This window comes from Phodopus roborovskii, unplaced genomic scaffold, assembly GCF_943737965.1.
Source record: "Phodopus roborovskii unplaced genomic scaffold, PHOROB, whole genome shotgun sequence".
Taxonomy (NCBI): domain Eukaryota; kingdom Metazoa; phylum Chordata; class Mammalia; order Rodentia; family Cricetidae; genus Phodopus; species Phodopus roborovskii.
Genome location: NW_026125868.1, coordinates 186,030 through 303,736, shown reverse-complemented (window position 1 = coordinate 303,736; position 117,707 = coordinate 186,030). Strand labels below are relative to the sequence as shown.

The window sequence follows — 117,707 nt, the reverse complement described above, 5'->3', positions numbered from 1 at the left end:
TTTATTTTTATAGAACTTCCCAGGTAACTGGTTGCCTTGAGTCTCAGATGAGACCTGGGATTTGGAATTTTAAACAATTTTAAAGTGTTTAAGATCATAGGCTAAAGGCAATTCACATTATAAGATGCCCATAAGACTGTGGATCAAGGAGTGGAGGATTATATATTAAACAAGGTGTGTTTGCATGTCGGGTTGAGTTCAGGTGGGTATTCTTGAATTTTAAGCTAATGGGATTTAGAATCACCATCAAAAATAAATTTTTGAACATGTCTTTGAAAGATTTTCTAGATTGGGTATATGGAGGGAAAAAGACCCACTTTAAATATGAACAGCACTATTTCAGAGGATGGGATCCAAGACTGAATAAAAAATAAGGAAGAAAGGGAAGTAGCTGCATTTATTTCTCTTTGACTTCTAACTGTAGATGCAATGTATCAAGCTGACTCATGCTCTGGCCAATATGACTTCCCTACCATGGTGGACTGAGCCCTCGAGTTGGGGTTAAATGAAAGAAGACTGTCAAAAACATCACTTATTGTCTAAATTCCAATTATATGAATAAACAAAATAGCAATGTGCATAGACACAGAAAGCATATTAGTGGCTGCCAGGAATTGGAGATTTGTTAGGGATGAGAGGACTTAATGACTATGTACAGGTACAGGGATAGGAAAGGTTGACAAATAATGAATAATGGTAATGGTTTGTGAATGTATTTTTTAAAAAACATTGACATTCTCACATTCAATGAGTGTGTTTTGTGGTGTGTGGATTATATCTCCACAATGATTTTACTAAATGTATATAATAATATCAGCAAGTCAGAAAAGGCATAAAGATAAGAGGTAGATCCACTTTCCCATCTCCAGGGAAAGCCCACTAGAATAAAATTGCTGGGATACTGCACAACTGACTAGTGTTTCAGGTTGTACATGGCGTTTAATCTTGTTTATGTTTCATTAAAAGACATAAAACTACCATGCATGGACTGTTTCATATGAATGTTCCAACAATCTAAAGTCTGGCTATGTGAAAAACGCTCTAGTTTCCTTATCAAATCATACAACTGAACTATAGGCTCAGAAAGTATTATTCACTGAATATGGAGTAGAGCCCAGAAATTTGTTTTTAACAAAATTCTGCAGGATTAAAAACCTTTCTAACTCTGACATCCTGATTTTATTGGAAATGAAGCAACTAAAAGCTTTCTTTAAAAACAAAACACTTCATTAAGGAGCTAAAGGAGCTGAGGGACAGGGAGAGGTACTGCAAAATGACATGGTGTTACACACAGAAACTCACAGCAGCTGTGCTACCCTGCACAAGATCAAGCCAATTACGATTCCAGCATGCTTGAGGGAAGGGTTCCTTAGACTCCATCCATAGGGTTGTAGGTGCAGCCGCTGATATTTTGCCCACACCCCAATGGATGGTCCTGCAAACATGCACTTATGAATAGCACTAATTGGGTTAAAAAAAAGACATAATGTGTAAAAAGAAGACATGAGTTTAGAAAGAACTCAATAATGTAAAGGTATGGAAGGAATTGCAGGTATGAATTGTGGACATGAGCAGAACATGTTTATATAGATTAAAATTTCAAACAGTAAATAAAAATGTTATATAATTGTCTACAAACTTGAATTAAGAAAACACTCTTTAAAGGTACATCTGGATCTTATATCTTTATTTTGTCACATAATTTATGAAACCACTTCACGTTTATCCATTTCAAAATGAGAAAAGTGACGCTAGGATTACACTCTAAGTCAGGGACTTAAGAGAGGCTTAAACCCATCACCAATAATTTGTCCATGAATAAACAATCACATCACATTTCTTAACATAAATAACACATTAGAAAGAAGAACTTTTTAAAAGGTTATTCAAAAGTCTTGCTGAATCCTGCATCAAGAAAAGTATGAGGCAAATAGTATATTTGCCTGGGTATCCACGAATAGGGCCCCTGGTATCAGCCCTCTCCCTTCAGAATCCCAGAGCACAGTGATAGGTAGGCATGAATTCCAGCAGTCTTTGTGAAATAAATTCTCACTACTGTGGACAAGAAAATTATTATTGCATCGGTTTTCATTATTATATTGAGGAATATCAAGTCTAAGAGGAGTAAACATTTAAATTAAAAAAAAGAAGAAAATACTGGGTGGTGGTGGTGTACATGCCTTTAATCCCAGCATTCCAGAGGCAGACATAGGAAGATCTCTGTGAGATTAAGGCCAGCCTGGTCTATAGAGCAAGTCCCAAGACAGTCAAGGCTACACAGAGAAACCTTGTCTCAAATTTAAAAGAAGAAGAAGAAGGAGAAGAAGAAAGCAATAAAGACATAGAAGTATTGAGTATGCTTCTAGTCTGAGAGACACTGCCATATTCGGTAATTTTATAGCCCTCCTACTTATTGGAATGGTTGCTAAAGACATAGAAAATGTTGTTATTATTACACACTTGGGCCTTATTACAGAGTTTCTCCAACTCCTTTGACTATTTATCTACATGTTACTTTGATAGAGTCGCATGGCTGTGTACCAGTCATATCTTCCTGACTTTGTCTAATTAAGCTCAAAACTTCAGAATGAGTTTATTTTTTCTAGCTTTCTTAGAAGAATTGAACCTGACTGTTATTCAAAAGGGATCCCAAAGAATTGAGGGAAATACTTGCCAGTTGTATACCACCCCAAAATAAGATAACCCAAAATCAGAAGATAAGTGTTACACATTTTCTTTTGTATGTGGATCCTAGCTTTAAATGCTTCTGTTTTGTATGCCTACCTTATGAACCCAAGATACTTGAAAAAGAACAACAATGGCTTCATGCCTTATGGCAGGACAGATAGTACCACACAGTGGATAGGGGACATTTGGGAAATAGAAAGGTTGAGACATAAAGAGCAATGGATGATGAAGAAGAAAAGGAAACATGTGTTAGAAGGTCTATAGGGAGGAGGGAAATAGGTATGTGGAGGAGGGAAATGAGAGAGAGAGTGAGGAAAGGACAAAATACAAGGTGTACATATATGAAATTCTTGAAGAACAAAATATACTATTGAATACAAAAAGATGAGGCATTTACTTAAGGACACATGAACCAATCCATTTCATTAAAATATTTGATGTGTATACATATTACTCTTAATTGTCACATCTTTATTGGCAGATCTGGAATGAATTTAGACACAAAGAACACCAGGATGAATTAATATGCATTTTCACTACAAGCATGGATAAGATATCATTGTTATATAGAGGAAAAGAGGTATTCATGCCCACTAAGGAATTAGAATATTTTTGGGAATGTAGCATTTTCAATGGGCTTGTAAAAATGTAAATAATTTCAATATGTTAGGCTATATCTGTTTGGCAACCTCCAAATGGGTAGCAAATTTGAGTAAATGTACAAATGCTCATTAATAGAAGTTTTATTTAAGGCAAGACAAATTGGATAATGCGTGTGAGGGAACGGATGTGGTATAAGTACTCAAAATGAAAGCAATGTGAGAGAAGGTAGGAAATTCTCAATAATGGAAGTTCTAAATGACTGTTCCAACGACCCTCAAATTATCTTTGTAGCAAATTGAAAATAATTGATTCAGGGAGCAATGTAATCAAAACTATTAAAGGAATAGTCAATTCATCGCTTCCTGTCTTTTCTTCTCTTGGTGAATAGCACTCATACAATTATGCAAGACCAAAATCTGTGAGTCATCCCATCATAATTCTAACATCTCTCCTGTTATGCACTAGGTAGTCAGCTTTCTGTTTCTGTGTTAGTTACTTTTCTGTTGGTGTGATAAAATGACAGGACCAAAACAACCTATAGAATAAAGGGTTTGTTTTGGATTATAGTTACAGAAGGCTAGAATCAACTGTGGTGGTAGAGGTATTGTAGCAAGCAGCAGGTATTTTGGCAGGAGGAGAAAGTTGCAAGATCACACCCTCAGCCTCAAATACAAAGGCAATAAAGTAAACTAGTACTGGAAGGAGGCTCTAAACACAAAACAAAGCCCGACTGCAGCAATGTACTTCTTCCAGAAAAGCATTTTTCCCAAATTTTCTACAACCGGTGCAAAAAAGCACCACCAACCAGGGAATAAGTGTTCAAATCCATGAGCATATGGAGAAAATATCTCATTCACACCACCATGATTTCTATCAAAGATACCAAGTAAGGTGTAGATTAACTGGGCTCATGGCTTTGCAGATTGCAGCCCATTGCTCTTGGGTTTGCAGTAAGATGATGTATCAGAGTAGAAGAGCATGGGAGGAGCAAGAAGGTTTACAATGGCCAGGAAGCAGATAAATATGCTTATGATGACCAAACTTCCTCCTATTAGGAGATACGTCTTAGTTCCCACTTCTTTATTAGCACCAAACTGAGCATCAAATATTTAACACATGGATCTTTGATGGATATATCAGATCCAAAGTACAGCAACAAGATCCACCCCTCTGCTGTCTCTATACCCACAGGCCTTTCTCCAGATATGCAGCTCACATTTTAGATTGTTCTGACCGAGGTCCAATAAAGCAGCTGGCTTCTAGCCTCTCCAGCTCTACTCACCCAGTTTCTGTACTGCCACAACCCTAAGGCAAGTTAGAATTTCAAACTCAATCCAAATAAGTCCACATGCCCAGGTGCCATGGCAGAACCAAGTCTCTCATTGAATCCACTAGTTCTAGAGAAATGTTTTCCTGTGAATATTAAAAATGAACCACAGGACACAGAATTTAAAAGAACTTACTTAAACTTTATCAAAAAATTCAATCAGTTTAAAGAAGACATGAATAAACAAATCATTTAAATTGTTAAAGGATAACACTGAGTGCTGTCCAAGAAAACAAACATACAACTAAATGAAATGATGAAGAGAATTCAGGATTTGAAAGGTGAATTCAGTAAAGAAACACAAATACTGAAGAAGACTCAGGCTGAAATAAAGTAGAAGTGAAAAACCTCAATGACCCAATTAGAAAACATACAGGGTAACCTTACCAAGGGTAAGCTTATCAAGACTTGATAAATAAAAGAATTCCGACCCTCAATCAAAGAAGGTGAAAAAAAATAAAAACATACTAAAGGATGAGGCAGGAACTTATAATCATTCTGTAAGTTCTGTTTCTCTAGCAAATCCTAACATACTAAATTAAAAATAAAATAAAATGCTCAGATACAGATGGATTCACAGCAGAATTCTACAAAAATTTCAAGTAGTTAGAAGCAGTATTACTACAGTGCCAAAAGCTAATAAAGATACAACATTTTTTGGTTATATGTGTTTTTAATCAGAGTACTTGACAGATAAAGGGAAACAGATATCATTGTACACATTCTCTCTTTCTCTCTTTCTCTCTCTCACTCTCTCTCTCTCTCTCTCTCTCTCACACACACACACACACACACACACACAAAACCACCACCACTACTACCAACACGACCATTATCCACTACCACCACCCAGTTCCACCCATTGCCCACCACCACCCACTACCATCCAGCAGCAGGAGAAGCAGCAGCTCTGTTGTGGAAGCTACAAGTTCAAAGTCAAGATGTTCACAAATTTGGATCTTACTGATATCTCAGTGGGAAGGACCTGTTCCAGGTCTCTTGCCTCATAGATGGCCTTGTCCCTGTACCTTCACATGCTCGTTCTTCTGGGCTTCTGGACATCTATCTAAATGTCCTGATCATGTAAGCCTCGTGTGTGTGTGTGTGTGTGTGTGTGTGTGTGTGTGTGTGTGTGTATTCTTATTTTACATATGAATCACAGTTCCCTCTCCCACCCATGTCCCTAATCTCCCCCACCATCCCATTCCCCACCCATTCCACACGGGATGATGACTTCCAGAAGGGATCATCAAAATCTGTCAAGTCATTTGGAGTAGGGTCTAGGCCCACCCTCCTGTCTCTAGGATAAAGGAGTGTTTCTCCATGGGGGAATGTGCTCCCAAAGTCCCATCCTGGTTACACTGTCAGAGGTCCCTTAGACTGTCCAGGCCTACTAAGACCCATGTTCAGCGGGTCTGACTCGGTTCCCCAGCTAACAGTCTGGGGGTCGATGAGCTCCCCCTTGTTCAGGTCAGCTGTCTCTGTGGGTTTCTATAGCCTGGTCTTGACACCTATTCTTTTTTTAATATATATATAACCAAGTCTATTTAAATGAAAACAAACATTTATAGACAATATTTGGGAATTTGGGCATCGTTCATTCCAAACTACTTCCTGCTAGTAAGGGGTGGGGTGTTGTCATGGGGGATTCTAAGAAGATGCAGAACTCCTGGCTGTAGTCTGTTTGTCCAGCTGTTTTGAATGTAGGATCACCTGGTACTCTGTTTTAGGTGATCTGACTTGATGAAAACCACATTAGGCTGGAAGGAATCCACAGCTTTTCATTTTCTGTGGAAACAAAAATAGAAATCCTTTTCCCTAGTAACTTGTCCTTGAACTTAAATTTTGAGTCAAAGCATTTTTTTTTAAATCTAATTTATTATTTTACATGTTGATCCCAGTTCCCTCTCCCTCCCTCCTTCCCTCCCTCTCTGCCCTCTCACATGCACTCTAACCACCCTCCCCTCCCATCCCCCACCTCAATTCCATATGTAGGGGAATGTCATCCAGTTGGGGTCATGTAGATCTGACAGGTCATGTGAAGTAGGGACTAGGGCTTCTCTCCTGTCTCTAGATTAAGGCAGTTATCCCTCCATGGGGGATGTGTTCGCAAGGTCCTTTTGTGCACCAGGGATACATCCTGGCTCCACTGTCTGAGGTCCCTTAGACGGTTCAGTCCTTCTGGCTGAGACCCATATTCAGGGGGACCTGAGTCAGTCCCATGCTGGCTTCCCAGCTATCAGTCTGGTGGCCCGTTAGCTCCTCCTTGTTCAGGTAAGCTGTCTCTATGTGTTTCTGCCACCTGGTCTTTTCCTCAACATCTGCATCTGGGTTCTACTTCGACTCAGTGTTTATGTATGGGTGTTTGCTCCTGTTTCCAACAGGCATTAGTTGAGGGCTCCATGGATAAGTTAGTTGTTGATCTCACTCTCCAGGAAGGGCATTTATGGTAGCCTTTCCACGGAAGCTCAAATTGTTAGTTGGGAGCAGTCTTGTAGTTCTCTAGACCTTTCTTTGTGTTCAATTTTATCTTCAAACCAATATTGGCTCCCTATTTTATGTTCTCTCTCTCTATCTTTCTCTTTCCTGTCTTCTATTCCTAACTGGGCTCAATCTTCCTGGCCGCATGTGTTTTCCTTTCCTCCCCCTTATTTTCTCCTACTTCTCTCTCCATTCGCTGCCCCCCCACTTCCCCTGTGCTCTGGGGGATTTGTCCCTTCCAGGTTCTGTGAGGGACTTTATATGAATCTCTTAGAAAACACCTTGTATCCTAGTTCCTCTGGTGGTATGAATTATAGGCTGGTGATCCTTTGATCTAGGTCTAAAATCCATATATGAGTGAGTACATACTATGTTCCTCTTTTTGTGACTGGGTTACCTCATTCAGGATGGTTTCTTCAAGTGCCATCCACTTGCCTGTGAATTTCAAGATACCATTTTTTTTCTGCAGAGTAGTATTCCATTGTGTAGATGTGCCACATCTTTGCTAACCATTCTTCAATTGAGGGTCATCTAGGTTGCTTCCAAGTTCTTGCTATTGCAAATAGTGCTGCTATAAACATAGTTGAACAGATGTCTTTGTTACATGGATGTGGATCCTTTGGGTATATGCCTAAGAGGGGGATTACCAGGTCCTGTGGTAAACTAATTCCCATTTTCCTGAGGAACCACCATACCGATCTCCAAAATGGCTGTATGAGTTTGCACTCCCACCAGAAGTGGAGGAGTGTTCCCATTTCTCCACATCCTCTCCAACATGAGTCATCATTGGTGTTTCTAATTTTAGCCATTCTGTCAGGAGTAAGATGGTATCTCAGAGTTGTTTGATTTTCATTTCCCTGATAGCTAAGGATGTGAAGCACTTTCTTAAGTGTCTTTCAGCCATTTTGGATTCCTCTATTGAGAATTCTCTACTCAGTTCTGTATCCCACTTCTTAATAGGGTTATTTGCCTTGAAAGGATAATACTCAACTTTATATGGAAAAACAAAAGAACTAGGATAGACAAAACAACCCTGTACAATAAAGGAACTTTGGGAGGCATCACCATCCCTGACTTAAAGCTCTACTATAGAGCTATAGTCCTGAAAATGCTTGGTATTGGCACAAAAATAGACAGGTAGACCATTGGAATCAAATAAAAAAAATACTGATATTAACCCACACACCTGATTTTTGACAAAACATCTAAAATTGTACAATGGAAAAGAGAAAGCATCTTCAGCAAATGATGCTCACACAACTGGTTGACGGTGTGTAGAAGACTGCAGATAGGCCCATGTCTATTGCCATGCACAAAACTTAAGTCCAAATGGATCAAAGACGTCAACAAAAATCCAGCCATGCTGAACCTCTTAGAAGAGAAAGTTGTAGGTACCCTTGAACAAATTGGTACAGGAGACTTTTTCTGAACATAACACCAGTAGCACAGACATTGAGATCAACAATTAATAAATGGGACCTACTGAAACTGAGAAGCTTCTTCAAGGCAAAGGACACAGTTGACAAGACTAAACAGCAGCCCACAGATTGGGAAAAGATCTTCACCGACCCTACATCTGACAGAGTGCTGATCTCCAAAATATACAAAGAACTCAAGAAACTATTCACCAATACAACAAACTTTTTAAAGTAAAACTACAGACCATTATCTGTCATAAACATATATTAAATATAGTCAAAAATATTTGCATGTCAAAATGAACATAACTTCAGTAGCTCAGACAAGGTAAAGGACACAGTTGACAAGACCAAGCAGGAGCCCACAGACTGGGAAAAGATTTTCACCAACCCTACATCTATCAAAGGGCTGATCCCCAAAATATATAAAGAACACAAGAAACTAGTCAACAAAACACCAAATGACCCCATTAAAAACTGGGGTACAGAACTGAAGCGAGAATTCTCAATAGACGAAATCAAAAAGTCTGAAAGACACTTAAGAAAGTGCTCAACATCTTTAGCTATCAGGGAAATGCAAATCAAAACAACTTTGAGATATCATCTTACTCCTGCCAGAATGGCTAAAATTAGAAACACCAATGACAATTTATGCTGGAGAGGATGTGGAGAAAGGGGAACACTCCTCCACTGCTGGTGGGAGTGCCAACTTCTACAGCCATTTTGGAGATGTGTATGGTGGTTCCACAAGAAAATGGAAATCAATTTACCACAGGACCCGGCAATCCCCTTCTTAGGCATATGCCCAAATGATCCACATCCATGCAACAAAGACATGTGCTCAACTATGTTCATAGCAGCATTATTTGTATGTAATAGCAAGAACCTGGAAGCAACCTAGATGACCCTCAACTGAAGAATGGATAAACAAAATGTGGCACATCTACACAATGGAATACTACTCTGCAGAAAAAATAATGGAATCTTTAAATTCGCAGGCAAGTGGATGGCACTTGAGGAAACCATCCTGAATGAGGTAACACAGTTAGAAAAAGAGGAACATGGTATGTACTCGCTCATAAATAGATTTTAGACCTAGAGCAAATGATCACTAGCCTATGATTCATACTGCCAGAGGAACTAGGATACAAGGTGTATTCTAAGAGATTCATTTTAGGTCCCTTACAGAACCGGGAAGGGACAAGCCCCCCAGATCACATGGGAAGTGGGGCGGGGGGGGCAGTGAATGGAGAGGGAACTAGGAGAAAGAGAAGTGAAGGAGAGGAAGGCACGTGCGACTAGGAAGATTGAGCCAGGGTAGGAATAGAAGACAGGAGAGAGAGAGGGGGGGGAGGGAAGGAGGGAGGGAGGGAGAGAGAGAGAGGGAGAGAGAGAGAGAATATAAAAGAGGGAGCCATTATTGGTTTGAAGAGAAAACTGAACCTAAAGTAATATCTAGAGACCTACATGACTGACTCCAACTAACAATTTGAGCAACAGTGGAAAGGCTACCATAAATGCCTTTCCTTGATAATGAGATCAACAACTAACTTATCCACCATCATGGAACCCTCATCTAGTACCTGTTGGAAACAGAAGCAAACACCCATAACTAAACACTGAGTCAAAATAGAATCCAGATGCAGAGAGAGAGGACAAGACAAGGTTACAGAAACACATAGAAACTGCTGTCCTGAACAAAGAGGAACTAGCGAGCCCCCGGACTGATAGTTGGGAATCCAGCATGGGACTGACTCAGACCCCCCCACCCCGAACATGGGTCTCAGCTAGAAGAACTGAGTAGTCTAAGGGACCTCAGACAGTAGAACCAGGATGTATTCCTGGTGCACAAAAGGATCTTGCAGGCACATCTCCCATAGAGGGATACTCCCTTAACCTAGTGACAGGAGAGAAGTCCTAGTCCCTACTTCAAATGACTTGACAAATCTACATGACTCCACCTGGATGACATAGCACTACCTACATGTGGAGTTGGTGTGGGGTGGGAGAGGTGGGTGGTCAGCATGCATTTGAGGGAAGAGAGAGGGTAAGAGAGTGGCAGGGAGAGAGGGAGGGAGAAGGAACTGGGATCGACATGTAAAATAAAAATAAATAAATAAATTTTAAAAAAAGAGAAGTGAATCAAGCCCTAAGTCATAATATCAGGATTCAAAATTAGCAAGGAATATGAAAACATGGAAAATGAATATATAGGAACTTTGGGATGGCATGTAAAAAAAAACAGTTTCAAATAATAGACATAGATGAGAAAGAAGAATCTCAAGTCAATTGCATTGACCAGAACTTCAACAAGATCATAGAAAAAGTCCCCAAACCTTGAAAAGACACAGCCATATAGATACATGAAGCAGACAGAATACAAAGTTGACAGAGCAGAAAAGAAAATTCCCATAGCATATCATAGTTAAAGCACATATTATACAGAATAAAAAAATAAGTGTATCTAAATCTGCAGGATTTTTAAAAGGCCAGAATAGCAGTTGATTTCTCACTGGAAACATTGAGAGCTAGAAGAGCCTGGAACCATGCACCCCAATCATAAAAGATTCTAATGGCTAACCAAGACTAATCAACTCAGCACAACTACCTGCCATATTTGGAGAAAGAAAAACTTTTCATGATATAAATAGCCTAAAAAACATATTCAATAAATCAACCCTAAAGAAAATACAGGAAGTAGTGCTTCTGGCTGAAGAGAAGAATGAGCATATCCAAGAGTCTGTAAAAAAAAAAAGGGGGGGGGGTGGTGCCTGCAAGGTCCTTTTGTGCACCATGAATAATACATCCTGTTTCCACGGTCTGGGGTCCATTAGACTGCACAGGCCTTCTAGCAGAGACCCATGTTCAGGGGGTCTGAGTCAGTCTCATGCTGGATTCCCAGCTATCAGTCTGGGGGCCCGTTAGCTCCTCCTTGTTCCTCCTTGATGGCATCACCCTGCATGTGGAGTTTGGGGGGAATGGGAGGGGAGGGTGGTCGGGGTGCATTTGAGGGCAGTAGATAGGGACAGATGGGGAGGAAGGGAGGGAGGGAGAGAGTCGGAACTGGGATCGATATGTAAAGTCAAAGTAAAAAAAAATTCTTCCAAATTAAAAAGGGGGGGAGGCATAATTACTAAAACCACAAAGCTGCACTAAGAACAAAAATACCAAAAGATAACAACCCACTAACCATAAATAACACACACATTTCAATAACTTTAAAGATTAATGGCCTCAATTCTCAGGTCAAAAGACACAGTCTGGCTGAATGGATAAAGAAACTACACCCATCTATCTGTTGTCTATGAGAAATGCATCTTGGCTTTACCTGACATAATGTAGGTGCAGTAAAGGACTTCTTGAAAATGACTCAATTTTCCCAAGAATTAAGTCCAATAATTGACAAGTGGAACTTCACAAATGAAAAAGCTCTGTACAGCTAAAGAAACAATTAAGTGGGTGGAGGAGTGGAGAGGAAGTCCACAAAATGGAAGAGTAGCTTTTCCATTTATATATCTAGCAAAGGATTAATATTCAGAATATATGAAGATCACAAAGGACAAAGAGTGTTAAAAACATATAACCTATTTGAAAAACCTGTCTGGAATCTGAACAGAAAGATCTCAAAAGGGGGGGGTAGCTAAGATTTATCTAAAAACAATGTTCACAATCCCTAGCAATTATGAAAATGAAAATCAAAACAAGTTTTAGGTTTCATAGTACCAGAGACAGAATGTTAAAGATTAACAAAGCAACCAAAAACAAATGCTGTAGGGGTCATGGAGGAAAGGGAGCCCTCATTCACTCAGGTAGTAACTATGGAAATCAGTGTGGAGAATCTACATAAATATAAATCTACCATAGACTTTGATGATTCTCTGTGCGAGGCCTTGCCCTCTCTGAGGAGTGGATCAGGGGAGAGGATGGGGAGAATGGGAGTAAGGGAGGGAGAGGGAATTGGGATTGGTATGTAAAATAAGATTTTTTTTAAAATAATAAAATAAATATAAAAGAAAAAAAACTAGTTATACCACTCCTCAGCATATGCCTAAAGGACTTGACATCCTACTCTGCAGATACTTGTCCAGCCATGTTCACAATAGTGAGGAAATGGAAACAATCAAAATGACCTTCAACGTATTGAATTTGTAATGAAAATGCAGTATATATGTACTATGAAATAGAATTCAGATGTAAAGGAAAATGAAGCCATGAAATTTGTAAGTAAACAGACCAAACTAGAAAATAATATATTGAGTGAGGTAAACCAGACTCAGAAAAACAAATGTTGCATATTCTCTCATTTGTGGTTCTTAGCTCCAAATCTTCAGATTTGAGTATATATCTTGGTATAAGTGGAGGGGATCAGATTGGCAAAAATGGGAATAAGGGAGGGCATATAATTAGAGATAGGGAGAGAGATAAATGCAGAAAGAGGGCAAATAATATTAAGGATGTCTGAAAAGGTCATAAAATCACACTACTATCACTTAAAATATCTATAATACACACCACACACACACACACACACACACACACACACACACACACACACATATATATATATATATATATATATATATATATATATATATACACAGTTTACATGGCATTTTACCATCTGAGCTGACAATGATTCCTCTAAGAAAGACCACCTTTAAAAAATCCTCAACACCAGGCATGAGAAGCTGTCTTTGAGTTTTTGGTAGTTATTGTCCAAGAGACGCTCAAATATTATAGGTTATTGCTATTGCCCTTTGATGCCCACTGGAGGTAAAAGATAAGATCCTATTGCTGGAGACACTAGTACTTCAAACCTTGGAAGCAACCATAAATCCTATCCAGCTATTACTCTTATGAACCATAAACTGACCAGCCTGGCATGATGACCCTAAGGGTGCAGTAGTGACAAACAGTTGGCAGTAACCAACAGTTCTCTAATTGGACTTTAGATTTGTTCAACAACAGAGAAACCATGCCTAGTACTGAGAACCTAGCCAACTAGGCAGGGTTAGCAAAGTCATGGATCTTAGAGAACCTATGACTGCCACTTAACTAAGCCAGAAGAACCTCTAACTACATTCCAAATTCTTATCTTTATATCCACAGATAAGTATAGTCCTCACCCCTCATCAATGAAACTTCTATATTCAACTGAACAAGAACAAAAGGAGTAGACAGGCTGACATGGATGGGGATAGACCAGAGGTCTCAACCCTATACATAGTAATATGGATAACTAAGGCATGCTGAAAGTGGGATAAATAGTCTTTCCCAGGAAAAAGCATACCTACTGGTTATCCTATAACAAGGGTCAACCCTAAAAAGTGCATACAGGTAACATTATTATGATACTTATGCATACAGGAATATGTATGTATAGTACATGTGTATTATTGTATGTGTATTCATTCATATATGCATTTAACAACAATTAATGAAAACAGAGTCCATGAATTTGAAAGACCAAGGAAGAGTATATGAGAGGGCCTGGAGAAGGATTGGAAGAGGCGATGATTTATATTATAATCCCAAAAAAGATAATTAAAATATGTACATTGTATGAAGGGTTGTTTTAGAATGTTTGCTTCTTTAGTGAACTAGTAAATTTTTCTTCTATATCCTATATTGACTTCCTTATTTCTTCAGCTATTTATTTATATTGACTTTAATTAATTCCAGGGTTTATTTATGTAATCTTGATTTTGTTGAATATTCTTAAAAATTTTTATATACTTTGTCTAGAATTTCATCTCATTGATTGTCATTAGAATCTGTTATTGTGAAATTAGCAACTTTTTAGTATCTGTCCTGGTTAGTTTTTATTTTCATCTTAGCACAGCCAACAGTCACCTGAGAAGAGTCTCAATTGAGGGATTGCTTACATCATATTGACTTGTGACCATGTCTTTAGAAATGATTAACACAGGAAGACCCACCTACTATGGATAGTGTCATCCATGGACAGGTTATCCTGGGTTGTGCAAAATGCTATATCTACATGAGCCAGATAAGACAAGACAATAAACAGTGTAGCTCCATCGTTTCCCTTTTAGTTCCTGCCTTGAGTTCTTGTCCTATCTTCGTTTCAGGAATGTACTGTTCCTAAGAGAATAAACTGAAATTACCTTTACTTCCCCAGATAGAAATTAAGGGTAGTAGTAATATCACAAGCTTCAACCATATGATCCACCAACATAACTGCCCAAACATGAGTTGAACAAAGATGACAACAAAGAACTTACCAAACTTACCAAAGAAGAGCCTTAACCTTACACAAAGAACTATAGGCAACTAAGTAAAGCTGAAAGTGGGAGAGGTAGCCTTCCTCAGAGCAGATCATAGCAATTTTTGGTCCAGTGTCAAATGTCAGCCCTGAACACATACATTCAGGTAGTAATATACAGTCTGAGCATATTTTATTTAGGATTAAATATTTATATACATGTTGTATACATATAATAATGATGAAAAGTAAGTTATGGATTTGAAGGACAACAGGGAGCGTTATACAGAAGGGTTTGGGGGAAAGAAACTGAAAGGAGAATTATTGTAATTAAATTAAGGTCTCAAAAAGACTAAACATGAAAGACAGAAATTGTATATAGACAGGAAACTCTTCAAGTGCTAGTTCGCAGCAGCTTTCCATTTTGAGTGTCTGGTTGCTGCACCCTCAGTAGGCAAGCAGATGTGGGAGCAAGTGCACCCCCTAGTGTTAAGCCCTCACGTTGGCCTTAGGTATCTACATCTTTTAAGTATTGTAGTTCTGTAGACTTTAGGCCTCAGGACTCTTCTTGGTCCCTGGCAGCAGCCTGTGCTACAGCTCTCAGCCAAAGAGCTGAGATCTTTGTTCCTGAAAGTATGGCAACTCAGGAATTATTGTAGTGACCAGGACATGCATGCAGCTTTTATTCTCTTGATTTTTATACCCTTTTATCTTTCCTCAACTTTGGCTCTCTCTTCTCTGCCACACACCCTTCTTCTCTCTCCTTCTATGCTCTTCTACTGCCCTGACTACTCTCAAATAACTGGATACCTGATGTCTGTCACACAGCTACCCACTCTGAATAGAGGCAGTGTCTCCACCAGGACTATTTAGGGACACCTGAAGAGGTTGAATGGGATCTGGCAAGACCATTAGAGCCATATAGGATAATATTCCATTCTAGAACCAGATCACTTAGGAGCTCGGCGCCCACTGCTCTTGATAACTCTGCTACTGTGCCCAACAAGACTACCACTGCCTCGTCAGCTGAAAAGAAGATGGCTGCCTTCCTGCCTTTCTAGATTGGCCTACCAAATGCTCAGCTGTTGCTGTCACTGCTGTTCTTCTGTTTCTGCCATTACCACTGTTCTCTGTGATCTGTATTTCTTCTTTCATGTTATCAGGTCAAACTGCACTATTAAAGAACAGATCAGGAGAGTGTCTCCGGGCTGTCTCAGTGAATGAACCTGAGCAGACTGCTTATATACTTCAAGAAGGGATGTTTGAACCAATAATAGCCATGATTTAGATCAATCACAGACATTGGGGCCAACCATATACCTCCTTCTTAAAACAAGCACAGTCGCTGAAGTTTATGTTTTGGACAAATCAGTTTTTCTCTTTAGTATCAGTCACAACTATGAATTGGCTGGACCACCAGGAGACAAACAGTCCCTCTGATAAAGACTGAAATAGTTGCAGTGTCATCTCAAATTTATTTAGACTTATAATGTTAAACATTTGGCAAAAATGTTTCAAAAACTGTTGGCTATTCTGAAGATGGTAGCACGCAACTGTAATCCCAGCACTGGAGAGTGGTGGAGGCAGGAAAAACAGGAATCCAGGATCTCCCTCATATCTTCAGCTACATAAACAGTCCATGAGCAGTCTCAGCTACACAAGACCCTGTCAAAAATAAACAAAAAGAAGCAGCTCTGGCAGAAGCTTTGCCTTCAGGATCCATGGCAACCATCTGTGATTTTTCCAGTAGCTGTTGTAAAGTGTTCAAGACAGCTGGTGCTGGCAAAAGGATAGTCCAGGTAGCTTGCAGCTAGTAATCCTTTTGCTTAAGCCAGCAATGGCTTCAAGCCTAGGTTGTTAATTAAGGAATATCTTCATATATTTATAGGAAAATGAGCAACAGGTAAGTATACAGTAAGAATTCAAAGAATTTATCACTAACACTAGTATTGTTTTAACAGTGGTTAACACTTGCCTCATGTCCCAGAGAGAGCTGGATCCTGCTTACATGTTTCATTACTATGAAATCTACAGAGTGTGGCTATTTCCAAGCACTTTTAATAATGCTATTTTGCTTTTAAATAGGTATTGAGCATTTTCCAGTTCAATGTGTTACTGAAGGGACTTTAGAACTCAATTGGTCTAAGGTTTCTCTTTCTTGGAAAAGGAAACAGACCCAGAGTAGAAAAGTAACAGTCAAAAATCTATCAGTGGAGGGGGAATATATATACACACACACACATATATATATATATTAAAAAACAATCTACCAGTGACAGACTGTGTTCTGGGAACCAGCTATTTGCACTCCATACACCCAGTTCGCATTTTCAGGAAATTGAGATGGGCCACAAAATATAATATTGCATAGTAGTTTAAGACACAGTCTCCAAACTGGTCATGGTAGCATACACCTTTGATCCCAGTACTCCAGAGGCAGAGACCGGAAGACCCCTGATGTCAAGACCAGGCTGGTCTTCAGAGCAAGTCCCAGGACAGCTAGCACTATTCAGAAAAACCCTACCTCAAACAAAACAAAACAAAGACACAATCTCCAAAGATCCTTGTTTTCAGATATCAGTTCTTGCTACTTTGAAGCTGTGTTAGTTTTAGCAAGGTATTTATTTACCCTCTTGATTTCCTTATCTGGTAATGAGAACAACATTCTTCTCCCTACCATCTGGAACTATTGTATTAAATGTGTTAACACATGAAAGAGGTCCTAGGCAGCCTATAGTGATGCATGCCTATAATCCTATCATTCAGAAGGCAGAGAGAGGTAAATGGATCATAAGTTGGAGGCCATCCTGAGCTACACAGTGAATTCAAGGCCTTATGTTAGAAAACATTTTCTGGCACAGAGTAGGTACTCAATAACACATTAATCTATTTTCTGGTCAGTATGATTATGTACAGTTAGATCACTTTAATAAAGGACATATGGGAAGCTTACTCAGCTAGAAGGTGGTTGAAAATTCAAATAATCACTAATGTGTTGTTTGATATTGGATACGATCCCTTACTTTTCTCTGCCTTAACTTCTCATCTGCAAAATGAGGATAATAATTAAGAGGTAGTAGTGAATTAATATGTATGACCATTTTGTATAGCAACAAGTAATTCACAAGGGTAAGATGAGTAATGGTTATCTATAACACAGTGACTGAATGGAAATAAGGAATACATTCAACCCCCCCCCAAAAAAGGCTTGAATGGTTGGATTGTTTGCTTTTTCCACAGTGAGAAACCAGAGACTCCCAATTCCCAATATCAACTCAGTCACTTCTCATTCTCCTGCTGATACCAATACTATCCCTAAATAACCCTACTTGTATTTACACACACACACACACACACACACACACACACACACACACACACACTCACGCACGCAGGCACCCACCTGCACATTCATAATGAACTCAGATGTAAAAATTCCCAACAATTATTTAGTTATTGGTGTTGGGGCAGGGCATGTAAGGGTGCATGGATGAATATGTGGATGTGGATGTCAGAGGGCAACATAAAGAAATTAATTTCCACATTGTGACCCTTAGGGATCAAACCCAGATCATCAGTCATTATCAAGCATGTTCACCTACTGAGCCCTTTCACTGGCCATTCAACACATTTTTTGACATTTTTTTTTATTTATTGTTTGAAAGTAACATTCATATATATGATTTACTTTTTTCTTTTTTAAAAAATTTATACTCATATAATACATTCTAATATATGATGCATTTTGATCATAACCTATACTCACCTCACCTCTCAAAACTCTCCCCAGCCCAACACATCTCCCTCCCACCTCCATACCCTCTATTTTAAAATAACCCACTGAGTCCAATGAGTGCTGGCCATTAGCACACAGGTCAATTTGCTGTCCATAGAGCATGAGCAAACTAGTAGCAGCCACATTCCAAAATAAAAGTGATGATTTCTTTCTCAACTGCTACCAACTGACAATAGCTCCTCAGCAAGGAGTGGCACTTCAGGGAGGCCATCACAAGTGGGCACTGGAATTTTGACTGACTTGATGTAGCACAAGTCTTGTACAGGTAACCACAGCCACTGTGTATTCAGGAGTGTAATGGCTATGTTACATTCAGAGAATAGCACTTCAGAGCTTTCTTCCTGGTCCCCCAGCTCTTACTTTCCATTCCTTTTTCCATGCTATTTCCATGCATAGGTGGCAGAAATCTTGTGTACATGTCACTCATTCTCAGCACTTTGAGCAGTTATGTGTTCCTGCATTAATCACTCCCCATTTCTTTTTGCCATAACTTATTTTCCACTCTGAAGTATACATTGAGCATATTGGACATCACCATTTTGCTTATATATCAGTGTTTAGTCATATGTTAAAGAATATGCAGAGAATCTTGTGTTCCAAATCAACTCTGCCATGGGATTCAATGACCATTTCACTATTGCAGTAGTTTCTCCTAGGCTAGCAGCCACATTGCCAAGAAGATGAAACTCTGTTCACCTCCAATGTTCATTTGCCTTCCCTCAAGCTGCCTAAGCAAAACACAGACTTTAAGTCAAAGAGTATAATTGTGTATGCAAATGTATCCTCTTTACATGCCACCTGTTCACAACAATTATAAGTAGATTTGATGCTTTTAGGTCTTTTGCATAATAGAAATTGTAAAATTCCCAATAAAGGTGTTAAAAAAGGACTGAAAAAATTAGTCATGGTTACCTATGGCTCCCATTGCTCCAAATCTCAAAACACCTGTGAGTATATCATGCTATCTCCTGAAAGTCATATCTTGAACAAATTGTCAATTAGTGCTGTTCTACTTACTGTTCAGTAACTCTGGTTTCTACTAAATACATAAGTCTCTCCCACTAATAAGCTTAGATTGTCCTACATCCTCCCCTGAACTAAAATTACTTCTTACCTTTGTATTTTCCATTTTAACAAGAAAATTATTTTTTAAGAGAATGGTTACAATTTAAACTATTCATGTAAGTTTTCTTTGTTTGAGCATTAGTCATAGAATTACAAAGTTTTCCTGAGTACACCAATATAATTTCTATTTGTTATCTATGTGGGATAGTTTTAGCCTTACATGCAAAATGTACACCCATTCAACATTACAGATTTTAAGTACTAATGTGGGGTCATTGTTTTTGTTTGTCTCTTAAAGACATAGTAGTAAAAGATTGCATATTTACTCAGAATAATTCTGGAGTAATTATGAGTGTGCTTAAGGTTACTATGAATGGTAAATATCACTGAATACCTTTTAAAATGTTTATACTCTTCTCAGAAGAAGTCTCTTTTCATATGAACCAGCTCTTTGACAATGTGATTTCCAAAATCATATTTAGAATTATGACCTGAGCCTGTGATGCTGTTTACCTATGCCCGGAGAAAGCAGGGTCCAACTTCAAGCCTGTTGAGTTTGTTTTTATCAACATATCTCACAGATATGGGGAGAGAGAAACTCATCATAATAGTGTAGGTAGACTCCGTTGAGTTAGAGCCCAAACAATGTCTAAGGCAACCACATAGCCCAACTTGCATGATATTTCCCATCAAGTACTATAGAATAAAACCAGAAAATGGTTTCATCCACAAGGTAATCTTAAATTCTTCTCAGGAATCCTGCTGATAGAAGAAAATTACAAAAGTCACGTTCACACACGGTCACAAGAAAAGAATTTGAACATGACTACGTCTTCTTTCATACTTCTTATAAAAATCTACAAAGTGACCTTGTACCATGTATGCTTTAAAGAAAAATATGATACCTCAAATTTATGAGAGAAAAGGATAACTGAGTCTGTGTCGTCCTTTCTCCTATATTGTGAATTGAACATAAAAATGTTTCCCATAGGTTAATATGTTTGAACATTTGGTCTTGAAATGCTTTAATGTTGGTGGATTCTTTTGGACATGGGACCCAGCTGCAGATACAGGGATGTAGGTACAGGAAAAGAGGATTATAGCTGCACCCATTCTAGCCTGAGATTTCGCCTTCCTGGTAGGATCCTGAGATGGTAACAAGTCAGGCTGCAATGCATGGACGCTAGATGGAGCCCAAGTCCCCACATTTCTTCCATAAAGAACCTGTAAGCACAAATAAACCCTTCCTCCCTTAAATTGTTTCTTGTAAGACATTTAAATACAGCAATGAGAAAAGTAACTAATATTTCCAATTTGTTCATGTGGTCTTGTGAAAGTAAATTTCCAAAGATGTGAAATTCTGTTTCATTAGTCTCATCAAATTCCTTATATTGTCACAGTATGCAAACAACCTGCATAAGTGAATTTTGAGCAATGGATGCACACAATTACCTAATATAGCCATGCATATTAAGACATTTTGCTCTGTACCTATTTTTAAGAATGTATTCCATCTTCTCATCACTTTTACATTTATGTATCTTCATTAGTACACCTAAGATTTTATGCTTGCAAAATGTATATTTTTTTTTATTTTGTACATTAGTCTATAAAATGTTATGTAATTTTTTGTTTGTCAGAGAAATTCTCTATTGTTTCCTCTTACATTTATTTTTAATTAGTTCAATTTCACCCATCCACTTCCTCCTCCCAGCCCTTCCCAAGTCCCTTCACAGCCCGTGTATGCAAATAAATAAATACAACCTACTCTTTGTGTGTATATGGCTTCAAGGCTGACCACTTTGTATTGGACATCAAACTAGGGGGCTCATCCTTGAGAAAGGCTAACTTTCTCATCAGTGGCTTGTAGTTCCTTATCCAGGGATGGGATCCAATGAGCTAGTCCCCCTTCCGTGTTAGCGTATCTGTTAATATGCCAGTGTTCAGATCTTTTTCATGCAACCATTCCTATGACAGACTGTTTCACAGTGGATTTCCTAGTATTCTGGCTCGTAACTATCTTTCTTCTCCCACTTCCATGAAGTTCCCTGAGCCATAGATGCACAGATACGATGTATATGTATCCATTGGACTTGTAATCCCATTATCCACTGATCTCTGCATTGTGTCCACTTGTGGTTTTCTGTGCTGTTCTCCACTGGATGCAAAGAGAAATTTCTTTGTTGAGGGGTAGTATCTACACTGTATCTGTAGTTATAAGGATAAGATATAAAATGTGAATCAGATGCTAATCTAGCTAAGTGATGGCAATAATAGATTTTCTTGTATCCATGACCAGCATGCTAGCTAGATTGCTTGTACCAGGGATGGTAAATAGTACTAGATACCATCTCCCCAAAACCATACCCACAATTGCTGTCAGCTGTTATATATTTTGGCTGTTCATGCCAAATATATTACATTATTTCTTAGTATTAGTTTCCTAGTGCTAGCTACCACCAACATATGAGTGCCACTTATTGCACCTGCATCTTGCCATGCTGATCATTGTTGTGATTCATAGGTGTCACAGCTGGGTAAGGCTATTAATTACTTCCATCCCTTGGTAGTTTGGATAATTTTTTTCTGAAGCAGTGGAAGCTAGAATGCAGGAAGGAAGCATTCAGGTTTTATCCAGTTACAATCATCTGAAACCTATGCCTTAAGTGTGCAATGTTTTCATGGAATAGGGTTTTACCTTCAAGCTCTGATAGGAAGCCAAAAGCAAAAGCCATAGTCTATATTATTTGGGTTTCACTTGGACTACTTAAATCAACTACTATAAAGGATTTTTCTTCTGCCTCATATTTGAGCTCTTGTTAGTCTATGGTTCTTATGGAGTGCATTGTCAGCCCTAGTTGCATAACGTCCCTTAATATATATCACATGTGTATATATTATATGCATATTATGTATGCATATGTGTATTGTGTGATTTTGCATGCATATAAAATAATAAGATGCACTGAGGCTTTATCAAACAACCTTGCTGATAGCTCTTTTTGCTCCTTCTGTATTGAACTCCCTTCCCCTCCAGCCAGTTAGAATCTCCCTCACTAATTTTCCATTTCCTGCTTCATATCCCCTATATGTTGCTATTTCCCTTCCAACCCTTCCCCACCAATGGTTCCTTTATACATTCCTATTAACATATGTTTAAATAATAATTTATCTGTTATATATTCTTGTCTAAATCAATTAAAAGGGGCTAGAGAAATGGCTCAGTAGTTAAGAGCACTTGTGCCCCTTTCTGAGAACCTGAGTTCACAACTATTTATAACACCAGCTCCAGGAGGTACAATGTCTTCTTCTGGCTTCTGCCAACAGAAACCAATTATCCATTCATCCATCCATCCATCCATCCATATTCTCTATCTCTGTCTCCTCTATCTCCCCTCTCTCTCCCCTGTCTTTCTTCCCCACCCCCTCTCTATGGTCTGTCTTTCTCCTCTTTCCCACTATTTTCATTTTTTACACATAAGCAAAAATTAAACTCAAGAGAACAGAAGAATACACATTTGTGTGAGTATTCTTTGTTTCCATGTATGGAGTCAAGTTGCTAACTAGCATGACATTCTTTCTGCATGAAGCACTTCATACTTATTTTTCTTTTTTTAATTAGTATAAGATATTAGGCTTCATGGTAGAATTTTCAAATGCAAAATTTGTTCTAGTTGATTCTTCTGGTTCATGGTCTCTATCCCTCTGTCTCCCCCTTATATTATCCCATTGCCATTCTCTTTTCAGCTTTCATGTCATCTGTTACATCTTACCAATCCCCATTTCTCTGCACACCTTTTTATTCTGTTCTGGATTCTTTTCTTGTTTTTTAGGTCTTATTAACATTTATACCCATTTATCAAAACATTACACACAGTCTTCATATGAGAGGAACATGCAGGATTTTTGTCTGACACTTGGTTAATATAGTACTTTCCTGATCTACTATTTTCTGCAAGTTTCAGTTGATTACAACCCTATTATGTATATGGGTGTGATAGTTTCTCTGTAGTAGGATATATAGTTCATTGGACATACTCCACAGGGGTTGTATATTTGTATATTTTTAATATTTTAAGAAAACTCCATACTGGCTTCCATCATTGGATATACTACTTTTTTATTAATTTATTTTTTACATTCCAATCCTAGTTACCCCTCCCTCCTATCCTCACATCCCCCTTCTCCCCCTCTTCCCATCTGCTCCATGGAGAGGGAAATAGGAAGTCTATTAAGTCTGTCCATCATCTAGTTGAGGCAGGATCAAGGCACCTCTCCACCCCCACACCCCTGTGTCTAGGCTGAGCAAGGCATCTCTCCATATAGAATGGGATCCACTAAGTCAGTTTGTACATTGCCAGTGGCCTCATATATTGTCCCAGCCACACCATTGTCATCTATATTAAGGGAGTCTACTTCAGTCTTATGCAGGTTCCCTATTTGTCAGACCTGAGTCAGTGAGCTCTCACTAGTTTGGGTAAGCTGATTCTGTGGGTTTCCCCATCAGGGTCTTGACTCCTTTAATCATATTATCATGTACTACTCTGCAGTAAGAAACAATGAAATCCTAAAATTCACAGGCAAATGGGCAGAACTAGAAAAAAAAAAAAGAAAGAAAGAAAAACCATCCTAAGTAAGGTAACCCAATACCAGAAAGACAAATATAGTACGTACTCACTCATAAGTGGTTACCAAACATAAAGCAAAGATACCCAGCCTACAATTTATAACCCGAGAGAAGTTTGACCCTTCTTCCAGAAACAGATGGAAGCAGATGCAGAAATCCACAACTAACCAGTGGACCACGGGCCTGGAGTACAATCAAAATAAGGGAGGAGGGATATACTCATTTTTACTCCCACAAGCAATGATTGGAATTGACTTTCTTTACATTCTTGCCAGCATTCATTGTCAGTTTTCCTGACAATAGCTGTATGTGATGAAATGGTATCCTGGTATGTTTTTGTCAGCCCAACACAAGCTAGAGTTATCTGGAAAAAGGAACTCAATTAAGAAAATGCCTCCATCAGATTTCTGTAGTTGTCCAAGTTAATAAATGTTTTTGGAATTTTTCTACTTTAGTTATGACTGTTAGCATTTGTGTATAAGTTTTTATGATGCTAGAAACTGAACCCAGATATTTGTACATGATATGATGGGGGAGGTCATTCTGTATATGTTTCTCATACTGGTTACTAAATAAAGCACTGTTGGCCAATAGGAAAGGAAGATAGGAGGGACTAGGAGACAAGGAGGAAAGAGGAAGTAGTAAGGAGGAGCCAAGATGGAGAGTCTGGAGAGAGCAGTATGCGGCAGCCGGCTCCGGGTAAGAAGACCACGTGGAAATACATAGATTAACACAAATGAGTTAATACTTAAGACAGAGCTAGCCAATAAGAAAATAGTAACCAGGCCAACAGATTATATCGAATACAGAGTCTCTGTGTGTTATTTGGGGCTGGCGCGGCTGCCGGACAAGAGTGGCGGCGGGTGGAAAAACCGAACTCCTTACAATGATAGGCACACATTCTTGCATGCAAGTTTCATTACTGACATGCATTTTCACTTCTCTTGGGGACACAATTATGGAATTGCAAAGCCATATAGTAACTATATTTAATTTTTGAAGGTTTTAGGGGTAAACCAATGGTCTCAGGCCTGCTAGTGGAATTTGCTACTAATTATGCCAAATTTTAACCCCTATATTGTTTTTAAGGAACAGTCAAACTGTCTTCTAAAGTGGTGATACCATTTTACATTATCAAAAAATAGTATATGATTACTTTTGTTGTTGTTTTGTTGAAATAATGTTTCACTATGTAGCCCTGGCTGGTCTGGAACTCATCCAGATGTACCCACCTATGCTTCTCAAGTGATAGTATTAAAGGTATGCACAACCATACCTGGCTCAAGGACTTAATCTCTCTGCAATATACCCAACATTTATTTTGTTAGGCAGACTGTGATAATTCTGTGAAAAGGGACCAGGTGTCATGATGTGGACATCAGGTACCATAAGAAAGACTGGGGCTGTTCACTACCACCACCTCAAATGCAGGAGTGTACTTCTTCCTGATTTCAGGATGGAATATAAGGACATGACCATGTGGCCATCTCTATAGTAAAAACAGATAGTAGGTGCTGTATGATAAGACATTATAATTAAGTTTGGTAAAGCAGCACTAATTCCAAGATGAAAGCAACGGTGGAGCATTTAAGACCCAGAGAATACACTCATGAAACAAATTCCAAGTCGATCTATGGCTCTCAGCTTTGTAAACATAGGCAAGTCCCTTCTCTCTCCAGACCTCCACCAATACAAGCTTTTGTCTACTCTAGACTCAGAACAGTGGCCTTCCAACTGTGTCTTGCTTTATACTCAAAGTAGATCTTGAATCTACAACCCTCCTGCTTTAGCCTTCTGAGTTTCTGGGTTATGCCCCTACACTTACTATGGAATAAGCCACACCCAGCCATGTGTTTTAAATGCATCAAATGCACACTAAGAAATAAGGTATTACTTTCCAACTTTTTCAGTGAAGGAATTTTTTCTTACATGTAACAATTTATTTCATAATCCACAAAACTCTGAAGTATACATATATTACTACTTTGAAGATATAAAACCTAGTACAGCACGTTATCATTTGCACAGAATTAGACAAGTAGAAGTAATGTTTAAATTACACAATGAGGCTCCTGAAGCTACACTCTTCTGAACAATAGACAATAGTGTATTACTCCTTTAACTTCCCATTTACTACGAACAGAAGTTCTAAACCCCTTCTTTCTGCCTGGGTTGAAGAATCCACCATGGTGAAAGACACTTCCTTTAAATAAAAAGATTTATTTGCATTTATTTTGTTCCTTAACACTCCTTTCCATCTTCAAGAAACCACACCTGCTCTAGAATGCCATATAAATGGAGTCATCACTGAATGGCAGCTATGGGGGAGTCATTTTCTCTTTGGTAGCAGGCAGCGGGGTTGCCAACATTGCAGATTCTCTAAGTGCTGGTGAAACAATAGTGAGGGCTGAGTGCTAGTGGGTGGTCTGCTGAATTTGGTGTCCATGGATGCAGGGCACAGTGGGCATACGGCTAAATGCTCCCGAAACTGGTGCCATGTGGGAAGGACCTACTTCCTCCTGGGTAAGTACAGGGTAGTAATGGGCATGGCTTAAGCCTGCAACTCTTAGCAGTGCCTTCAGGCTGTGAAGATGACAGATCTTTGTTAATCCTATTCAAGACAGCATGAATGAACTGGAGAGGAAAGATTTGCAAAGGAGTATGTATTAGAGATATAGGAATCGTCCAAATCAGGCTTCCACTTGAAATGATTTAAGTTTTCACAGGCATGTGGATTTCATGGACTGCAAATGATATATTATTTCAGGTTTCTCAGGGAATTGTGTTGGTAGAGTCAGGCATCCAGATGCAAGTTTTTAAATTCTCGGGCATGTCAGCTAACTCAGCCTCCCTGGTGTCCTGTGCTTTGACTGTTGCTGATGGGAAGCAGATGTGGATTTTTCCCCATTCCAATTTTTGTTTATGTGTGGTCATTTCTTTCTAAAACTCAGTGGAATCTCATGTTGCAATTTCTAAAGTCTGTGAGTGACATTTCTTTCTTGTTGCTGCTGCACCTCCATTTTACTATTCAAAGTATGAGTATCAAGTCATTGACAGTTGATTAAAGTAAGCTTACGGGCATGAGGACAGATGGAGGAATGACATCATGGCTCCCACTTCCCCATCTTCCAGATGGCACTTTCTAAGGACAGATAGCAGCATTTCCTCTTAGGCACAGCTCTCTTGCTCTCTGCTTGGAACAAGCTCTGTTTCTCTTAGACATAGACAATGTGGCTGGCTCCCTTCCTTCACTTGGGGATGCTGAGGCATTTTCAGAATTTCTTGTTGAAATTAAAATTTCAAGCATTAACTACACTTCCTGCTTCAAAAATTTTAATTAGACACAGCAAGAGAGCAGCCTGCTGACTTAAGAGTCCTGACCTATTTTTGCATGAAATGACTCATTGTTGGGATTGTATTGAATGGTGGATTTCTGCTCTGTGTTTATTACCCATGCTGGATTTGTCTTCTGATGGTAAATGTGAAGGAGTCACATGCTCTAATACTGCTGCAGGATTTTACCTGGATTACCAGGACTCCACCACTAATAACATTTTTATATGCAGTACTTTCAAAATATAACTTGGTTTTTAAAATAAAAAAAGAATTATACTACATATCTTCTTTTATATTTTCCCGTTTTATACAAGGTAATGTCTCTGCACTCACCTATATGTATGTTTCAGTAGTACATTACTTATATTCTTGAGTAATTTATCATATAAATATTCAGAAATTTTGTTTAATAATTTAGTTCAAGTTTGAGATGTTTCCAGATAAACATTATTGTATGTAGCACTGCCATGTAGCATTGGCAAAAACAGGTAGTTACTGCTTACCTGCAATGTACAAAATAACAAGTTTCATTATGATGTTTTCATATATGTAGTTGGCTTGTGCTCATGTTCACTCTCCCACTGCCCTTCCCCTCTCCCACTCAGTTTTTTTTTAAGCTAAGTCACATTAAAGACTCCCATGCAGTTGTAAGAAATAATAAAGAGGGGCTCGAGATGGTTCAGTAGGTTTAGAGTACTTACTGCTCTTGCAGGACACAGGTTCAGGTCTCAGCACCTACAAGGCAGCACACAACCTTCTGTAACTTCAGTTCTAGGGGATTTGACATATATATCTGCTCTCCAAGAGTAGCAGGCATGCACACAGTGCACAAACACACATGTAGGCAATATGTCTATGTACATATATAAAAGAAAACTATCTTTCAAAAAATAAACAATGTAGACACTATCTACACAGACACTTAGCTCTGTCTGGTGGTGGCAGCTTATAAATCACCGTCATGTGTCACTGCCAAATGTACCATTGAGCCAGTTATAATATAGAACACTACATGAGAATTGTGCTGCTCTTATAGCCACACCCACTTCTCACACAAGCTCTACTCTGCATATTTTCTACCCTGTTCCTTTTCTCTAATAGTATATTTGTTGTTCACTTAGGGAAAAGTCTGAAACTCACTGTGTAACCCAGGCTAAACTCCTCCAGTGTTGTTGTTACACTGCTGTAGAACTGTGGTAGGTTTTTATACCTTGCTCTTTAACTACGGGAAACCCCTAATCTATTCTTCATTTCTGTAATATTAAAAACAGTGTGAAATAGTAATTTGGAATAACACAAATGCAAGCCTGACAGGATCCCTCACATCTATAATAATTGTACTTGGGAGATAGAAGCAGAAGGATTGCCACAAATTTGAGGTCAGCCTAGTCTACACAGTAAGTTCGAGGACAATCTGAGCATGAAGCAGCAAAAAAGGAATAGATCTGTCAGCTCTATCACACCTATAACCTCGTGACTTAACCTGGTTACTCTTGTTTTGGTGGTATCTAAAGTCATTCATTATTAAATTATATTCCTCCTTCCACTAGAACTTAAATCAAGGTAAAATGAGATAAATGAGAGAAAGGCACCCTGTGGACTAGAAACTACAATGAAATTTGCAGAAAAAAAGACCAAGTCATAATGAAGTATTCCTAAATTTTATTGGCACTGAAATAGAACACAGATTGAGCATAAACCCCTCCAAAACAATTATTTAAAAAATAAAAATACACAAAAAATCTGAATATAAATTCTAACCTTCTCCCCAGCCTCTGTGGGGGTGGGTTATTGCCCTTAATGCAGCTAGATTGCCCCCCACAATTCCAGGTTTGAATTTAGCCAATATAGGGCAGCTCACCGACTGTCAATATAATTCACAGCAATGCATATAAGATTCCCCAAGGTTAAGTAGAAGGGGCATGGGCTGAAGGAGGCTCGGGGCCAGGGATGTTGCATGGAGGGATAATACAGCTTTTTGGGGACTGAACCCTTGGGAAAAGGCAAACAGGAACAATAAAACCAAATATTAAGTACATTTTAAAAGAATTGTATGACCTATAGTGACAGGTAAATCACTAATACTGAAGTCTTATTACATTTTGTTTTTGGCAAACTATCATTTTTAATATAGTATATACTTCGCAGACATGGAGTAGGGGTAGTCAAAATAATGAAGCTAAAATGATCCTGCCCCAAGACTAGTATCTCTAATAGTGCATTAGCAAAAAAAAAAAAAAAAATAGAAACCAATATCGAGTTAGATATCTCTAGAATATATAATACTGGTAAAAATTAGAAGAGCACACATGTGACAAAAAAAGAGGAAGCAGCTTCTCGAAAGTGGAGAAAATGGTGTGAGGGTGTGAAGGGACAAGGCCAGAGTACCCAGCAGCTTTCTGTATGTAGCTCCAAGGGACAGCACAACTAGTAATGACACCTGGGTTAGAGATTTGTCAGAAGCAGGGCCCACTCATCACTTTAGACTGGGTGACTGAGAGATAAGAACTACTCTTACTCATCATAATGTGTATCTGGGGAGGAGTTTAGAACTAGCAGGGAAAATACTACAGCCAAGTATAAACATTTCTCCCTTTGTGGCAATACTTTTAGGTGCAACTGGCTAGATTTGGAAGAACTTGTCCTTTCTGTCCTAGCTGGAAGATATACAGAGACTGGAGAGGGCAGGAACAGATTCTGAGATGGAACTAGGAACCTGAACTAACACTGGGAAAGTCTTACCCATAGATCTAACTTTCAAGGAGAAAGGCTCCCAAGATGTTCAGTGGCAAGGGGCTTTCTAGGTTGTTAGTGTGCTCTGTTGAATGCAATGCTTCCTGCATCCCTTTCTCCCTCCTTGTCTGGAAACCGAGTCCCTAAACATAGGGGCAAGGCTTATTGGGCCTGAATTGGTAATGGGCCCAACATGGGAGGTAGAAGAAATAAGAATGACTAAACTTCTCTTTACCTTCCAATCATTACAAAACCTAAATTACTCTAAAAGGGGTGGGTATTTAGAGGCCAAATCCTAGGTCAGCTGACATACTAAATGATATAACCAAGGCTCTACTTCTGTCCCTAAACCACACAATATCCCACCTTTGCAAATCATAGGACATGAAAGAAACAGGAAAAGGAAGGGCACTACTTATCAACCTATTTCACACTTGAGTCCCAGAGGAAAACAGTAAGTGTGGGTGGGGGTGCTTGTCAAATCAAAAGGAATGAGCTCAGGCTGGGGAAAAATGATTGATTCTAGAAAGCTAGGTTGAATGTGACAGAGAAGACTGAGATTTCATTCGCACCACAGTGGGCCATTTGCTTGCCCAGGGATTTGAGCGGATGAAACTGAAGGGCTAAATTTGGTCCCATGGCTATACTGAATGTTTGGCATGGCTCCAAGGCTTTTCTAGTTAGTGGCTCCAGCACAGTGTTAGTTAGGCAAAACTATAGGAGTGTGGGGACAAGGAAAAAGGAGGAGGGGCCCCTAAAGGCTGAATGCCCACTACATGGACTCAAACTCATCAATGCGCTGTTTGGTATTGCCCTGCCGGATTTGGCGCAGGGTCTTGTATTTGTCTCGTCCAAGTCGCATGTTCTCAGCATGGATCATGTCATTGGCAGTCTTCTTGGACTCATCTCGGGCATTGGCCAGCTCTGAAGTAAGGGCCTGTGAGGATGCAAGAGAAGTCAGAGTTCTCTTCTTTTTTTCCTCTTTCCTAACCCAAGCCATATGCACTTACACACACGTGAGCATGCGCCACATACACACAGTGTAGGAGGGATTAATGATGGCTAGCTCTAGAGAGTAGAACAATCTGAATAATATTCCAAATATTCAAGCAGCAATTTGATTAGCTAGATATTTTCTGAATATAAGATGGGAGAGTAGTAGGAAGTAGGAAGTAGGAGAGAGCTAAATAAGGTATTCTCAGGTGTGACTGGTAAGTAAATCTGACTTCCCTTCAAGTTTTTATAGTTCTAGACTCCTACTCAGCACAGACATGTGTTTTGGAACATTAGTTAAAGATGTGTCACATTTGTTTGTGCTGTGGAATATTTGTTTAATGATTCAAAGATGTGTTGCATTCTTTTATGTTGCATTTGTTCAACTCTGTGAAGCTGTGTTACTTTGCCTGTCTAAAACACCTGACTGGTCTAACAAAGAGCTGAGCAAGAGAAAGGACAGGCAGGGCTGGTAGGTAGAGAGAAGGAATAGGAGAGATCTGGGAAGAGATAGAAGAGCAAAGAAAGAAGGAGGACATCAAGGGCCACCCACCCAGCTACACAGCAAGCCATAGAATAAGAAGGAAAGAAAAGATACAGAGAAATAACAGAAGGTAAAAGCCCAAACAGGATAATTTAAGAAAACCCTGGCTAGAAATAAGCCAAGCTAAGGTTGGGCATTCATAAGAACGAATAAGCCTCTGTGTGATTTATTTGGGAGCTGGGTGGCAGGCCCCCAAAGAGCACAGAGCCAAATGAGTAAAGATTAAAAAGAAAGAAAAAAGGGAGGGAGGGTAGGAGGGAAGGAGGAAGGAAGGAAGGAAGGAAGGAAGGAAGGAAGGAAGGAAGGAAGGAAGGAAGGAAGGAAAAATACAGGAATGGGCAACAGCATGTGTATACCACAGCTCTAGTAGTGGTCATGAGCTATTGAGTCTCCTTTATCTGTTGGCCCTGCCTGGATACCTTAAGATGCTTCTGCACACGCTCATTCTTCTCAGCCTCAGTGGTACGCTCCTCTTCACTGCGGTCCTTGGCCATAGCATCAGCCCGCAGCTCAGCACTGGCCTCTGCCCCATTCTCATCCTGCTCATCCTGTTCATTCTCAGCAGGCTCTGCCACATGAGGTGTACTCATGGCAGTCTTCAGCTCAGCACGAGTCTTCTCCAAGTCCTCCTGTACCATTTGGGCCTGTCCAGTGACAGAAAGAGAAGCATTGGCCGTCAGATCAGGTAGCTTGTAATAATCTAATCATACCTACAAAGACAAGTCTAGTAAGAGACCAGTTAGGACAAATGGCTTTATTGGCTTGATCCTGGGATTTTTTTGAATTTGAAATAAGATTTATCAAATTCCCACGGGTACTGGAGAATTCTAAAATACTTGAGAAAGCTTTGAGCACCTTGTCCCATAATGACTATAAAAAAGTTGTTTGTCTAAAAAAGGCGGAGTCTAAATCTAGGAAATATAGAAACTGGAATATACACATATAGCATACTCTTTCCCACAGTTCTTTGCTTTGGGTTTTGTATCTTACCTTTTGCTGCCATTCCACGGCCTCATTCTCCTTCTTCTTTCGGGCCATTTCCAACTGAGAGATCCGTGATGTCAGCTCTGCCATTTCTGAAGCCTAGAGACATATTAGAAGCCTATAAGGGCTTGACCTTTGGGCTTTCTGGATCCAGATGCCTGTAACCCCAGTTCCTCTGCAGAAGTGGTAGGTAATTGGCTGTTACATTATTGTTGCCCTGGTGTCTCTTTTAACCAAATTACTCTACCCTTTAAGCTATCATATGCCACAGCTCCCCTCCTAGAACACAGGCCTCCTTGAGGCAGACAATTGGTCATCTCTGCTCCTGCTCTTTCCCTCTTCCCCTCTTAATGTTGCCAAATGTACAGGCAGTGGAACCTCAGCAACGCTTAGAAATCACAGCTTGAAGCAGCAATGGCTTCACTGCTATCCTAGGACTCCACCAAGATGGCTACCAGAATAAATAAATATGAATATCACAAGACAATCTCTGCAATGGGGAAAAGTTTATGCATACCCTTATGCCTTGAGAAAATTTTTCATGACATCTTTTTTCCTGAGAGATACTAATGCTCCAATACTATAATGGAAGGAACTACGTTAAGGAACTTTGACCCTAGATTCTTAAATATTCTAAGTCGTAAAACCCTAGTTTTTAGGGAGGGAATCTTTCCAAGGGAGACAAAAGGGGTTGTAATCCTTCATCAAACACAGCGATGACCTTTGACAAGTCTCTCAGCCTCAATGATTCCCAATTTCCTAGTCTAGTCACATTATTCTGCATGGGGTTTAATTCCATGGAGTTATTGAAGAAAGAAACCGAAGAAAACAACACATGGTAGGTGCAATTTCCTTTTCCTTTCTTAGGCTACAGGATCAGATCTCTGTATGAGAAAATAATTGAAATCCAAGACCTCTGGAAGACTGTGAGCCATACTAGTGCTGAATGAACTCTTGGAGACCTCTAGAATATAAACAAGCTAGAAAGACTCAGATACACAAGCAAAGGGATTTATAAGCTGGTAGGGGTGTAAGCAAGAAAAATGCATGCACAAGCCCCAGGCCAAGATGCCACCTTACCAGCTGTTCCTGGGTCTTCTTCTGGTCCCGAGACGCCTGCAGCAGGGCCTCCTTGGCTTCTTCAGCTTCTTGACGCTCTTTGGCCAGTTTTTCAGCCTCACTCTGGGCACGCTTCCGTTCCTGCTCAAGTTCTAGGGCCCTGCGGGTCTGTTCTTCCAGTTCTGGTAGAAAAGGAAGAAATTGATGGAGGGTTCAGAGATGAAGATGCCACACTAACTTGCTTCCTGGGAAAGTTCTACTTCATGGCATGGTAGGGAAGGGTACCAAGAATTTTTCTCAAAAAATTCCTTATCTACTCTGTGGCCATACCTAGACTATGTAGTCTTGTGCAGCTCAGGAATAGTGTATACACCAGAGGGGGAGGTTCTGGGGAAACTCAGCCTCACCTTGCTGAGCCTTCTTAGTTTGTTCCTCGATCTGCTTTAGCTTCTCCATCAGCTCTTCCTTCTCCCGTTCAATCTTCTCCTTCTCTTTTTCTGCCAGCTCACGCTTCTTCTTCTCATTTTCCAGCAGAGCACTAGAGAAGAAAAGAAGGGATGTTAACAGGATAGTAAGGCTGCATGGAATCTTGAGGAGTTCCAGGATCTGAGTCTGATAGCTCCCATCTGCCCAGTGTAAGGCGGGCAGAGCTTGTGAACAACGACCATTCTCACTTTCCTCTATCTAACCATCACATCATTGCCCCACAGATTCCTATGCTCCGTCCATTTACCTCAAATTCGTGAGAACTAAACAAGAATGCTGGTACTGCAAGTAACCAACTGGATGGCTTTGCTCTTTCTTGTTCTCAACCTTCCATCTGCAAAATCATTATTAACTTTTGCACTCGGGCTTGGAGCTTTACTGCAAGGTGAGCTTGGGTTTTGTGCTTCAAGTCTACAGCGAGGGCTAGCTTTGCCTTCCTTAAACTCTAGCTTTTGGTTCCCTTTTCCCAGACTTTGTTGAAGATCTAGAATAAGTATTTGCTTTTCTGTCTTTACTACCTATTCAAAGAAATATTACTTTTTTGTTTTAAAGACTTCATTTTTATGTGTGTTTTCCCTGTGTATATAAATGCACAATATGCATACAATGCCCACACTGTCTAGAAGAAGATGCCAGATCCTCTGGAAGTGGAGTTACAAATGGTTGAAAGCTGCCACATGGGTGCTGGGAACCGATCCTGGGTTTTCTGCAATAGCAGCATGGGCTCATAATTGCTGAGCCATCACTCCACCCCTTAGGAAGCATTCTTAGACCTTGGTTACATGTATCCACTCGTCAAAACTTCAGAATGTTTGGCACACACTTTTTCATAGTACTTTTCACTATTTCATATGCTAAACAATTTATTTTATCTGTCTCCTACTAGAATGATGGGCAGTGGTGGGGCACACCTTTAATTCCAGAACTTGGAAGACAGAGGCAGGTAGATCTCTGTGAGTTTGAGGCCAGCCTGGTCTACAGAGGGAATTCCAGGACAGCTAGGACTGTTTCACAGAAACCCTGTCCTAAAAAAGAAAAACAAAACACACTTCTACTAGAATGACAGCTTCACAAGATGAGGAATTTTTTACTGCTCAATAAATATTTAAGGGAAATAATGATACAACTTTTGTACACACGTGTATGTATTTCCTTCATTCTCTGTGTTGCTAGACTGTAAGTTCCTACAGTATATGTTCTAATTCAGTACACTGTTCCCAAACTCTTGGTAAATTTTTTCTTAATAAATGAGAACTCTAAGCTGTCAACATAACTCAGTAATAGAGTACTTGCCTAACATACACAGGGCTTTGAGTCCAAACACCAGTATTGGGTGGAAAGTCAACCTTAGTTGAGGAGGATGCACATGTGCCCGAGTGACCACACACTCATGCATGTATATGTGTACACACACATATATACATATACACACATAATTAAGGTTAACACACAAATGTATTAGAACCAGGTTCAATGTAAGAAAAAATACATACTATTTATTCCTGGCTGGTCATGAACTTACAGCACCTTTGTGGGGCTGAAAACCTATACAGCCACTTTGCAAATCAATACAGTGGTTTCTCAGAAAATTGGGAATTGATCTTCCTCAAGACCCAGATATACCAATCTTGGGCATTTACCCAAAGGACACTCTACCATACCACAAGGACACTTGCACAACTATGGTCATAGCATCATTATTTATAAAAGAAACTAGAAACACCCTAGATGTCCTGCAACCAAAGAATGGATAAAGAAAATACAGCATATTTACACAAAACAATGACATCATGAAATTTGCAGGCAAATGGATGGAACTAGAAAAAAACATCCCGAGGGAGGCAACTCAGACCCTGAAAGACAAACTTGGTATGCACTCACTTATAGGTAGATATTAGCTATAAAGTAAAAGATAATCATGCTACAATCCACAAACTCAGAGAAGCTAAGTAATAAGGAAGGCTCAGGTGAGGGGAGGGGGACACTTGATTCTCCCTGGGAAGGGGAAACAGATTTCTCGGGTAGACTAGGAGTGAGTAGGGATGGGAACTGGAGAGATCCGGCAGCATCTGAAATCCCAGACTTTTGGTGCCTGTGGCTAAGAAGCAAAAATGTCTGTGCTGAGACTGAATATATGGAGTTTCCTCTCCTCCACAATTCACAAGTCCTGGTCCTGAGCTGATATGACACCCTATCCAGTCTAGGAAGCTTTATAGAAGCTTCCTTACCACAGCAGCACTATAGCACCTACCGTTCCATCTGCTTCTGGTGCTTCTCCTCCCGTGCCTGTGCCTTCATCTGCTGAACCTCAATGGTGTCCGGCTTACGCCGACGCATGTACAGCTCATGATTCCCCATGCACAGGGCCAAGATCCTCTTGTTAATCCGAAGCCGGGGAGCATAGAACACAAAGTCCTGGAGGGAACAGAGCAGTTGAGTGTTTAGGGATGACCAGATGGCTCACATATGCCCTGCAGCACACTCATCCATGCATATACACACCAGGAATAAAATAATAAATTTATACATTTTTTAAAGTGTTGGGGGGAAAGGTGAAAGTGACCTTCTGGTTTCTAAACCCAAAAGAACTGGGAAGACTATGTAATGCAATCATTTGCATCGCAGTGGGAATACTAATTACAAGAGTAAGGAAATGATTTTTCCCAAAGTCAGTTGTCAGGGAAGTGGTAGACTTAAGGCTAGAACCTATGTTTCTTATCTTTGACATCAAGTGCTTTTTCCACCAAACCACCATTTTTTACCAACTCTGCTCATGAAAAGCAGCCTGGGACCAGCAAGATGTCTCAGGAACTGCCACCAAGCCTGACAACAAGAGTTTGATGCCAACAAACAACATAGAGAAAGAAAGCCAGTTCTAACAAGTTGTCCTCTACCCTCCACATGTGCATCATGAAATGCATATCATTCCACCTCCTCCACACAAAATAAACGTGGAAAACTGAAAAGGAAACCTTTAAAATAAAATAGCACCCTAAAACACTTTATCAGAAGGGTCTTTTTCTTCTTCAGTATTTTTTTCTTTTCAGTTTTCAAAATAAGTTCATTATTAATTCATAGGCAGGAGAATAAGAGGGCCATGACCTTAAGTTAAGCTACGGAAGTCAGCCACATGGTGGGAAAGTAGCCACATTGCAGGGAGATCTTTACACAAAGTGTGAAAAAACCCAAAGCACCAGAGAAAGCATATATAGGTTCTGGTCAGCATTTGAAACAAAGCCACAGAAGAGAAGAAAAGGGAAGAGTTATATTCCTTTGCATCAGGATATAGTAAGATAAGCATATCCAACATCATGGCAATTAATGGGAATTAAACTATCGGGTAGGAATTCGGGGAAGGAAAAGCACACTATCTCATTAAAGAGATAATTATTTCTATTACTTCTTTACCTTAGCGCAGGTTGGACTGACTTTTCAGAGGCCTAGTGATTGACTGGCCCAACTGAATTAACTCTTAAGTGAGCAATGTCACATCTCTCTACCTGAGATCTAACTACAGTTCTTAAATGAGTATCAAAGGACCTCCTATAAGATAGACAATACTCTAGACAAAAGGTACATCATGGGTGTTTAAACCATTTCTATAATCTCTGAAAAGTGTATTCTAGTTACAAGAAAGCAAGCTGTAAGTACACAAATATCTAAATTTCTTAAGCACCAATTATCATGATTGTCATTTGTTTTAAAAAGCCTTTGTTTTCAGCTAGCTTTTTATTTTATTGAGAACTACATACTTGACCACTTTACCTCCATCCTACTTGTGTGCCTCCCTAAAACTCATGATCTCTTTTTTAAATTATTATTACCACATACTAAATAAATTAACAAGTTAAATGTAACAAATAAAAGGCACATTTTAGAGGATATGATAATACATGTATGTAATTCTAGCATTCATGGGCTGAAGCCTGAAGGTTACTTTAAGTTTAGACCAGGTTGGGCTAGAGTATAACTTTGTCTTAAAAACTCCTGGGTAAAAAAATGTGTATAACGTAAATGTTTAATCTTCTTTTATTAATAGTTCTAAAAGGTAAATTGGTAATGTCACCTTTGGATTTGAACTTCTGGCTCTGACTTCTTCCCACAATTAAACATGAGGCAAATACACAGGAAGTACATTTTAGGGACTTAGGAAGGGGAGGCAGTGGCAAAGCAGCAGCACTTAAGACTACCTGTAGCTCACCTCACCCACCCACAAAGGGAGTCTGATAATAGAGAGGGAACAAATAAAGGATATTGCATGGCCACTTCTTGGCATCAGCTTCCTCTTACACTTTACTTTCCATTTGTGCTTCTTGTTCTGTTGTGTATAACTGGTACAGACACATCCAATGACGTGTTTGTTCTTAGAATTATCTAAGCCTTGGCAGAAACCTGTCATGCATCATCAGGAGGGAATCACTCACCGGGGCTTTTTTGTCAATAGGCTTGATGACAAATTTCTTATCATTGAAGGAGATATTCCTGATTTCACTCCAAGGGAAGCCAATCTTAGGAGTCAGTCTGTAGAAACAGAGGCCAATGACATCACGACAATGACAAAGCAAGAAGGAAAAGGACCTAATGCCTTACCTTCACTACCAATCCCCTAACACAAACTTCTCCCTTGAGGAGATAGATTAACATTAACTCAGCTACTCTCATTACTTGTTGCCCTTTGTTTTGTTCCATTCTATAAAAACCTTCCAGAGGATCTGCAGTAATTTAACAGAAAACCTTTTACATAAAACTATTAACTTCAGGAAGATAAATAATGAACTCAGATTGCAGCGGTAAATGGACTAATAATCTAATTTCATCCTTACCAAGAGCCGACCAAGAGGGTGTGGACAAACAAGAAAGACAACACTACAGCAAGACTTCTAGGCCAAAAGTCACTGCACCATGAGATGTGAACTTTATGAACCCTCACAAGGCAGACTCTAGCTCAGCAAAGTCCAAAAATCATAAGGGTCACGTTTACAAATTTCCTAGTAGCTATAGGAAAATGGAGAGAAAGGAAATATGATGACCTAATTGTAAAGGCTTAATTAACCCTACAGAACCCAATATAATCATTTGAACATATAAATCGACATTTAAAAATATAGATTTTTTTTTTTTACATCACTGTAAATTGTATTATTTTTGCATGGGGAAGCAGATGAGACAAGGTCTCACATAGCCCAGGAGGGCTAGTTTTATGTCAATTTGACATAAACTACAATCAACAGACAGAGCCTCGACTGAAAATTATGTCTCCGTAAATTCTGACTATAAGGCATTTTTAAATTAGTTATTGGGGGGCCCACCCTTTTGTGGGTGGTGTCATGGCATCCTGGGGCTGGTCTTCTTAGGTTCTATAAAAAAGCAGGCTGCCGGGCAGTGGTGGTGCATGCCTTTAATCCCAGCTCTTGAGAAGCAGAGGCAGGTGGATTTCTGTGAGTTCAAGACCAGACCGGTCTACAAGAGCTAGTTACAGGACAGGCTCCAAAGCCACAGAGAGAAATCCTGTCTCCACTCCCCCCCCCCAAAAAAAAAAAACAGGCTGAGCAAGCCAAAGGGAGTAAGCCAGTAAGCAGCATTTCTTCATGGTCTTTGCATCAGCTTCTGCCTCTGGGTTCCTTCCCTGCCTGCTTCAGCACCCTGCCCTCACTGCTTTTAACGATAAATATGGCAGAGTGAGTGAAATTAAACCCTTTTCTCTGTAAGTTGCTTTTGATCATGGTATTTCATCAGAACAATGGCAACCCTATACCAAAAAAGCCTTGAACTAACCATGTAGCCAAGGCTGGCCTTGAACTTCTGATTCTCACTGCAGGCACATCCTGATTGCTAGGATAATAGGCATGTACCACCATATCCAGAATAATTTAGGTATTAGATATCAAATGAGCTCCCATTTGTTGAAGGCTAGATTCCCAGATAATGGTATTATTAGTGATGGCGGAATTTTGTGAATGGGGCTTGAAGGGAGTAGTTTATTGGGGGCATACCCTCAAAGGAAATACTGAGATTCCAGTCCCTTTCTCTTTCACTGTCTATTTCTCGGCTGCTGTGAGGTCAGCAACTACATGCTCTCCACCATAAAATTCTACCTCAATACAAACCCAAAGCAGCTATATCAAGTAAATACACAAGCCAAAAATTTATCTTTCCTCCTTTAAGTTCATTTCTCCCAGGAATTCTGTTACAGGTATAGAAAGATGATTAGTACACTTTTTTCCTCATAGTAGTTCTTCAAAGTGTGGCATGTAGTTTCCATTTGTGACACATCTCAGCTGTAATAACATTTCAAATGCTCAATAGTCACATGTGGCTAGTGCCTACCATAATGATAGTACAACTTTAGTTAATATAGGATTAAGGAAGCTATACAAACATCTTGGCTGGACTTCATTTGGTAGAAAAATAATTGAGGTGTGACTCAAATGGTATAGCCTTGCTCTGTGATAAGGCATGACACCTATGTTTAAAAGAAGTCTGTGATATACCTGTCATTCTGCTCATAGATGTTGAGTCCCAAAGCATCCACACCCAGCCATAGCTCTGAGCCTTTCTTGTTCTTGATGCTGAAATAGTTCACACCATACATCTCCAGGTCTTGAGCAATCTTCAGATATTCCAGGACAGCATCTTCCCTATATGATGAAGAATTGGAGAGAGGGATTGTCACACAGTAGTGCTCCCACATCAGACCCAGCAACATAAAAAAGCCAGCTTGATCTATATTTCTGACAACAGTATTGCTCATAGGCTTGGGAAATATATAGAATGTAAGCAAATGATGAATAATAAGAATATGCATCAGTTCTATTAAATAAAAACTGCTGACAGAAGCCCAAAGTATAAGGAAAGGCTATCCCTTGTCTTCGGGAATATCAGCTTTACAAAAGCTATCATCTCTCTTTTCCATTGTGCCATCTGCATTCCTAGCAGAATTTAGACAAGAGTGCTAATGATAAGATGACATTTGTTCCTCGACCATCAAATACTTTTACAATATTTAGAGAGAGCTATTTTACCATTTCATTTTAGGGGTGGAATCACAAGGTAGCCCAGAAACTTCCTTGAGATCCTAATGTCCCCTCCTTTTCAATGCAGTCAAAACTGTTTAGGATGTAGGGAGTAGTAGAATGTGCCTGTAATCCCAGCATCACTTGTAATCCCAGTACTTGGTAGTTAGAGGTAGGAGGATTGTGTGTTCAGGATCAGTTAGGCTACATACTAAGATTATTTCCCCCCCCCCAAAAAAAACTCCTGGGGCTGGCAAGATAGCTCAGCTGGTCAGAGCACTGACCAGCAAGTCTGACAATCTGAGTACAATAACTGGGACCTCCATGATAGACTAGAAGAGAATAGACTCCCAACAGTTGCCTCTGACCTCCACATATGCATCACAGCATGAAGCAATGGTGCACAGGCATATGCATGTACGTACAAGAGACAGATCCTGCATGTGTGTATCACACAAAATATATATGAATGTAGTAATTTAAAAATCAAAACTTTGATCTGGGATGGTGAGGTGCTTCTGTGAATAAATGTGCTTGACATACAACATGACTACCTAAATTCAATATTTAGAACCCATGATGGTGAGAGAACCACTACTGAAGCTTGCTCTCTGATCTTCAAATGCTCACTGTGACACATACACACATCCACACAACACATATCACTCTCACACACAACGCACACACACACCATGCAAAATAATAAACAAAAATAATGTCCTCATTAGATAATTAAGGTTCTCAAATTACAGTCTTTTGCATTAACATTTTGTCCTTACATTAAAAAAAAACACCTAAAACTAAAACATAGTCTTACAATGATTCCAGTTTGACTTCCATGTTTAAGTACCACCATCATCCCTAAATCTCTGTCTTAAAATCCACCAATATTCCTAATCATTTGCCTCTTCTTTGTAGACCCCATCCTCATTCTCCTTGCAAAGACAGTGATGTTCACAGCTGGTAGGAGAGGCTTACCTGAGCATGCCTCGGTGTTCCTCATGCCACACCTGGATCCGCTCTTCCCACTGGTCCTTGTTGAGTTTGTGCTGCTCCAAGACTCTAGAAAAACAGTGAATGATCAGAAAAGGTGAATGATCAGAAAAGTACCGATCACAGGCAGGATGGGAGGGACACTCACTTAGCTCTTTACAGAGTTGATGAAAATGTGAAGTTAGCCCACTGGGGTACTGCTGGATTCATACTGAAAAGTAGAGTTGAAATATAAGGAACTTCCTAAAAGAGTTCCAAGAGAGATGACCAAACAGGACAATGGAATCATCCTCTTCATCCATCCATCCATCCATCCGTCTGTCTGAGACAGAGATTCATCTATGTATTTATTTGTTTGCTTGTTTGAGACAGGGTCTCTCTATTATGTAGCTCTGGCTATCCTGAAACTGATTATGTAGATCAGGCCAGCCTCAAACTCATAAAGCTTCACCTGCCTCTGCCTCCAAAGTGCTGGGATTAAAGGATTAAAAGGATTTATTCCTTTAACCACAAAGCTAATAATGTGTTGCATCTCCAAACTCAACAATAATACATCAGGAGTCTGTGTTGGGGGCTAACAATACAGATAAGTAGGGATATTCTCTTCTACACACCCTCGGGACCAAGAGCTGTTATTTGCAAGACACCTTTGGACACAGGGCAAGGAAATAGTCCCATACTACTCTAAAGGAAACCAATAAGACTGACCCATAATTCTACCAGATTGTTAAACAAGACTTGTTTTAAATATGTCATTTCAGACATCGTAACACTGACTACAAAAGTTTCCTAGGGCACAGTTACTATCTCTGATATCTTCTAATGGCATGTGTACAGGCCACAGCTCCAATTCCACTAGGGATTCCAAAATCAGTGTTGCTTAGTTTTTCTTCTCCTGTTCTAATCCAAAAGCCTACGGGAGTGCCTTTTGCAAAATGAAACAAAACTTCCAAGGTTAAAAAAAAATAATCAAGACATTGGAGGTTCAGGTCAGTTCTGTTTCAAATGTGAAAGATGGGGCAAATCAAAGATAGTGCCTCTGAATCTCTCTTTCCTGAGGCAGAAAATAAAGAAACAGTTTGCCTTGTTTATTTGGCATTGTCATGATGTTAAAACAAAAGTTATTAAGTGTTTAAGAGCTTTCACCTTTGAAGTTTACAAAATCAGAAAACTCTGTAGAATGTTACCCGTGACTTGCATATTTTTCTCTCTTTCTCTCCTGTGAATTTCTAAAATAAAATCTCATCAGTGAGGAAGAAATGGGAACGGGGGAGGACAAAACAAATCAACACATCTTTACTTCTACGTAAGCACCTATCTCCAGGGTAATGAAGCTTTGAAATCAGAGAGAGAAAGGGGGAAAATGCTGTTTGGGGACCGGAAATACAATAAGATATAATACGCTACGCAAATATGTCTCTCTGAGCAGCACAACAGTCTTTAGACAGAACCAGAAACTTATCTGGAACTCCTTATGGAGTGGGGATTAGCTAGACTTTGGTTGCTACCCCCTACCCACTTTAGCCAGGCCAAAGAGACCAGGGTACCACCTCACCTCTGGGGCAGCAGCTTATCTCCTGCCAGGTAGCCAGACTTGTGCACTTCCTTATTGAAGTCACCATACTTAGACTGGACAGCATAGGAGGCCAACAGCACAGCAGTCTCAGGTGGGCAATAGATGTCATCATTGAGAATGCCCTCCTTCACTTGCAGGAAGAACAGGCGCTGAGTGATATCCTGGATCAGTTCCTCAGACACATCCTCTGGGTAGAACTTGGCCCGGAACTTGAAGAGCAGCGGACTTTCCTTCCGCACATCCTGTGCAGTCACCTGGGAGGATCAAGTAGGTTATACAGGCTCTAAAATAATAGATTTTGTTGATGGGAGAGTGTCTGTAAGGTAGTGGAAGAGTGCTGAGAGAATTTAATTCCAAATAATCTCCAAAGCCTGGGAAGGCCATTCTCCTCATAATTTAAATCAAACTGAACTAAACTGAAACACAGAAGTCACTGGGGAATCCTACATATATTTCTTCCCCTTGGAAATTTTTGGAAACTTTCTTCTTAAAATTTCTAATACACATTGATGACAGAAGCTACCATTACCTGATAATACAGCTCAATGATTTCAAATTCTGGGAGTAGGTTTAAGAACACTCCTGTCTTGTAAGCTTCTTGTGTAAAATGTATTGTATTTTATATTTTCCCATGTGTGGGTGCTATGTCAAGTGCATGGCTGGCACCTATGTTGGTCAGAAGAGGCCATTAGATACTCTAGAACTAGAGTTACAGGCATGTGTGAGGTGCTATGTCAGTGCTGGGCATTGAACCCAGATCCTCTGTAAGAACAGACAATGCTCTTGAGAGCTGAACTGAGAATATATGCTATCCCTAAAGCTCCTCTTTCAAGTATTCTCTTATGTTACAAACTACTGGAGAAGAGCAAATCTGGTTGAAGCTGCCGAATTGCGCTAGACAGTTACCGCATGACATTCTAAAGCCTGAAAATGGCTCATACTTTGTCTAGCAATAGTAGCTACTGTTGGGGCCAGCAGCATGAGTCAGAGAGTAAAGGTACTTGCTTCCAAGGCCACTGGCCTCTTTTAGATCCCAGGAAACAACAAAATAGAAGAACTGACATGGCATGCATGCATGCACACATACACACACATAGTAAATAAATGTAATTCTACAAAGTCTCCATTCATAAATAAAACAAGATCTTTGAAGTAAAAGTGAGATGCCCACCTTTAAACACAATCAACAAAATGAGCCACAGCACAGTATTGAGACCTGTAAGGTCAAAGTCAACCAGTTTTGGGGGTATGGAGAGGGAAGTCCTCCAGGTGTCTGCACATGTTTAAGGTGTTTGGGCTCTTTCTTAGAGTCCTGCAGACCTCGAGAAAGGGATCTCACCACCTTAAACCACTGGAAGCTTTGGTCCACAAAAAGTCTAAATTAAAGAATCCTCTCCACTCCTTTTGGAGTGACCTTCTTGCTCAGAAGTCAAAGTTGAAACACAACAACTTTGCCTCGGTTCAGTCCTCTGCCTATATTTTGATGAAAGTAATCAGTAGGAGAATGTTATTGGGCTACCTGTAGTCCCAACACTCAAGAGGAAGCACTAAGATCAGATGTTCAAGGTCACCATCTGCTACACAGAGCTTGAGGCCAGCCTACAACAAGAAATCCTTTCTCAAAATAGAAAAGGAGGGTGGGAGTGATGAAAGCTACAGAACCAACCATGCAGACAGATTAGAAAACAACTTTTATCTACAAATGACACAATCCTCCATCAACATGTAAAATCTCTGACTTAGGATAGCTGGCTACATATGGTTGCCCCCCCCCCAATGTAACTTTTTAAATGGACACTCTAAACACTGTTTCTTTTGTTGTTCAACAGAGTACTAAGTATCTTAGTTTTGCTAGCAAGCATATGTTATTAGCTGGAACAACTTCTGACAGCAGTAAGTGATTACCTTCTTATTGAGTTTCAGCCAAGTAGAAAAAGCTTTTGTGTCCTGGTACTGCAGACCGAAGAACCAAACTTCCCTCAAGCCAATTGTTTTCACCACCTGGAAAAGACAAAACAGTCACTGGTTTATTATCTATCCCATGCCAGGAAGTAAAGAACATAAAGGTGGAACCAACTTAGATCTACTTTAAAGGGTTTAAGGTACTGCAGTCTAGAAAGCAAACAAACTTAAAGCAGCAGTCAAGAACTGATGTCTATTGTCAGTTAATGGCTTCCAGAGCAGTGAGAGCCCATTTTCTTCAAAGATGTGGCCTTTAGTTGGTGTCCTACACTCTGGTGAATGACTCTATACCTATGAACATACTGGTAAGAATAACTAGACTCTGTGGGTTGGGAGGGAGAGGGTCTGACAGTAGCTGGAGAAAGGTGAATATGATGAAAATGCATTGTAGAATGTATAAAATTGTTAAATAATTAAGAGAAATGCATTTTAAATGGAATTACTGTCATACAAGGAGTCCAGATTTAAAAAAAAAAAAAAGAACATAGAAGTAGAAGGAAAACTACTTAGAAAAAGGACAAGGACACCACTGGATGAAAAGAGGATCACTATAATCAAAATATAATACTTGTATGTGTAGGAAAATGTCACAAGTTACAGTTAACATATGTTTAATACATAATAATGAAAGAAAAAGAAGGAACTGTTATCAGCTTACTTACATCTATTATCATCTTCAATTCTCAAAAGAGCTCTATGAAAGAAGTACAGTGATACCCACTTTACAGATAGCAATATTAAAAGTCCACAAATGAAATGACATGCCCAAGGTGCAGGCAGATAGGAAGTTACAGAGTCAAGATTTAAATTATGTTGTGTTTCTAAATCAAGTGAATTCTCATAGTTTCTGCCACTATTCCTTCTCCTATAATGCTATATAGCCCCCTGCTTCTAGAATGATTAGAGACTGTAGACAAAGATTCTCAGGTTAACTCCTGTATCATATCTTTCTGGGGTACTCTCATATATTGTCCTTTATCATTTTTGTTTTTCTATTTGCTATAAAGGATATTACGTACTGCGTGGTAATGCAAGCCTGTAATCCCAGACCTCAAGAGGATGTGGAGGCAAGAGGATCAGAAACTCAATGTCAGCACTGAGCCCAGTTTGGCCTACATGAGATCCTGTGCCAAAAGGGAGGAGCTAGGCTTAATCTGAGCACTTGGGAGGCGGAGACAGGCTGGTCTCTGGTCTCTGTGAATTCAAGACCAGCCTTTTCTACACGGCAAGTTCGAGGCCAGCCAGAGCTACATATTGAATGTCTGTCTCAAATTAACAAAGGAGGCACATTTTAAAAGACAGAGATGAACATATAGAAAAGGTGCAGAGATGGAGGTGCACTAAAGGAGTACAGAGTTCCTATGTCCCTTCAGGAACTTCCACTGGTCCAGCTATGTAGAAGCCCCCCAACTTAGGCCTTTAGGTTTTTATGAAAGTCATAATAATTGACTGAATTGACAGTCATTGGTGTCACCAATTCAAATTTCACAGCTGTTCTTTATTGATTACACCACTAGTACCAACTTCCTCATTATGTAATTGGGGAGGGACAATTATTAAATGATCCCACATGTAGGGATGGGTCTGGGAATTTTTTTCACATCTCTTTCTTGTCCTACATTTAACATAGGATTCAACTAATAATTCTGATTTTTTTCCATGAGGTTTTCAGAATTCTAACCCAAATGCAACTGGTGAGAAGAAGAAAAGTTCCATAAACATTCAGATCCTGGAGACAGAAAAAGACCCATTGAAAACAGTATAGACCACAGGGCTAACATGCTTAGGTACTGAAAAAGTGGGGCATAAAAGGAACATAATTGGTAAAGCAACAATTGGCCTTTACCTAAACCAAGAGGCCATTTGTGGTGGCTCAGAAAACCGAGGACTGGAGGGGATTTTGATAGAAACACTGTCTCTTCTTTGTGAGAATAGGGAAATCAAAATTATATGAATTTTCCACTTCCTTAAGCTCTTGAGCTTGGAGAGATGAACATTCTCTCAGCTGATGCTCAAGTTCCAAAGTGAGGATATGGGAGGAAGGAAATACAGTCTGAAGTCAGAACTGATATTGAAAAAGAACAAAGACAAAAAGAGATGACCTGTGACTACAGGCTACAAGGAAATCGCCAATTGTGGTCCATGGAGTGATGGGGTCCATTTGATCAGGCAACTCCAGGCTCCATTTCCAATTCCAAGAACAAGGAAATTGAGCCAAGAATTACTCATTTCCAATTTTTATAGTAGCCAAGATCTCCATTTCAGGTGTGGCAGGGCTTTGTGGGGGAGGGGAAGAAGACCCTGCTTTTCAAGTTAACAGAAAACTATCAAGCTCTTTTTTCTAGGAATACACCCTGTAGATCCAGTAAGTAGAGTCCTTATAATATTGACAAATGGCTCCTTCCCCTGGGGAAAATGTATTTGCTCCCTTTGGTACCAGATTCCCTGATCATACGACCTAAGCTAGAGTTCCTCAAAGCTGTCCTTGAGAAAGCCTTAAGCAGTGGAACACAGTGAAGGGCTATAAGAAACATGCCTTGGGGTATGCACCAAAAGCATCATGAATCAAGATGAGTGGGAAACAAAACAAAACAAAAACAAACAAACAAACAAAAAAACCTAGAGACTGTGAATTCTATTCTGTACTCAGCACTATTTCCCAAAATAGACTGTGGAGAGTAAACAGGGTTCACGCAGCATAGGCTAGTAAAGTGAAAACCAGTGATGTGCTATCAAACTGCCTTCAAATTAAGTGTGCATCTCACTTATAAGAACTACTGTCAGCTTTGGACAGTGCAGTCATGAACTCACTCACAGCAGCTGTGATTGCCCACATGAGACCTACATAAAATTTAAGTTAACATCCTGTCATTGAAATGGCTTTGTGGTGCCACACCCATCCTGGAAGATCTACAGGCAGTTATCAGCTGGTACCCATGCTTCTGTAAATGGCCATAAGGAAACTCACTGGTTGGCAGAAGGTTGACTTGAAAGTCACAGAGGGACTAGCTGGGAAAGTGGCACACACCTTTAATCCTGGTGCTCAAGAGGGAGACAAGTGATCCTCTGAGTTTGAAGCTAGTCTGGTCTATAGAGTGGGTTCCAGGACAGCCAGGGCTACTACTACACAGAAAACCTCTGTCTTGAAAAATAACAAGTTTACCAATTATTATTTGTAATTCATAGATGGCAATAAAAAAACTACAAAGAAAGAAAACTGAAGTCCAATAAAAGAAACAGATTTGCTTGTAAGAAAATCATTGCTAATTTCTAGGAGTTTCAGGGTATAAGACAGAATCCCATTTACCTCTTTTTTACTTGCAGAAGTCAATTCAAGAGTCAGTGTCACATGCCACCTTCCTTGACTACTACCTGTATCTATCTGTGTAACAAGCCAGCAACATCATGAGCCACCTTAGAATCCCAGAGCTGCATCATAAGCAAGGTCAAACCTTAAGAAAAATGCAGTATGAGAAATTATGTGCAAAACTGCATCAGTGTCCAGACAGCTGAAGTGCAGTAAGATTCTATTACAAGCTCAGCATCTATTACAAGCAGCAGCATTACAAGCTCCATCACCACCCGCCTAAAAACAAATGGAGGTTTAACTGGAAAAATCTGTAAGATGCTACCACAACCTCTGCTTCTTCTGCTCCACACAGCTTCAACACCAGTGAGCATCTTCTTCACAGAACAGATGATACTCAGCCAAGTTTCTGCTTAGAGAGTAGGCTAAACAAAGGAAGCTCACACAGGGTATAACTGACAGAAGGCACTGGGAAAAAGTACAATCTACCCAAATTCAGGCTTGAGCTGTACCACTCTCTCCTTATGGCTCTATGACATTAAGCAGAACCTTTCCCCCTCAATCCCTCATCTGTAATGGGGATACTACTAATATTAATGCCCTAATGTTAATCCTCCTATAAAATAAATCCAGAAAAAAGAGATCCTAATGCAAAGTCAGCCAGTCATAAGTATTTTACTGAGTCAGAAAGCTTTGTGATTTTATTGTTTCCTCAGCTGAACTCCCAGGATGTTCCCCATACATTTGGCTCTTAAAAAGATTAATAGAATGGCTGAGAAGAAAGGCAAGGTCTCTATATACATACACATATATATGTGCAATAGAAATTAGTGAAAAAAAGAGGCCCTGAATCTGAAGGAGAGTGGGGACGGGACCTATGGGAGGGTTTGGAGGGAGGAAATGGAAGGGAGAAATGCTGTAATTCTATTATAATCTCAAAAACCAAAAGTAGTGTTATTCATAGTGGTAGGCCTGCCACCTAGTGGCACGTACAAAATTCAAGATGAAGTCATTTGAAGAATGTGCCTTAAGAGATTAAGCAAGCAAATGCCGCATGCCTGAAGCAAAATATGTTCTTTTTGTCCTTCCTGGTAGCGAGCACACTCACAAGAAGAAACAGAAGTAAGTGGGTGCAATTGTGGGCCCCATTCCCATTTCCCACCAGGCCCTGGGCCTCCTCAAGCTATGGTTTCCCATTGTTGCGTATTATTTATCACTGGGTGCCAAGAAATATGCTTCCTCTTTCTTTTACTTCCTTTCTGGTCATAAGCCAGATGCCTGCTGAGCCTTAGAATAGCCCTAGAGCTTTAAGCAATTCCTTTTGAGCCCCAGTTCTTCCAGAAGGGCTTTCTTGAATGATGGGTCTCCAAGTCAGATAGATTGAATTTCTTCCCTATGCTTTATCAAACTAGAGAAAGGGAAGAGCACACATCCTCACCCAACCTGTGCACATGAACCTCTGGGGATTCTCATCCTCATTTGCAAGATAGTTGCTTAGTATCTTGTCAAGTTCAGACATTTTCTCCAATAATTTTCCCCTGTGATAGTACAGCTCTGGCCCTTTGGGCCTTACAGGGTGGCTGTACTCTTTTTTCTATAGTAGCCTCTCAGGGGACCTAGAGACAGAAAACCCATCTTCTCAGCAACATCTTCAAGCTATAGCACCCTCATCCGCCCCACAAATTGTATTGATGTGGGAGAAAAATAGGTTTGTTCAGAACTATATTTGAAACTCGATATCACAACTTGCTAGTGACACAACCTGCCAAATTATTCTTTGTCCTCTTAGGGACAAGATCATTGTAATGATAAAAGAATCAAGCTATATGTAAAACCTCACATATTTATCACTTCCAAACCAATTCACCATTTTTCAAGAATATAATGTACTGAATGTACTGTTACTAACAATAGTCATCACATTGTATAATAGAACTCAAGGTCACTTTTTCATTTGTTTGTTTGTCTGATGAGACAGGATCTCCTGTTGCTCAGCCTGGCCTCAATTAAAGCTCACTATACTCTTGAGAGTGACCTTGAACTCCTGATCTTCCTGCCTCTATCTTCAGAGATTACAGGCTACCACATCCAACTTCAGAGTCACTCTAATCTAAATGAAATTTTATCTTAAGTACCTACCCAGGGATAATCTATAGTAGATGCTCAATAAATATAATCCCCAAGATATTGCTTGCCCAGATTTTCTCCCTCAGTCCTTTTCTCAATGATTATGAAAAATTAAAATCTCTTAAGGGCCCCGTTCTAGGAATGCTTGCACATGTCTATAATTCCAGTAGTCAGGTGGCTAAGACAGGAAGATTGCTCTAAGTGGTAGTAAGTACCATGTCAGCCAGAGTTATAAACAAAGACCTCATTCCTCTCCCTGTCCCCCAAAATTACCATTCCAATCTGCCCAGGGCTCACAGCCAAAGGGGCCTCCTACAAAACTACAGGCATGGTACATAAAACAAACCAACACTAACAATGAATTACCAAGTAAAGGTTTTTTGAAACTAAGAAAAATTTGCCCACCAATTATTTTTTGTTCCAGGCTCCAAATCATGTCTTCAGCAGGACAAACCCTAGTGGTAAGCACAGGGAAGGGAGAGTATACTGAGCATTTGGTTTGGGAGAGGAGTGGGTAGAATCAGAACTCTGGAAAGAGTCTAAGATGGATCTAAAGTAAAATCCAACATGACTGATACTCTCCCCTCCACACCTCTTCCTAAAACATTACTATCTAAACCAAGGGACCCGGAGCTTATGCAGTATAGTGGACACCTCCTCATGTTTGTCTTACAGACTGCTAGAAGCCAATCCAAGAGATGTTCTGTCTCCTCATACAAACTAAATTGAGGCATTTTCCTTCTTTTACAGAAAAGGGTTGTTTGAACTCTAAACAATGGGAATACAGAAGGGGGAGAAGAAGATGTGTAGAAAAAGTGGCAGTGGTAAATTTTTAAGAGATAACTAAATTTGAAAAACCATTTACCGATATGAAATTGAGGTCCCCAGAAATGTTTGCATGAAACAAGAAATTAGTGGCAAAGTCAGCTCTAGAAATCAGAATTATTTCTTAATTTCTATCCAGTTTCCTTTCAAATTCACTAGTCTGCCCTTTTAAAAGCTCTGCAATATGTAATCCACATGAAAACTTTAATATGATCAAAATGCATTCACTCGTTGCAGACTAGTACTGTAATCACTTGTGAGCTATGGGAATGTCAATACATTACTTATGTGTTTAAAACTGCCTCAAACTAACTTATATTTTCACAAATTAACAATCAGTGATTACCCTACACCATTCAAAACAAAATCACAACTCCACAGAAGGACTAAGTTCCAACTAAATCCAAATTTAGATCATCAAGCCTATCTCTCAATTCTAATAGATAAATAAAACAAAATCCATCATGGTATTAGAAGGGAAGCCATCATTTACTATTCTACCATGTGCCTATATATAATATTTTCTTCCAAGCTATATGGGTTTTCTTATTGTCTTGTCCATTTCTGATCTGGGATTTTGTACAACCCTATATGTCACAGGAATAAGTTTTTTTAGATAATGGTAACTATATAAATAATATTACATTTTCATAAAAGTAAAAGTCCTATAAAGTAAGCATGTACATGGCCAGACATGCCACAGTCAGCATATGGAAGTGAGAGGACAACTTGCCTCTTGCCACTTGAGAGGCTGAGGAATAAGGATTTTGAGTTAGAAACCATCCTAAGTTGCATAGTAAGTTCAAGGACACCCTGGGATTTAAAAAAAGAGACTTCTCCATAGGTAAATGATTGATAGATAGATAGATAGATAGATAGATAGATAGATAGATAGATAGATAGCACATCTTTAAAAGTTGAAAGGAAAGTATATACATATTTTTAACAAATCTAGCATAGAATCATACTCCTTGTCTCTTGTCTCTTTTGTACAGGATGAAGGACAGGATGCATAAGGGCAATGAGACTGAGATTTCAGGTTGCCAAAATTAAACTTTGCCTCCTTTTTAATTAAGTCTGGAGCCAGCCTTTGTTTTCCCCTTCCTTGGAAGGGCAAGTAGAAGAAAATATCTTTTCCAAACCATAAGATGAATGACTAGTCTGCACTGTGATGAAACCTGTTGACAGAAGAAGTGGTTAAGCAACAAGGTTCTCCCTTACCTGGTCAAATAGCTGCTTGCCAGTGGTGTTGGGCTGAATGGCAAACTCCAGCTCTGCATCCATGGTGGTTACACGCACACTGATCTAGGATGAGATGAAAGAAAGCAAATTGGTTCTCTGGCTTTGTGCTCAATAAGAGATTGCACAAATGTCTCTGTCCAAATTTGAAGAAAGAAATCCAAATGCCAATAAACTGAGTAAATAAGGAACTGGTGTGAAGAAAGGTAAAATATTGACATAAGTCATAACCTAGCCATATTCTCAACCATATTACTGAAGATAAAAATGCAGCTGCAGAAAATGTTTCACCAAGAGACAAACAAGAATGCAAATCATTCTACTACAAAGAGGAAGAAAATATTGGCTTTACTTCTTCCAGAAACTATTCCCCACCTACACCAGCCAATTGCAGCCCTCAGCATTCTCTTCTTACCTCTGGTCTACAGCCTGGCTTATTTATGGCACTAGTAGATAGTTGTAGGAGCAAGGTAATTTAAAAAAACAAAAAACAAACGAACAACAACAACAAAAAACACTAGTTTCTCTGCTATGAATTTTCCAAGCTACAACATCAACCTTCTAATAAGCAAAATGTGCCACACCCCTTCGGTGGGTTGAAGCACACTTTCACAGGTGTCATCTAAGACCATCAGGACACACATGTTTACATTATGACTCATAAAAACAGCAAAATTACAGTTATGAAGTAGCAATGAAAATAATTATATGGTTGGGGGTCACCTCAACATGAGGAACCACTGCAATAGAATCATGATGGTTATGGGAGTAACCAACCACTTTCTTATTGAATTTGAGACCCACTCCACAGGAGGGAAGTCATGCTCAGTACTGTAAACCTGCTCAAAAGCCCATGACTGGGGAGGTCATATGCCTTAGTGGAGAAACTACTACTATTGATTTACTAAACAGACATGGAGTCAAACAGTCCTCTAAATGTGTGCTTATATCCATAAACTAATTTTACTCTGAACCTTAAAGAAGTTTCCTTTTGCAATGGCTTTCAGTTAAGACACACTTAGAACTGGTCAAAGTGCTGAGAATAAGTGATTTCACAAGGCATCTACACTTACCTGCTCCAAATCAAACCCTGGAGAACATCATAGAAGATGCAGTAGAAAGACTATTAAGTGCTAGAAGATGGAGAGGAATCCTGTAAACATTGTCTATGAACTCACAGCAATATTGAATAGTTTCCCAAGATCTGCACAAGATTAGGCGCATCAACATGAATAGGACAGGTGTAATGAGACTCCATCCCTCCCTAAAGAGTTATATCCAAGGAAATATTGTGTGTGGGGGGGGGATCATTCTGATGTAGCAACTGATAAGTTGTCCTTGCTCAAATAAGTAACCTCCCGCATGTGCTCATGAAAGAAACCTTAATTTAATGCAATAGAGCACGCACACACACACACACACACACACACACACACACACACACACACACACACTATTGAAGGTAAAGAGGGTAAGAAAGACAAAATGAAGAATATGACCAAAGTGTGTGTGTACAGGTATATAGTGTCTATATATCCATACACACACACACACACACACACACACACACACACACACACACACACACACATACATTGTGGAATAAAAACAAATTTAAAACTGGGTTCCAAGCCTAGCAGCACAGCACTATAATGGGCTCAACCCACCAACATAAATATCTCTTATCCTTTTCTTGGTCCTTAGTTTCCCTCATCTGCACAAGAATAGACAGACTTGGGATGAAGGAGCAACTAATCAAAGCAATAACTAAAAATTATTCTAATAATGAAGTCTGTGGTTCTATACACTGCTGTTTTCTGCTAACACTTCCTGTATTTATGTCTCACTGTTCTCTCCAGGGAGAGGTAAATATGTACGATATAAACGTGCTACCACAAAGAGAAGAAGCCAGGTACTGACCAAACTATCAGGCATGAGGGAAAACGGGGGGAGGGGGGATGATGTAATTATATTTTAATCAAAATGTTTTAAATGAAAAATATTAACATACTCTATTTTAAATGAAAAGAGAAAAATTTCAAGTAACAGTAGCTTATTAGGGAAGGAGAGTGAGACTCCCAGTAGCTACCAAAATTGAAGCTTTTATCCACTCTCAGAGGCTAACAGTTTAGTTAGTGCATCATAGTCCACCATTTTCCTGATATGTCTATATTGCCTCTTCCAGGATGACCTCTGGCCAACAGCCCACATATAAACTACCAGCAAGTTGAAGTTATGCTATATACAGGATGAGACGAGAGCTCAACCCAATCAACCTCATAGACTCTGTTACTAATCAGGAGATACAAGCCAGGACGCAAAGATTATTTTCTTTCCTGCCATCTCTGGTAGTCTTGGTGCATCACACAATTCCCTCATGGGTACTCAAAAACACAAGCTATGAGTTCGTTCGCCAAGATGTAGTTGGCCATAAAATGAAAGTTTTAAGTGGCTTATTATATTTCCAAGTGAATGGAAAGAACTCTTGAACTGCAAGGAAGTGTGCAATCATTAATATGCAAAGACAGACGGTCCCACTTTCTGAAAATACCTCCGCACAAAGGAAGTAGAATTAAAGAAATCCTTAGAAGCTTTTTTTTTTAAATTAAAAATACTGCATATCAGGTAGCTACAGAGGATTTCATTAGTACTAGACAGAGTCACAACATTAGAAATAGATTCCCTGGCCTACACCAATGACAATTGAGATTTTATTTTGAAGGTTTTTCTTTAGTAAAACCTTGACAGTGGTTGTACTAGTAAATACAGTAACAATAAACAACCATTTGTTTTCATGTATCTAGATATACAACTCACTAGGTACTTCATATGTACTACCCCTCTTAACACAGTAACAGTCACACTGTCATTGTTTCTACACTGGGGATAAGAACATAGATATATATTATATCACAGACACATAATCATAATGCTAGTATGTGGAAGTTTGAATACAGGTCTATGTCCAGACTTTACTATTTAAACCAATATGTTAATTTCCTCTTACAAAATATAGAAGGCTTCCATTGGGAAAAAAGAGTGAAAATTTTATACTACTAGATATTTTCCTATACAACACAGCCAAATGATGGCTTGCTATATGGTCATATAAAATATCATGCTTTGAGGATATCAAGATGATGCTTGTTACCAAGTCTGACGATCTGAACTGAAGCCTTCAGACAAACATGGTGGAGGAAAAGAAACAACTCTGTAGATTGTCCTCTGACCTCCATGTCAACCATGTTACACACAATGCACACGCGCGCGCGCACACACACACACACACACACACACACAATAAAATTATAAACAAAATTTTATACAATATGTGAGTTAAGTTTCATATAATGTATAACTGGAATAATAACCTTGTGCTAGTTAAGCTTTCTTTCTGAATGCTAAACTTATGGGTGCTTTTTTCCTTGTTTAAATTACAAAAAAAAATATTCACACTATTGAAGGGACTTGGCAAAGATATGAATCCCCATGGAATAAGTATGATATTAAACTGTATTAAGTTTTTGTATCTTTGGGCTTTTCCTAAGCACGAAGGTCAAATAGCACCAACATGGAGGCAGACACCATTTTGCCAGCTAAACAATTCTGATAAATACTAGACCCAAGGAATAACTTTGTAAATAAATCTCACCAGACATTCAGGGAGGAAATCTATTTCAGGACTGACAATGAAACAGGAAAGGCCCAGAAGGCAGGAACAAGTAAAGCAAGTACCTTGTGAGAGTAAGGCAAGGTTAGCCAGCTTGCTTAGTGTTACCCTAAGCATCCTGCCAATCCAGTGATCCCTACAGTAATGAGTTCTCATATAGTATGCCCAGAAGGCTGGAATTTGTGGGTAAAAAGTTACCATACTAAATACAGCCTTAAGTCACCTTGTGCTGGGTGAAAAGTGACAGCAAACTCTCTGATGGGGATGAGGAGATGGGTCAGTGAGTAGAATTCTTGCTCTTCAAGTATGAGGACCTGAGTTCAATCCCCAGTACCCACATAAAAGTTGGTATTAGTGGTGCATGTCTCCAGTTCCAGCAAGGCAAGGGGTAGAGGGAGGCAGATTCTTAGAGGTCAGCGGCCACTCAGCTTAATCAGTCAATAAGCTCCAGTGTCAGCAGGAGACCACTTTTCATAAAATAAAGTGGAAAGTGATAGAGGAAGTCATCTGACATTTACCTCCGTCCTCTACACATGCATATACCCACACAAGGATATACATACAACACACACATATGCAAACCAAAAAATCCCAAACAAAAAAATAATGACTAAGAATATAGAGAGAGTGGAATGGGGATATAGGCCTTCCTAATACATTAATTTATTCTCATCTCAGTATTTCTTTCTAATCTAGAATGACATCTCTGTAATTATAAGTAGGCACAAAGAAAATGCTGGCTACATAAACAGCCATTAAATAAGATGCTACAAAATAGATGTATATAGGATAAGGATGTAGTTCATTGGTAGTATAAATATCCAGCTTTCACAAGGCTCTATGGATAGTACAGGGGTGGAGGCACAGGCAGCCTAAACACAGTACATTTATGACCTTTTTATTGCAGGTTCCATTCTTGCCAATCTAGCATAGGCAATGGAACACTTGTCAGAATATTTTTAAAGGCATAAAATAAATACAATAAATACACCTATTGACATAGATGTCTAATTTAGTAACATGGACTTATATACTATATAAAGTTACCTAGCATTACCTACCATTGAGTCTTAACAGTTACTGCTATGATTTCTTTTTTAAAAATTATTTTATTGTTTGGCAGATTCATACATTTATAAAATGAATTCTAGTCATTTTACAAACCCTTCATTCCCCTCCATTTCCCATTGGCACTCTTCTCAATGAGTCCCTGTCCTTGTTTCTATGTCTTCTTGTTTTCTGTTTGGTCCACTAAGTTTAATTTGATTTCCTTGCTCAAGCATGTATGGGAAGTTTGCAAATATAATAAGGACAATTTATCTGTGCCTATGTCATTTAAAAGAGTGACACCACTCCTCCAATAAGCATTAACTGTCCAGGAGGTGGAGGGAAGTGACATGTCTTCTTAGAACAACATAGCTATTGTACTACTGTAATTTTAATTTTAGTTTAAATGATATTTTGGGATATCTGGAATAACTAAATATCTTATGATTTCCACTGATGACAATATCATAGGTATTGCTGCTACTTTTTTTGCTTATATTTATAATTAAAAGGATAAATCTTAGGTTAGAGCTTAGTGAAAACAAATACTGATATCCCATAGTAAAGGACTGCTTTCAGGAACCCCATGGATACTAAACTCCATGAATGTTCACGTGTCTTGAAGAAAAGCTACAATATTTGCATATAACCTACATACATCCTCTTCGGTTCTCTAAATCATCTCTAAATAATTTATAATACCAAATATAAGGATTTGGAATGTAACTCAGGAGTACAGCCATGGCTTAGCATACATAAGGCCCTAGGTTCAGTCTCTCACTACATAAACAAATGGTATAATAAAATGGAAATAGCCACTATCGTTTTTTGTTTCAGGAATATTCATATGAAGTCTGCACATGTTCAGTACAGATGTAGTTTTTCCCCAAATATTTTCAGCCCACAATTGGTTGAGGGCCAACTGTATCTGCATTCATACGTCTTTCCTGTTTCAAATGCTATTCATGGATAGAAGGATTTCCAGTTAAAGGACTTCCTAGAAATTTATTTGAATCCACCTAATACAGAATAAGCACAGTGTTTGAAGAATTATGGGTGTAGGAAAACTGTAGAACTCTTCTCTGACCTTGAGGCAATTACTGAATTACCAAAGAACTGCAATGGTAATACACAGGGAAGTCCCTGAAAAGCAGAACAGAAAATCTTTTGTGCAAATTAAGAGTCATGTTAAGGTGGTTTTTCCATAGATCTCCAAGGACTGGGTTGATTTTGGGAAAACAGACTCAAAATAGAAAAAGAAAAAAGAAAACAAAAGTAAAGAAAGAGGATTTGAGTAAAATAAATCGATGGGGATGGTTAAGAGTTAGTAATGATTAAGGTTGGTTTGTTCTTTGATAATCTGAGATGCAAAGACATAGGACAAGCTACAGCCCAGACCCATTTCACATAAGACCCTCTTGGACATAGGTACCTGTTGTCCTCCTTTTGGAATTGATTTCTCTTTTTCATTGAGGGAGGTGTCATGCTTGGCAAAGTTAATTCATAAAGGGTGGTCAGTGGGTAGAGGTGCCCAGCACCAAGCCTGACAGCCTGAGTTGAAAGCCATGAATCTATATGTTGGGAAAGAACTGACTATCATAAAAATGTCAACTGACCTCTGCACACTATCATCATGCACACACAAATACACATAAAATTGAAGCTTCCAAATCCAGCAAAAAATTTCACTGCCAGGGAGTGAAGGAGCTGATCTGGGTAAACTAGTAATTTAAAGCATAATTTGAAGTAAAGAGAGCTGTTTACACTGCTAAATCCTAGCCTAAGCTGTGCCTGAATATGCAGGCATAAACTGAGCTCAAAGACTATATCTATGGAGAACAGGAGGGGATAAACATCAAGACAACAAAAACGAGTACAAATTTCAAGAGTGTGTCATCCTCTCACACATACTGGCCCTCCCACCTCTAGTCCAAGAACAATAAATCCATTGATGCTTAATGAACAATTGAGCACAGACACTTCCCACAGGAAGCCTCTCTGCAAATTAACTCATCTTGTTGGTTCCCCATCTAAAACCTTCAACAAGGATCATTCCTTCACCCAAAGTTGGATAGCCTAAAACACAATGAGTCCACATGCTGGCTGTGTCTTGGCAGCAGTAGCTGGAGTGCTTTTTTCATGTGTCCACAGCCTTAAATAAAAGATCCTCCCTTTTCCTAGAGCCAGGATCACACAGGGAAGCAGTAGTCCTGCACAGCAAAGTGGTCTGGCCATAATTTGCACCAACCTGTTGTGTGTTCCTAACTATATAAAATAGTAAACCCCCCGGGAGAAGGGGAGAGAAATAATCACAAGTGAACTCACTGGAAAGATGATCACACCTTTTGTCAGTTGGTAAGTGGACAAACTGAAATACATAGGGGCAGGTGACAGAACACTTACTGCATGCCAACTCTGTGCCAGCCCCATCCCCCACAGGCTCAGTTAAAATCACTAAAGGCAAATTTCCTCTGCTAGCAGTTGGTGGAGGCGGGTCTTCTGGACATTCCTGGAGCTCTTTCCATAATTCCACCCACCTCTCTAGTCATGGTAATTTCACTGCTCTCTTCAGACACTGCCTTGGTAACTATTTTGCCAATGCCCACACACTGTACCATAGGAAGCCTGGGTACAGCTGGGAAACACTGCTTGGATAGGGTTCCCGTGACTCCCTGGGGCAGAGATCAACAGCCTCACCGACTACCTGCCATCTCTGAATTCTGAGGGAGTAGCCTTTCTTTCTGGGTTTTCGGTGGGGTTGATAATGTGAGGAAAACCATTATAATGGGAGGAGAGGAGCCAATGTCACCACCTTCCCTTAGTATTTCCTGCTGCAGGGACTGGCCTACCTTGATCCTCAGGATAATAAAATAGTCACAAGCACATCTTTTTCTTGACTAAGAGAAGAACTGCAGAACTCCTTCACTATACCACCCTCAACCCCCAATCCACTTTGCAACAATGCATTCTGCTTTCTCCCTAGTAATTTGGAAATGGCACCTGGTACGAGTATCCCCGTAGCTCTCTTTTGATCCCAGACCTTTCCAGACCTGCCTGGGCTTACCATTTCCTATGCCTGAGTCTGTTCCCCATAGTTTTTATAAAAGAGAACCACACCAATCCTGAGTGACCCACACCCATACCTTCATGACTCAACATTAGTTCTCCAGCCACTCCAGCTGCTCCAGAAAAGCATAGGAGACAAGAGTCTCTTTCATTTACTTTGGCTCAGCCCTACCCTCCAAAAAATTCCAAGAAGCATTTCAACCGACAGACAAGAGTACACTAGAGACTGAAGTGCTACTCTTTCAGTTACCATGTTTGGAGCACTAAACCTTCCCAGCAATGAGAATACAACCACTTTATCAGTGTGGGGGAAGAGCTCAGCATCAAGGCCTAAGATGACAAAAATAAGAAACAATGATGTCATCTTAGTAACAGCATCTTCCTCATTGCAGCCTTGATTTCATGAGCTTTTGTCTGCTCCAGAGCCAAATCCTGTCCCACTTTGCTCCTTTCATATGAAACTCAGGAAAGAAACAACTCATGAGTCTGGTACCCTGAGCAAAGTCTAGGGAGACAAAATCTTTCATAAAAACATGGAAGCAAAGACATAAAGAAATGGGTTCATGCCCAGGTAGCAAAGAATAACAGAGTCCTTCAATTCTCACAAAACTTTGACAGTGCTGAAATGAAAAGGAAGCAAGCCAATCATTAAGTAAAATAAGCATCCAAGTGTGAGAAATTGTTATTGGGAGCCACACCCAGCTGGGCTTCACTCTCTCCAGTGAGCTTCCTGCTTGACCCAGGCTCCTGCCAGCAAGTTTCACAGGAAGTTATTTGGAGTCTGGGGACAGACCATTTTTGGCTGCCTGAAGATGCCAGCTTTGCCCAGGGTACCAGAAGAGGGCTCTATTCCCCCTTCTTAGGAGCATAACACCTCAACCTTCATGATCACATCTCTGAAGAACAATGCAGTTGATCCAAGCACCAGCTTAGGTTCCTTCAACTGCTAGTCAGATTCCTGCCAAGCCCTGTGTGTCTCTAAGTGCTACAATTGCTGAAATCAGGATCAATAAACGATTCAAGGACCAGGAGTAGGCTTACAGGCCTAGGTAAATAGTAGTTCCCCACCCAACCCGGTGGGAGGAGGACAAAGGGAGAGAGTAAAGAAACAGATATCTTGATAGAGGGGGCCATTTGGGGGTTATAAAGAAACCTGGTTCCAGGGAAACTCCCAGGAATCCACAAAGATGACTCCAGCTAAGACTACTATCAACAGAGGAGAGGGTGCCACAACTGGCCTTCCCACGTAATCAGATTGATGGCTACCCTAATTGCCATCAGAGAGCCTTCATCCAGTAACTGATGGAAGCAGATGCAGAGATCCACAAAAGCCAAACATGAGACAGGGTTCCTGAGTCCTGCTAAAGAAAGGAAGGAGGGATCAAAATCATGATGGGGAAACCGAGAGACAGCTGACCTTCCCTTGTGGAAGCTCACAGACTCTGGACTTTCAGCTGGGGAGCCTGAATGGGACCAAATGTTGAGAATGCTATAGTGTGACAGTTGTATAGCTTGGTCTGTTTGTAGGGCTCCCAAAAGTGGGATCAGGAGCTGCCCCCAACACTTAAGCTGGCTTTCTTCCCCATGCTGGATTGCCTCATCCAGCCTTCATTCAGCGGGAGGAGCTTGATCCTGCCTCAACTTGACATGCTATGCTTTTTTGATACCCATGGGAGGCCTGCCCCTTTTTGACTAGAGTTGGAGAAGTGGATAGGGAGGAAGAAGATGGGAGTTGGAGGATGGGGACCAGGAGGACATGAGGGAGGGGAAACTGTAGTAGACACATAAAATAAATTTTAAAAAGGAATACATAAAAAGTACTGCTTTCAACACCAGGGCTAGGCTAAGGTTGACTTCCTATCCACATTGGTGAAGAGTAGACATCCAAACCTGGTGAAAAGGAAACCCACAATACTAAAAGTGCTTTCTCCAATGAATAATAGTTTCAAGTGCAAAATAAAAAAGAGTAGGAATAGGCTTTGGGATCTCGTTTAACTTTTCTAACTCTCACTTCCAGAGGTGGGGTGTAGCTCAGTAGTAGAGTAATTAATTGCCTAGTATGCTCAAGAACCACACATCTAGCCCCAGCTTTGCCAAAACAGAAGGTTATATTCTGTAAAGTGATTTTACTAATTTCAATCTTACTGCATGGTTACTGAGAAATTGAACTAGAGTAATAGATAAGAAAGTACTTAGTCTATCATAAACAGATTATGATACTTATTAACCCCCTCCCTGTGCCATTATTACAAATATTGTCTCTGTCAGGATGAGTTCAAGCAAAAGTCTATTTGACTACAGAAGGCCAAGGGCTTCTTAAGACTTTCAAAAAACCTTCTAGGACTCTGTTCTTTGCACAAATTCTACAATGTAATAACATTTCTAATTCACTTAGATAATGGGAAGCCATATACAACAGTGAGACACATTTATCTCTGCACATATTTATTTATTGATCTATTTGGTTCTCACATAGTTTCTGCAGGCCTCAAACTTGGTGTGTATCCAAAGATGACCTCTAACTCTTCATTTTCCTGCCCTTCACCACTCTAGTGCTGAGATTACAGGCATGCACCACACAGCCTGGTCCAGGAATTCCTTTAATGTTCTCTCTCTTAGAAGAGATAGGAAATTCCCTTAAGGGATTAGTGAACCCGGCCGGGCATTTATGCTACTTTATGCTCTTCAAAGGCTGCCTTGTTTTCCCTTCCTTGCGCTGATTTCTGCTTGAGTGTTTTTTGTTTGTTTGTTTGTCCTGTAATGTCTTATATTACTAACCCTTACCACTCAAAACATCTTCCCAAGACTTCCTAAATCTCTCAGCTGGTGTCACAACAATTACACAATAGGCTTAAAAATGACTCAACAGAATCACCTGAGGTGAATTTTTGGGAGAGTCCCTTGCTCATTCTGGCTTCTTAGGTCAGAAATTGGCCAACCATCTTGAATTCTTGGGTTGGCCATCAGAAATTAAGAGCTGCCAAGATAATTTCAAGGCACTGCCAAATTTATAAGCCTCAAGATGACAAATTGTCTAGGAAACTATCGGTTTGAAGGAAAGCACAGAAAGTAAAGGTTAACCAAAAGACATCTAGGCTGGTGGTTTAGTAAAAGGCTCTCCAAGGCTGAACATAGCCCACACCCAAAAAGATCAAGGATGACACTGTGTTTCTATAGCCACTATATTCCTCTACATCCTAATATCCTTGTTTGTAAAGCATGGTGACAATCATATCTGTTCCTCCCTACCAGGAACTATCACTACCTACACCCACAAACTAAAGCAGTATCTCAATATTAGGGAGAACATGGATTTATATTCTAAGAGCATCAGTATAAGATTTAGCTCTACCAACAATAGGCCAAGTGTTCTTAAGTTTCCCCATGTGTAAAAAGAGCAAAATAATGCCTATAAAGCAAACATGATGTTTGGTACTAATAAAAAGGTGCCCTTGACTGACTATAAACATCATTTCTGCCCTTAGTCAAAATCCAGATGCCTAGAATCCCAACCCGGGATTACTATAACAGACTCTTGAAGGGAGGCTCCGGAATCTATATTTTAACAAGTGTCTCAAGAAACATGTACTACCTGAGTTTAAAGTACATACTCTGGCACAGATGCTGGTGACATCAAAGCACAGGACCAGCTATCTGTAGGTCCAAAATGTTTTCTGATTCAAAATCCTCATTCAGGGACCTTGAAGTTAGGACCTAACAGAACAGGTGCTAAAGGAAAGAGAATGAGGAAACTTTGAAATTCTAATCAGAAAATTGCGTCAAACCTTTGAATTATTGTCCAGAGTCTTCAACCTTCCTCCATCTAGTTAAGAGCCAGACAGTGGGAGGAGGTACAGATACCTCAGTAGCCAAAACATATTGATCAAAATGCTCTAATTAAGGATCCTGTCAGAGTCTTCCTGCATTCTCTGTCCAGTAAGCAATCCATGCATATTCATTCCCAGGGGGATTTTTGGGCAATGATCAGACTGTTAAGCACCAATCCCCCTTCTTGGATGCTCTGAGACCTAAGAAACAAAGAACAAGCACCAAAGGCAAGGCAGAGATGCAACTTTTCACGGAAGGGAGAAACAGGTTCGGTGAGATAAAAACAATTTTTTTTAGCTAGGCTTTATGGAGGCAAGTATAATTGCAGCATCATGCTGTAGCAGACTGTCACTGAGTTCAAGACGAGCTTATACTGCATAACGAGCACATTTCTCGGGGAGGGGGAAAGCAGCTAATGCAGATTCGGAGATAAAACTTGAGCCTGAGTTTCCACAGTTACCAGTATACTGACTGTTATTTGCCATTCTCAATTTCTCTTAGTTAAGGTTATAAAGATACTTCTGTCAAAAGCTTGCGTGTTATCATTACTTTATCCAAGAAATCTAGTGGCCTCTGGCTGTAAGCTGTCACTTAGTGTGCTATGGCTCACCAGGACACTTGGCCAGTTTGAAAGGCACTGGAGCAACCTCTGGGGAAGATGGAGAGCTCCAAGTTTGGTCTCCTAGAACTCTACTTATCCTAGTTCTGCCACAAATTCATTATTACGATCCTCTGGATCCTCCCTCTCCCTGCCTGAAATATGGGTGTTAGACCACTTGGCTTCCAAAAGTACATTCACAGAAAAGAGGAGCTATTGAACAAATCCCCATCTCAGTATGTCAGGTAGACTCCCTCTGCTCGTTCAAGTTGAACTCTTCAGGCAGTTGAGCACTGGGTGAATGGCAGCTGGGTGGGCAGACAAGCAGGAAGGCGGCAGCCCCACCCTCCTTTGCACAGGAAGCTAGCTACATCCTCTTTTCCCCACCCTCAGCAGTACATCTCCAGTTGTACCCAGCAGAAGCAGTGGGGGCAGGGCGAAGATGAGGCCTAAAATGAAAACAAACATGCAAATTACCTCAGCGCCATCTCAGGGTAGGAAATGAGGGCCCTGAGAAAGAGCAGCAAGGTAACCCCAACTTCTGCTAGGACCAAGCTCATCAATAACACTTTGCCTAGCATGACAGGAACAATTAGGAATGGGCTGGTACAGTAAGCAGACCTGGTCCATCCACTGAACTGCAGGCCAAAGATCAGGACTTCGTATACCAAGGTGTATCACTGGTATGTCTTTCCTAGAGTAAGAATAAAGCCATGCCATAGGTAGGGGTGGGGTATACACCTGAGTGGACACTTGTGAATGAATACAGGGGCTTTTAATTAATCTCAAAGCCAAGGAAGCCTGCACCAACCTTCATGGCTAAGTGCCAGCCCACTTAACAGGGCCATCCCCCATACATTGTGACTGTGCCCCAGCCCTCCCCACATCCTGTTCTCAGAGAACACGTGGCTGCCTGGGGAAAGATAATGTCATTACCACACTTCCCCTCTGCGGAGGAGGATCTGGTTGGCTGGAGATGGAACCAGAGTTCTCTGCCTGACCAGGCTAAATAATCTGAAGTAAATCTCCTATTTTCACAGAGGGACAGGAAGAATGACTAGATAATCTTGAGAGCACCTGCTACATTAAAGGACACATGCCTAAAGATAAAAGGTGATCACCCAAATTGTTTCCAGAAAAAGTAAATGAACGTTCTGGGGGTAAAAAAGCAAACTGCCAACCTCTTTCACATTCCAAGACTGGAAGACAATGTGCCAGTGTCCCTTCTTTGATCAGTGAACCAGAACACACGAAAACACAGTAAAATTCTGTTTTCAAAAGGTTTCCAAGTGTCACACGAGTCTCTCACAGTAATCTTAAATAGCAGCTCTGGCATTTCTGCTAAGGCCACATGACTTAATGAGTCTAGGGTGGCATTAGCCAACTTAGAAAAAAAAATGACTTCAAAATTCTAAGAGCAGCTCCCAACAAATTTAGGGTTACCAAGAAGTACCACAGCCCTGCTCACTGCTGAGGCCTTCCCTTCTCTCTAATTGGCTCACTCCCTGACTCTCTTTGTCTTCCCTTCCATGCCTATAAATACACTAAAGAATGTGGCTGGACATTCCACATTTAGGGAGGTCCTCTTCACTGCCCCAAAGTCAAAAGTCAGAAGTCAGATATCTTCTCCAGTGCTGCCTCACTGATCACACTATCCTTCTGACAACAGGCACCTCCAACTGGGCTTCAAAGTAAGACTGCAGCTTGCCATACCTAAATGCCCTATTCCTAACTCTTCACACAACCTTCTTGCCTCCACATCTAAGCTTGCAACTCAGTTCAACTCTTTGGCTGCATCAAAGAGGAACTTTTATCACATAATCACATAGGCCTTGAGAAAATGAAGATTCTCAAAAATATCTGCCTCTATCTGAATGCAGTAGGAGCCTGTGGTGCTATGATTACTTTTGGAAAAGGCCCTTGTGAGGTCAAACAGACAGGGAGAGAGGAGGCTTGGTTGGACAATACATGGCATCCTGCTTATTAGTTTTGGTCAATTCACAGCATGAGATGACCTTTCTAAAAGCTGTTTGTGTGAGGGAGATTGTTTTCTATTGAGTTGATAAAGCCATATTCTCTAAGCTTACAGGCTTATCTAGCAATTTAATGAAACCAGTAAAAACTGTTTAGCCTATCCATCAATAATATCAACATTTTTAGCACCCAAGCCACCACATAACTTCACACTCTCCAGAACTGAGGTGAATGCCCATCAATCCACTCAGCTAACTATAGATCGGTAGGTAGATGGATGATAGATAGATAGATAGATAGATAGATAGATAGATAGATAGATAGATAGATATACTCAGTTCTCAGTGTAGAACAAGAATATCTTCTCCATTAGCTTAACATTCAATTAGAATCTTCAGAAAGGAACAGAAAACAAGCCCTTGAGAATCTCTCCTTAAATTACCAACGGTTTCTCAAATGACCTAAGCAACATACCCAATTGTGCAATTTTAGGGAGTAGAGGAAGCCCTGACTGTGTGAATGCATTCTATTGACATGAGCACCAACTCAGATCCATGGAGAAATGATGAAGCCTTTCTTGCAGTATAAATCTCAGTGACAAAGCCTTCCCTATGGGGACTGAGTGTGAATGTTGACAGTATATTCAGAAAATGTCCATTATAGCATATAGCATCCTCAACCCCAAATTCATGACCTAAAGATTGCTCTCCTACAGAGACTACTCCTACTGAGATTAGCTAAAGGAGAATTTTTGATCCATAAATCCTGCCTCTTTGTTTATCTGTATGTAACAACTCTGCCTGAGCCCCGTTCAGCTGCACATAACTCTGCCTCAGCCTCGTTCAGTGCTGCACACATTAACTCTGCCTCTCTGTTCAGATCTATAAAGTAAATACACTGAGCTTCCAGGTGCTGTGGCTTCTCCAGTCAAAAACCCATACAAACTGATCAGAACTACTTCTGTGCCCCTGTGTATTTCTCTTTTCTTCATTCCCAGGCTGCACTAGTCAGGTCTGTTCCTGGAGGCAATGCATGGACATGGCACACAATCAAATACAACTCTATAAATCTATAATAATTCTAACAGGACTTGAAAAATGAACTGAAGCTACCTCTCAATCTACTTCAGACATTTCAAAAAGGACACATACTCCTACAATTTTGTGTGTGTGTGTCTGTGTTGTGTGCGCGTGTATGTGCACGATGGTGGTACTGGACTCAAACTCACCACCCTTCCCCCTGACTCAAGTTCTGGAATGACAGGTACTTGCCACCACATTTTGCTGAAAGAAACATTTGGTAGAGGGAGGCAATATATAGATCACTGAATGTGAAATTGTCCTTCCATATAGCAAGGGCAGAGGTAAAAATAATCAAAAGCAACAGAGAAAACACAAAGAAGGGGCATCTAGGCAATCAAAGGCAAAGTGGGGACACAAGGGAGATTTCTAAACAAGAGAAATATCTAGACAGATAACATTTGTCTGTCTGTCTGTCTGCCCACATGCATATGCCACAGCATGCATGTGGAGATCCAAAGTCAACCTTTGAGAGTCGGTTCTCTGTTTCCATCACATGGGTTCTGGGGATCAAACTCAAATCATGAGGTTTGGCAGCAAGAATCTTTATCTCACTGACCCATCTAAGTACATTTTTAAAAAGCTAATGTGTTCTGGAGGATAAAACTATCACAAGAAATAAATGAAAAAAACTTGTAATGTTATGCAGAGACCAAATGGAGGATCCAGGACAAAGAAAAACAATTCATGTCTTCCAAATGCCATAGAGATACATGTGATAAATGAAAACCTTGCAAAGGGCATCAAGTTAAATGTTAAAGCCTCCTTTTCCATCTCACAGACCTTCCCAGAATCTATCAGAAGAGAATAAATTAGAGACCGTCTCACCAACTTGGTTTTATACGCCAATTCATCAGATGTGGGAAAGAGGTGAGTCACAGGCAGAGAAAGAATTATTAACGAAAAAAGCCTGACAGATTGGGTTAATCTACAAGACAGAGAGGAGGCTGTTTCTACTGCTTTTCTGAGAAACCAGCTTAGCATTATAAACCTAACACCTACAGCTCACACAAGAACTACTTTACAGTATTTAAGGAGCCTACTACAATGCACCTCCGGTTCATATAGAGAACCTATCTTCCCACAGAAAGGTCTTGAGGGAAAAGCAGGACAAGATGCTCAACCTTCACCCATTCACCCCCAACACACACATAGAAAAAGGAAATGAAATCTACCAACACAGAAAGGGCCTGGGCGTGGGCCCCAGCCAAGGCTGCCTGACCTCTTTAGAGGAGCAGGGAGTCACTGATTTCACAAGCTATTTTTACGCTTGAGTATGGGTTCCTCTAATCTTTGTCTCCTCTGCACATTCTCTGTCTCACTCACACCACAACTACCCTTTCTGCCTTGGATCTCATGGACTTCTTCACCCCCACTCCCTCATCCTATGACTTTTTAAGCTTCCATATCTGGGGTTCCTCTTCACAAAGTGACAAACACCCACAGATGCTCAAACCGTTCACCCTTCCACTGAGAAGCAGCAGCAGAGGACTCAGAGAGAGTTATGTCCACTGCAAAACAGATCAGTCATGATCATCACTGGTTCAAATATCAGTTTCTCCCCCCTGAAAGAAAGTCAAACAGAGCTACTGCAGTCGAGTAGGATACACTTAAACTTAGAAGCAGAAGACCTGGGAAGACAGCCCAGAGGTTAAGATTACTTACTGCCCTTGCACAGAGGACCTGAATTCAGTTCCTAGTACTGACATTAGATGGCTCACAACCATCTATAACTCCAGCTCCAGAGGATCAAAGACCCTCTTTTGGCATGAGCATATACAACACACACACACACACACACACACACACACACACACACCAATATTAGAGGCAGTACATAACTGGAATCCTACAATTCTTTAAATATTTAGAGGGTAAAATGTGATGAGATTTAGGGAAACTATAACATTATTAAGCACCTACCTAGGTACAGCCTCCTACTCATGCACTTTTCTCAGAAATCCCAATGAAGTAAGCATCCCTACTAATCTGAATTTTAACAGTGAAAACTCAGTGTCAAAAGTCAAGGTGCTACACAAAGGACTAATGGTTGATAACTAATCTACAAATAGACCTACCTCATTTATCTATAGCTACCATTTTTCCTCCCCTCAAATCACCTTAATGCTGACCAAATCCCATACCCTGATTTTGAAGAAGTGTCAATATAATCTCCATTGTTACCAGAAATCATTTACAGCACCTCACTCACTCACTACCCACAAATATGTATCAATTCTGACAAGCAGAAGGATGTTTACATGTGCCTGGCAACTACTACATCCCTGGGGTAGAGGTGTAAGATTTGGGAAAAGAATAAGATTAAGAAGCCTTGATGAAACTTGCTCATTCATTGGTGCCTTGGGTGTAACCACTGGTCAGAAATTCCCATGGCTTTTGTCTCCCAAAATTAGTAGCATGACTAGGTGAACACCTATGGTTCTAGGTATGTCTGCAAGAGGCAGATATAGCAACAAGGAGAACCGAAGGCATTCCTAGGAAGACTTGGGTCAACAACTCTTACAACCCTGACATTCACAGGGGAGAGACATGGCCTTGGAACCATACTCTCTCCATGAGATTCCCAAAGACAGAGCTCAAACATGCATACACCCAAAGACTCACACAGCAGCTAAACACAGTGCAATGAATAAAGGACTACAGAAGTAGTGAGAATGTCTCTCTGGTGGGGTAGGCCTACTACTACAGCCACACCAGAGTATCACTCCTACAACTCCACTAACGATTTGTATTCCTTCTGTTTAATGTGGTTCCACAACAACACAAAGAAGCACCTTCTCAGAGAGACAGGTTAGATTTTAGGTGACTCAACAACAGCCAAAGATGGAGTGTGGAAGAAGGAACAGGAAGAAATGCTGGCTGGAGTCCTAGAATTCCACTTTGAATACAGCTTTGAACTTTCATGCTTGTTTTCAAATCTCTCTAATTACTATCAACAGCAGATGCATACTTACCAGATTTGGGCCACCTGTAATGAAAAGCAAATGTGTACAAAGGAACAGTAAGGCAAAGGAACACAGCATTCACAGGATTTTTTTCCTTTTCCAAGCATCCAGTTTTAATTCTAACCTTAGGTAATTATGACCTCCAACTGTACCCCAGAAGGAGACAGAGTAGCTTAGTTAGTTGGCAACCAACATGATTTATAATTTTCAGCAAGCAGCCAAATCATAATTCAGAATTAAAAGACCTACAATGTCTCTGGCTCACAAAAGAAGTGACAATAAAGGACATAAACTGAGCACGGCGTACAAGCCTACTGTCACAGCTGATAAAGTAGGAAGACCCTTTGAGATAATCCTAAGCAACACAGGGCGAATCTTTCTCAGGAACAAAATGGATACAAAATAAACTGGTAATCCAAAGCACATGGTCTATAGTTACTTGACAACTCTCTCCTTGGGCCACATTCAATCTGTTACATATTCTTTCTGGGTTTTTTTTTTTCTTCTTAACACAACTTTTTAAATTTAATTTTAATTATGTGTAGGTATATGTATCTACATGTGGGAATGTGTAAACAAAGGCACCGAGAATCAAATTCAAGTCCTCTGAAAAAGCAACAAGTGCTCTAACCACTGGACAACCTCTCAGTCCGACAATACTTTCTTACTAGTTATGTTTTTCTAGTCATACAAAATGATGACTCTCATCATAGTATTTTCATTCATACTGTTTGGCCCCTTTAATGCTGACTTCTTCCTTAACCCCTAACTTCTGTGCTCTTCTTGCTGAACCTCCTCCCACTAGCTTCCCTTCTGGTTTCATGTTACATGTATTCTATTTGCTAAGACTTCTGTTTTCCCCTTTCTAGTTTTATGACCTATGGACACACTCACTCATATACATATATGTATAACTTAAAGCCTAGGATTCACATGAGCGAAAACATGTAATATGAGTATTTTGCTTAAGCAGGATTTCCAGTTCCATCCATTTTCCTGCAAATGAGATGATTTCATTTGTTTTTTTTTTCTTACATCTGTATAAAACTCCATTGTTTATGCTTTATGCATCCATTTACCTTTTCCATTCATTTGGTTCTTTCTTGGCTATCATGAACAACAAGCAATAAACAATTGTCTTGTGCCATGTGCAGGAGTTCAAGCCTTTGATTCCAGCACTCGGGAGGCAGAAGTAGGAGGACCTCTGTGAATTCAAAGCCAATCTGGTCTACAGAGTGGGTTCTAGGTTAGCCAGAGCTATGTAAAGACTATCTCAAAAAAAAACCAACCAACCAAACACACACAATCGTCTTAGCCAGTGCTAAACTCCCATATGGTATATATAGTACTAACATGCTGACAAGATGTGCCCACTGATGAAAATAATGGCATGACAGTTCTAGGGGTAAAGCAACTGCTTCCTGACTGGAAAAGGCTTCCTCCACAGAAAGGGTTCCATTTACCTGGCCAAAAGTCTGTGCCCGAGATTATCCTAGGCCCTAGAGGGGAACCTACTTATGGGGTTTTGCAAAATGATCATACTGTCAAATCACATTCTAAACATTTATGTTTAAATCCATAGATTTACAATGCTCAACTCTGGTCAAGGAAGCCTTTTTCCCACCTTTGCAGTGGTTAGTTGTTAATGCAGAGACTCATAACTAGTCAAGTACCAAAAATAAATGTCACTGAGTTCTCAGCCTTGGATGAGTTATCATTATCAATCTCCTCCAATCAAAGTTCACAATAGGCTCACAACTGCTGACAATAGGGTGAAAAGAATTATGAACTGATGGTCAGGGACAAAAGGTGTAAAACACTGATGTCTGGAAGTGGTATGGCCGTTGCATACACAACCTCACAGGAAGTGGTGGATGGATATGCTAAATATACATTGTACAGCCTACTAAAATCTCAAAGAATAAAAAAGTCCCTTAAAATGGAGGTAAAAGTATCTCTGTAGTAGAACTTAAAAGTTACTTGGATATACAGAGGAGCATTATGGTAGTTCTATTTTCAGTTTTGTGAGAAACCTCCACACTGACTTCCATAATGATGGTACCATTTACACTCCCAACAATGAATAAGGGTCCCCCTTTTCCCATCACTTGTTGCCACTTGACATATATACATACATATATATATAGATAGATAGATAGATAGATAGATAGATAGACATAGATATATAAAATAACCATTCTGACTGGAGTAAATAGGAATCTCTAAATGTTTTAAATTTGCATTTCCTTGATAGCTAAGGACAATGAATTTTTTTTTCAATTTATTGGTAGGTTAGAGAGATGGCTAGCAGATAAGAGGTACCTGTTACCAAGCCTGGCAACCTTAGTTCAATCCCCAGGACCTACATAGAAGAAAGAGAGAACCAACTCCCACAAGTTGTCCTGTGAATTGCACATGCATGCAGTGGTATGCATGCCTCCTACTACCACCACCACCACCACCACCACCACCACCACCACCACCACCACCACCACCATCCCCACATACTACTAAATAATTAAGTGTGACAAGAATTCAGCAAAAACAAATAAATACAAATCAGTTCTAGGCTAGAAAGATGGATCAGCACTTAAAAGCACTGACCTGTTCCTCCAAAGGCCTGGATTCAATTCCCAGCTCCTACATGGCAGCTCACAACCATCTAAAACTCCAGTTCCAGGCAAAACACCCATGCACATAAATATTTTTCACTATAAAATATATGTATTGGCCATTTGCTTCTTCTTTTGAGAACTGCATGTTCAGTTCATTAGCCCACTGATGGGAAGGTTTTGTGTGCTTCACATTTACAGTTCTTTACATATCTGGTTGTCAATACTGTGTTCAAGCTTCTCTCCTGTGACTAGGCCTGGGACACTTGTGATCTGGTTGGGAATTTCTCTCACAGGACTAAAGAGATGAAACCCATCATTCAGACATGCCCACATTCTGACCTCTCACTGTGGCTCTTCACAATTGTCTTGCCTATGGAAAAGAGACACAGACAAACAGACAAACAGAAGCAGACATGGTATCACAGGCCTGTCATCCTAACAATGAGAATACTAAGAAAGAACAATGTGATTTCAAGGCTATGTTGGCTACACAATGAAATCAGCTTAAGAAAGTGAGAGGAAGAGATGTGGGTACAGAGAAGCCAGAGGTAGCTCCCTTGAAAGCTGTTTAGAGAAAAGAAACCCTAAGGTATCCTCATATTTTTTTTCACATTAATCATCCTCTCACAGCTCTAATGTTCTCTAATCAGGGTACCACATATGAAGCAGTAGGAAAACTATCACAGACAACACTGCCAGGATATGTGCAAGGGCTCGATGCACTGTGAATGCACCACAACAGAAGGGGTAGGGAGGGAGCTAGTAGAGGCTGATCCATAGGTGGCCCCACCCCCTAGTCAGGTATAAGGGCTACCCAGTTAAAACAGGAAGTGGAAAACTAACACTATTCAATTCCCAAGAGCACCATCCCAGAACTTCCATATAGAGCTGAGGAGTGAAGTCACCAAGTCCTTGGGCACTTACTCATCAACTGCCTGTAATGTTCCTACTTACTGAATGCCTTTGCCCACAGTATTACTCACATCCCATCCTGTGCTATTCCCACCCCCACCTCGGCCCAATTCTGCAACATGCCCAGACAGTGAACTCACTCTCCAAAGAGAGCCATTCATCTCCCTTGGGGCTACTTAGTTACTTTGAACCCCATACCTTCCTCCAGCATTTTTGGGCTGAGGGCTGCAACTCCCATCTCTTACATCCCTGACCAAGTTTAGAGAATTCCCAATTGAGCTATGAGGGCCACTTCTACCTCTAGGTACTAAAGTATGAAGAGCCCAGAATAGAATTTTAGATCCTCTCAACTGTATTAATACTGTGTTACATGTCCACTGACATAGGACTGTTTTTTTCTTGCAAGTAACAAAGAAAAGCTCCTATCAGAGATACAGTTATCTTAATTTTACCCAACATGGGAATCCCATAGGGAAATAGACAGAAATATTTATGGCCAGTCTTAACCCATATCAGCTATTGTCTACATGAACTTCTACAAACATGCCAAGACCTACTGCAAGGCAATCTTGAGTTTCTCAATCACAAGGTCCAAAGCCAGTAAGCCTAGCTCCCTCCACACTAACAAGTAATCTCTAGATTCAGTTCTGAAGCCACTAAGGTCATGAGTTCAGATTCTCATCACAATTTTGTGTTTGTTTGTTGGGTTAGTTTTGTTTTGTTTTGTCTTGCTTTGCTTCTATATAGTCCTGGGTGGCCTGCTGCTCATTAATGTAGCCCGGGGCAGCTTTTGAAGTCACAGCAATCATCCTGTATCAACTTTTTTAAAATTGTCACTACTGACAAGTGCCACCAAACCCAGAACTCTCACTCCTTTTCATTTCTTCAGCGGTCAGATCCAACCAAAGGCTACACACATGTTAGGCAAGCACCCCATGATCAAGCTACTTTGTTGACACCAAGTTCCCCCTTTTAAATCTTACACTGAATCCACAAAGAAAAATATTAAAATGCATTGTCCCTATCATATACATCTGTCTCTACCATCTGTCTTTTTACAAAAGATTCTGAGAACAAACTAGTGAATCAAAAAAGTGGGAATAAAATTGGACACGTCAGCACATGCCAGGACTTGAAAAACTAAGGCAGAGACAAGAGAACCAAAAGTTCAAGGGCACCCTCAGCTACTACATAGTGAGTTCAAAGCTAGTCTGCATTACATTAAATTCTGTCTCAAAATAAAAGTAAATAAAGAATGGAACTAAATCAAATTTCATATTCCTATTAAGGTACGAGATGCTGCACTGGTTAGGTTCAAGTAAAGGCTAAGCAATTCTCACCTTCTAGCAGGTAACTCTATGCCTAACAAAGCCAAGTAAGTTACTGGCTCAACCAGATAGAAAGGGCAATTAGCCTGGAAAGCAGTGGGTCTGACACTAGCAAGAGGGTGGGTAACACCAGAAAACAACTGCAAAGTGAATCAGGTCATCCCAAGTAGATAGAAAGCAAACAATGTAACAGGTGGCCAAACCCACAGAAGCCTCACTTTTAACTGCATATTTGATCCAAAAATTTAAGAGAGATTGGGGGAGATTAGCAGCCACTGGAATGAGGAAAGGACCAAATAGTCAAAAGTGATTTTTCTTTGCAAATCTCAGAACTTTGGCCTAACCATGACTAGAGAGAAAGCCCAGGCTTTGATGAAGCAATGTTTGTCTCCCTTCCCTTTCTCACATGGCATCCTGCAGAGTCCAAAACTTATATTCCTTACCTTTGAAATCTGTTCTCATGACCGATTAGACAGATAATCTTTATAGTTCCTCACCCACTGTGAGTCTTGAATTCCCTTTATGAAAAGATAATTCCTAAACTGATGATCAGAGAAAAGTTAGTAAGAATCAAATGATTTATTAAGCACAGTAAGGGGGTGAGGCTTTACAACTACAAAGCATAGGCAAATGCAAAGAATTACCACCATTTGTGCTGGCGTTAGTTGTCTTGTCCAGACCACCAGTGAGAGGGCTGGGGATGGATGTATCTCAGTTGGTAGAATGTTTGGATACAACCCATGAAGCCTCTGGTCTCCTTCAATCCCCAACTCCACATTAAACCAGGTAGTGGTATATGCAGGTGGTCTCAGCACTAGGCTAAATGAGACCCTATCTATCTAAAAACAAAATCAGACACCTGGTAAGAAATCAAGAAGTTTGGGGACATATGAAAATATGTATAGAGCAGTATCAGAAAACCTGAAAAGGGTTGTCTAATTCATATCTGGTTTGACTGCTTTAAATAGGGAACTGATTATAAAGCAGACAGTTGCCTCCTAAAAGAATTCCATTTCAGCATCCTAACCTTAGAAGCTAAAAGATCTTGCTTAAAAGGAGTCTTAAACGCTTTCAAGATCTTGTGAGCTCATCTCTTCATATCAAAGGCTGAATCCCAGGAGAGTATAGGGAAGAATTACCCAAATCTTCCCTGAAACACAGCCCATACAGGGCACACTACACAAAGTCTAGGTTTCCTTTCTCCTAATCTCTACCTTTAATTTTGCCAACTCACAGCCTAGAAGGATAGGTCAGTGAGAGTACAAATGACATACAATGGAACGCCTATTGTATTCCTTGTTCTAGGTAGTAAAGTTTGCCATTTTCTTTAGGATTAAGAACAGTTATCCACATCAATTTAAGATGAGTTAATAATCCCCGTACTTGGGGGACAGAGGTGGGAGGAGCACTAGAAGTTTGAGACCAGCCTAGTCTAAAATGGGGTTATACAGCACCCCGTTTTAAAAGGAAAAACACACAAGGAGTTATCTAGCAATTGCAATCTAACCACTTTACACTGGAAAATCTGAGAGAGCATATTTACTTGACTAATTACATCTTTCTTGGACTGTCCCTTGAAAGAGCAAACAGAGTTTACATGCCCTGTGGTCAAATGGCTTAGGACAGGCAGTAGAGAGTTCAAAGCTGATTATACAGCAATGCCTCATTGATCCCAAATGGACTATGAATAAGCTGATCCAAAATGAACTTTCTCTGGTAACTGAAGCTTACCCTTCTAAATATCATAACCATTTCTAATGGAGAGCTGAATGCTTTTCATCTGACATGCTCTACTGCCTTGTCAACATAGGCCATTAAAACATGAATTAAACTTTCTGAGCACTTGAATACTATCTGCTTGATCTTCTGCAGAGCTAACAGATTAGAGCTCTCCAATTTGACATTATCCAACTTGCTAATTAACTCTTGAGGCTAGCATGATCATACTCATTTTATCAATAGGAGAATACAAAACTGAATGAAGTTAAGTGACTACCCTAAGGTCACAAAAACAGTATAGAAGCACTGACCTTCCCACAAGCCTGGCCCAAAATAAATGCCAGGTGCTACTTCGGATGCAAATCTTCTTATACAACCAAACAACAAACCACATAGATACCCACCTAGGGTTTAGCTCTCTCACCTGGAATCTGAAAAGCCATAGGTTTAATCCCTACCATATCATACTAATACACAAAAAATCCCAACCCATGGTTCTTTCTTGGCATGATGGCGCACCCCAAACCTGTAATCCTAGCATTTGGAAGTTGGAAGCAGGAGAGTCAGAAGTTCAAGGTCATCCTTGTGAGTAGTAGGGCAACCACTTCTACTTACTAAAATTGGGAAGGGAGGGAGGAAGGAAGAGAGGGGAGTGGAGGGAAAGCAAAGGGAAGGGAAGGGAAGGGAAAAGAAGGGAAGGGAAGGGAAGGGAAGGGAAGGGAAGGGAAGGGAAGGAAAGGAAAGGAAAGGAAAGGAAAGGAAAGGAAAGGAAAGGAAAGGAAAGGAAAGGAAAGGAAAGGAAAGGAAAGGAAAGGGAAAAAGGATTAGGGAAAGATAAAAAGAAAAATGCCCTTCCCTTTCTCTTTCTGGGAAGTGATGTCAGACCTTTGCTTTCTGGGCTTCACAAGAAGTCAGAAAGTTCCAGTACTCAGACTGTAACCCACTTCCTGTTTGTCTAAAGGGGAAGACAATAATGCCTATAGTGGCCTGGAGGTCCAGCACAGCCAGCATCAACCTCTGATGTCAACCTCTACTCTACACACTGTAGAAGCCTGGCAACTGAAAACACAGGAGTGTAGTGGGCCTGCCACAAGTAGGACGAAGGAAGCCAGCATTTCTGGTAATTCTGCTTTTTGTCTCTTGGCTTGGCATCACCAAATGGCCAATAATCTCAAATGACAAGTGTCTAAGATGAGGACAAGCAGCAAAAAGGCTAGATTTAGCCAAGTGGTGATGACCCATGCCTTTAATCCCAGCACTCAGGAAGCAGAAGCAGGTGGATCTCTTTGAGTTCAAGGCCAGTCTGGTCTACAGAATGAGTGCCAGGAGAGGTTCCAAAGCAATACAGAGAAACCCTGTCCTGAAAAAAAAAAGCTGATTTATTTATTTGTTTATTTGTACATTTGTGTTCCACATGTTACCATCTCCCTCAACTGGTTGACTCGGGCTCAGGTAAATACACTGTAAAGCTGACTTTTCTACCAAATAGAAAAGATCCCTTATTATGCAAGTTAAAAAGAGGAAGAGATTTAATTCTGTTGCACTACTAACTGACAGGCCTTCTGACTGATCTTCTTTGGGGACACTGCACAGGAAATGCCCACCATCGCACATATGGACACAGTCATGTTTGTTTCTTTCATCTCACAGTTTTACTGTTCAGCAGTCTTATTTAGGTGCTCCCTAGAAATAAACTGCTCCAAACTGGAAAACCGCAGAACAGGGAAGAGGCCATTTTACACATAGAAACATGATTTGCCCTAACAACATGTACTCCACTAAGACCATTTAGAAACACATGAAACCACAACAATTTCTCTTCCGGGATGAGCACAGAAAGGGTAGCAACTCTCAATATCTTTTGTGGCAGTAGAAAGGTCCACAAATCCCACTGTCAATAAACCTTTTCTCCTAGGCAAACAAGTGCTCATGATACATTTTTTATTTCCCATTTTAGAGTGTGGCTCATGCACAGCATAGTAGCCCAAATTTGTAATCCCAGTACTAAGAAGGTAGAGACAAAAGGTTCCTAAATTCAAAGTCATCTTCACCTACATAGCACATAGCAGGCCAAACTACATTTGACCTTGCCTCAAAAAGAAAAAAAAATGATGTGCTGGAGAGATGGCTCTGTACTTAAGAACACTGGCTGTTCTTCCAAAGAACCCAGGTTCAAACCAGCACCCACATCACTGATCACAACTGTCTGTGACTCCAGTTCGAAGGGATCTGGCACCCTCACACATACATACATGCAGGCAAAATACCAATGCGCATAAAAATGAATATTAAATCTTTTAAAAATGAAGGTAGGGGCTGGAGAGATGGCTAAACAGAAAAAAGCACATACTACTCTTCCAGAGGATCTGAGTTTATTTCCCAGCAGATATGTTGGATAGCTTACAACCACCTGTGACCCAAGCTACATGGTATCCAACATTCTCTTCCAGACTGCAAGGTCATATGTACTCATAGGCACATACCCACACAGAGACACATACTTTTTAAGCAAAAAGAAATGACCAGAAAACATATAGTGTTTTTTTTTACGTGTACAGAGTTCCACCTATTTCTTAGTTTGCTTACTAATATGCCCATTCAAAACCGAAAACCTAATTTGGCAAGATAACTAGCCTACACCTACAGTCTTTTTCCCTTAGTTATATGGAAACAAAGCAAGTTGAAGAACAATACAGATTAATGTAACATACATGCTTAAAGGTTTATGTGTGTGAATGTATTTTACATAGTCTACGTTAGCAGGATGTTGCAGAAAACACTTGTAATCCATTAAATAGAAGCGAAGTTCAAGGTCAGTCTGGGGCTTCATGTAGAGAGACTTTTTCTCCATAGAAAAAAAGGTGGAAGAGAAAATAAAGGAAAGGTCTAATCTATATTCACATTGGTTAAAAGTGGTCTTCTAGAGGAGTAATAAGGCACAGAAGACAGACTTCATTTTTCAGTTTTGTCTTTCTTTTCATTTGTTTGATTGTGAGGATACGATGCTTTGAATGAAAATGGCCCCCATGGCTCATAGGGAGTGGCACTATTAGGAGGTGAGGTGTGGTCTTGTTAGAGGAAGTGTATCACTGGGTGTGGGCTTTGAGGTTTCAAATGCCTGAGCCAAGCCCAGTGTTACTCTCTCTTCCTGAGGCCTGAGGATACGGATATAGAACTCTCGGTTACCTTCCCAGTACCTTGTCTGCCTGCATGTCACCATTTCTCCTCCATGACAATAATGAACTAAACCTCAGAACTGTAAGCTACCCTCAATTAAATGTTTTCCTTCATAACAGTTGCTGTGGTCATGGTGTTTCTTCACAGAAATAGAAACCCTAAGACAGGGGGTCTCACTAAGTAGCCTTAGCTGGCTACTATGTAGACTATTTTGTTCTCGATTTATGAGCCTAATGCCTCTTCCTGCCACAGCAGCGCTAGATTTACATGTAGGTGTATATCACCATACCTGGCTCTAGGTCATTTGTTGTTTGTGTTTTCTTTTTAATCAAAGCAAATAACGTAGTCATTTCATAATGAAAATAATGGTGGCACACATCTTTAATCCCAGCACTTAGGAGGCAAAGGCAGATGGATATCTGTAAATTCTAGACTAATTTAGTCTACATTGAGAACTTTAGGACAGGAGGGGCTACATAGAAATATCATGTCTCAAAAATAAACAAAGGAAAATAAAAGAAAGAAAAGTCCATAGCTGTGTCTTTGCCTGTAACCCTAGCTATTCATTGGGTGGGCTAAGACAGCAGAATTTCAAGTTCAAGTTCTGCTTGACCTACTGAGAGACTTTAAGTTTAATTTATTGAGTCCTTCCAAAACAAACAAACAAACATAAAATATGTATCAGGCATGTAATACCAGAACTCAGGGAGTAGAAAAGGAGGATCATTAATTCAAAGTCATCCTCGGCTCTATAGCAAGTTTAAGGCCAGCCTAGGCTATGTGAACTATCTCAAGAATGGCATATCACAAAATAAAAACCAGACAGTGTGCTAGGAAGTACTTGACTGGCATATGCAATGCCCTAGGTTGAATTCCTAGTACTGCGAAAAAAGTAAAGTCATAAACTGTAAAATAAAGACAATCTCTATTTAAACCTATCCTATAGTCTTATGTCTATTAATATTCTTGGCACAATGTCTAGCTCAGCACTATAAAACAGATGGGAAAATTCCTTTAAACCCAAATGGGAAAGGTCCCTTAATAATAAGGTAACTGTTGGGTGTAGTTACACATGCCTTTAATCCTAGTCCTTGGGAAACAGAGGCAGATAGATCTCTGTGAGTTCAAAGCCAGCCTAGTCTGCATTCCAAGTCCTGGGCCATCCAACACTGCAAAGTGAGATCCCCTCTCAGAAACAGAACAAAAACAAGTTAACCTTCACAGGCTCTATTTTATGGCATGCACCCATACCTACTAAGCTTAATCCTATGCCCTCCAATGTTACCCACATCTCTATCTCAGAACTGAATGGGGAAAAACCCCTCTTGGGCTAAAACTCTGAGCTCTCAAGCAGTAGTGGAGTTAACTATTAGCAATCATGACTGGGTCCTCCTCCAAGATGTTCCCCCGGGTTTCCATGTTATCCAACCCATCTATGCCTGGCTTTGCCCTATATAATTCAAATCTGATTACATAATTATGTCCTGCCTAATGGCTGTGCCATAATGAGCACTACACATACCAAAAATAATTATACTAGGTAATGCCTCAAATATGTACTCTACAGCCAAATTCTGGGCTGCTCCACAAAGGCAGATTGAAATACTCACACAGCTGCCTATTAGAATCCACTAAAAACTTTTATTTCAATATCCCCCCTTGGCATGAAAACTACTGTGTGAAAACATGGAAAGGGAGAGTGGACATTGACTTTGATCAGGCTGAACACTCACAGATAAATGGGCACTGTAAGGTACACAAAAAAGGACAATGTCTTTCCATTCCTTGGTACTACTACACCCCATTCTGCCAGGGCCCAATACATCTACCCTAGGTGCTATCCAGTAGACTGTGGAGCTGTTTGGATTGTTGGCATATTTATTTAATGAATACTAATTGTCTCTATTCAATAAATATTTCTGGAGTACCTAGCCTGTGTTTACTATGCTATAGAGGCTATAGCATTATATTAATATACATACATACATACATACATACATACATACATACATATGGGCACTAAGAATCTGTTCAGCTTACACCCTAGTGTAATGGTTCTTAACCTGTGGGTATCAACCCCTTAGGATTACCCTATCAGATATCCTGCATATCAAATATTTACATTACAATTCATAACTGGAACATTACATCGATTAAGTGACAATGAAAATAATGTTATGGTTGGAGATCACCACAATATGAGGAACTGTATTAAAGGGTACACAGTATTAGGAAGGCTGAGAACCACCAGTCTAGTGGTTTCAGCTAATACAATATAAAGAATATAATCCTAAGACTGGTCTCAATTTCAAAAACAGTGTTTCAGCAACTGACTTAACTACATGACTTTTCTTTTCTGACTTATCCTAAACTGATCTCAAAGTCAATATATATATGAGTATGACCTTTACCTTTTGATCCTCCTTTGTCCACCACCTACATGGTAACACTATATGTGTATACCACCATGCATGATTTATACAGTGCTTAGTATCAAATCAAGGGCTCTACTGATCAAACCCAGCACTCTACAGAGCTATGTCCCCAGCCCTCCTCTAAGACTCTGAATAAATCCTTCCCATTATGTTTTACAGTTGACCGATATATTATCCACAGATAAAGAAATGTGCTTCTTTGCAAGACATAAAACCTAGGGTAAAGTACATGTTTACAAATAACCAAAACAGCAGTATATGGTAAAGACAAAAAGCACACTATATCAGGAATATCTACCCAGGGTTAAGGGGCGTAGCTCAATCGGTAGAGTACTTGCCTAGCATGCACAAAGCCTTAGGTGAAATCCGCAGCACTGCATAAACCAGACATGGTGGGTTGCACATGCCTGTAATTCCATAGCTTGGGTGATAGAGGCAGAAGGGTCAGAAATTCAAAGTCACCCTTGGTTACACACAGAGTTCTGGGTCAGGCTAACATACATGACACTCTGCTGAAGAAAACAAAACAAAAAAAAAAAAGAAAGAAAGAAAGAAAGAAAAAAGAAAAAGAGTATTTACCCAGAAAAGACCTTGAACTCAGCTTGGAACCCTAACCCTCATAAACTGTTTGCCCATAACCATTGGAATAAGCAGGCTTCCTCAAAATGCATCATCAGTTGACAGACATAAAAATGTTTTAACACGACATAGCAAACCTGGGGTTAGAAGGCCTGGAAGGGTCCCAGTTTCTCCACATCTTCTTTAAATACTTCTCTCTTTATCCAAAAGAGGGTTAGGAACCATTCTTCTCTAGCTCCACTCACCTGCTGCTAAATAGCTAAGGAAAAGGGAGTACCTCCCACTCCAGCTACTTGTTATCATTCTTGAGCAGGGCCATGTTGGGCCAATTAGAGCCATGTTGCACATACTTCCTTGTAAAAAGAACTAGGCTATACAGTTCCTGTGAGGACCTCAGGAAAGCTGTAACACCTCTACACTCAGAAAAGGATATGATAGGATTCATACAAGTGACAGAACTTTAAGAGGCTATTTAGTAGCAGGACATGATTATTCATATTGACAACCCCAGTATTTGAGAGAGGCTGAGTCAAGGCAATAACTTGTATGAGGCCAATCTCCTGTTACACCAAATGAGTTTCAAGCCATCCTGGGTTATAGAATGAATTCCCGTCTCAAAAAAAAAAAAAAAAAAAAAAAAAAAAACATGATGGGGTTGCATAGTCAAGTACTTGTAGACCAGAACAGCTTGGCTTTCTATGTACTGACTCTGGTCCTTCTTCATTATAGCTGCTAATACACCACTATGCCTCCCCAACACACACACTTCATTATAACTAATACAGCACTACCCCACACCAGTGCCCTCCCTTGTCAGTGCAGGATCTCTTACATACACTCCTGCTGCTTCTCCCTCTCCAGGTCTACTGCTGACTAACAATTTTTCTAAAGGTTTGCCCATGCTGAATATAGTAGCACACACCTGAAATCCTACTACTCAAGAAGCTAAGGCAAGAAAATGTATGTTAGGCTATTTTGGACTACAAAATGATATCTCAAAGACAAGTTGGGCATAGATATATAATGGGTAAGGTGGCACAGGCATGTAATCCTGTACTTGGTAGATTGAAACAGGAGGATAAGAAGTACAAAGTCATCCTTGTATCCTTGGCTACATATTGAGCTTAAGGCCACAATGGACTGACAATAAGATTATTCCACAGCACAAAAAAAGAAAGACATTTTGTGCTGTGGAATAATCTTTTTGTACATTGTGAAAATGTGTCTTTGTCAAGACACCTCCTGATTTACTGATTGGTTTAATAAAGACCTGACTGGCCAATAGCAAGGCAGAACGAGGCTTGGTAGGACTTCCAGGCAGAAAAAGAAGAGGAGATGAATCTAGGTGCAGGAGAGATGCTAGAAGACAGACAGAAAAGGCAGGAGGTTCAAGATGGCAGAGAACTAACACACCACAAGGCAAAATGGAGATTAATATAAATAGGCTAATTCAAGTTGTAAGAGCTAGTATGACAAGCCTAAACTTTAGGTTTAGCTTTCATAATTAACTGTAAGTCTCTGTGTAAATTTGTTTGTAAGCTGATGGCCCAAGTAATGTCCATCCATAATATTGTGTGTCTCTAACACTCTCCATCTGGAAATAGCCACTTCTTGAGGTAAGGGAAGCTAGAAGCTTTTAGATCTACAAGTTTACTGAAGGAAAAAAAATCTGGAAGCTCAAGACATCTACAAAAACACATAGTCACTAGATGGAATTTTACAAAACCCATTAAAATGTTCTTTTTTTTTTTTTTTTTTTTTTTTTTTTTAGCTTCAGGTGTCATGCACTTTAAGTTGGTCTGAAACTCACTTTGAAACAAAAGATCATTTTGCACTCATTCCTAGGCCCTGTACCATCCAAATGATTAGGGATTACTGTATATACCTTGCATCCATCTTATGAAACACTAATGATCAAACCCAGGGTTTTCTTCATGCAAAGCAAACACTCAAAAAACTGAGCTACAACTCCAAGCCAAAATGCACTCGCCCCCCCCCAAAAAAAAAAAAAACAAGGACCAGGAGTGGTGATGTTCAACTATATTGCCAGGACTTCAGGGCCTGAGACAGGATAATTTCCCCAAGTTCAAGGCCAGTGTGGATAGCATAGTAAATTTCAGGCCAATTTGAAGTATCAAGAATATTAAGAAAATACTGAAAAAAACAATCATAAGTGTGCATTTATCCGATCTTTTTTTAGTGATAGGTTAAAAAGTAGGTGTTCTTATGTACAAACCATTGTGCCATAGAAAAACTAAGGTATAAATGTAACAAAAGACAAGAAATGTAAATAAGAACTACTATGTTAAAGTTATATTTTGAAGGATTGTTCTCTGTGTGTGCTAAAAATTCTCATATGTCATGGGGCATTTTACAATAAGAGGAAATACAAAAATAAGGCCATTCTTCTGTTTAACTGTACATTACTTTCCTTCAGTAACCTGCTTGCCTGCGCTCTCTCACCAAAAGCCATTTTGATTTACCACTTGTAACTGGTAGATCCCATATGAAGACCATGGAAGAATGAGAAGCTGCCAACTGTCCCATGTTGGGAAAGAAACTTCTTCCAAATAGCACTATCCAGCTTTACACAAGTAGTCATCACTAGGTAAACTGCCTAAGAAAACTGTCCCTAAAAGGAGGAAGACAATTACCAATACTTCAGAGATAGTGAAGCTCATGTTAAGGGTCACTTTCTAAAAGGATAGGATACAACATGGGATTCACAAGAAAGTATTGGACCAAAGGCAGAGAAGATAGGGAGAAAGTAAAAGCATGTCCTTTCTTATGGTGTATCAATGTAATATAACTTCACGACAACTTTTTAGTTTCCTCAGCTTTGATCTATAGGTCTAACACAATATTCTAACACATAATACAGGATCAGTTGAAAGCCAAACACTAAGCATGGAGAGTACACACACACACACAGACACACACAGACACACACACACACACACACACACACACACACACAAAATCACTCACTCACTCCCTGGCTAGAAATTATTCTTCTTTGTTCCACCCAATGCCACACATAAAGTTTTCCCTCTACAAGGGCAGCAGAGACGCCGGTGACTCAGACAAGAGGAAATCTTAGTAATTTAAGCCTCAAAACAAAAGTAGTCCCATAGCCCACAAACGGCTGTTGCATGAAGAGAGAGGAAATAAGATCTCATTTTGTTTCTTGGTCATCCCTTTCCTGAAAGAAGTATGACCATTCTTCTATTCTCTCTGTAGTCAACAATAACCAAAAATAGCCAGCAACTCTAGTCTTCAGGGTAGACAGAAAGGCCATGTCCAAGGTTCACTGACAATAGTTGTTTCCCCAGGTCACTGTCCCCACAACAGAGCTCCTGGAAATAAGAGTCTGTTTATGTACTGATATCTTGGGGAGAAAACATCCCCAATGTCATTTTAATAGGGGATAGGACAACTTCAAACACTCACTGTTCTCTGTTGTTACACAAACATGTTTCTATCATCTTTAAGAGTAAACACATTATCAGAATATCTGTTTCACATATAAAGAAATTAGTCATAAAAATTATTTGTCCAAGGTCACCTGGGGAAAAGGCTAAAATCAGATATCCTGATACAGGCTACTACTGCTTCCACTGTACATTTTCTATTAAAAAGCAGGAAAGGGGGGCACAGACTGGAGAGATGTTGTAGCCATCACTTGCTGTTCTTATAGAGGAACAGGAGTCAGTTTCCTGTTCTTATAGAGGAACAGGAGTCAGTTTCCAGCACCCACTTGGTGGTTCACAACCATATTTAACTCCAATTCCAGTAGATGTGATGCCCTTTTCTGACTACCTCAAGCACCAGGAATGCAAGTGGTGCAAGTTATACAGGCAGGCAAAACACTCATACACAGAAAATAAAATTAAGCAGCTAAAAAAATTTTGAGGCAGGAAAAAAATAAACAATGGGACAAGTGTCTGAAGCTTTATGCATAAAAAGCTTCTAACTAATCTGAGGCCTGGGAAAAGGAGGAGGCAGATGGACCTTTGACTCAGCTCAAGAAAGCCAAGTAAAATCTAGGCATACAACACACACATGCCAAGACTTGGCCTTATTAATTGGAAGGCTTTACCTACTCCAAAAGAATACTTTCAAATGCTTAGAGCCCTAGCCCTACCCCACCCCCTATGTCTTTTCAGGCCAAGCACGACCACACTTAAGCTGTCAGAAATCTTGGTAAGAAACTAAAGAGGGTAACTATGCAGAGACAAGAGGGCAAGGAAAGATAAGAAAGCAGGGTGGAGAAATCACAATCATTCCAGAACTCACTCTCTCATCCTTCTCACTACCCAGCTTTCCTCCCCCTCTTAGGGCTCTGACTAAGGAGAAAAGTTTACAGGTAGCTTTGTAAAATCTTGAAGAAGGCAGTCCCTGTTAGGAAGAACAGGAGATTAGTTGAGGTGAGATGGGTTTTGAGGGGGGCGAAAATAGCCAAATAAGGTCACTTGACTGGTAGGGAACCATGAGGAATGGTTCCAGAAGATGACATCACAGGGAGGAAGCCTTTAGTCACTGGTTTCCTCTGGCAACTGGCCTTTGGCCAGGAGGCAAACTCCCAATCATAGGAAAATGCCTAGGTTGTTGCAGAAAGGCAAGTAGGCTAAATTGTTCCCAGACCCATCTCAAAAGCTTCATGAACACCCTCTGAGTACCCAACATAGAGAAGGAAAGCAACCCTGAAGCAAAAAAAGGCCAATATTCTTGCCGAGTGTAAGTTAGATTCACCATATCCCATCAACCAAGGGCAAAAAAAGAAATTGGAGAAGAAAGTTCTACATATTTCTGAAATTGCTGATATTTTCATGCTGGAGAAAAAAGCAAATCCAAGGCCAAAAGGCCATATAATTTTTGGTTTTAGCAAAATAACATTTTTAGGTTTGTCAGTCTCTCTTAAGTGTTTATTACGATGGTTTTAGAAAGTGTTTAGCTTATTCTAAACCCCTGAAGATAGCAAAGACTTATGCAAGCTAACTAATTGCAATCATACTGGATGTTCCTTTGACACCCCCAACTCTACCTCACATATTATAATTACATATTATAACAATTAAGAAAGAGCCTTGAGGTGTACTTAATCCAATACTCAGCCTGAATTTTCTGAAAAAGAACTGAGCACAGGGATGGAGATAGACTAGAACAAAATGGTAAGAGAAGGAACTATTTCAGCTATCATAAGAATAACATGGCTTTTTTTAGGCTTGGTTGCACATGCCTTTAATCTCAGAATTCATGAAACAAAGAAGGCAGAGCTCTGGAGTTTGAGGCCACACTGGTCTACATGGTAAAACCCTATCTCAAAAGTAATAATAGTGAGACTTCCTCCATATTTCTAAGGGAGACCATAACTAAAGAGAAAATAATGCTGACCGTGCCCCATGGATAAACTTTATTCCCTCTTACAGGTGTTGGTCCCTGTTATCTCCCAAATACATAGTTAGGATGTAATTTTTCAGGTCTCTGTCATGTATCACCAAATGCTCAAACCTCAACTCTTCCCATAATTTGCCTCAATCAGTACCATATAAATTTTCATCAGTCACATGGAATTTCCACAAGAGAAAAATAAATTTGAAAACTGTTTCATCTGTTATTCCTGTTGTCAGGCATAAGCAAAGAACAGTACTTGGAAAATTACTCCAAATTCTTAGTCTCTGAATTTAAGGTGGCCATACTGTAGGTAGGCTGTGGTCAGAAAGCATCATCATACTTCTTCATCTGTCACAATCACACACTGAGAACTCATCCTTCCATTTTCCCCTACGCCTCCTCTCACAACAAAACAATGGGAGAATAATAATTCTTTGGTGAGTTCTATTTCTTCACTTAATTCAAGCAGAAGCATAGAGGAAGAAACTGTTTTTCAACATGTGTACAAGTAGGCTTGATTGCATTCATATGTGTTTCTATGTCTGCACGCATGCCACAAAATGGAGGACCAGAGGATACCTCAGTTATCAGTCCTAGGCTTCTACCTTATTAGAGCATCTCTCTTGTTTCTGCTACTTTACTCCAAGTCAACTGTCCCATATAATTCCAAAATTCTCCTGTCTCTGCCCTCCATTGTGCAGTCGATCTCGGGGATTGCAGTTATACCTTTAACATGGGTTTTGGGGATTCAAAATGAGGTTCTCATGATTGCATAGCAAGCACTTCACTTCCTAAACCATTTCCTAGAACCATTTAAAAACCTACTTGAGCAAAAAAAATAACAGATTTTATTAGAATCAATTCACCCAGTTTCAGAAAACTCAAGGTATAGTATCCTTCACAGACCTTTCAAAAGGTTTGCCAATGAAGAAAGGACTATTTCAAAAGGCCACTGGCTGAAAACTACCTGGTTTACACCCTCCTACAAAAGTCTTATCACTTTCCTACCCAGAATAGCCATTGGCCCCAAGTGTGTACCTCTTTAAGGTACCACTAATGTCCCATTAAACTCCACATTAAAATCTATAGAAAATGCCATATGTGTGTGTTTATAAAAATGCATGAATGCCATTTTTAATCAAACTGTTTCTAAGAATGATTTAGCCCTAAATCTCTAATTAAATAGGAAATTTATAAAGGCATAAATTGCATTCTTTATTTATTGTGTTTATATACCTTACAGTAATAGTAACAATTCAATAAATTATGAAAATGAAGCTCCTAGAAGATTGTTGGACATATCAGTAATAACTGGTGATTACATTTATATGGTACTGTTAGATGTTAGGCACAGTTATAAGCACTTTATATAAAGCATCTCACTTAATCTCCCACAACAAGCCTATGAAGCAGGTATTATCTTTAAATTATAGTTGAGGAAAATAAGGCTCAGAAATAACCTAGTGAGGCATGTTTGTTCTGTACCTATGTCCCTAACTATTGAGGAGGCCAAAACAGAAGGACTGCTTGAGACCAGAGTCCAGAGACCAGCCTGTGCCATCTATACTGACTGCACTCAAAAGAAAAATCCCATCATAGATGGCAGCACATGCCTATAGTTCCAGCACAAAGGAAGTAAAGGTAGAAGGATGGTTATAAGTTCAAGGCCAGCCTAGTCTATAAAAGAAACCTTGTTTTAAAAAAAAAGAAGACAAAGCAAACAAAACAAACAAACAAAAAAAACAGAAGTGAGGGACCAGAGAAGAGGGATAGAGATGGACAGGGGAAATTCACGGACTCTAGAACGAGACAGTCTGAAACTGAGTTACAGCTATGTGACTAATGAGATATACCTGTGGTAAGTTACTTAGCTCCTTTTCCTTTTTGTTAGAGCCTTGTGCATGTTAGAAACAATTCATTGGTCACATAGCTGGAATCTGTGTCCAAGCAGTTTAGTTCTAGAGTCTGTACTTGTTGATACTATATACTGTATCCTTTCTAAGAAAGCCTGAAATGCCTTTTTTTTTTTTTTTTTTTTTTTTTTTGGTAACTACCTTCCCTAGACTTAACCCATTAGCAAAGCACCTAAAGGTGAGTGTTGAGCTGAGGTTAGCTGACTCCAGACTATATTGAACTGGTTATTACAGCAGCAAATATTGCCATCAAATTAGAAAAAAAAAAAAACTACAGTATTCATCTAATGCAAGAGACAGGTCAAGCTTGCATTTAAAGACGTCAGAGCTTGATAGGAATTAGATTACAAGTCTGTATTCCTAACACTTGGAAGATAGAAGCATTAAGGTCAGAAGTTCAAAGCCAGGTTCAATGTATAGCAAGTTCAATGCCTACCAGGGCTCATGAAATCTGTTTGAACAAAATACAAGTACAGTGAGTTGGCTCAGCTAGTAAAAGGGCGGGTTACCATGCCTGATGACCTGAGTTCAACATGGTGGAAGTAGAGAACTAACTCTTGCAAGTTGTCCTCTGACCTCCATACATGCCTTAGACAATGCAACATGTGGGTATTCTTGCACACACACACACACACACACACACACACACACACACAAATAAAAAATTTTAAGTAATTCAAAAGACTCAGTCATAGTAGTGATCACCTGTAGTCCAACAGGTGGAGAGCTAGAAGCAGGAGAATCAGCAAGGTCAACCTCAGCTACATAACTAGATCGAATTCAACCTGACCTAGAAATCCTCTTTCAAAGAAAAATATGACTCTTAGGACAGTAAGGCCTAGTCTCAAGCAGGAAAATAGACAAATATCCTCTCCCCCATGTCCCTTCAACCATCTATCTTCTACCACCCTTCACAGCCAAAATAAAACACCTATCAAGGAAGTGCTACTGAGTTCCCAAGGAAAATCCAGAACTTGAACCATCTTCATCTTTAAAAGTCCCTAGGAACTGCTGTACAGTCGTTAACATGATAGTCAAGTCACCCTCAGCTAAATCAGAAAACACTAAACATCCTCCCTTATAATGGCATCGGGCAAGACGCCCTGGCCCTATTATCAGCTCACTCAAATCTTTCTTATTGTGGGCTTCAGTGTCCTCATCAAAAATATGAAGGCTGAAATAGAAGGCCAGCTCAGATTTTTCTGTACCTCAACATACTCTTATGAGAAACATTGCTTGCCAATGTATATCTTAGGGCTGAGAAAGCTCTAGGATGCTCCAAGTACAGATGCATTTATTTGAAATGCTGCACCCCATAGTACCTAGTCCCCAGCTCATTGCTAATATATACCTTAGAAGATTTGTTTCTCTTCACCATCTTAATATCTAGCAATATATCTAATTACTCATTTATATTTAAAAATAAATTTGAGATAGAACTTTATAACTTCCAGCTATATGTGGTGGCAAGTGCCTGTAATCCCAATATGTGGAAATGGAAGCAGTAGGATCACATTCTACACAAGTTCAAGGCAAGCCTGGGCTATGTGAAACCTATCTCAAGAAAGCTTGCTTGCCCCTCAAAAAGGAACCTAGTATTTCCCTAACCTTCAGTGAAAGAATAGGAAATCTATGATGCAGGCACTGTACAATGTGAGAAGAGAGATAGAGAAGCCTACAAATGTTTTATTTATGTCTTTATGAAGATGGAATTTTGCTGTTATTCGAGCTGACATTGACTCACTATGTACGCTAGACTGACCTCAATCTCACAGCATCTTCCTGCAACAGTCTCCAGAGTGCTGAAATTAATGGGCATAAGCAACCACACCCAATTCTTACATAGCTTTTCCTGTTTGTCTAGAACTCTTCAGTAAACTTACCACCTTCACAATGTAGTCTCACTTGGTTTCTTTCTTGCCTCAGTAAGGATAATTACAGAACGGTCCAAACCAAAGGACTCAACAGAGAAACAGCCAAGAGTAGTCATGCCAGTATTATTGGCAGGATCTAATAAAGTGAACCAGAAACTATATTCTAAACTGGTACTCGATAAGCAATACTGCAGAAGCATAGGAAGACAAGATAATAGCTTTTGGCAAGTACTATCAACTCTATATCTCTAGAAACACCTGCACAGCAAAAAAAAAAAAAAAAGAAAAGAAAAGAAAAGAAAAAAGAAAAAATGGCTCAAGGAGTGCATATAAAAACAGGAGAGCCAAGGCTGTACCACTGTACCACCAAGGCTGTCAAGAATATCAGTATTAGAAAGGTCCTTACAGTTACTTATTACTGGCACAGGAGAGCTGACAGAAAGGAAAGCAATTAGCTAATGGCCTACTTGAAATAACTTTTCTGGGTTTTTGTTTGTTTGTTTGTTTGGTTGGTTGGTTGGTTGGTTGGTTGGTTGGTTGGTTGGTTTTGAGACAAGGTCTTGTATTGCCCCATTATTTGATGGGGAATAATCCTAAACTCCTGACCATCCTGCCTCTACTTCACAAGTGCTGGGATTGCAGGCATGTACCACCATGTCTAAAGTTGCTTCATCATTTACAACTATATTTCCTTATTTCATTCAAGTTTTACTGCTGCCAAACAACTTTGATGAACACAATTAAGTTAAACTAACTCAGCTGTATATATTTATTGATTGAACAAAATGACAATTTAAGATACTTTTAGAAGGCTGAGTAAGGAAATTCTCAAACATCTCAAGACAATCTGGACCAACAGAAATTTTGGATTTCAGAAACAAATTTAGAACTTCAGTTATTGGGCAGAATTTCTTTAAAGGTCCTAGAAACACTTTCAAGAATTTCTGTTTGTTTGTTTTCTTTTCTTGTTTTGTTTTTCAAGACAGGGTCTCACTGTGTAGCTCTGGCTGTCCTGGAACTCGCTCTGTAGACCAGGCTGGCTTCGTAACTCAAAGAGATGTGCCTGCCTCTGTCTCTAGAGTGCTGGGATTAAAGACATGTAGCACCACCACCCGACTTCAAGGAAAATTTTTATTTGTTCAAATATAAATAACACACACCAATTCTTTAAAAATCAAAGAACATCTCATATCCTTATATAGAAGGAGAACAAATATTCTATGTTCAGTTTTACTTTCTATTTCCCAACACCCGCCATCTGCGTTTATGAAATGCTGAACTAACCCTCAAACTAAGGCTTTTTCTACCGTAAATAGAACCTGGAATTGAAAAGGTTTTCAGCTCTATCAAGCATGAAGGAAGAGGGATGAACAGCAAAGCCAGTCAATTATGCAAAACCATCCTCATCATGACCTGACCAACGGACAGCCCCAAAAAAGACCACCTTTGTACTGCTTGTTTGTTTGTCTTCCTTCTTTGGGGGTAGAGTAATGAAGTGGAGAAGCAGGGGGGAAAGATTGGTAATTAAGAAAGAAGCACATAATAAACTCAGTTCCATCTTTCAAAGTCAGATCAATCTGAGAATATCAGAGCCAATAGAGCTATGAAAAGCCCAACCCTGGTAGTATTGTTAGTAGCCACATCTCCCCCTCCAGGGACCCTGAGTTTAGAAATTCCAGAGGGGTAGGAGTGGATTCTCAGGAATATACAATGGGACCTAAGAAAGACTGTTGCCAAGCAACACTATTAGAACAGAGTTCAGAATAATTGTATCTGTCATCACTTCTCATCCATAGAGAAGTAGATTTGGAAGCATGGGGAAAGACCTCTAAATTTCCCTTCCATTTCCACAATCTAGTAAAGCAGTTGAATGAGAATAACAGACCAAAAGACACCAACCATGGGGGGGCAGTTTTTAGACACCCACCCTTTATATCTCAAGCTGGTCTCAAACTCACTACAATCTTTCGGCCTCACAAGTGCTACAATTACAAGCATGAGCTACCATGCCTGGCAACACTATCCTTACAGGCTGCTATTTGAGGCATTTAGAAAATAATGCTATAGTCAATACCACACCATCACTGACTCACAGAGCAACCTTTCCCCCCAAGTTTAACATGAGAGTAAAGGCTATTTTGTGCCTTGACTTTTTCCCTCCCTGTGCAAGAGATTTTTCATGGATAAGCATAAGTGAAAACCCTAAGATGGCTCCTGTTGTGTTTTCTACCATCTATAATTTCACAAAGGGTTCAGCAAATTGGAAAATCAAAAAGTGGAGAAAAGCTAGACACTCATTTGTTATCCTCGCATGTGGGAAGCTGAAATGGGAGGATACAGACTTCAAGGTCATTCTTAGCTATATATCCAGTTCAAATCCAAACTGGGCTACAAGAGACCCTATCAAAAACAAAACAAAGCAAGTGGCTTCCATGATGGCTCAAAGGGTGAACAACCTACCGGCCAAATCTAACCACTTGAGTTTGATTCCCAGGTCCCACAGTCGAGAAAACTAACTCCTGACATTCGCCCTGTAACCTCCACTTGTACACACACACACACACACACAAAGACACACACACACACCAATAATAATAATAATAACAATAATACTAAGTTTAATAATATTCTAATGTGGAGTGACTATATAAGTTCATCATTCAAGAGGCAGAAGTAAAATGGCCTGAAATCAAGTCCAACTTAAGTTGCACATCAAGATTCTTTCTCAAAACAGCCTCAGGTGTTAGTTCACACCTGTAATTCCAGCAGTTGGGAGGCAGAGTCAAGAAGACGGTTGTGAGTTTTAAAAAATTCCATCCTAGTTTATAGGCCTGCCTAGGGCTACATAGCAAGAACTTGTCTCCAAAAAAGAGAAACATATTGGGGGCAGGGCAGTGGATAAAGCCAGAAGCCTCTCACACAACCTTCATTCCTAATCCCTTGCCCCACCCTCAAGTCTACAGGCAGGGCTGGTTCAAGGGTTAGAAGCCTGAAATTCTGCCCCCTATTTGCCAAGTACCACTTTAGTGCCACTTCAGTGGCTCAAGCAATGCTAGGAATGGCAGGAAAATAAACAGTTCTTAGCCCCTGTTAAAGTTTAGCTGAATGCAGACCCAGACATTTTCAAATACTTCAAGGAGCTGGGCTCTGTGTCTGCTATCATGGATGACACCACCAAATGACCAGTGATCACTTTTTCCCTAGCCTGCTGATGATCGAAAGCTAAAAACCCCAGTAAACCAAACAGGTTTTCCAAGTCTGACCCCCGAAGACCTGGATTCAAGTTGTAGCCTTCCTCTTGGTATGCTGCATCACTCATGGTCAGTCCTCCCTACATGAGTTTCAATTTCTTCATCTATACCATGGAAAGAACTGGAATTGGTAGTTGTTCAAGTATGGCAGCATATGCCTCAAACCCAAGCACTTGAGTGGTAGAAGCAAGAGGATTAGAAGTTCAAGCCTAGCCTGGGATACATGAGACCCTGCTTCATAAAACCAGTTCAGTGAACAAATTATAACACAATAACCAATAACTCATGAAGCTTGAAATAAAAAACTCAAGACTTTTAAAATTCACAATCTCAGCCAGGTGGTAATGGTGGTGGTAGTGAACGCCTTTAATCCCAGCACTTGGGAAGCAGAGGCAGGGGGATCTCTGTGAGTTCGAGGCTAGCCTGCTCTACAGGGAGAGTTCCAGGACAGGCTCCAAAGCTACAAAGAGAAAGGAAGGAAAGAAGGGAGGGAGGGAGGGAAGGAGGGAGGGAAGGAAGAGACGGATGAGAGGGAGCTAGAGAGGGAGGGAAGGGAGGAAGGAAAGAAGAAAGGAAGGAAAGAAGGAAGGAAGGGGAGAAGGAAGGAAAAGGAAAGAAAAAGGAAAGTTCACAATCTCTTTTTAGGAAATCGAAGAGAGTTTTCAAAGTTTTTTATTTTTTTTTTATTTTTTTATTTATTTTTTTTTTTTTTTAGTTAAAGATGGGAGTAAAAAGGAAAGGACTTCTCAAATCACAGTTTATGTATGTTTATTTTATGTACGTGAGTCTTTTGACGGCATTTGCACCACATTTTTTCCTAATGTCCAAGGAGGCAAGAAGAGGGAATCAGAACCCCTGGAACCAGAGATACACACAGTTCTAAGCTGCCATGTGGGTGCTGAGACCTGAACCTGAAGGAGCAGCACGAGCTCTTTCTTACGTGTTGAGCCACCTTACCAGTCTTAGGAAAGACAGTTTAATTTAGAATTGTCTTCTCTCCAGAAGGATTGAAGGACTAGTCATATTGTGAAAGCCTATGATCCTAGTACTCAGAAGACTGAGTCAAGATTGCTAGGAGTTGGAGGCCAGCCTGTGCTACAGTGTAGGAGGACCTTGTCTCAAGAAACATCAAAGACTAGACTGAGGAAACTAGCAACCAGAAAACCGTCCAAGAAAGGCATATTTCAACAGATTTAAAGCAGGCTGGTCTGGCTAGATAAAATTGGCTATAACAGTAAAACTGACCATGGCTAATACTAACGAAGGCATTTGATTTTATACTACCATTCTGGATCTTTCATAGTATAGAAATGGTTAAGTACACCTAGAGAAGGATTGGAAGCTGAGTGTGGTGGTGGCTCAAACCTGCAATCCTTGCACTTGGGAGGGTGAAGCAGAACAACTTCCAAGAATTTTTAAGACTACCTCAGGCTACAAAGAGAGTTCTAGACCAGCCTGCGCTAGATTCAGACCCTCTATCAAATAAAGCAAGCCAGGTGTGGTGGCTGTCAAGCCTGTAATCTCAGCACTGCTAAGACCCAGGCAGGAAGACTGGCAAAAATTCAGGACCAATCTGCATTACAAGGGGAGTCCCAGGCCAGCCTAAATTATAGGGAAAGATCCTGCTTTAGAAGAAACAAACAACCAAAAAGCCCAGCAGCAGAATACATTTAAGAAAACAGAAGGAAGACTGAGGGGAGGAAAGAAGCCTGCCAGAAGTCCCAAGGTGAAGGAGACACAGGGAGCAACAGAGGAGAACCAAGTACAATTACACACACACACACACACACACTCACACACGCATGTGTGAATATATATATATTCACAAAGTATATTCACAAATATATATATATATTCACAAAGTATAATTTTATGTGAGACCATGAAACTATGTCTCAAAAAATTAAAATAAAAAAAATAACTTTGTTCCTTAAGGACAGAGTTCTGAGAAGGCAAGAACGGCTCAGCAGTGAAGCTGGAATACAGTCTGATGGGAACTAAACCTCAGTATAGACACAAAGACCTCCCCATTATCTATTCAGTCCCCTCTCCTCCCAAGGGCCCTCAATCCCTTCCTAAGCATCCTTGTCACTAGCTCCACGAGGCTCAGGCAATCCTGGGGAGATGAATGGGCTAGCAACATACAACATAGGACACCAGCAAGCTCCTTCACCTAAGGGACTCAAGTCACAGTGGTCATCCGGCCTTCCCGAACAAGGACCTGGCGTGACTTGCACAAAAGCAAGCAGAGCTCATTAGTCAAGCATACACCCCTCCCCCACCCTTCCCTACTGGGCATCCGGCCCCCCTAGGCCTCACTCCCTAGAGGCTTCTGCTCTTCTAGCAACAGCCAGTGGGGTGGAGTCCAGATCTCTAATCAACCACTACACTAAATAGGTGTGGCCCCCACAGGAGAAAAAACATACCTCACAGAACAGTTCTAAGGGGATAAAGAGGCACTGTGTCTACCAGGGATTTCGTAGAGGAAGAGAAACCTGCCCTCTCTTCCAGGAGGTTGAGTGGGCCCCTCCACAGACTTATGCCTAGTGAAGTGTTTGCACCCCTGGGTAAAAGGAAGTAGCCTAGCTGATGTGTCCCCTCTACATCCCCCTCATCTCCCAAGGGAAAGCTGTTTGAGCTGAGGAGTGGTCGATGCGGGTTGAGCAGGAGTAGGGGAGAAGGGAGGACGGCTATGGGAAAGGTGGATGGGCTTGCGGGATCCGCCCTGAGCAACTTCCTCTCTCCTCCCTGCTTCTCAGTTACCATGGGACTCTTCTGGGACAGTGGTAGCCTTGCTCCAGGAAGGCGCCAAATCTTGGGCCGGAGCAATGTTCTCAGAAGTAGAGTCCTCTTCCCAGTGCTCAACAACTCTGAGTTTTCACTGCCTCATCCCAGAGGCGGGGGACTGAACCCTAAGAAAGGCAGGCCCCTCCTTATTCATACTTCTAGTTCGGACACCCTCTCACCCTCTAGAACGCTCCAAAGGAGGACCCCACTATGCTCTCCTTCTTAGGGCCTTGAGGGACAGTCCGGCATCCCCAGCAAGCCTGTGGCCAGGCTAGCCCGCAACCATAGGTCTACAAGGGTTAAACTGGAGCCCCCAGGACCGACAGCGTCTGTCCCTGGCACTCACCGTCTTCGGCATGGTGGCGGCAAAGGCAGAGGAGTTGGTGAAGTTTGATTAGAAACTGTCGGGCTGTTCTGAGCGCTCGGTACACTTCGGGAAGGACTCGGGAGAGCCGGGTGCTCAGATTGGGTCCCACTCTAGAGTCGGGCGACTGCTCGGCTTCCTGCTAACGGGCCACGACTTTACAAACCCCACCCAGGAAAGAGCCGCCCCCGTTGCTCCGCTCGCTCCTTTATGTGGCCCGGCTTCCGCGCTCTCCCCGCCCTCCCGCCCGCCTGCCCGCAGCTTCAGCCATCGCCACGCCCAGCCCGGCCCAGCCCAGTGCAGCAACTCTGGCCACGTGGGGGCCCAGGCCGGGACCCAAAGGCACCAAGAAAGGACTCCCATTCCCTATCCAGACCCACTCTGCCCCCTCCCATCTTTCTCTCTGGCCCTAGCCCTTCAAGTTTCAACCCTCAGACTCTGCCCCCAGTCTGAGCTAGAGCTTGGGGGCCACACCCTAGCAGATGCATAAGCAGCCCTTAACTGTGAGTTAAACACTATTGGGGAACCCTTTGCCCATTAGAGCTACCCCTATTCCCTCTCTAGGCATCCTTGGTGGTTAGAAAGTTCCCCGAGGGTACGTTTGAACTCTTGCTCTGTGACTTCCAATCATGCTTCATCTAAGCTCCCTGGGAACACAGACAATCTGCTGTCCATAACAGCTCCCCAGAGTTCTGCTACTCCTCAGGAAACTTCTCTTGACTAAGTTGCCTCAGCTTCTCCTCAACACTTCATCCAGGCTCATTTCGCTTGTCACATTTCCTTTACATTATCTGGGCCTCGTGTTCTTCAGAATCAGGATCTTTCCCCAAATATCTGTCTTATAAATTCCCTTTCTTTCCTCCTATTCCCAGTCTCAACTCTACTCAGATCACTATCCTGGCCGTTTCTTTAGCCATTCCTGGGCACATCAGGGTTTTTTGTTGTTGTTTGTCGCTGTTGTTTTGTCTGTTTGTCACCAGAGCTGGCCTTAAACACATTATGTAGTTTAGGTTAGTCTTGAATTCACAATCCTGCTATGTTACCTTCGGTTAGTCTGGAGACTCAACAGACTAATGGAAAGGGCATTTGAAAGGGGGCAACTAGAGCACCCACCTAGCTTCAAATCACAGTTTTATCATTAACACACCCTGTGTCCTATCTTGGGTAAGTCCCTTCCCCTTTCTGGCATTGAGTTTCCCCTTCTGTAACAATGACCAAACTACTGGGTTTCCAAGGTCCTTTCCCACTCAAACATTATAAAAGAAGGAGAATGAAGTAGCCTGCTCAGGAAAAGAAAACAAAACAAAAAACAAAACATAAACATGGTTGCCTAAAGTCTTGCAATTCTACTCAGGAACTTAAAAATCATATTTCCATATGTCCTCCTCTCACAACAGAGTTCATGAGTCAACATGCCTCCATTTCTGTCACTGATACCACAGTTCATTGATAGGTGCTAGAGGGGTAAAGAGCCTTCTTTGACAAAACCTGAGTGTCTACCCCAAAGAAAAGCACCACCTTTCAGAAGACCTTGGTAGCAGGAGTAGAAATAGTAGCCATTCATATTCCTTGATACTGACATGGCCAATGGACCTTTTCCCCCACAAAGTTAAAGGCACTTAGTGATTCGTTCATTCATGTTCATCTAGAGCCTAAAGGATTGACACTAAAACAAATACCTAAAATGAAATAAGCTCCCTGCAGACTAATTCAACTTTCTAGAAGTGGAAATTCTCAGTATGCCATTCCCTAACCCCCATGTGTATGTGCACACCCACAGCCGTACCACATCTACTCCCCACAAACACATGCGCAAAGAAAAACCGGGTAGCATGTCAAGGACTTGCTACAAGTAGAAAAATGATGGTTAAAATCAGGGGCAAAAAAGAATAGGTGAAGTAATGTCCCCCAATCCCACTTCATGAGACAGAAGTTGGTTAAAGTGGTGATGTTTACTGTGGTCAAGCAACTGAAAATTACGGGGTTGTTAGAATCGAAATAGTCTCCCTATTGTCAAAGCAAAGTTAAGGCAGCTGTGGTCCTTTGCTGTTCTTTACTATGGACAGGGAAATTCATCTTAGTTTCAAACTCTTTGTATACCACTCCATGTTTAGATTGTCAATATTTCTATTCTTCCCCCATGCAAGCGCTTACTGTGATCATATATGACCCAAGAATTACACCAATCTTTCTCAGACCAGATTAATCCCTACAATTAGTTTAGATGTGATCTGGCTTATGCTAGTCTTTGTGGAGAAAATTTACATGAAAATAGGCTTCCCAGGGAGAAATAGGGAGCATGATGAGATTTGTGGTTTTAGATGAGGTAAATTCCTACCATTCAAGGAAGGTTAGGCAAATATGTAACCAAACAGTAAAAGCAAGGAGAGGGCCACTATGAGGAGGTGCAATGCAGGAGTATTTTAGACCTAGCATCCAAGGAATCTGGAGACATCATAATCAAGGAACAGAATACTAAAAATAAGATGTAGGAGCTGGAGAGTTGGATCCATTGGAAAATGGTTGCACAATAAGCATGATGACTTGAATTTGAATTCTGCCATCTGCTTAATAGCCTGGCAAGGAGGACAGGGCAGAGACAAGTAGATCCAAAAGCTCTTTGGCAAGTCATCCAAGGTAGTGAACTTCAGGATCAGCAAGAGATCTTGTGGCATACCTTTACATAAATCATCCATATAGTCTGGCTAGAAAAGACTTGCCACAGTTCTGTGGTTCTGACCATCAAAATACACACTTGCACTATTGCAATCTATCCTCCCCTAGGTGGAATCCCACCTGTCTCCCTCAGGCTCTTTATAACTACTTCCTTCACTCATCTACCTTCCCCCACCCTACAACATCCTCTCCCATTCCACTTGGATTCCTATGCCTCTTTTACCTTTTAAGTAGTTTGCTCAGCTCCTTAATAGGCTACCCAGCTTTTTTTTTTTTTTTTTTTTTTTTTTTTTGGTTTATAAGTGTACATGTATTAAGGGGTGGATGTGGTGTGTGTAGGTGTGCACATTCTGAAGCTAGACAGTACTATGAAAGAATATACTGCTGCCACCTCAACAGAAAAAGTTCACCCTGTGACACAATATGGATGAGAATATAAACCAAAGTAACAGGATACTCTTTCTTGGAAACAAACAAACAGAAATGTTATCTACCATATAGTATCAGGGAAGCCCTTTAGTAACTCACATCATGTCACAAAGGACTTTTCAGAGCTAGTAATGAGGAGATTGAGAGTCATGGAAATGAAGTTACTTTTGGAAAATCACATAATTTCTCAATAATAAGATAAGAAGCTGGGCCTGGTCGTGTGAATTTAAGTCTACTTTCTTCCCACCAGCCTACACCCGTGACCTCAGTCCCAGGTTGTGACAGGGAGAAAGAGGTGCATTTTATGATTCCTATCAGCACAGTACCTAACGGGCAGGCTAGAAGCTAGGGAGATAGCTGATGGGTAATAAGCAGCAGTGACAAGGCAGCTTGCCAACATCAAGTGCCTGGGGATATTTATTATTAATCCCACTAATGGATGACAGTGAGTGGGTAGGGTTTCTTCCTGGCCTTTCTTCACATAAAGTTGTAAGCAATTCAGGAGCTTCCCCCAGCCAAGCAATCAATTCCGTTTGAACCAGTGTCCTCTTGAAATATGAAATAAGTCCTGCCAACAGGGACTCCCAGTCTAGTCAGTAGATCCTAGCCCTGACCCCAGAGACCAGTGGCCAGCCATATGTGACCAGTCTGCATGCGCTGCTTGTGCTACCTCTGCAAAAATATGCATAGTCACACTCTACACTTCTAGAAGGACATGCCCCATCCCTCCATCCTGCTGTGTGGCCCACAGTGCCTGCTGCTACCTCTCAGGGGCCAGGCTCTGTGAGGTGTGCTCACCCTCATTCTCCCCAGCAGCTCTGTATCTGTTAGTGGGTTTGTTGTTAGCACTGTCTGTTGTGTGCACAGTATCATCTTGTTGAATTCTCCTCTGTTGGACCCTTCCCGTTGGTCACCAAGCTGTGCTCTTTGTGTGTCTGTCCTTTACAGCTTCCTCCCTGCCATGTCTACCAACAGTACCCTAGGTCCTCCCCTAACCCGCTGTTTTGAATTGTGAAAACAGGTGCCTCCCTGGTCTTCCTGCCTCTAGGCTGCCCTGCCCTGGCCATCCCCCATGTGGTTAACATGGTGATCTTCAGAAATGGTGACTTTGACCTGTCCTCAGAGTTGGCAGGTGGCCTGCCCCATGATGCACACACTTACCTTCCCAGCTTTCTTTTCTTCCCACAGCTCCCCAGCACAGGCCTTGCCCTCCAGCCAGGCTACTCTGGCCACAGGCAGTATGCTCCCTCTTGTCCCTGGGCCACCTGGAACACCTGGGCCACCTGGGCCACCTGGGCCACCTGGGCCACCTGGGCCACCTGGGCCACCTGGGCCACTGATATGAAGTCCCTCCCAATCTCTGCTCCCTCCTTGTACTTTCTGCTTCCCCTTTAGTTCCTATAGCACACACAGCTGATTCATAGTGCTCATCAGGCCTCCCTTCCACATTTGCTTTGTCTCGTCAACTGCTGCTGTTTTCTTTCATTCTCTCCATTCCAGGCAGACAACTCTTCTTATTTGTAGCCCTGCAGATTTATCAAAATATATTCTGTTTTGGTCTTCTAAGGGCAAAAGTTGGTGTGATAGTTATGATCCAATAGTTAGTATATCTGCCTTCTAATGTTGTACTTCCTCAGCTTCTCCCATTTGGAGACAAGACCAATAGAATGGCCTATCCTGTCTTCTTACTACTTTCTCAGTTCCTAACAACAAAAAGCACACACTGTCTCAGCTTAGCTGTCAGTGTACTTTAGAGAAACATTCTATTGTTGTGCACAGAGGCATTTACAAGGTCATTCACTGCCATACTATAATAATTAAATAAATGAATCACAATGGCAATCATTAGTGGGCTTCTAAACACATTACTATAACACTAAAAACGTAGCTCAGTGGTGACACAAAAATAGTATATCAATTCAACAGGAGGTTTGCAGCCTTCAAAACACACACACACACACACACACACACACACACACACACACAAGCTACCATGAAATGATCTTTCAGTCAATTATTACATCACTGAATGTTACTAATGGTATGATACCATTTATGAATTATAAGTCTCCAGAGGAGAAAGATGAATGACAAGCTCATACCAATAGATATCTCTGGAAGCAGCAAAGGTATTGAGAAGAATAAGTGGCTGGAGAGATGGCTCAGTGGTTGAGAGCTCATTCTGTTCTTCCAGGGAACCTGATTTGTTTTCCAGAATGCATCTTAGACAGATCACAGCCACTTATAACTTCAGCTCCAGGGGATCTGAAGCCTTGTCCTGACTTCTACAGATACTTCACTCAATAACAAACACACACACATATGCACACCACAAATAGACATACACAGAGTAATTTTAAAAGGTAAAAATAAAATACTTTTTAAAAAAGAAAAGTGGAGCTTTTACTTCTCAATGCATACATTTGATATTTGTTGATTTTTTTCAGTTATCATAAACAATTTGGGGAAGGGAGGGTGGAATTTGAGCATGGTATTCTTTTGTGGTTGTCTATTTTCAGCAAGGTTCCATTGATTGTTTTGTGTTGCTTGAAGCAGATGCTGGGAACAAAACTCAGGTCCTCAGGAAGAGCAGTATGTGTCCTTAACCTGAGATTCACTTCTCCAGCCCCTGGAATACTCTAATTAATTATGAAGCATGTACTAGCCCAGATCTTAATATGTGGATCAGGCTAGCCTTGAATCTGCCATTACCCTACTGCCTCTATCTCCCAGGTGCTAGAATCACATGTGTACACCACAAAGCCCATGTAAATTTCCTTTAAAATAATACATAAAATAATCCAGACATAATGACTCATGCTCATACACCTAGCACTCATAAGGGTAAGTCCAGAAGACTGCAGTGAGTTTGAGGCCATCATGGGCTACAGAGATGTTCCAGGACAACCTGAGTTATATTATGTGACTTTGTCAAAAAAGAAAAGGGAGGGGGTTAGGGAGATTGTTCAGTGTTTAAGAGTACTTGTTGTTCTTGTAGAGGACCTGGTTCAGTTCCCAGTCCCCACATTTTTGTTCCTAGAATCCTGTAACTCCAATTCCAGAGCCAACTACATCTCTTGTCTCAAAGAGCACAAGACATGTACATGGAAAACACACACACACACACACACACACACACACACACACACAGAGAGAGAGAGAGAGAGAGAGAGAGAGAGAGAGAGGGAGAGAGGGAGAGAGAGAGAGGTATGTGAAAATGGAGCTGGGATATAGTTCACATGTTAAGATGAGTGCTTACCATTCAGGAAAATCTGAGTTTGATTCCAGCTATCATTTAAAACTGGGTTTGGAGGCAGAGACCTGTAATCTCAGCAGAAGTTATCCTCAGCTATGTAGTGAATTGGATGCTGGCTTGAGCTATATGTGGCCTCCATCTCAATTATAAAATAAATTGAAATAAATAAAACATAGAAAGAAAAGAAGGAAGGAAGGAAGGAAGGAAGTGAGGAGAGGAGAGGAAGAAGAATAGGAAGGGAGGGAGGGAGGATGGGAGGAAGGGGAGGAAGAAAGAGAGAGATGGAGGGAGGAAGAGAGAGAGGGATTAAGAAAAGATAGAGGAAGTAGGAGAAGAATACAAAATGGAAGAAAAACAAGAAAATGGCTCAGTGGGTAAGGGTGCTTACCAACAAGACTTCCTTGGAGACTCAACAAAGTCTGCCATACTAACTTGAGGTAGGACCAAGCCCCTTCCTCCTGTAACAAGGGTGAGCAAGGTATCCCACCATAGGGAATGGGATCCAAAAATCTAGTTTGTGCTCCCTGGATAGGTCCTGGTGCTGCTGCCAGCCCCCCCCCCACAGATCAATTCACATAATTGTCACCCTGTCACCCACATTCAGAGGGCCTAGTTCAGTCCCATGCATGTTCCCCAGATGTCAGTCCATAGTCAGTGAGCTCCTACTAGCTTGGGTCAGCTGTCTCTGTGGTTTTCTCCATCATGCTCTTGACCCCCCCCCCCGCTCGTATGATTCCCCCTCCCTCTCTTCAACTGAACTCTAGGAGCTCAGTCCAGTGCTTGGCTGTGGGTCACTGCATCTGCTTCCTTCAGTTACTGGGTGTAGGTTCTATGATGACAATTAAGGTAGTCACTAATCCGATTAAAGGGGAAGGCCCATTCAGGCACCCTCTCCACTATTGCTGAGAGTCTTAGCTGTGTTCTCATTGTGGATCATAGTTTTTCAACTAAGAAATGCAGATCAAAAACATTGCTTAGTTTATATGAAGAGTTTCTACCACACCAGGTGAGGTGCTGTGTAATTGAAGTGCCAGATATTGTGGCGACTGAGAGAGGAGAATCATGAGACCAAGGCCATTTTTTATACACTATGAGACCTAATCTATGGGGAAAAAGACTTCCTTCTCCTCATATACCAACTGTACTGATTCATATTCAGGTCACAACTGTATCATGTGCATCTGCACTTCCCTAGAGACTCTAAAGCAAGTAGTCCTGGCAATGTAATGACACAGGGGGAGAGAAGGACCAGTCCCCTAGTTTCCTCTCACACACATACTGCTCCCAACTACTCAGCTTCCCCTTCTCTAAGAGGTATGGCTCTACTCACCTCAAAGCAATAAAGCAATAAATAGTCACCCCTATTGAACTGGTCTATAGCTGTCCAGCCATTAATTTTATGTGTCAGAATGTTTAAAAGAAGAGAACACATCACATGTTTAGCTCATGGAAAGCAACGAATAACTCTCTAAAAACTAGAAGTTACAGATTGAAAAGATCATAGCTCTAGTGGTTGTGAAGGTGTACCTCCATAAAGCCAGCATTGGTGAGAAAGAGGCAGGGAGATCAGCAATTTCAAAGCAGCATGGGCCACATAGTGAATTACAGGACACCCTGGGCTATATGATTCTCTGTCTCCAAACAAAAAGAATAATGCAAAGATCACACCTTTACCATCCTCTAGGCTTTAGTTCCTCAATTTATTTTATTTCTTTGTTAATTTTGATGTTTTATTGTATTTCTTTTTGACACAATTTCTCACATTATAGCCCAGGTTGGCTGGGAATTCACAATGTAGCAAAGGCTAGCTTGTAGCTCACAGTAACTCATCTGCCTCTAGTGTATGGCCCAATTTACACATGAGGAAACTAAGGCTAACAGTAGTGAATGGCTTTTGGCAAGGTAGAAAACTAGTCGACACTTTAAAGTTAGTATTTTCTGAACCGAGGATCAACTGATTTCCTAGAGAAGATGAATGCCCTTGTAGTTCTGTATCTTCTGCATTGAAGATATCTTAGTACAGAAACTAAAATATTTTGTTTAGGAGAAAAGCTACAGGGACTGGCTAGTAGATTTGTCTAGTAAGATACCACCCAGACTACGTGTCTAACATTGCTGCAGCCCAGCAGTCCATGGGCTTCTCTTATACAGAATATGCTCAGGAAATGGAGAGGTTATTATTCTTACTGTAGCATGTTGTCTAGATACCAAAAAAAAAAGAAAACTCCCAAAGGAAAAGACTGTAGCTTGCTTTTTCTTTTCTTCTTCTAGAAGCTTGTCTAATGCCAGGCCTCCTGATTGATGATGCTTGCAACAGAGATGAGATCATCTTAATTCCCTGGCCAAAGCCTCTGTCTAGATCCACCCACTGCCTAGCTGCATGCCAAAGCCACAACTGTATTAATTAGCTTTATGGTGCTCCAATGTTCTAGTTCCCTCCGTTTTTCAGGGGATTAAATCAACACAGAACACCTTAGAGGCCACAGACTATCTTATTGTCCTAAGAGAGTTCCTTGCTATCCTAGGGGTTCTTTAGATTGTACTGGGGATGTACTCACCACATTTATTCCTTGATCAGCACATTTACTGTTTAATTGTTCTTTTTATTTTTGTATGTTTTATTGTTGTTTGACATAGGGTGTTATACTGTAGCTGCCCTGAAGCTCACTATGTAGCCCAGACTGGCTTCTAACTCATGCCAGTCTTCCTGCTTCAAATTTCTGAGTGATGAAATTATGGGCATCAGCTACCATATCTAGATACTATATTTACTCTTGAAAAAAAAATTTTGTCACCTGAGTTTTCCCATTTCCTAGGCAAGACTATACATGGACAGCTTCTATTTGCTTACAATGACATGCCTTTCTTGCTCCCTCCTTTTCTTCTTGCTATAGATTAAATACAACTTAGTTTCACTGATGTTTGGAGACAGAGCCTCATTTAGCCTCAGCTAGCTTTGAAATTGACCAGTTACCAAGAAACTCCCAATCCTTCTTCCTCTACCTCCTAGATGTTGCCATCACAGATATTGGCTGCACCATCATTAACTCTCAAATGTTAAATGTAATGTGAAAAATTTGTTCCTTTCCTGGTAATTATTATTTCCATTACTGTTTTAAGATGTTGTAGTCCAGGCTATACTGGAACTCACTATGTAAACTAGACTTTCCTGGAATCCATGATAATCCTTCTGTGTCAGCTTTCTGAGTGCTGGGATTACAGAAATGAGCCAACATAACTCTTTATGGTCCTTCTTACAGCCTTCCTAATGTATTATAGTTATGTGTTTACTTGTTAAATAACTAACTCCCAGAAGTAGGCAATATAACGCTCTTTCAAAGAGATTTACAACTGAGATTTCAAAAACAATGAATATGTTATATTACATTATATGAAGGAATTAAATTTGCAGTCAAGTTGCGCATGCTGATATTAGCCTGAATTACCCAAATGCACACCATATATTCACAGGATCTTTATGAAACCAGTATCAATCAAATATCAAAACCAGGTAAAGAGCAACAACAAAGAAAATTACAGACTAATAGCATGGACTAACATAGTTTCAAAAATGTTCAATAAAATTCTTTCAAAGCATATACAGATATGCATCAAAAAGATTATCCACCATCACCAAGTTGAGATTTGGGAATTATTTGACATAAGCAAATCAGTCAAGGAAATAAACCACATAAGTGCATTTAAAGACAGAAAAATCACATGATCATCTCAATAGATCCAGAAAAAGCCTTTGATAAAATTCCAACGTGACTTCATGATTAAACTCATAGAGAGAGGCCAGAGGATGGTAGTGCAGTTTAATCCCAGTACTCAAGAGGCAGAGGCAGATGGATCTCTGAGTTTGAAACCAGCCTAGTCTACAGAATGAGTGCCAAGACAGCCAGGGCTACACTGAGAAGTCCTGTCTGAGAGAGAGAGAGAGGAAGAGAGAGAGAGAGAGAGGTAGTAGTAGAAGAAGAAGAAGTCATTGAGAGAGCAAGACTGCAGCGAACATATCTCAACATAATAAAATGAAGAAAAAAAAAAAAAAAAATTTGAGGCCACCCCACTAAAATCAAGAACAATACAGGGCTACCCACTGCCCCACTCCTTTTTATCATTGTGCTCAAATTGTTAGCTAGAGCAATAATGGAAGAGAATAAAATTAAATAGATACAAATATGAAAAAATAAGTCAAAATATCTCTACTTGAAGATAACATGGCATTATAATAAGAGATCCCCGAAAAAAATTACCTGAAAACTTCTGGAAATGGTCAACAATTTCAGCAACACAAGATTCAAAATCAATTTACAAATAGCAGTAGCTTTTCTATATACCCAAAACAAACATACCAAGAAAATTATGAGCACATTATATTTGCAAAGAAAATAAAATATCAAGAATAAAGCTAACTAAGGACTTAAAGAACTCTACACTGAAAACTTTAAAATTCTAACGAAAGAGACAGAGAAAGACACAAAAACTGGAAAGATAATGCTCATGGATTAGTAGAATTAATATTGTGAAAATGACCATTCTACCAAAATCTCTTTTTAGACTCAATGCAATACCAATCAAAATCCCTATCTCATTTTTCACAGAAATAGAAAAAAAATCTTAAATCCATGTGGAACTACAGAAGGCCCTGGATACCCAGAATGATCCTGAGCAAAAAGAGCAATGCTAGAAGGATTACAATTCCAGATTTCAAGATATATTACAGAGCCACATCAATTAAAATAATATGGTACTTGTACAAATCAAATATGTAGATAAATGGAACAAAATCAAAGGCCCAAACACAAGCACGTATAACTCAGCCATTTTATATTTTACAAAGATGCTAAAAAAGAAAGCATCTTTAACAAATGGTGTTGGGAAATTTCAAAGTCCAAGTAAACCTGTATCTATCCCCTTACACAAAAACTAAGTCCAAATGGATCATAGAATTAAGTGTGAAACCTGAAACACAGAAACTACTAAAAGAAACATGTAGTACCCTATATGATAAAGGTATAGGGACAATAATTTCTGAATAGGACTTCATTATTCCAAGAATGAATAATTGACCAATGGTATTTCCTACAACTAAGAAATACCTGCACAGCTAAAGAAACAATAAATTGAGTAAAAAAGTCCACAGAATGGGCATCTTTTCCAGTTGTCCATCTCACAGAGGATTCCATAACCAGAATATATGAAGAATTCAAAAAACAGAGTCAAATCCACAAATGACCCATTAAAATGGGCTAGTCAGGTGGTGGTAGTATACACCTTTAATTTCAGAACTTGAGAGGCAGAAGCAAGCAGATCTATGTGAGTTCAAGACCAGCCTGGTATACAGAGTAAGTTCCAGGACAACCTCCAAAGCAATACAGAGAAACCCTGTCTCAAATAAACAAAACAAAACAAAAAGAATAGGCTGGGGATATGTACAAAGTGTTCTAGAAAGAAGAAATAAATATAACTAATAAACATCTAAAAAACTTCTTCATCTTCCCTAGCAATTGAGGAAATGCAAATCATAACACCTTTGAGATTTCATCTTATCCCATCCAGAATGGCTAAGATTAACAAAACAACTGACAACAAACACTGGAGAGGGTACTGGGAAAAGTGAACCCTCATTAAGTGTTTATGGAATTGCAAATTGGCACAGCCACTCTTAAAATCAGATGGAGAATCATCATAAAGTTAAGAATAAATCTACTACTTGATCCAGCTATACCACTCCTCTGCATATTCTCAAAGGGCTATGCAACCATTATTCTTGCTGCTTATTCACAATATCTAGAAAATGCAAACAACTCAAATATCTTCCAACTGATGAGCAAATAATGAAATGCAGTACATTATGCATTGTAGAATACCCTATTCAGCCTTAAAGAAAAAATTAAAGCATAAACTTTGAGGGTAAATGGATGCAGCTAAAAAAGATCACATTTAGTGAAGTTATCTAGGTCCAGAAAGGCAAATGTTGCATGTTCTTTATTATCTGAGGTCCCTAGTACCAAATCTTTATATGTGGGTATCTAACCTAGAGTAACTATATACACAAGGAGAGTAAAAAGAAAACACTGGGTTCAGGAGAAGCAAGATAGAGGAGAATAGTAGGGTACAAGTTACCTGAGAGGGAAAGTGATAAAACTGAGTGGGGGCTTTTATTAGGGAAGGGGAAGAAATTATTACCGAAGAATGAGGGTAAAATAACTGTTAGGCTGTCTAAATATGTCATAAGGAATTATACTATTAACTATCTACTTAAAACATCTATAGTGCATGCAAGTCTATGTGTACACACATGTAGTTTAAATGAAAATTTCCCATCTGGTTTGACAATCCTCCCCTCAAGAGCCAAAGACTCTCTAACAAAAACACCAACATAAGTCTTCTTTTGAGTTGGTCAGAGTTGTGCAAGAAACTCCTAAAATATTATAGATTACTGCTATTGCCCTCTGTTGCTGCCCTGCCCTGAGGTGGAAGGTAAGTCCCCAGTGCTAAAGACACAGGGCCCAGAGGACCTGAGTTGGATTAGACCTGAAAGCCTCCTCCTTAAGGATATGTGTGTGTCTGTGTGTGTCTGTGTGTGTGTGTGTGTGAGAGAGAGAGAGAGGGGGGGGAGGGAGGGAGAGAGAGAGCATTTAAACCCCAAGGACCACCTACCAGTGATACACTTCTTCTAACAAAGCAGATCTAACCCACACCTCCTAATCCCTCTAAGTAGCACCAATTCCTAATAAATAAGCATGCAAATATATGAGCCTATGGGGATCATTCTTATTCAAATCATCACATTCAGTATACTTTACACATGTGAGTGCAGATGCTTTTACCAGTATTTGTGTACATGTGGAGACCAAATGTGTCAGGATTCTTTCTCACTCAGTCCACCATATTTTTTGAGACAGGAACTCATATAGAACCTGAACCTCAGTGATTTGCCTAGGCCAACTTGCCAATGGACTTTAGGGATGTGTGTGTGTGTGTGTGTGTGTGTGTGTGTGTGTGTGTGTGTGTGTGTGTGATATACATATATATGCAATACCTGAATAACATTTAGAGAGAAATATATAATTAGAGACATATATATTATATGCAATATATATATGTATATATATGCAAAATTAGAGGAAAAAAGGTAATAAATTTGAATGAGTGCAAAAGGAAGAGTTAGTGTGTGAGAAAGTTGGGATTAGAAAGGGAAAATGGTGTACTTATATTATGGTAGAGCATGAGAGTTGGAGAAATTGGTTACGAGAGCTTACTGCTCTTGCACAAAGCCCAAATTCTGTATGCAGAACAACAACTTGCAACTTTAGTTCTAGGGGACTTGACACTGTCTTCTGGATTCTGGAGGTTCCTGAATGCATGTGGTACACATACACTCAAGCAGTCACACACACACACACACACACACACACACACACACACACACACACACACACATATATATATATATATATATCAAATAACATTTGGGGTAAGTTTCAAGACAGTGTTTCTCTGTGGTTTTGGAGGCTGTCCTGGAACTAGCTCTTATAGACCAGGCTGATATCAAACTCACAGAGATTCCCCCTGCCTCTGCCTCCCAAGTGCTGGGATTAAAAGTGTGCACCACCACTGCCTGGCAACAAATACATTTTTGTAAGACTAAAGATGTGGCTCAGTTAGTGGAATGATTGCTTTGCATGCATGAATCCTTGTATTAAAATTTCCACTACTAACTTTAAAAACTGAAACAAACAGAAAAAGAATGGCATGTTGATAGATACCTGTGATCCAGCACTTCTAAGGTAGAAACAAAACCATTAGTGAATATCAGACTTGGCAGTATCATACTTAGAGAATACACTGGAACTTGGAGTGATGGCTCTTTTTCACTTTACTGTATGGAGTTACACTAGTATAAATTAAAAGTGGATGTAAAATGATTGTATTATATAAGACATGAAATTTTGAAACATGTGACAAGGGACAGAAAAAATTCTATTCATTACAAGAAAACGCTTATTTAAGATTCGGAGAGCCACAAGTACTTAAAACTTGTAATAGAACTTCTAATTGTCCTGAATTGGTTCAAGACTCTATCATGAACTGGTCATATGTTATTGTACTGGTCACCTTGTTGTACTGGTCACCTTTTTATAGAAATACTTTTCCACATTCTGGATACTCAACTACTGTGCTATTGCACATTCCCTCTCAAATTCTTTCACTAGTTTCTTTTTGTTGGAGTCATCAGTGATTCCCAAAGTGGGTAGTAGTGAAAGTCTTTCTGTAATTACTTGAGATTTTTTTTTCCAAGCCAGGGTTTCTCTATAGTTTTTGGAGCCTGCCCTGGAATTCTCTCTGGCCTTGAACTCACAGAGATCTGATGGCAGATGTCATTCAGTAAATATGTTTCTCTTATTGGTTAATAAATAAAGAACTGTTGGCCAATAGGAAAGCAAGATAGGCGGGACTAGGAAACAAGCAGGAGAGAGGAAGAAGTAGGGAGGAGATTCAACATGTAGGATGAGGAGAACAGAACTCCGGCCCTCTCTCTGGTAAGATAATACCACTTGGAAATACTTAGATTAATATAAATGGGTTAGTATTTAAGACAGAGTTAGCTGATAAGAAACTACTAACAGGCCAACAGCTTTATATCTAATATAGAGTCTCTGTGTTATTTGAGGCTGGTGAACCTGAGGGACAAGGCTGGCAGGAAAACCTACTTGTAACAGAGTTCCACCAGCCTCTGCCTCCTGAGTGCTGGGATTAAGGTGTATGTCACCACCACCCAGTGATAATTCTTTTATGAGTATACTCTTCAGTACAGAAACGGGTCATTATCCCCACTTTCATCAGCAAAGTAGTAAAAAGAGTGTAGGGTCTAAATAGCATGCATGGAGCCCTTCTACTTGGTGGAAACTGCCCTATAGAGGAGTTGCTGCTGTAGAACCCAAGTCAAGATTCTGTGGCTGATGCCATCTTTTTTCATTATATTTTGAAATTATGTGTTTTTCACAATTTCATGAACATGTGTACTTTGTTCAAAATCTTCCCCTTTTTGAAAGAGTGTTTCTATAAATAACTCAGCTTGGCTTGGGACTTACTATAGAGTGCAGGCTGGCCTTGACTAGAAGCAATCCTCCTGCCTCGCTTTTGGCATGCTGGAATTGCAGGCATGTGCCAAAACACTAATTCTAGTGCTTTTCTTTGGTGGAAAGGGAGGGCCTCATACTGTAGAGCCAACTCTCTTAAAACTCACTATATGAGTTAAGGCGACCTCAAACTGAGCCCCCCTCTCCCCGCTCCTCTCATTCAGTGCCTCACTGTGTAGCTCCAGTGTTTCTACAATTTGTTGTGTAGGCCATGCTGGCCTAGAACTCATGGAGATCTATCTACCTGCCTCTGCCTCTGCCTCTGCCTCTGCCTCTGCCTCCTGAGTGCTGCCAGATATGGTGGTGCAGGCCTGTAATTCCAGCACCAGGATGTAGGAGTATCAGGAATTCAATGCTATTTTTTGCTTCACAGCATGTTCAAGGATTCCACCCAGAATTTTGTATTCACTAGTTAAGCATCCTGCCACTTAAGCCATATACATCCTTATTTCCGCTTATAGAAATTAAACTAATTTTATTTCTCTTTTGGGTGAGGTGTGTGTATGGAGGCACACATGTAGAGGTCAGAGGACAGCATGATGAGTTAGCTCTCTCTTCTGCCACATTAGTCCTTAGGATGTCTTTATTCATTGAATGGTCTTTCTGCCCCTCTTATGGACTTTCAAAACCTACCATATGTCAAAACCTGTCCTAGATTCATTTCTGTTGCTGTTATAAAATAGCCTGACAACCCTCCCTTAAAAAAACAAGGACAGAAAGGATTTATTTTAGGTTATAATTCCAGCTAGCTACATAATTTCCACAGTCAGAAATGAATGCAAATATCCACCCTTAATAAAACAAGTCAAATGTAATTTCCTCCAGGAGTACTCCACCCTCAACTCCGTAGCTTACAGAAATCCCCTGCTCTCTGATACCATAATGTTTACACACCCAGAAACATGATTTAGGAAAATTAAATGTGACGAAAAGAAAGAGAACTATGCCATGGGGACATATGCCATGGGAAGCTCAAAAGGCAAGTGTGAGAGTTCTGTTTATATAGATGGCAATAAAGACTAAAGCAAAGCAAAGCAAAACAAAACAAAAACACCTTGAGAGAGAATAGTACATGTCAGAGCCAGGGGAGTCCTGATGTCCTGACCCAGAGTTGCCTAGAAAGCACATTTTGGGCCCAAAGTCTACATGGCTCAGCCCAGACAGGAGGGTGGGGCTGGCCTTCCTACCAGCCTCATGTCCCCCAGGATGAGTCAACACAAGGCATCAACTCCAGTATTCAGTGGTTTGGGACAGAAGAATCAAAATTTTCTTCGAGATTGAGATCAGGTCTGGAACTTCCTTACTCATTTTGAGTAAAGGCCTGGAGTTACCAGTGGTTAAAGCACACTAATCGGTTTCAGCAGCAACCACCTAAAGTGCTGGTGTAGGAAGATTGCCAAAAGGATGAGATATAGCTATGAAAATGCGAAACACAAAACCTTAGCCTAACACCTTCCAGTGGTATTCTGACACCTGCAGGCTAAATAATGCCAATCTCATCTCTTATACAGTTACTCACATCCGGAAAGTCCATGTACAAAATCCTGTTTTCTGATTTTGTTAATCCATTAGATGATAACTGGGTTGTTGCCATGTCAGAATAGCCTCCCATGTTTATCAGAAAAACAATTACATTTCTTCTAGATTCATCTCACCAAAGTACTTCACAACCACAGATGCCTCCACAGGCATTCCATTCCCCTGCTTTAAGCTCCCATAGTTCTTTCTTTTTCATATTCCAGGTGGTGGTGGCACATGCCTTTAAGTCCAGCACTCAGGAGGAAGAGGCAGGTGGATCTCTGTGAGTTTGAGGCCAGCTTGATCAATAGGGCAAGTACTAGGACAGGCAGGCATACACAGAAAATCTCTGTCTCCAAAACAAACAAACAAACCACCAAACCACATGTGTTTGTAGAAGTCAAACACAGCATCCTCCAAAAGAAAGTGTGGATTTGTGGGCTCAGAGATGTGACTGTGGAATGACACACAACTCTGGAAAGGAGCAAAGTACCAAGAGTGCTGCACTTGCAATCCAGCTCCTGGCTTTGAGGAACCTTGGGATCTTGCATCATTTACTGTATTTCTGAAGGTCTCCATCTACCCATCCATTTGGCTTTACTGGGTTTTTTTTTTTGGCCATGCTGACAATCTAATTCAGAGCTTTGCACATGTTAACGCTGAACTATGATCTCAGGCCATAATCCACCTATTCA

At 40.3% G+C, this 117,707-nt stretch overlaps 1 protein-coding gene across 1 annotated transcript; it reads right to left on the bottom strand.

Moving 5' to 3' along the window:
• Positions 1–29,212: 29,212 nt before the first annotated feature.
• On the bottom strand, positions 29,213–100,188 carry Msn (moesin). The gene is made up of 13 exons (XM_051178874.1): positions 99,967–100,188; positions 53,391–53,474; positions 45,854–45,949; positions 43,928–44,202; positions 42,358–42,441; positions 40,858–41,004; positions 38,791–38,887; positions 36,618–36,781; positions 34,288–34,418; positions 33,902–34,062; positions 32,828–32,920; positions 32,257–32,481; positions 29,213–31,237 (listed from the first exon to the last, which is right to left on the bottom strand). The coding sequence occupies exons 1-13, from the start codon at positions 99,976–99,978 to the stop codon at positions 31,073–31,075; spliced, it is 1,734 nt and encodes a 577-aa protein (XP_051034831.1). The 5' UTR covers positions 99,979–100,188; the 3' UTR covers positions 29,213–31,072.
• Positions 100,189–117,707: the final 17,519 nt, after the last annotated feature.

Coding starts and splice junctions, on each gene's coding strand:
- Msn (XM_051178874.1), bottom strand. Junction 41,005..42,357: donor GAACACCGAGGCATGCTCAG/GTAAGCCTCTCC, acceptor TTCATCATATAG/GGAAGATGCTGTCCTGGAAT. Junction 38,888..40,857: donor ATCTATGAGCAGAATGACAG/GTATATCACAGA, acceptor CTGTTTCTACAG/ACTGACTCCTAAGATTGGCT.